This window comes from Physella acuta, unplaced genomic scaffold (genome assembly GCF_028476545.2).
Source record: "Physella acuta isolate Inbredline_101_S28 unplaced genomic scaffold, ASM2847654v3 ptg000833l, whole genome shotgun sequence".
NCBI lineage: Eukaryota > Metazoa > Mollusca > Gastropoda > Physidae > Physella > Physella acuta.
In genome coordinates, this window is record NW_026732351.1 from 146,239 (window position 1) to 276,228 (window position 129,990).

The following is a 129,990-nucleotide window of genomic DNA, read 5'->3' on the forward strand; positions in this document are numbered from 1 at the left end:
ATGACACTGAACATCTTAAAACACTAGATAAAGTCTTGAAAATTGTTGGTGAAAAAGGTTTAAAGATAAACAAAGATAAATGTCAATTCATGCTGACAGAAATTAGTTTTCTTGGTTATATATTAAGCAAACAAGGCATCAGACCTCAACCTGAGAAAACAAAAGCCATTAAAGAAGCACCCAAACCTGAAAATACCCAACAACTAAGAGCTTTTTTGGGCTTGATAAATTACTATGCAAGGTTCATGGGAAATCTGTCTGGTAAACTATCACCACTGTACAAGCTGCTACAGAAAAATGCAACTTGGCACTGGGGTAAACAACAAGAAGCTGCTTTTAATACAGCAAAAGAGGCTTTGTCTGCTGACACCTTACTAACTCACTATGACCCAGGGAAAAGACTTATATTAACATGTGATGCTTCACCAGATGGTGTAGGAGCAGTCTTGTCCCACATGGATGAGAAGGGTGACAGACCCATTGCTTTTGCCAGTAGATCTTTGAACCAGGCTGAGAAAAATTATTCTCAGTTAGATAGGGAAGGCTTAGGCATCATTTTTGGTGTTAAGAAATTTCATAAGTTTCTGTTTGGTAGGAAGTTCACCATCTTTACAGATCATAAACCATTGCTAGGTTTATTTGGAGAAAACAAAACCCTACCTGAGCACGCCTCACCAAGAATTCAAAGATGGGCTATCACACTATAACTGCATACAATTATGAATTGAAATACAAACCTGGATCTGAGAATAGTGCAGATAGTCTTAGTAGATTACCTTTAAAAAACCAAAGCCTGAGCTATGTACCAGAAGATGTATTTGTTCTCTTCACTATCATGGATAACTCCAATATAAATGTGAATGATATTAAGAGAGAAACACAAAAAGATGAGTGCTTAATAAAAGTATATGAGTACTGTAAGAATGGTTGGCCTGAAGAGTCAGTGAATGAGGACTTAAAGCCATATAAAATAAGAAAAACAGAGTTAAGTCTAGAAGATGGATGTATACTATGGGGGTCAAGAGTAATTATCCCCAAAATGTTACAAAAAGAAGTTTTAAGAACTTTACATGATACTCATCTTGGTTCTTCCAAAATGAAGAGTCTAGCAAGATCATGGTTCTGGTGGCCACATATGGATGCTGATATTGAAAAATATGTAAAACTTTGTTCAAGCTGTGCACAACATTCAAATCAACCAGCTACAGCACCTTTGCAAAACTGGGACTGGCCAATTGAACCATGGAAACGTATACATATAGATTTCGCAGGACCTTTCATGAACAAAATGTTCTTAATTGTTATTGATTCACATTCTAAATGGTTAGAAGTTAAAATCATGAACACAATCACTGCAAATGATACCATTATAGAACTGAAGGAAATATTTTCAACTCATGGATTACCAGATCAAATTGTTTCAGATAATGGGCCTAGTTTCACAGCTCATGAGTTTAAACTGTTTTGTGTGGCAAATGGTATTGAGCATATAACCACATCCCCCTATCATCCTGCTGGGAATGGTTTAGCTGAAAGAGCGGTAGGCATATTCAAAACCGCTATGGTAAAAATGAATACCGGTAACAAGTTTTCTCTTAGAGAAAGAGTAAACAGGTTCTTAACCAAATACCGCACAACTCCTCATATAACAACAGGTGTTGCACCATGTGAATTGCTATGTGGTAGGAAAATTAAAACTCATCTTGACCTACTACATCCAACTGTTCAAAGGTCTGTTTCCCAACATCAACATACACAAAAAGTAAATCATGACAAATCATCCATTGAAAGAGAATTTGCAGTTAATGATAATGTGTATCTAAGAAATTATGGGAGAAAGGAAAAATGGATTCCAGGTCAAATTGTTCAATGTACAGGACCTGTGTCTTATAAAGTAAAAACAAATGATGGACTTATTGTCCGTAGACATGCAGACCAGTTAAAAATAACTTGTGCAGATAATAAGGGTGAATCTGTCAATCCCACCAAGTCTGATCAGTTCACACCAACTCAGTTTGTTCCACAACCAAGTTCTGTTGATATGAGTGAATCAAGTTGTCTAGAGTCAGAAAATGTAAATTCTGGAGTTAATGATTTAAATCCTAGACCTCCTGAGATAGAGAATCCAGATGGTCAGAATCTTGAGTCACCAAATCAGAAGCCACTGAGAAGGTCAAGCAGGACAATCAAAGTCCCAAATAAGTTAGACCTATGATTCTAAAGGTCAAAAGGACTTTGACATCATTGTTTTGTATTTTGATTATGTTGTGGCATATTGTGCATTGTTTGCAAGGATGTAATCTACCATAGTGTTCATGTTACAATATAATTGGTGATTTTAGGATACTATCAATTGTTCTATTGAGAGATGTGTTATTGTGTTCTAAGGGTAAAGGGATGTAATAGATTGAAATAATTGTGAGGTCAAGGGAACTCACTCTCTGTATTAGTATTATATTTATATTGTTATCTTGAGTGATGTCCCTTACATGTTGTTATCTATATATAGTGGTCTCTGGCCACTTGCTCTCTCTCTTTGCATCATGGCGTCTGTACATAATAAAGGCTGTTAACAACCAACGCGGCTTCTCGTCAGTCATTACAATCCACGTCAGGGTTGATACTAAAAAACTAGGGGTGGGGGGGGGGGGGGGGTAGATGTACATCATACTGTTACAACTCGACAGGCAAATTACAAATTAAGGTTTTCTATTGGATGGTTCTAGATCCCAGTAGACCAACCAGTTTTTTCCAGGCATCACTTCGGGGTGGGGGGGGGGGGATTTATGGAATTCATATAGTAAACATATACTTTTACTAGTGTACCCGGAAAAAATGTTGACGCCTCCCCCCCCCCCCCTGAAAATATCAAGTGCCCCCCCCCCCCCCACCCCCGGAGAAAAAAGTCTGGAAGAGACACTGGACCAACGTCACATACTATCTGACTCCCTAATACACTTCATATGTCACTCTTTACGTAAGCGCCTGTCATGATGTCATCTGACAAGCAATAGCATATTAAACCCTGTGGGGGGAGGGGGGTGAATCTTGAACAAATAAGAACACAACATCAACATCAAAGACTTGAATGAAGTGATTGCTTGTAGGTTATGTATCACTAATCATCTACGTTTATTCTACCAGCCAAAGCAAGCGTGTCTCACAAACGAGGCTTGGAACAGCACAAAAACAAGTCGGCTCTTCATTGGACGAAGCCGTCAATAAAAATAAACCAAGAAATTGGCCAAGCAGACCTCCTACTCCCGGGGTTAAAGGTTAGCACACAAGCAAGTGTATATAATTTGCCTGCGATACCCATTTCCGACTACTCAATCTACTGAAAATAGTATAGGCGTGCTAGCATTAGGTTAATTGGTCGATTATGATCAGAAATTAGTGTTACATATATATAAATAAATAAATAAATAAATAAATAAATAAATAAATAAATAAATAAATATATATATATATATATATATATATATATATATATATATATATATATATATATATATATATATATATATATATATATATATATATATATATATATATATATATATATATATATATATATATATATATATATATATATATATATATATATATATATATATATATACACTAAATATAGGCTTATATAATGATAAAACAGCTGCTGTAGGGAAACCACTTCCAATGGTAGAAGACAATGTCTTAGACATCAAGTCTGTCACTAAAGATGCTGGGAATCCTGAGAAACAGAGCCGTTCTGAACTTGAACCTGCTGTGATCATCAGTGGCCCCTCCACCCTAGTGGCACCACCAGCACCTGCTTATAACTTACCTAAGCTGGAGATTCCACTTCAGGTAAAACACTGCATCTTACCTGCACCTATTTACTTAAAACGTACATCAATAAAAACATTTAATTTTACATCTATATTTGAAGTTTCAAGGCATCAATAGGCGTTCTTTTTTTGCTTTAGTGTTAAATATATTTACACAATTTTTCATTGAACAAATTTTCAGGAAACAGTTGAATGGACAATTCCGCCCCAATTAGCCCCACTGCCAAAAAACTTACAAGATTTGTTAATGGGTCACCAGGATGAGCCCTTTCAGCTAATGAAACACCCTAGGGTCATTCACCTCAGAGTCATCACACCTGGTGAAGGTCAGCTTATGGTAATGTTTACCAATGTATGATTTGTATGGTCCATCCAGGGGAGACAATGTTTAGCAATACATAATCCCTCAAGGCCTACCACTCTAGTTTATGTTTTGTTTAAAAAATTCTGTTTTATTTAACTGTTATATAATTAAATCACTATTCCTATGATACACAGCTTCAGTAAATGAAAAGTATTCAGATAATATGAATTTTTTTTTAAACTGACACAGATTTTTCTGGAGTTTGCTATGTTCTGATTGTGGAGAATTTATAATCTATATTAGTCTTACAAATATTTAAAAATAAAGTGTTTGTAAAAATTCGTCATTAATTTAACCTATAACACAAGAAAGAATAATGTTTAGATGCTTCAAGATAATTGTAGCCCATTTTACTTTATCTACAGATTGTATGTTAGAGAGGTCGGCACTGTGGCATAATGTCTTCATGCCTTTACGCCTCAGTTGTCTTGAAGAAGGCTTCACCCTAGACATTGAGGATGACCAGTGGTCAAGCCCTAATTTAAGTACATCTTTTGCTCAACTGGTAAAATTTCAATGCAACGAGGAAGAGGAAGCAGTAAATAAAAAAAATAACATCTCCAAACTGGAAAATCCTAAAGAGTGTCTTAACCCTGATATACTGTTGGTAAGAGAACAAAATATTGTTAAACATTTTCTAGTTAGGATTAGTTTGATACAAGTAAGTTGAATTCAGTCTTCTTTACGATAATGTAATGTCTATATTGAATTCCAAGTTTAATAAATGACTTAACAAAACATAGTCATAGCTTATTTCTTATATATAATCTATATATATAATTCTCTTTGTGGAGACCATAGAAAACACCAAGCTGTAAATAGCGGCATATGTTACGCCGCGGGTCAGCTCGTAACATATAAAACCCTTGTAGTGTTAACAATAACAATAACTATAAAAATGATAGTGATAATAATAATAATAATGATAATAAAAAAAATGATGATGATAATAATAATCATGATAATAGTAATTATGTAAAGACAACTGCTAATTAGAACAGATAACCCATGAAGTTTTATTTTAAAGGGAGATAAGTGTGATAAAAGTTGTATTCTATAAATTAATCACTAAACATAAATCCTATTTAATTTTTTTCTCTTTGGCAGGCTTCCATTTCATACAATAAATGAACTGACCTCTTGGTTTCAGATAGTTTTAAAAGAAAACTTTCAGCCTCGCCTGCCGTGCGTCCTCACCCACGAGGACTACATGCTTGTGGTCGTGTCTCTCCCTGACTCCAGTATAACAGCGCTGTTCCATGACTTGTACGCTAACAATGAAAACCTGGTCCCCCCAGCCTATGAGTTAAAGTCTCAGTTTTTGGCTCAACAAGAGGTGTCAAACATCTCTAGACTTATTGACCTTATGATGGGAATTTTCTCAAGAGAGCAAAAAGATTTGCAAGCCTTTTATTCCAGTACTGAGTAGTTTTTTGTTAGATGTTAAAATGTTTTATTTTTGTAGAATTTTATTTCTCTTATTATAAAAGCAGGTTAGTGTTAGTTAAAAAGGAAAACATTGAAATTCATTATACAATCATTAATTTGGTTCTATATTTTTTTAAATAGGACCAAATTTTATAATAGAAGGGGGTATTCAGTTAAAAACAATTCTTTTCAACAAAAAAAATCCTTTGAAATTTTATGTGATTTTTTTTTTTTAGTTTACTTATTCAAATTTTGCTGTTTTTTTTTTCATTTACTTCTAGAAAAAAAAATACTCAGAAAATTTCTTTATTATGTTAACTCTTAGGAACAAATATTTTAAAAATGATTTTATTGTTGTACTTATTCAAATTTTGCTGTTTTTTTTTTCATTTACTTCTAGAAAAAAAAATACTCAGAAAATTTCTTTATTATGTTAACTCTTAGGAACAAATATTTTAAAAATGATTTTATTGTTTAAAAAATAATTGAATTATATGAAATCATCGTGCTTGTCTACCCCATGAAAACTATTTTATCCCCAGGCTACCAAAGCCAAGTTTTTTCTAGTCTGAACAACAAGACCTTGATTGCCAACAACACAGTCGTCATTCTAAAAACTGTCTTACTGGATGACTCCCATGATGAAGATGGAGTCAGATACTTACCCAGTAACTTGTCACATTTAATGGCTGACGTAGTGAAGAGTGTAAAAATTGAATGTTCACAGGAAAACATAGTACAAGTAAGAAAATTGCTGTTTTAAAATGTCATATATGCTGTTTTAAAATGTCATGTATGCTGTTTTAAAATGTCATGTATGCATAAACTTACTGTTTAAATGGTCATGTATTAATGAGCTTACTGTTTTAAAATGTCATGAATTCATGAACTTACTGTCTCATAGCTGTTTTTACTTGGTCATGGAACAACGTATGACTTGTAAATTTTTTTAAGATTGGTGGCATATTCATGGTATTGGTAATAATAGATGGTAAATGATATGAGATAAATGACACAAATAAGCTGAACATAGAAGCAATTGTATTTTATTTGATGCACCCTGGTAGGTGTTCATATGACATGATCATTTTAACTGACAGTTACAACATTAATACTTCATCAATGATAGAGTGGGTGAATGCCAAGGTTAACTCATCTGCTTATTTTGACAGGTTAAAACATCTTTTGTCCATCTTGTCACACATCAGTGCAGATTATTTATTTTGTTGTTGTGTAAGCCAATTGATATTATAACAAACAATCTATTTCATGGTTAAAGGAAGTAACCTTTCCTTTAAGACAAAACAGGTTTAGTTAATGAATATAGTACAAGAGAACCTGTCTTTGTTTTTGTATCAAATTAGCAGAGCAGTTAACAGGATTTTTCTACTATACTGAAGATTGTGCCGAGATCACAGAAACAGGTGAACCCTACTTGAATTGCACCATGGATGATCAGGCTCGAAAAGGGAACTTTACCAAAGATTATGCAAATCAAGTTTGACATAATACATTGTATCAAATAAAAGGTCATTTTATAAACTTTATTAAACTTTTTGTTTAGCTTGAGTTACTGCCAGTAACAAGTTCAGACAATCAGCCAGACGCGGAGCATGTCAACGTCATGAGAATCCAGAGGATGTGTCAGGAAGTGAAAGAGAATCTAAATAAATGTCTGCTCAGGGCAATAGCACACAGAGAGGTCAAGGACAGAGACATTGCTACAGGTATGATGTCAATTCATTATTCTTTGATTAGTTTTCTTGAATTATAGGTTTTGTAGTTTACTTAAGTTATTTTCTATGTAAAAAAAGGTACCTCTGATTTTAATTTTTTATTTTAATTTTGAAATGTCTACCATATACCATGATATCAAACAGCTTATGTCAATGTAAATTAACATTAACTTTCACTATGTCCCTAATCCAACCTTAACCCAGTCTTGTATTAAGCCAAGTGCCACTATGTCTCACAGAGTGTTACTACAGATAAAATCTAAGTTTATATGTTTTGCAGGCGTGCCCAAATCATTAATTGAAGAACTGGTTACCCAAGCCTTGTACTATCAAAAGCTGACCAATGTCCAGCCATTATTAGAATCATCAATGCTAACAAATCTGCATGATTATGCCTGTAATGTAACAGCCATGCCAATAATAGTGCAAGCTGAACCAGGTTGGGGACTCAGTACTATGTGGGCGCAGCTGGTGAAATCTTTTGTACGTGCTAGACCTGGCACAATATTTATATACAGGTGAGGTATGCCATTTTGGCTTTTTATTTATTGGCCTACCATTTAGCCTGATTTAGCAGAATATAGCTGTTTCTTTGAGTTCAGTGTATGAAGAAATTGTGTGGTCAGCACTTTGGGCCTTTGCTTTCCCTGACTTAAGTAAGTAAGGTATCACTAGGAACTGAGTGGACTATGCCTAAAGTTTAGGAACAGATGTCATAACTTTTGGTTTACAGTTGAACAGCTTCCCTTAGATGCACAAATAGATCTGTTTAAAAATAATATAATGTTCTGATATTAATGTCATTTAAATCAGAGTTTTCAATTAGCTATAAAAGTTTCATTGGATATAAGTTAAAATTAATATGGTTACTGCTGTGAAAGAAACTGTTTAAATATCTTACAAGGATTGTGAGATTGTTCAAAGTTGTTAATGGTTATCTCATTTTTTATAGTTAACTTCCTCATTTACACATTGTTTCAATTTCTGTTTTAATGAACAAAGTTTTATTTCTATTCTGCAGGTCTATTGGCATTAGCCCTGATTCACAAACTTTGTTGTCCACTGTTTTGTCAATTCAGCAACAACTGGATATTATTTTGGGACCCAAAACTAGTACAAAGAAAGATTCAAATAGAAAGGTTACTTTTTTCCTCATTCCCTATTTAGCCAGAAATGACTGCTCTTGGAAATTGGCTAATCAATTATTATTTTTGGAGTGAAAATGGCTAAATAACTGTGATATATCTGTCTTATTCTGTATTGTTTTACTTACAGCAGACACAAGTTGTTGAAACACTTCTCCAAGACATTGTGAACAGAAGTACTAAAGCCATGCCAATCATGATCATTCTCGAGGGGATAACTCTGGCCTCTAGTCATTCAAGGGAACTGGATATCCTGACCTTCTCACAACAGCTTCCTGCTACAACCAAGCTGGTCCTCATGACATCCAACTCTGATGTGCTTGAAGGACTTAGAGCTAAGGTCTCATTTTAAAAAGTTTTTTTTTTGTTTAGTATTTTATAGATGTACATTTTAAAAACAGGCTATCTCTTATCATCTTAAGATTTTTAATCCTTTTTCAATTATTTTATGAGCTTTTTTTCTGCCTTAACAATAACATGTAAGAATGGAATATCATTAGTTTTAAAAAAAAATATCTTGATCATTTTAAAAGTATAAAATTAGGGAATCAATGATGTTTGCAGAGTTTCTTCCAGGCATCTCTTTAACCGCCACCCGAATGAAATGGAATTTATATAGAAAACATATACTTTTACCAGTATCCCCCCCCCCCCCAGAAAATGTTGACCGCCCCCCCCCCCCCTCCAAAATATCAAGTGTCCCCCCAGAGAAAAAAGTCTGGAAGAAACATTGGATGTTTGTATTCAAAGTACATAAAGTCTTAGGCTATTTTGAAAATGAAAGTCAATAATAAAATTATTTTCTTCCTTCTGTTCATAACTTTCTTTTACTCACAGATGAAGGATGCATTCTTTCTTAAGACTATTAAATGGGATAAAGAAACCATTGTCCATCTTTTCAATGAATACTTGGCTAAGACCAAACATAAACTGTCAGAAATCCAGCTTGCGTTTGTGAAAGCTGCCATCCATCGTTGTCCACTGCCGCTGTATGCTGTCATGGTTGCTAAACTTGCAGTTACCTGGCATAATTCAACAGAAGTTGGGGAAGATGTCATGCCCGGGTCGTTGGATAAAATAATTAATATTTTCTTTGAGTACATGGAAACGATAATTCCTTCAGATTGCTATAGTGCAATGATGGCTTATTTCACCGGATCAATGGGAGGGATCTGCAAATGGGAAATGGAAGATCTTTTATCCGTCAATGACTCTGTATTGTTGTCTATAAACTCAGATGTTAAGAACCCACTCATTCACAGAGCGCCACCTGTTTTGTGGAAGTCGATTCTGTTTGTGTTCAAACCGTTCTTAAATTTGTTTGTCTCACAACACTTCTACTCCCACTCCTGGGCCAGCAACTCCGTTAAAAAATCTGCGTCTGCCAGGTATGTCAGCAGTGACGTCACCAGCAATATTCTACACCGTGAGCTCAGTGATCATTTTCTCGGCCGATGGTCCGAAAAGAAAAAACCTTACCCCGATCCCGAAGAAGAAATCGAGCTGCTGCAGGATCGGTTTATTCTACCGCAACCAGAGCAGACCGGAAAGCATTACAATGTGCGGAAACTTATGTGCCTTCCATACCATTTGATGAAAAGTAAAAACAAGAACGCCTACGTTCTAGAAACGTGCATACTCAGCCTCTCCTGGTTGGAGAATAAAATCAATGCTGTTTCTGTTCTACAGCTTGTCTGTGATCTGGAACTAGCTAAAACAATGGAGACTTCATGCTCTGGTGATATTCAATTCATGCAGGAAATTCTTCTCACTTATGCCAGCAGTCTCGCACCGAATGGAAGAGAAGTGTACAAACTTTTAAGGTATCACATAACCAAGGAAAAGAAAAGTGGCAACAAAAAACTTAGTGTAAAAAATAACGGACTGTCGAAATTTTATTACTCGTTATCAAATCCACCTTGGTCGTTTTTATGTTTACTTGACCCCATTCCTGACGTCTGCTCAACTTCATCTTCCTCTGTTGACGCCATAGTTCCATTATCACATGACCTGCATGAAACACATGTGGCCATCATTTTAAAATCTCAAGGGGAGATAAAAATTATAAACATTGTGACGAATGTTTGTGTTCGGACTCTAACAGGCCTTGACCTCCCCCAAACTCTCACAATACTGAACTCACCCACAGCTGTTGTCTTATGCAATCGGGAGCTGTGTATTATAAACCTTGACGAGGGCAGGGTCGTGACCAAACTCAGAGGAGTTTTAAACTTGAGGCTGCCATTGTTTGGTCTGCAGAACAAGCAGAGAGTTGTGGTTCTTTCTAGGGACAGAATGGTGGTGAACATCTTGGATATAGAGACAGACAGCATTGTGGCCTCGTTCAAGGTAACAACAGCCTTACAATAAGTCTAATAATAACATGTTCAAAGTCGTATAACTTATGTTCCTTGTCTCTTTTATGTACATATTTAAAAAATGTCATTGGTTTTTTTTCCTGCTACATTTAAAATGGTGAAATTACTAACATGATTTTAAAATTTGAATTATTACTGCATAGGCTTTACTTGATCAAAGCACCAGACTTTAGAAGAATTACATTTGATTCTATTAAGGTAAATTAAAATGTAACAGAGCGCCCAACCAGCAAGGCAACTTACCTTGATTTTCAGTATGTCTAAATAGTGCTATATCTTATATAGAAAAACATTGATTTGCTCCAGTTACCTTTTAAATTGTGTTTATTGTTTGTTTTTTTTAAATATTGCAAATATTCTTAAATAAAAAACATTACTTTGGTGTTCTGTGTAGTTGGATTGCTAAAGCTCATGGTTGCTAAACCAATAAGTCCCTAGTTCAAATGCCTTGGCAGATGAGGCTTGATAGCTGGGGACAACAATCCACAAGGAGAGAAAATTCCAAAATTTTAAAAACCTGATGCTTTGTAGTTTGTCCTTATAAGTACAAATGCTATGGAAGCTAGTCGCTGGGCCAAATGGTGCATAAAAAGTTGCCAAGAAATACTTAATTGTGTTGGAGGAAATCCCATTCAACTTCACAATTAAGCACAAAGAAAAAAAAAACTCCATATTTTTCTAGGTAGTTTAATTTTGTAATGCTTGTTTTCTGTTTCCAGGCAGGGGAAACCAGATTTCTTGACAGCTTGATCCTGAGTGAGGATGGCAGCGTGCTGGTCTGTGGGGACGAGACACAGAAACCTTTCCCTCTGCTGGTCTGGAGCCTGGTGGAGTGTAAGCTGCTGCATGACATCCGCATGGCCAAGCACGAGTTCCTCACCCATCTGGCTGCCATCTCCAGTGACGGACACTACTTAGCCTGCGGGTGTAGGGTGATGACTCTTTTCTAGTGACTCAATAATGTTTAACACATCACTGTTTTTTTTTTTTTATAATGGCTCACTTTATATGCAAGCTCATAAGAGTTGAGTTCAGATCCCGGGCTCAAGTCTGTAAGACATCCCTATGTCCACTATGATTGGTACCTGTTTCCTGTTAGGGAAAGTAACTGGGCATAATGCTGACCACACGATCCCTTCATGTGCAGAGATCACAGAAATAGGTGAACTCTACTTCACCTGCTCCATGGACCATCAGGTTAAAAAAAGGGAACTTAAAAGTTTTTTTTAGTTATGTATTGATTTATCCATTTAAACTTTATTATTATTGCTAGCCATTTATATTCTAAATTTTTTAAGAAGGTAGATTATTTACTACAATCTCTATGCCATTACCATAGAAGCAAAGTAACTCTACTTCATCAAATTCTGAGTACTGTCAGGTCTTGAAGCACACTTTACCACATTAGTCTACTATATTTATTAAGCCCCAAACTGTATTTAGTTATAATTGTAATAAAATTGTAATGAAATTTTTTTTTCTTCTATTAAAATTTTTTTTTTTCTATTCAATTGAATGTCAATTTACAAAAATTTCATTAAAACATAAAAGCAGCATAAATTGTATGTTCTCTTACTCGCTAGTATTATATCCTTAACCTAGTCATGAGCATAATCCTAAGCATATCCATCTTCCTCTATTGTCCTACATGCATGTTTATAATTACCAAATGTCTTACCAAGAGTAATGACTGTCTTAACTCTTGTAAATGATCACCAGGAAGTGGATGAGCTGGATTCCAACTTTGTTACACTCTTTGACCTCAGGAGTGGTCATCTAATGAAGAAAATCAGATCTGATGCCATGTGCACTGCCGTGGCTGTGTCTTCAAAGCTCATGAGTGTGGTTGTGGTGCTGGACACTGGTCAGTTGTCCATCTGGGACATTATCTCTGGAAACCACAGGTGAGAAGGACTGCTATATTTAAAATACTTTATTTTTAAAAAAAAGTAATTTGCTTCAATTCATCTAGGAGAATTAAAAGCCATTCAATGATGGGTTACAAATATCTTTATTATATTTTATGCACATTGAAATGCAGCTGATGATTTGTATACTGTAACTAATTTGATTAAATATTGTTAGCTCTTATGTCATTTCTATTTTGGCTTTTTGTAACCTTTCTAGAGTTAGACATTTGTTTAATGATTACTCAGCTTTTTATAAACGGACACTCTTTATGATGGACCATGCAATTGTAGATTACTTAACTTCCATCTTGATTCATCTTGAAACTTGAAGTCATTTGCATTTTTCTCCTTTGTCCCACTTTCTTTTAATCATATTTGATGAATCACTTTATTAATGTTGAGTTTAGAGAATGTCGAAATATAATAAAACCGTTCACGTTTTATATCAGTGTATGATAATGCCTCAATAATGGAATCTTTCTGAACGCTTGTGTTGGCTACTGGTAGTAAACTACATACTAATATAATCTCAAAAATAGCTATAACCTTCATTTTAGCCCTAACATTAAACCTAGTATTACAATAATACTAAAAACCCGATTTATTTTTGGAAATCTTATACATGGCACAGGTAGAAGGAATACTTTAATAAAGCTTTTTAAAATGTGAAAAGTTTGTGTGCAAATTAAAAGGTTTAATTATTGTTCAATTTGTGCTATACAGGTATTTAATTACTAGTTGTAATGATTCCATTAGACCCAGGTGATAAATGTTAGAAAGAAGTTAAAGACGTCTTTGGTGACCATTTTTTTCCTCCCCAGATGTCTGATAGATGGAGCCAAAGTGGCATGTGACACAATTACTTTGACACCAGATGGGAAAAAATGCCTGACATTTTGTCGACAAGACATGTCAATTAGTTCCAGAACAATCAGCCTGTGGAGCATTGAGACAGGTATGCAAACTCACTCATTAGATTCTATCTTTAATGGTTGTAAGATGAGTTTCAGACATCATCTGGGGAGGGGGAGCCCTGCCCCTCAGAGCATGTCCACCACTGGACTAAATGGAAGAAGTATATATCTTCTTCTATAGAATATAAATACCTAATCCTCTCCCCCCCCCCCCCTCAAAACACTGGTGGTAAAATATCTATACATTAATAGAGTAGCTTTTGAAATGTAGGTGAACTTTTTTTCTTGATGTAGAACCAAACTCAATTTTTTTATGGTGTTTATCTTTGATTTACTTTTAGGAGAATTTATAGCCAGCCAAACCTTTGAGTCCTCTATAACATCAGCATACCTCAGCCCTGATGGTCAAATGGTGCTTGTCGGGGTTAAAGGTCATTCCCAGCCAATCAGATTACTCTTAGTACCAGCTGGATCAAGCATAAAAACAACCAAGAAAAGATGGGAAATGGATAGTGGGAGCAAAGTGTTTGGTGACATCAGACGGCATGAGGCCACCATTAATGTGGCAATGACAACTGACACATAAGATTATAACCGATGACATGAACAGACTTAACTAATAAGACATAAAGGATGGAAGATAATAGAGAAAACAAAGATAAAAATATTTTATTTATTTTTATTTTATTAAATTTTTGTACAAACAATAAACAAGAATATACATCTTTGTTTTAACTGTATCTAATTGATTGAGCATATTATTAAACTGCTTCCAAATACTGTCAAGAATGTGATTATTAAAAAAAGCTTTTGTTTACATAGTAAAAAATTCCCTAAGGCTGGAAAAATAATTGTTAAAAAAATTTAAACCTGAATTTCATTTAACCTAAAATTAATACTATATAAAAACTTCAAACTGCATTAAAAAAAGAATGTAAATATTAATTTTCTGTTCCTGGTGGCTTTAAAGGATAACCATCATCAAAAGAAACTTTTTTAGGCAGTGGTTTTAAATGTTGGTTATTTCCCCCAAAAGGTCTAGTTACGTCCCCTGACAGCTCAGTGCTAGATTTTTCCCCAGTAGCTTGCCCTGTGCTATAAATACTGGCAGGAGATGACTGAGGTGCTATAGCCCCCTCCTCCTTTCCTTCCCCTCCTTTCATCAGCTGTTCCAGCCCCCATCTCCTGTTCTCAATCTCTTTCTGCAGCTGGGTGTAGTGTCCGACCAGAGTTTTGAACTCCACACCAATGGCGTGGTAGGCTTGGAGAGACTGGGTTGTGCTTGTCAGTTCAGTTTCTGTTTGTTTGATTTCATTGTCCAAGTGTTCTCTGTTGGTTTAATATAGTTATGTTTTTATAAAGAAAAAAATCTGAACCAATTCTAACAAGAAAATGGTAATGCAATTATTCAATAAAAATACTGACAGAAATAATAGTGAAGTAAAGTATAGTGTGGTTGAGTAGAAGGGTGTAAGCAGTATTTTAAAAACATGGATTTTGGTAATATTCTACATCAGTATAACACTGATTCTATTCAGCTCTAATATAAATCTTACAACAGTTAGGGAAAGTAAAAACAGTCAGATAAGTAACTGCCCAACACAAACCTGTTACATCGGGGTGAAACCACACAACTCATCTTCATCAATTAAATAGGTCTTATAAATTTAAAAAAAAACTTGTACAGTCCCAATAAACACATTAATAAAATACTTTAGTTACCTCACACAAAAATACAGGGTAAAATAGATTTTTAAAAAATCACATAAATTATTTTAAACTTAAGGACAAACTGATAAAAAAAGTTTTACCCAATTTTCCTCAGTGCTTTGACAGATTCTGTTGTGTATGTATCGCAGAGTATTTGTAGCTGTGTCAGTCTAAAAATAGATTAAACACATTTTTTGTTTACAAACAAATTGAAGGTTTGAAGAAAAAGTCTTTGCATGGATATAAAAATTAGCTTTAGTAAATATTGAGGATTTCAACAAAGAGGGCATATTTTTTGGCACTTTTTTGCTTATATTAGTAATACAATTAAAAAACATCTCTTTAAAATAGCATTATTTTCAAATTTCTGTCAAATTTCCCTGCACATAAAACACTTGCTACAATACCAATGAAAAAAATATCTAGCTGACCTGACTTTTAAACAGAGAGCATCACACCTCGCCTTCAACCACTCCACAGTCACCTCGTCAGCGTTTGACTGATGGACAAACTTGTATTCTTTGATTATTGTTTCCATGATGGACAGGCTCTCCAATAATTTCTATTCAATCATTCATTTTCATTAATCAAATATGATAAATGTGTGTATTATTCAGTGCCCTAACCATGACATATGCTTTGGTTTCAAGCTAGTTTTAGTTTCTATTAAGATACAAAGTTTAATGATGCCATAATATGGCCTGTTAAATGTTAAATTAAAGCTATAGATATATAATGCTCTTGTCTTATACAGGCATGAGGGTCTTCTTCCAAATTATATAACCTATACTAGACCAACTGTCACAAAACAAGATGAATGTTAAAAAATATGAGCAAAAAATAATGATTAAAAATGTAGATAAAGACCTAGCAGTTAATCAAAAATTCTTTGGTCATCCTATCTTTTTTATGTCAAACTAAAACAAAATAGCTCCAAAAGTGTATATAAAGACCTGGTAGTATGTCCAAAATTCTCTGGTTATTCTGTCTTTCTTGATGTCAAGCTTCATCTGATTTAACGTCTGCTGTTTCTGTTCAACTAAAGCAGGAAGTGAGGTGGCTTTGGCTACTAGCAGACGATCAGAAGTTGATTCTTGACCTAACCGTTGAGTATTTTATATATTTAATATTTTTTTTTTAAATACTAACTGGAAAATCAAATGAGCTATGCTATGGTTGAAAGATGATAACATAAAAAATAAATTGGCTTTGGGTTTAAATCCACATTGCCAAATGATCACACTTGCAGAAAAACTATACCTTACCAATCTTATTCTTTAAAAAATTTAATGAATCCATTAATAATTCTTTAACTCTTTTATAGGTAAAACTTTATTTTGAATACACATGGATTAAATCATTCCATGAGGGTTGTTTTAATTTGGTTCCTAGTGATGGGAGGAGTACAACACAATGATAAAAGTTGACAACTGACTTTTGCTTGGGTCATAGAAGTTATACAGATCTTCACATTTCTTTCTCAGTTTTTCTTCCAGCATGGGGATGACAACTTGTTGGAATTCTTCAAGATGCTGGGGAAACAATAAACACATTATGTACATTTAAATATTTTTTAAATTTAAATTAACTTTACTTTAGCTGGTAATTATAAATATTAGCCCAGCGAAATAAATTTATTATAATAAATCAAACTTAAAGTTATTTTTAAACTTTTTGTCTCAAAAATGAAAGCAAAAAAATTAGTTTGTATCCATCAGTGTGTATACGGGAATAAAAACTCCTGCGCACATAAAAAGAAAATACAAATTAATAAGATACTAACATTTGAGACAGGATTGTGACGTTTGATGTCACTTTCAGATAACCCAAAAAGAGTGGACTTGGAGGTGAGACTTGGAAGGAAATGCAGATAGTCAGGTATCTCGTTGTATGACATTGTCTTTGTGAAAACTTGATGAAACTGAAAAATTACAAACATAACTAACTGATCATAACATTCTGCAATTAGAAACTCTAGCTTGCCACATATCGGAAAATTATCTCTTTTCTGTAGGCATAAAATTTGAGGGATCCTAGTGTATTCTATATATTTTAGTTCAATCACCCATAGTATGCATGGATTAGCTTTCATCGAGATTATCATTGGCCCAATTATTTCTAGAATGATGGATTAGAGTTAGTTCTAGCATTAAGAATCGGATTATCATGCATTGAAGACTAACTTACTTAAGCTGGGGAATGTTGTCTTAGCATTGTACTGACCACACAACTCATCAAATGCAGTGACCACAGGAACAGACAAACTCAACTACATCTTCACTATACAACACCACAAATTTAAACAAATGTTATTGTAGATGAAAGTTAATTTAGGAAAAGTACCTGTTTTTCATCCAATGAAAGTGTACCTTCTTGACCTCTGACATCCAAGTCTGTCAAAAGTTCATAAAGCTCATGATAAATTACATGATTCATTAGCCAGTTGTAACGAGATTGAGTGATAGTTCTTTTGGCCTAGAGAAACAGAAAAATAAAATACCAATGAAAAATCAAATTTTTTCCTTCTATTGATTTTAAGCATGTGTGCTGAATTCAGTTCCTGAAACCCTGGAATAAACTAAATTTAAATTGTGCTGTTACAATTGTCTGTGCTAAAAACTTTACTAAAGTTACAAACCAGATCCATTTTTTTCTGCACATGATAACTACATCCATTAGGTGTCAATTTATCTCCTAAGCGTGTAAGAAGGGAAGTGAACTGTGGGTACTTGGATAACTCTTCCTCACTCATCAGTATAGGCCATGAATCTAAAAAAAAAATTTCAAACAAAAGGGGTTTTAATGTATATTACAAGCACAGTTTAAACAGGAAATTAATAAGCAAGTGATAATAAAATCAAAAGTTTGGAAAATTTCTAAATCAAATAAAATGTACTATTAGGCTAAAGCTAGTCCTATTGCATGGCCTATTATTTATTTTATTGACATTAGGCTAGGCTTCATATAAGTTACATTTAAGTTTACCTTGAAAATATGACATGCTTTTTTCAGGCTGCTAGATCAGTCCTACTCAACTGAGATCACAATACTAGTCTAGAATTTTAAAAAATATTAAATTAAAAATAAATAAAAGCCACCAAGCATTCTGATTTAAGAGAAAAAATTCAATTATTTTGAAAAAAAAGGTTTTAAGCTAATAGGCCTAAATTTGTTAATTACTAAAATAAGGTCTACAGACCTAGATCTCTAGATAGATAATAAGATATTTATTTGTATCTAGGCCTACAATTCTACAATCTACTAATTATTATATTTAATTAAATTATAGAATATGGGGGGGGGGGGGGGGAGGCCCTAATCTATCTTTTTAGGTATGTAAAGTTAGCCATATAATAGATAGGGGTAACTCCATTTTAGCGTATTTTATTCCCAGTTTCACGTTCACCTCTGGTTGAGCGTATTTTATTATATATACACCACCAAAACACAAAAAAATGTTTGGAAAACACTAGGATTAGTTAGTAGGTGATAGATAGTAATAGATATTTAGATTTGGATCTACTTATTTTTTTATGAATGTGTGTTTTAATTAGAAAAGGTAAAAAAAAAATTATAAATAAGCATTACAGTTTCAATTAAATAGCATGTGATCGTCGGTGGGAGAAAAATCACTTACATGCCATGGTGAAGGGTTCACTGTGAGTTCTAATTGACTTTAATTATCAGCATACGTCAATAGGACTCAATAGCTTAGGGCTTAAGGCCATTGTGAGTTCATATAAGTTTATTTATAGTATCATGAGTGCGAGATATTTTTTACAATACAAACTTAACAGACTTGCATTTAAATTTATGAGTTTCTCCATATAATATATATGACACAAACCTATTTATAAGAGAAAAAAATAAACCGGGAGTGATCTCCCCTAAACTTTCTTGAATATTTTTATATAAAATAACAGGGGATGGGAACTCAGGCTATAGACATGATTTTTAATCCATTTTAAATACTTAAAGTTTTAAAAATAGAATAAAAACTCGTAGACAAAAGAATTGCACACCAAGTGAACGCTAAATAAAAAAGTGCATAGGCCTAATAGTGTGCAATATTATCAGTACTTTAAAAATTTACATTAGTTTTTTGAGAAATCGGAAGTAGCGTAAATTACTACTTCCGTTCAACGGAAACGACTCAAAATTTAACAGAAGGTAGAGAATTAGATCTTTTACTTACATGTGAAATTTTGTTTATCTATCTGAAATAGTACTCAAGTTAGAGGCTTTTGAAAATTTCAAAGTAGGAAAAGTACCACTTCCGGTTATCGGAAATCGCTCAAAAGTTGATACGGATCTACGATTTTGATAAAATACTTATATATGAAATTTCATCAACCTAGCTGTAACGGTACTCAAGTTATCGTGTTTACACACACACACACAGACAGACAGACACACAGACAAGATTGCAAAATTATGTTTTTCCGTATCAGTGAGATGTAAAACGTCACACAAATCTCGATTTTTTTTTGCACGATTACAATACTTTCTCTATACTTCGTATATACGAGAAAGTAAAAAGCTAAATCTAGTGCATATTCAATATTCCAAATTTGGATTTTTTTTCAAGTTTTGACAAAAGTAAATTATCAAAAATTAAAACAAAAATTCATAAAGAAATAAGCCCAATGTTTTTGTGTGTTTTGGTTGTGTTGATAATAAAATACGTTCACTGTAGGTAGGTGAACGTGAAGCGGGGAATAAAATACGCTAAAATGGAGTTTTACCTAATAGTCTAATAGATAACTAGTCTAGTCTACTCTAGGCCCTAATTAGGCCTACTAATTATAATATTTAGAATTTAGGCCTTAGGCCTATTTTACAAAATTTAATTTAACAGATAATTGAATAACAAATCACTAATCTCAATCAGGGAACAAACCAATCAAAAACATTGTGGCATTAAGATTAACTACTTAGAATAAAGATCTCTAGTAACTTTTAATTTTAACAAATGAAAATGGTGTTTGAAATAAATTACAAATCGTTAAATATGAATCCTAATGGCAGTAGTAAATTAGTTTTAGTATCATATCATTTTTATCATCATGAATAATCATTAATCATGGCAATGGCCTCTGGGGATTTATTTTCAATATTTTTGCGACTGCGCTGTTAAGGCGGCTTAGTTAAGCCTGTTATTTATTATTATTTAATTTATTAGCTGTTAGAATTAGTCTAGATCTAACCTACTTAGAATCTGAAATATAGATCTAGATCTAGATTAGATCTTGATTTAGAAATGGAATCTAGCTTCTAGATCTAGACTAGATCTAGTAGCTAGCGTTAGACTGTCTAGAGAATGATTTTAAAAATAATGCGGTGTTGACATCAATGAAGTTTTGTTTTTAATCTCGCGGTAAAAAGTTTAAAAAGGTATGCAAGAATAGATAACTCATGTAAACACTTGTTTGTTTACGGAAATAGACCAAAGCCGTAATGTAGATATGTTGGTAATGTTGAGTTAAATATCTTTATTATCTTCTTGTGAAAACAGTTTCTTATTTTAATAGATCAACATCTCTAATGCCACATAAGAGTAATGGGGAAAATTGAGTGGGCAATGTGGGCTAATGAGCACGCATTAGCAAGCAGTTTTGGTATGTCCGTGTGCACTCTTTAATTAACTTTAGACGGTAATCTATCGTTTTAGGTACGTAAAATCGCCCGCGACTAGTAAAGTGAAAAACAGGTGACTCCTTAAATTTTAATAATTATTTCACATTTTGAGGAGGATTTATGTTTTGAAAAATACAGAAATGTTTCCTTGTTTCATTTAATAAATGATTTATGTACCTGTTTTCAAACAATTGAATTAAAACTTTTCAGTAATAAATGAAGACGAGCGATGTTTCCAACAGATGCAACCATGCTCATTTACTATAGCAGCCATCTTGTTTAAGTTCTTTCTACGTTAACTTATAGCGGGAGATTCAGGGGAAGGCAACTCTATTTTACAAATGGCTGCTGTTTATATAGTATATATGAAATCCTGCTCACAAACACTGCTGTTAAAAGTTAATTTCTTGTCTATATTGATATACTTAGCTATTGATTTAGGTTTATTTTTCATTTCTATAATATTTGACACAAATATATGAAAATATACTTTTAAAAGCCTTGACAATGAGGTAACTTTTTCGTACATTACTAGCCGCGGGCAATTTTACGTACCCAAAACGATAGATTACCCTTTAGACTTTAGGTAATCTATCGTTTTAGGTAGGTACGTAAAATCGCGCGCGACTAGTAATGTACGAAAAAGTTACCTCATTGTCAAGGCTTTTATACATAAATGAAACAAGGAAACATTTTTGTATTTTTCAAAACAAATCCATCTCAAAATGTGAAATAATTAATTAATTATTAAAATTTAAGGAGTCACCTGTTTTTCACATTACTAGTCGCGGGCGATTTTACGTACCTAAAATGATAGATTACCTAACTTTATTACTTTAACAATAAGTTTAGTTAACTCATTCTTTAGTCATTATTACTATTAGTTATAATAGTTATATTATTAGTCTTTACTCTTTACTTTACTCTTTAATTAGGCCTAATTAATAATACGAAGTGTCTACTCGGAATAAGATTTTTCGGCAAAAGATAGTTCTGCGCATGCGCAGTGACCTATGGCTAGGGTTAGGGCTAGAATGAGGGTTAGGGGTAGGATTAGGGATAGGGTTAGTTAGGGATAGGATTAGGGCTAGGGTTAGGGATAGGATTAGGGCTAGGGTTAGGGATAGGATTAGGGCTAGGGTTAGGGTTAGGATTAGGGATAGGGTTAAGGATCGGATTAGGGTTGGTATTAAGGTTCTGCTGTTGTAAACACACGCATGCGCAGTACCATCGAAAACATCGCCGCTAAGTCGTAGTTTCTCTCCATTGCGCATGCGTATCTTATTCCGACTAGAATCGGCCTTAATAATATTAGTATTACTATTAGCTAGTGTATTAGAGCTCAACTTGGCTGATTTCATTGCTGTTACTCAGATGATAAATGAATATCCCCTTATATCATATTAGCCCCATTAGGCCTATGTATTATATTATTTTTGTAACACTAATGTAGATTTACTGCATATAAAATAAATATCAGACAACATACTATTAAAATTAGTATTAGAGTTTTGCTATTAACACAATATTCATTATTAGCCTATATTTAGAATTTGCTTTTATTTTTTTACAGTAATGGCTTTAGATGGCATCCTAGCAGTTGCAGGACAATTTAAATTGTGGGAAATCGGTGCTTATGCAATGTATCCTTTACACTTTAAATTCAAAGTATACCTATGGCCAATGCCTAATGACTTCCAAAATCAAGGGTTTTTATAGGCCTACATGTAAACGAAATAGTAAATGTAACCATGTCTTATCTTCATCATTAAAAACAAACTAATTATAATCTTTAATAATAAAAGTGTTTTGTTTGCTGCATATACATAAGTCCTCAAATGTAGATTTATTTTCTTAACACCTTACAAGTGCAGCTGGAATTTTTACATTTATTTTAGAATATCCAAGAGGGAAGAGATCACATGGGACATCTCACCCAAGGAGGTGGTGTACTTTATTTATTGCTTGATCATTAGTATTTGTCCTTATAAATTATTTAATAAATGACCCCATATATAAATCAATCAGAAAATAATGTCTAACATAGACAAGATCAGACAAAAAACTGGTGATATCTTAGTGTTTTTATTAACACCATACTGTAACTTGCATTAAAGTTAATTTATGAAATGGTTTCCTGTGATATATTTTGTTTAAAATTTTTAAACAAAGATTTTTTAACAGTAAATATAGAAAATTCCTTTGTATTTTTAAACCTTTCAACCAGACACCAGACCTTTTTTGGTTCATGAGATTTCATAATGTGGACATAGTAAATGGTTTCTTAGGTAATCTGATGTTGCATATAGACTTAATCATACAGGAAGAAATGCTGCAATTTTCTCATTTGCTTTACATTTCTATATTAAAAGATTGAAGATTCTGTAATTTTTTTGTACAAGTATTATGCTTCTTTTTCTTTTCAGATTCCAGTATCCATTTGCTCTTATTGTTAGACAAGGCAGGCTACTGACCCGCAACTATTTTGTTAGATTTGTCTTTTATTTAGCGTAAGTATAAGAAGAAATTTATAATTAAAATTTGTTTTACATAGAAAATATATCAAAATAGTGTGCAAAAATGTTATAAGTATCAAAGTATAAGCTTATAATTTTTTATTGTATTAAAAAATATTCTGTTGAAATACAATGCTTTAAAAAACTTATTTTAAAAAATATTTATATTTTTGGGAAGTAGAGAGCAGTAATACCCTGTCAAAGAGTCAGGATATATCTAGTTTTCAGATAGAAAATTGGTTTGGCACTTTATTGGCTACACAAGCCTTTGCATAAAACTTGTGCTAGTAAATTCCAAATAGGGTGTTTTTAATTTCCATATAATAATCATTTTTTATATATTATAGCTTTCATTTGAAATTTAACCATTGCATGACTTGGTTAAATAAGTATAATAGTATATAATATACCATTCAATGTTTTCAGCATTGCTGTTCCATGTTGTTTTATGCTGCCAACTTTACTGGGAGCCCTTTGCTACATGTTAACAAGTTTTATTTATTTAGTTGTGAGTATATGCAACCATTGTAGATACATGTAATATTTAGTTGTAAATATTTGCAACTCTTTTTTTTTTTAAGCATCATTTATGTAGTTGTTAGTATATGTAACCACTGTAGTTACATGTAATGTTGTAGTTACGTGTAAATATTTGCAATGTTTTTTTATTAAGCATAATTTATTTAGTAAGTATATAAGTATATGCTACCATTAAGTTAATAAAATAAATTCTTAACAAAAAAAAAACAGTCCCAGGACATACTAAAATTGTTAACTTTAAATTATATTATTATAAAAAAAATATTTAAGGCAGAAATCTTTTAAACTTTCAGGCTGGGATTAAAGGTGAAGAATGGCTACTCATTGAACCTGAGAAGAAATCAGAGGGCCCAAAAATCATTGAAGCTCCTACAAGACCTCCACCAAGAACTCCAGACATCTCCCATAGACAGGCAGTATTGACAGTGGGCAGTCAAAACAGAGTCTAATAACTAATGATATGGTTCATTTGATAATTACTTGTCCTGATATATGATTGAAAAATGTTAAAATGTTTGGCTTAACCCCCTTCCTTCTCAGATATTATAATTAAAATATTGTCTTTACATCTTCATTTTCTAGTAACTATAATCAAAGAAAAAAACAGTTGAGCTCTTCATGAGATTTTAAAACTTTTAACATAAATATTACCCTCTTTTCGTTCTAGAGGTATTGAGGGTGAAGTTGAATACAGTCTTAACATAATTTATACATTTCACTATGCATGCTTTTTAATGTTTATTGAAAAGTATTTATTCATATCATATGTATAAATAAAAACTTTTGCCATATATTCACTGTGATACTGTCTACACATTTATCAAATGTTAGAAAAATTGCATTAGCTGAAGTTTAATTGTTAACAAAAAAGAGAAGAAATCCCAGGATTAATTTATTGTGCTATTATTTTTTCTTTCATTATTTTGTATGAATTATTTTTATATAAAAAGAGTAAATTATTTGCGGTGTAGTTTCTTATATTTTTGTAATAAACTTGTTTTTTAAAAAATGAAATCAGCAGATGTTTTGATTATTGTTCTTGGTGGGATATTAGTAATTTATACACCTTATCAGCATAATACTGAGCCCAAACCACAGTGATAGGATTGTTTAGCACTGTGTAGGTAAATAAAGTGGCATACTAAGCACACTTTCAACTTGTATAGAATGAAATGATGATTTACATTCCATTTTTTGTGCCTTACACCTTTTTTATACAAATGAACAAATTCTGCACTTATTGTTTTTATGATGTAACATGGGAAGCATTGAACAGTGATTTAAAAATTGACTTGAAGCGAAAAGTATTGTGGGTCATTTTTAATTATTGTATTCAAGACATAGCAACTAATCAATGTTTGATATACTTTATTGCAATTATTGATGACATATTTAACAATATATAATAAATAATACCACAGTTTTTTATTATTTCTTATTATTCTTATTGAATTTCTGTTGAGTTTTGTGTATGTGTTATATTTTGAGGTGAATGGGGTCACAGAGAGGTGTCAGTGATCTGCTCTTAATTGGAAAACTTTATTTAAGAAATTATAGTTATTACACAATTACCATGTTTTAAAAAAATATTTAACTAGCAGTAACTTCAATAACTTGATTCTACTATTACTAGGATTAGTAGAAACAATCCTAATCCTGAATTTAACTGCAACCATATATTGCAAAGATGATCTGCAATAATGTTATATGCCATTAAAAGATACCATCTCAAAAAGAATATTATTTGTTTTTAATTTGATTTCCAGTGAGATTAGAAGCACATAACACAACCAAAAAGTAAAATGCAAAAAGATAATATTTATTTATTTAATGTTCCTATTGTTGAGATAAGAATAATACTTATGTGTGAATTCATTTTAGGTGTGTACTGATGTGTTATTGTGGGCGAGGGGAGTGTAAAAGTCAGCAAAAATGTATGACGTCTTTTATAAATGGCTCCTTTATAGGCTAATTATTAAGTAACTTAGTTAGGACTATAAAAACCTAGCCTTTTCTATTACTTATCAATGAAATTAGCGCTACCCGTTATACGGGGAACTTTAAAGCAAACATCCATTTAAAAATATGAATATCAATTTTTAAAACTACTTAATGCATAATTTTTAAAGCTGCGAAAAAAATTCGGTAGCGGAATTATAATATAAATAGTAACATAAAAACACGATACCAAATACATAAACTAACGCCCACTTCCGGCATAACAAACCCCGGAAAAGAAGTGTAATATTTATTTTTGAGATAATCTATATTATATCTAGTCTATATAGAGTAGATCTATAATATTAATAATAGTTTAAATAAATTGAATAAAGGTCCAGCCTCATAATCCTAATAATAATGTGTATGCCCGATGTTTGTCACGAAAGTTATAAACTAAAGCGACTAGGGCTAGGCTAGGTGTGTCACTGTCAATGAATTTACTACTTTTACACTTTACTGGTGACTTTACTGTCATCAGTGTGTACGTGTTGTAGTGTGTATCAGTGTAGTGTACTGACGTCTGTAGTGTTAAGTGTTTAATTAAAGTTTAGTTAGTGTAGTCAGTGTAGTGTGTGTGACCTGTGTAATACAAAATTTGTATTCATCATGCAAATCTGTAATGACACACAATGTGTAGTATTGTGTAGGAGTAGGACAGTGTTGAATATTGAGTCAATATGAATATTGACATTGTATCATTGTTGATGAGTTTTGTGTACTGAACTGTACTGTTAACTGCTTTAGTGTTGGCTCTAGACTAGACTAACTCTAGACCTAGACTAGACTAAGTCTAGCTCAAGTCTAGTAGACGGCTAACTCAGTACCTGTGTGACTTTTGTAACTCTCTGTCTATTAGTATTATTAGGCCTACTATTATACTGGCAAAACATAGATTATTTTATTTAAACACTTGCATGTTACTGTTATCAACAAATTTTTTTCTTTGCCATCTAGACAGCTTTTTGTCAGTGACTTGGACACATGGGGTTGACTTCTTGAGTAGGCCTATCTAGTACTTATTAGTACTATCTACAAAACCTCTTTGATTTGTGTAAGTTAATTATCATCTAGAGATCTAAAGCTTTTAAGTAAGTTGAGAACTTTGTAATAATGCAATTGTTGCAGTTATTATGTACCTAACATGTATTGTTTTGGAGTTACTGCTGCTCTGAGAGTTAACAAACTGAGAGCATGTAAATAAATATCTCCAATTAAATCTAAATAATTCCTGTTATAAATGCATTTCTTATGACCTTGGTTTTCTTAGGTGACTTACTGTATTAGTTCTCAGTTACATGAAGCAGGAATATATATTTTATTAATCATATTTTGATATTTGATAATCAGCATAACAATAACTCATTAATTCTCACATATAATGACATAATAATCATCACAAATTATGTAAATTTGAAACGCAACAAATTTAAGCAAACTGATTATTCGTTTATATTTTTTTTTTCATTCAGTTGGCTACTTGAGAACTTACAGTCTATAAAATGGCACCAAAATGTCCTCCACCTTTGGTTACTGGGGTGTCTCCTAAGGAAGGACCACCTGGAACAAGAATCACTATCAGGGGAGAAAACCTTGGGAATGATCCAAGGGACCTAATTGGTATGTCTCATTTTGCTGTGTTGAAATGGTAACCAATTAAAATTTTGTGGTTTATAACAGTGACACATCACCTTTGAAGACAGCTTAAAATTAAATTGAAGAATATAGCATACCAATTTACAGACTACCTGAAAACAAAGACATAAATAGATCTTTTGATTTAGTTTACGTGCACAAAAACTCTTCTCCACCTGGTACACTCACTAATTAATAATTGTGTAACCGTGAATTATTCTGATTAGTTTTTAATGTAAATTTGAATGAAATGCTAATTATTATTTAACAATACAAGTTTAAAGATTTATATTTATCCCTGGTTTACCATTGTTAAAATTGCAATAATAACCATGATTAAATGTATTTATAACATTCCTAGGCTTGAAGATCTGTGAAATGGACTGCCTTTTGTCTGCTGAATGGAAGTCCTCTAGTAAGATCATAGCTCGCACTGGCCCAGGCAAGGGGAAAGGGGACATCATTGCCATCACAAGATCTGGGGGCAAAGGAAGCTGTACTGTAGGGTTTAGAGGATATTTTCTACAGACAGGTCAGTTTAGTAGTTTAGTGGTAATCTTAATCTTAAATTAACTCAATAACAATTTTGTTTTGTTAACTTAATAGTATAGTTTTATAGTTGTTTCTTACACACATTTTTTTCTTGTAGATCTGGTACATCTTTTAATTTATTTCTTTACAAATTTTTACATTATAATTTTTTTACAGACTTTTTCAAGCCAAGCAATTTTTGCATCAATGTGACTTCTATTTATGTTTTGTTGAATCTCATCCAGGTCCACTTCAAGAATCAGCTGTTTGGGTGGATGAATCTCTGACTGTACGACCAAACTTGGATCATGGGAGACCTACTGCATCCATTGCTGCCAAAGAAGAAGAAGATCCACTAGGGATTTTGGACGAAGGGGATAAGTAAGTATGCTGATTAAAGCTTGCATTTTAATTTGTTTTACCAGCGACATGACTTTACAATTCTCAAAGTAAAATTTTTTATAAATTGCTTTCAGGGTGAAGTTGACTGAAGAAGAACTGCTGGAAATGTTTCAAGATGGTGAACATTTTTTAGATAAAATATTTAGATAAAAACATAGCTTCATTATTTATTGAGGGGTTTATAGCTTTAGATACTGTGTCCATTGTTACTGTTACAATTTTTTGGTGTGTATTTTTAACTGAAAGTGTTCTCTGATTCTTTCCAGGATCTGGGAATATGTCTCTGGAAAACTTTTCACCTGGTTGGTACCTGCTGGAGCATCACCAGAACGCCAGGTATTTTTATGTGATATTTCAGTGTTGGAACATTAACCTTCAACCATAGCATCAGACTTGAGGGAACGGCGTAGCCTAGCGGTAGAGCACTAGACTGCTAACCCGAAAGTCTTGAGTTTGAATCCGGGTTCAAGACACTAGAACATCCCTTAGTCCACCAGCTGTAATGGGTAGCTAACTCACATTAAGGAAAGTAAAAGCATCTGGGCATAGAGCTGAATTCTACTTGACTTGCCCATGGAACTTCAGGTTTGAAAAGGGAACTTTACTTTATACCATAAGACTTGTTGCAGGATTTTTCCAACGTCCTTTTTCTACTTAAAATCAACAATGATTTTTTATATGTTTTGTATCAGATTATAATTGTTATATAAATCAATGGCAGAAACCCTAAAGAGATTTATTTCCCATGAATTTTGATCCAGCTTTGAAGATCTGAAGGCTGGATTGAGTTACATGAAAAGAAAAGCAAGCCAAAGGTCAGAGGGTCCCATCACAATTGTCAGATCCAACCTCACCTCCATTTTAGACTGCCTTGATAGCCTATCTTGTGAGTTTCAGTGTTCTTTTACAGAAGATTTTCTTTTTTGTCAATCATGTATCCTACTGTTTGTACTGGTGTAATCATGAATTGAGTTGTGAATTATTTTTTAAAATGTTATTTGTCTTCTTTAAAGCTATAGCATAACCATGTTATGTCTTGTAATAACTGCTCATTTGGTAAGTACATATTAGTTAAACATGAGATGTTTTTTTTCCTTTGATAGCTATGTATGAGAAATACAGTGAGGATGATATACGAGGCAATTGTATGAACTCATATGCTGTCCTTCTGATGCGTAAGTCTGTTTTTATGTTTTATCAGTATCTATAAAATCACCAATAGAGCTCATTAAGTTTTTTTTATGTGCTAGTGTAGATAACCTAATCATAGCCATGAATCTTTGCATAATTTTAGCATCAATGTTGACGGAAAGAAAACATTATGCAATACTTTATTTCTATACCCACATTTTATAACTACAATAAGGTCACATAAAAAAAAATAATTTTGTGATCATTTTTTCTTTAAGTTCATTTAAAGATGAACTCCTTTTTTTAATCTGAAAATTTTGTTTTCTAGAGGCAAAATCCTGTGCTGATGGCCTTTTTCAAGAAGTTCTTGGTCGGAAAGATAAAGCAGATTCGACTAGAAATGCACTGAGTGTTATTCAAAAATTCAGATTCCTTTTTCACTTGCCTTTGAACATTCAGCGAAATATACAAAAGGTAAACTTTATTAGATGTAGGTTGTCTAAAAAGAATTGTTTGAAAATGCTTAAAAAGTAATCAGAATATTTGTTTCATAGTTAAAAATTAAAACAGTTCTTCTTCCTAAATAAGTAATTATATTATTTTCTTAAACAAATCATTGGTGTACATGCAGAGATTTAAATTATTTTTTTTTAAATTAAGGGAGATTACAACATGGTCATCAATGACTATGAAAAAGCCAAGTCACTCTTTGCTGACACTGAAATCAAAGTCTTTAAAAAGGGTAAGTAGCTCCAAATTATTGAAAAAAAAACCCCCAAACATTAACACTTAAGATAGTAAATTTAGGATTTATGGCTAAACCAACTAAAACTGATGAGAAAGAAAATTTTAAATAATGTACTTATTTTTGTATTGCTCCACCTGCCTAGTGTACAGAGATGTGGAGCGCAGGATCACAAACTTTAGAGACATGCTGTACAAGAGACTGAAAGACCCCAACAACACACTAGATGAACAGAAGAAACTCATCAGGTTTTTATACTATTCATTTTTTCTGGCTTCTCAAATAAGAAAATTATATGAAAATTACATTAGCAAATTTTTTAAAGCAGATATAAGCACTGACTTAAATAAGAAAATTTACATGAAAATTATATTAGCTGTAGTATTTTTTTTTTTTTAAAAAAGCAGATACAAGCATTGAAACTTAACAAAAGTTGTTTCAATAAAGCTCTTTCAGTCATTTTAAAAAAGTAAGAAACCTATTACTGTGTTTGTACACACAGATTAGATGTGTAGGCAGGTAATGTCTAACATATGATGTGACAGCTGCTAACATACCTTGCAGGTACCTGGTGAGCCTAGAACACAAAGGTGACCCTGCGTGGGAATGTCTGGATAACCAGCAGAAGTGGTTGATTGAGCTACTGGATGATTGTAAGGATGATCACATAGAAGAAGGTACAAACTTTTTAGGGGAGGAAAGGATAATCTGCCCACATTGTTTTTGTAAATGATGTAAATTTAATTAAATTTAACAAGATCTGGTTACCAATGTTGAATAATATAAAACAGATATTCATCTTTGTTGTTAGAAGTTTATTTAGATACATTGCTTTAAATAGTAATAGCATGTTTAAAGATTTATTTAAATTTTATTTAAACTTTAGCTTTTGCTATCAGTATGTTTGAGGCAATTGAATCTTAATGTTTTGTTTTAATTCTCAGAAAAAAACAGCCTCCAGGAATCTTTATCCTCTTCACAGAACACCAATCACTGGAGGCCTAAAAATCATCTCAACAAATCCCCAACTAAATCAGGTGATCTTTTACTTTAAGATTCTTTCTGACTCTAAATCAGGTGATTTTTTACTTCAAGGTTCTATCTGACACTAAATCAGGTGATCTTTTACTAAAAGATTCTACCTTACAGTAAATCAGTGATGTTTTACTATAAAATTTTACCTTACAAATAAGTCAGGTGATCTTTTACCTTAAGATTTTACCTTATACTAAATCAGGTGATCTTTTACTTTAAGATTTTACCTTATACTAAATCAGGTGATCTTTTACTTTAAGATCCCTTATACTAAGTCAGGTGATCTTTTACTTTAAGATTTTACCTTATAATAAATCAGGTGATCTTTTAGTTTAAGATTTTACCTTATACTTAATCAGGTGATCTTTTGCTTAAAAAATGAAAAAACTCTCCGAATAATTTTTGTTATTTATCGTGTTTCATCCAGGTCGTTAGCCCATCTTTTTAAAAAGTTTATAAAATAATTGAAATCCAATTTTCTCAAGTATAATGTGTCAGGATGTTTCTAGCTAAACTATCATAAATGTATTCATTGATATGTCTCTCAATGTTTCTAGCTAAACTATTATAAATGTATTCATTGATATGTCTCTCAGGTTTGTCAAGAGAGTCAAGCTTCTCATCCATTTCTTCAGCTGACCACCACAGTAAGACTTTTTGCTTTAATGCATTCGCTGACATCTTATTTTGATCGAGTTTTTTTTGTAACTTTATATAGCTATTAAAAATTAATAATAAAAAGTTGATGAAGATAGAAACATGACTTTTACCTAGCATTATCTTCTTCTTCTTGGTTCTTAATTGTAATGTTGAATGAGAGTTCCTCCAACACAATTCAGGATTACATGTCAACATGTTAGATGCCGTATGGCCTGTTTTCTCCATGTTCAGCCTGCTTTTCTTTCTGGATTTGCTTTCTGGATTTGCTTTGTGGATTTGCTTTCTGGATTTGCTTTCATAACCTTTGTCCCTTCAAGCACAAACAAGGAGGCAGCAATTGTTTGATTTTGGAGTTTTCTCTCCTAGATGGGTTGCTGTCCACAGCTATTAAGCTTCATCTTCCCAAGGGTTCGAACTTGAGACTTTTCAGTTTAGTATCCATGAGCTTTACGGGCTCATCCATGCCTACCACTTCTAACACTAAAACTGGCACTGTCTGAGAACTGACTTATTTTTCCCAATTCTTTTTTTGTCATTATATCTTAAAGAAGTATTCTGATTATGAATGTTCTTTACATAAGTGTGCGGTGCTCCTACAGGTTCATGGAGGTTTAAAACCCCCCAGAAAGTTTTGTTTGTGGAAGACATCACTGACATCATGCTCCAACACTTCCCTGATTACTGGAGGCTGGGCCAGAGCTACTTCACAAGGGAGGTCAGTCTAAAGTTTTTTTTTAAAAAATATATTTTATTTGAAGAAAAAAAACAACAGTTTTCTTTCAGCTTTAAGTAAAAACACCTTGAAATTTATCTAAATGCTTGTTTGTTTTTTGAAAAGAATTATTTTATTATTTAAATTAAAGATTATTATTAAAAATTTAAGAAATAAACTTTGGCAAAGACCTAGATACAATATACATTTAGTTTTATCACTAAGCTACTTTTTATATTAAATAAGAAACACATGTTTTATAAAGAATGGTACAGCTAGAAAGCTAGAAAGTTGTTTAAGGTTAATTGTGTCTGAAGTATTCTCTCACCAAACCTACATTTTATTTTTCCATCATTATGTTTAGAAATCTGAGAAAGGTGTAAAAATTGACACCAGTAAGCATGGAAAGATGAAGGTAGGTGTTGACTAGAAACTTTATGATTGCTTTTGCTTTAACATTGAAAAAAAAAGAGAAACAAAAAAACACTCAATAAACGTAATAAACCGGGAGTGATCTCTCCTAAACTTTCTCAAATATTCCATATCAACTTTTGAGCGATTTCCGATATTCTATTTTTAAAAGTGTAAGTATTTAAAATGGATTGAAAATCATGTCTATATCCTGAGTTGCCATCCCCTGTTGTTTTATATAAGGATATTTGAGAAAGTTTAGGGAAGATCACTCCCTGTATATTTAAAATTAATTTTAAAATTTCTTTTCATCAAAACAGTGATAAAAAAATCATTGTAATTGTAGATAAAAATCTTCTTCAATAATTCATCTTGGTCTATTAATTTGGGGTAGAATGTAAAAATGATGTTATGAGTAATTATTAAAAAAAAAAAAATGGAGGATATAGATAGAAAATGTTTAGATCTCAAAGCATCATATAATTTTTTGTTAATTTAAACTTCAACTTACTTTGTTTTGTCATATACTTTTCTGATTTTTTTTATTAATACAGGTAGACTGTACAAATTATTAATTGTTATCTCCCCTAGCAAATGATGACTGAAGTTATCACCCTGTTTTCTAATTATGTAAGAGCTGCCTTCCTGCCAGAGTCCCTGGAAAACTTACCTGAGAACGAGCGAGTTAAGTTTGGGGTTTGGCCCTCATCAGGCAAACAGGACCATGTGTCGGGAGCGTGGCTCCCCACCTGTGTAAGAAATATCAGGTAGTAAAAGTGTTTAGGTGAGATTAACATAATATTTTGTTAATTGAGTTTTAAACTTTTTGATCTGTGTACAGTTGTTTGACTGCATTTTATCAAGCTGTCTTTTTAGAGAAATTGATTTCAATCCACTTGTTTAAATTTTTTGGGGACCAGGTTTTTGATAATAAATCTTTACATACTGTTCAAACACTATATCAGCCCTAAACAATCGCTTCCCTTAAGAGTATTACAATAATTTTAATGGATTGTATTTTTATACCCACTGTATCAGCCCTTAGATCAGTGGTCTTCAACCTTTTTGGAGGTACCAAACCCTACCAGTTTTATATGAGTATTCTCCGAACCCTTGTTATAGTTCTATCGTCCGCACTGACAAAATCCGATTGTGAATTTTATGAGTCTGGTGTGTGTCATAACCTCCACCGAACCCCTGGGGTTTGATTGAACCCAAGATAAGAACCAATGCCTTACATGGTCCCTTCCATAGATTTTATTTCAACCTGTTTTTATTTTAAATCCCAGAAATTGTTCCAACACTTTATCAGCCCTAGATGGGCACGGTGACGCCATGATTGTCCTCAACGAGCTGGCATTTGACATGAGGACCAACTGCATGTTTACCCTACTCAAACAGGCCATAATAGGTTTGCTGTTGTTTTTTGTTTTTTTTTTTTTTTTTGGTGACACATTTTATTTCTGGGACATTTTTAAATTGTGACGTTTTATCTTAGTAAATGTTTTATCTTAGTAAATGTTTACAACAGTATTTGAATTATGGCTTGTTGAAGTGTCCAGTGCTTATTACATCCTTGGCTGTATTGTCTAGGTATTGGTGACACAGTGACGTGACGACTGACATTATGCCATGACACATGACAGTTGACAAAAACCACTGCTAAAGATATTGATAATACTGGTGAACACAATAGCCTTAAAGCTATTAAATGCTTTGACGTGAAGAATTTGAAAATATAAAATCAACTTTTTATAATGGTGTGGTAAAACTTTTTATAATGGTGTGGTAAAATTCCCATACATAATTTACTTCTAATTTTAAAAACAAACCATTTTAACCTATCCTTACAGATGTCAAATCTTTGCATACCAAGGAAACATGGGTAGTTGAGACAGATGATGAGTCAGGGGGAACAACTCAGCTGGTAATTATAATTGTCTCCCATATCATCAGTAGCATAAAGAATGATTTTATTATGGACTGTTACAATGACTTATTTACTTGATTATAGACTTACAATGACTTACTTCATCATTCTCAGCCTGCCCTGTTTGAAAACATTGTGAATGAAACAATACAGCATCTGCATGAGGTTGTGGTCATGAACAAAGCCCCCGAACCTGAGGTGAGATCATTTCCTAATCAATCAACTGGTAATCTTGTTAGTGTTGGCGTTGAATGGTGAATGGTCAGTTACTAGTATCACAGGTGTTGCAGGTAGGGGTTTGTTAGAACACACATGGACCCCATAAATGAAAGCTGTGTCACATTAATCTACAATTAATTGCTTCAATGTGCTAGTTTAGCTTTTTGTTTTCTAATGTTAAATATCAATATAAAAAAATGTTATTTCATAATTATTTGTTTGTATATAATTGTGTATATTTGTATATGTAAATATATATATATATATATATATATATATATATATATATATATATATATATATATATATATATATATATATATATATATATATATATATATATGTATATATATATGTATATATATATGTATATATATATGTATATATATATGTATATATATATATATATGTATATATATATATATGTATATATATATATATGTATATATATATATGTATATATATATGTATATATATCTGGATAGAAATTAATTTTTTAAAACTTTGGCAACAAAATTGTGGCAAAGACTTGCATCTTAGTGAAATCTCTGTGGTAGTGTTTTATAGCCTTGTTGTCCACTTAGTCATATAATATTTATACAAAATATTTTATGAATAAAATATTTTTTTGTACCTCACAGATATTTAGCCAGCGACCAATCCAAAAAGAGGCCACAGCATTATGCAGTCAGTTGCTGCAAGCCTTCTCTGTCTGTATGGAGCAGTTAGTTTTTAGCCCACCTCTACAGAAGACAGAAACCAAACAGTAAGTTTTGGATTGTTTTGTTGTATACAACATTGTGTATGGAGCAGTTAGTTTTTAGTCCACTTCTACAGAAGACAGAAACCAAACAGTAAGTTTTGGATTGTTTTGTTGTATACAACTTTGTGTATGGAGCAGTTGATCCAACTTATAAATAACTTTGTTGACATTGTATCCACAGTAACGTGAAAATTCTGATTGGACAAGACATAGAACTAGAGCAACATGAAGATCCTATTCCATCCATGGTTAGTATCATTTTAGCTTTATTAAAAAAAACAAGTTAATAAAAAGTCTAGTGACAATTTAAGCGCAATTTCCTTAATTAATTTTTTGTGACCGAACGAAAGGATATTTTTGAAAACTTTCTTTGGCAATATTGTTCTAAATTATGGCAGGAATCGATAGGTAAATGTTTCAAGTCGCTAAGTGGTCTGGTTGCCGAGATATGGGCCAAAAACTGCATTTTTTCGAGGTTTTTTGGCTTTTCCGGGAAATCCAGGAAGGAATTCCGGGAATTTTTTTGGCCCACAATCATCCTCGGAACTTGCTTAACATATTTGCTTTGGAACTAGTCCTCGATATTGCTTCGTTGAGGAGGAGATACGACTTAAAGTTGTGGACACACATCCATCCAGAACGAATTAATAATCGCAATTGTCAGTATGGAAATTGCGCTAACAACAGAACATTAAAGCAGCCATTTTCAATATTTTGGCCCTGTAAACCACCCCCCCCCCATTAAAAACACCCAAAAATACTTGGCACTTCCTTCCTATATACCCCTTTATCACATAAAATGTATGCTTTTTTTAAATGATTTTATTACTTTTACACAATGCATTATTAACAATTGCACATGGACTACCAGGTTTCAGGCAGCAACTTAGATTTTTATTTAACTAAAAATAGTTTTTAAAAAAAAGCAACACTAAAGAATAGGTAGGGTGCGAGCTGTGACATGGCTTAGCACAGACCAATTTTTTTTTTTTTTTTGATTGAACACAGGACAAAAGGCTGATCATTATGCTGAGTAATTGTAGCCACACATTGAACCACGTCATACCTCGCACCATTGAAAACCTCACCAAGCACGGCTATGTCCAGATGGAGAAGGCACTCAAGGTATGTCCAACTTGCCTTAAAATTGTGTCCACACTGTCTATGTTCTTCAAGGGATGCGTCTGAATCTTACCATTAAATTGATCCCACACCATCCATTTTCTTCATGTGTTGATTCCATTGTGCATAAGTCAGAAGAGACCTTTACCTTGAGGCATTTTATTATACATTTTTTTTACTGGCTTTAAATATTTTATGGGATAATGTTGAATAGTGGTAGAACATTTGGTTGATAACCCTATTTGTAAGCCATGAGCTTGATTCTCAAAGCAGAGCTTTCTGGACACCCAGCTTGGGTGAGCAGTTTACATGATTCTGATGGCAGACACAGTGGAAGTTCTGACCACTCAAAAACAGATGAGCTCTTCTTCATCTGCCCTTTGGAATGTTGTATCTGAAAGATTTTACTTTTAAGACACACAGATTACATTTTGTTCTATTTCAGGCTTCATAAGATTCCTACAGTGACCTACTTTTTAATTTAAAAAAATATATATTTGGTTCTATTTCAGGTTGCACAAGATTCCTTCATTGACTTACTTTTTAATGTTCTATTCCAGGCTGCCCAAGATTCCTACAGTGACCTGGACAACCGTTTGTTTTCCAGCTACATTGAGCAGAAGTCTGACCCCATCCTGGGGGTCATGGAGCCCAACATGTATAGGGGGGGCTTCAACTGGAAGACCTGGAAAAACCCCACGGGGGTCCGCAACTATCTGAAGGAAATCATCATGAGCCTCACTGAAGTTCATGCTGAGGTATTCAGTTTATGTGGGTGTTCATCAGGATGAGGGTTAGGGTTAGGTTTTGATTTAGATTTTCCGTATGCAGTTTGTTATGGGGTAGTCGCTTGAGAAATCCGAGATCAATTTCAGTGTAATATTATGTTAAGTTAAGGTCCCTTATATAGTCTGGCTGTAAATTAACTGAAAAATAAGGTGTGGGTGGAATGCAAATTAAAAAAAATATTATTTGTTTACAGTGCGAGAATTATGGATTTTTATGAATAAACATTGTCAAACTTGTCAGTCTTAAAAATGTGTATGTGCTAGACAAAGAAAGTGTAACATATGCGTGTTTTACAAAAATGATAAGTAGTTTAGTTTGACAATCCCAATAAAACCTAACATAAATTTGACGTATATAAAAATACCTATAATATATACTTATACATGGAATTTTATGTACACGCTTATATTGTTATATCTGTTATCTTTAAAAATGATGTACCTAATGTTTTAGATAAATTGAGTTTGTGATGTAATGACACATTACATTAATTTTGTCACCTGGGTTTCCACAGGTGTACAGCATATCCCCCAGGTTTGTGATGAGGGTGATGAAAAAAATCACAGAGGCCGTGTGTGAGGAGGTTTCCAGGCTCATCCAGTGTGTCACAGAGTTCAATGCTTGTGGGGCCATACAGGTGAGTTACTGAGTACAGGTGTGTCAGTGAGTGCAGGTGAGTTACTGAGTACAGGTGTGTGAGGAGGTTTCCAGGCTCATCCAGTGTGTCACAGAGTTCAATGCTTGTGGGGCCATACAGGTGAGTTACTGTGTACAGGTGTGTGAGGAGGTCTCAGGCTCATCCAGTGTGTCACAGAGTTCAATGCTTGTGGGGCCATACAGGTGAGTTACTGTGTACAGGTGTGTACAGATGAGTCAGTGAGTACAGGTGTGTCAGTGAGTACAGGTGTGTCAGTGAGTACAGGTGTGTCAGTGAGTACAGGTGTGTACAGATGAGTCAGTGAGTACAGGTGTGTCAGTGAGTACAGGTGTGTCAGTGAGTACAGGTGTGTCAGTGAGTACAGGTGTGTACAGATGAGTCAGTGAGTACAGGTGTGTCAGTGAGTACAGGTGTGTCAGTGAGTACAGGTGTGTCAGTGAGTACAGGTGTGTCAGTGAGTACAGGTGTGTCAGTGAGTACAGGTGTGTCAGTGAGTACAGGTGTGTCAGTGAGTGCAGGTGTGTACAGATGAGTCAGTGAGTACAGGTGTGTCAGTGAGTACAGGTGTGTCAGTGAGTACAGGTGTGTACAGATGAGTCAGTGAGTACAGGTGTGTCAGTGAGTACAGGTGTGTCAGTGAGTACAGGTGTGTCAGTGAGTACAGGTGTGTCAGTGAGTACAGGTGTGTGAATGAGTGCAGGTGTCTGAGTGAGTGCAGGTGTGTGAGTGAATGAAGGTGAGTACAAGTGAGTCAGTCATTTATTACTTTTGGAACTTTATACATGAATTAGGACACACTACAGTGGAATATACGACTTTCTCAAATTAAAATATTTGAAATAATTAATATAAAAATTATATCCTGTTCTTTATCATACCACAGCTAAATTTTATTTTACTTTCCTAGGCACGACTAGAACTAGAAGCTTTACAAAGCACAGTCAAGATCTACAGTACACCGCATGTACAGTAAGTTGTTTTAACAGAGGTTATGTATATATATCTGGCCGTCCTCTCTTGAGCTACATGATGGTCAGGCTGACCTGGCAGATGATGCCAGTATATCCTGCCATCAGGTGTTGGACAGATGGTGCCATGCAACTCTATCATATCAGAAATTGATAGGTGTGCTGCTCAGCCTTTACACCTGGATTTATCATTGTCCACCATAGCCCAACTATGATGGACTGAATGGGCTAGGGCTGCTACCACACACAAAGTTGACATGCATGTAGGCAACCTCTCTATACGGGGTCCATGTTGTTCCTTAAATACTGTTCAACTGGCATTTTGTATGATTGCTTATTTTAGGTCTTTGGGATAGAATATACTAACATGATTGGTTGTTTTTTTAACTTGACGTTATTTTGTATCAACAGAAATAGTTTTAAAGCTGCTTTAGCCTGTGTTCCAGAATTGTCTGAGGAAGGCAAACAGTAAGTCTGTGTTACAATTTTATGTTAGGGAAATAAAAGAATTTTTATAGTTTTTATACACACCTTAGGGGTTGGCACGGTTGAATCGGTAAAGCTCATGGTTGCTAAAAAGTCTCGAGTTCGAACTCTCGGGCAGATGAGGCTCATTAGCTGGGGACAGCCACTCTTCTAGGAGAGACAATTCCAAAATCAAACAACTGCTACCTTGTAGTTTGACAAAGGTTATGGAAGCAAATCCAAAAAGGAAAACGGGCTGAAATCGGAGTCAATGGCCTCAATGTCACATAACCAGTTGACATGTATACTTAATTGTGTTGGAGGCGTGGTCGAGTCGGCAAAGCTCATGGTTGTTACATTTGAAAATGTCTTGAGTTCAAACCCTCTGGCAGATAAGGCTCGATCCCTTCCAATACTAAAAATTAAGAACGAAGAAGATACACACAGTAGAAAGATACATCACCTGAGTACTGGATGGTGGGTTACCTTACTGAGTTGTTGAGTTGCGCTAGTTGTTATTTTGAGATAGAGTGCTATTTTGTTGTACTGTCATCAGATTACTGTAGAAATAAACCTTCCAATAATAATGTACTTCCAGGGTTGTGGCCCAGCTGTTGGACAAGTTCCGCTCACGGATGAAGATCCAGCTCATGTGCTTCAACCCGGATATATCATCTCCAACAACACTGAAGAAAGCCCAGCTGTCTGTCTCCAAGTGCTAGGCCTGTGACTGTGTGTATTGGACGAACATTGTGTGGCACAGAGCTTCAGTGTGCTTCATCTTGTCAGTTGTACACACTGTGTGTTCAATCTTCAATCTTTGACTGTTGGTTGAATGTCTAACTGTTAGTGGCACAATGCTTCAGTTTGAATGTCTAACTGTTACCGGTACATAGCATCCCAGACTTAAACCTTATCAGACAGTGTTTTCTGCCTGAGCCAAGCCTTTCAACCACAGTGGAGATTGGACAGCTTGGTTATTTAGATATTATGGTCCTGTTTCAAAAGATGAAGAGATTGTATGAAAATCTTGGTGTTTGACTTTAACTGGAGATGAGATTTGTAGAATAATTTTTCTTCTTCTCACGAATGTTATGTTTTCGGACAAGAAAAGTGTAGGCTGTGATGGAATACACGTTTACTTGAGTTTGATCTCTGTGATATTACTATAGACTGATTGAGATGCTTATGATATTTTGGAGTGAACCCAGCTTAATGCGTACCAGTGAATTGTAAGACATCATTGAGTATTAACTGTAATAGTGGATACTTTGCATACATCTCTAGGATATCCCTGAGTGATTTCAGCTCTTATGGGTACCTGGCATGACTGTACAACCTTCAAGATTCCATTCCAGCTCAGACAGCCTGTTGTTATGGCAGAGGAAGTAGAGTTGGCTGAAAATCATACTGGTCGCGCACTACTTAATTACACATAGGCACAAAAAACAGATCTACTCTACATCACCTACAACCATGTCTAACTTAACATTTATAGGATAAGTGTTGCTTCACTGTTTGATGTAGGTATAAAGTCGCTTGCTTCAAATATTTCATATTGCTTTATTTAAAGTTGTAAAGTATTGGTTTGTCGTCATGTTGACATTAAAAACTAACCAGCTGTCTTACTACTTCATCAGTTACTTTGCTTTATAATTTAGTTAATTGGTTTTCACAATGCTGTAGGCCTACACATTTGCTCCTAAAATAATAAAGTAACATAATTCAAGTACAATTAGAGGTTTAGTGAGTGTGATGAATTATTTTTATTGAACTAATTTTTTTTTTTTTGTATTGGCTTGATTTGGTGGGTCATCTTGAAATTGGACCAGCTCCATTATTGCATACAATAGAAATATATAATACTTTCCCTGAACAGCAAATGGTTTCAATAGGTGGTGAACTCTAAATAACTGTTGAGTTGTTTTGCTTACCTGCATGTAAAACAGAGGGCCAGGTGTTCAGGATTTGATAGTCTCTGCACCCAGGTGTACTATTGACATGTTTACCTGCTGTCATCATTGTGAGATTACCTCATGTAATACAGGTGACAAGTTACTAAGTTGAACACATTTTGTTGAAAGGTAGTGAATCATAGGATAGTACTTTTGAATGACTTATTATATTTAAAGGGTACCATAAAGTATGCAATATTCAATATTTGCGACATTCTTGTCAGTTTTTCGTGTGTACATATTTTATAAAGCTTTATTTGCCGTTATAGTTAAAAACTACTTTTGTTTTTCTTATTGTGCAAATTCAAATGTGTGTGGGGGGGGGGGGGGGGGGGGAAAGAGAGGGGGGAATGGGGAGTTGAAAATATCTTCTCTGTCATTATTTTGATTGACCAGGGTTTGATGATTAAATTATTAATTGTAAAACCAAGACCAAGTTTATTTATTGTTTTTTTTTTAAATGTGTATTAAGTTTATTGTGATGTAAAATTTGAAAAAGAAACAAAAGAAAAATTTACAACACACACAGTCTAGTTGATATACTGACGTTAGTAGGATCTCTAAGACCTGTCTTTGTTCAGGTGGATGTTTGTGACGTCTCTGGGCTAGGGTTCAGGTGGATGTTTGTGACGTCTCTGGGCTAGGGTTCAGGTGGATGTTTGTGACGTCTCTGGGCTAGGGTTCAGGTAGATGTTTGTGACGTCTCTGGGCTAGGGTTCAGGTGGATGTTTGTGACGTCTCTGGGCTAGGGTTCAGGTTGTTATTGACGTCTCTGGGCTAGGGTTCAGGTGGATGTTTGTGACGTCTCTGGGCTAGGGTTCAGGTGGATGTTTGTGACGTCTCTGGGCTAGGGTTCAGGTGGATGTTTGTGACGTCTCTGGGCTAGGGTTCAGGTGGATGTTTGTGACGTCTCTGGGCTAGGGTTCAGGTGGATGTTTGTGACGTCTCTGGGCTAGGGTTCAGGTGGATGTTTGTGACGTCTCTGGGCTAGGGTTCAGGTAGATGTTTGTGACGTCTCTGGGCTAGGGTTCAGGTGGATGTTTGTGACGTCTCTGGGCTAGGGTTCAGGTGGATGTTTGTGACGTCTCTGGGCTAGGGTTCAGGTGGATGTTTGTGACGTCTCTTTGCTAGAGTTTATGTGGTAGTTTGGGACGTCTCTGGGTTAGGGTTCAGGTGGATGTTTGTGACGTCTCTGGGCTAGGATTCAGGTGGTTGTTTGTGACGTCTCTTTGCTAGAGTTTATGTGGTAGTTTGGGACGTCTCTGGGTTAGGGTTCAGTTGGTTGTTTGTGACGTTTCTGGGCTAGGGTTCAGATAGATATTTGTGACGTCTCTGGTCTAGGGTTCAGGTGGTTGTTTTGGACGTCTCTTTGCTAGGGTTCAGGTAGATATTTGGGACGTCTCTTGGGTAGGGTTCAGGTAGATATTTGGGACGTCTCTGGTTTAGGGTTCAGGTGCTTGTTTGGAACGTCTCTGAGGTCAGGTCTTTACCTTAATATAGACCGGACTCACATTCATGAGACTAAAGACAGCTAGGATACTGGCCATTAAATCCTTTGCTCCGACATAACCACAAACGGATAAACTCTGGCGCATCTTAATCCAGGCAAGACAATAATAACGCGAATACCACATAATCAGATTCCCCAACTCAAAGCTCATGCAAAATTTTACGCACCACGGCAAAACAGTTTCGCTTGAAAACAACAAAAAAACGAACGGGAATTTCCAAGAACTTGAGCATCCATTGCGTTCATTGTTGTGGTGTGACATTTATTTCAACAAAAGTGGTCTGTATGATACTTGGTAAACACGTTTACACCATGAGTAGCATTTAGCCAAGTTTGGAATACGCCGAGAACAAACCCCACTTCTACCGTGAAAGACGTACCACGAACTGACCCGGCGCCCACCCAATCCCCATCCTGACGGCCTTTTGAAATCGACGCTGTTGATCGACCAAGTACAATGACGGGCCTAGATCTAGCTAGCTCATCGAGACTACCTTCAGAGTAATTCCTGTGCTGTAGCAGTTCTACGTCTACAGTTTGGTGTGTTACCTGGGTCTTAGGACGGCATGTCGACTCATGGTTCAAGGAAAAGGCGCCACAAGTCTAGAGGTAGTTCAAGTTAATAATTCTAGACTAGATTCTAGTTTTCTACCAGCACTAGACCTTCTAGCTCTAGAGGTAGTTCAAGTTAATAATTCTAGACCAGATCTAGAATCTAGTTTGTAAGTCTGACATTATACCAGCACTAGACCGTCTAGCTGTATAGGTAGCTCAAGGAAATAATGCTAGACCAGTACTAGATTCCCCTAGTCTGACCGTCTCGCTCTAGTGGTAGCACAGGTGAATAGTTCATTAGATTCTAGTTTCCTTTATCTCAAGACTAGACCCTATATTACAATAGCCTGCGTCCTTTTATGTGCCACTTGTTGTACGAGATCTACAAATCCGTAAAGTTTTAGCAGAGGCGTAGCGACCCTTCCCGGCGCCCGGGGACAAACTTTTCGATTTGCACCCCCCCTCGAGATTTCGATTTACACCCCCCCCCCTCAAACTTTCGATTTGCACCCCCCTCAACCTTTCAATTTATTTTTCCAACCCATTTTGGCGCCCCCTAAGGTCGGCGACCGGAAATATGTCCCCCCCCACCCCCTCTCGCTACGCTACTGAGTTTTAGTTATTATTGTACATAACGATTCTTGGTTCGTTTAAAAAAATATAGGCAAAAAAGTTTCTAGCAGTATCGGTTGTTGTAGCGGTTAGGGTCAAGGTATCAATACTAGGCCAACGGAAAAATAGACTCAGATACTTAGTGGTCTAGCAGTAGAGAGCTAAACTGCTAACCCGTAAGTCTCGTGTTCGAATCCGTGTTCTAGCCAGTAAGGAAAGTAAAGGCGGCTGGTCATAGTGCTATCTCTTCATATGCCGGGGTCACAGAAACAAGTGAACTCTGCTTTACTTTCCCCGTAGACCGTCAGGTTGAAAAAGGGAACTTTACTTTTTACCAAAAATGGACTAAATATATCGTTGTTAATTTAAAAAAAAAACACGTCAAAATTACTTATAGACCAACATGAAAAAACACTAGAATGAAATAAAAAGATTCGTAAGACTATCGACAAGGCTTAACCCAAATCTTTACCGTAAAAAGCAATAAACAATATCATACTAACGCATAGACAAGCAAGGGATAACTAACATAATGTGGGTTCAACACAACCAAAACAACAAAGTTATACACGTTGTAACTATCGTCTGCTAGACTAGACCAAAACAACAATGTTATACACGTTGTAACTGTCGTCTGTTAGACTAGACCAAAGCAACAACGTTATACACGTTGTTAAGGCGTGCTGCTAAACTAGACCAAAATAACAATGTTATTCACGTTGTAACTGTCTTCTGCTATACTAGATCAAAACAACAAAGTAATACATGTTGTTATTGTCATCTGCTAGACTAGACAAAATCAATGAAGTTAATACACGTTGTTACTGTCGTCTGCCAGAGAAGATGCAGACAGCGAGCACTAACAGTGACGACAACCAGGACAACAACCAGCCACAACCCCAGGAGCAACCAAAAGACGAGCAGGGTGAGGCAGGCGGTAGACAAGAGCTGGTCGCCATCTTGGACCGTTTGTTCTCCAAATCAATGGAAGACGGGGCTCCGGCCGCGGACAGCAATGACAGAGTAGGCCATCATTGCTTTCTGTTCTGTGATATAATATATACAATAACATTCAGAGCCTATATTTATTATATATAATTTTTGCCATTTTTCGACCTTGTGCCCATCACCCTCAACTGGGTCCACACACCTCTGATAGGTATCTAACTCACGTTAGGGAAAGTAAATGCGGCTGATCATAGTTCCGACCACACTATCCCTTCATATTATGAGGTCCCTGAAACAGATGAACTCTGTCTACCCCATGTGTTTTGGAACGGGAAAGAGTATATATATATATTATATATATATATATATATATATATATATATATATATATATATATATATATATATATATATATATATATATATATATATATATATAGGCTATACACCCAAACACGTAACTTACGCCTCTATGCCTGTATATAAATTAATAAAAAAAACCCTGGTGTTTATAATCTCCAATGATCTGAACCAGTTGAGCCGGGTAGCCTGCCTGTCTGTTGCTGCAAGTATCGGCCATGTTGAGGGGGTCAAGAAACTTCTGGATGAAAATCTTGACGTCAATGCCAGGTCAAAGGTCAGCCCCATCTAAATTTAAACGTCCCTTCAAAATTTGTTTCCTTCTCCGTAGTTTTTAGTCGCCTGTCATCAATGATGTATCGGTGAGGTGTAGGTGTGTGGCGGAAACGAAGGGAGGGGGATGAGAGGTTGGTGAGGGATTCACAAATCTTTGATGAATTTTTAACAAACTGTATTAGGTGTAGGAGAGATTTGACTATTGTCTGACTGGTTTAAGAAACTGTATACAATTTTAATATTTTCGTGGCGTCTAAAAACACTAATCTTAAGCAGACATGTGTTCAGTGTTTTTTTTTTATGCATTTCTTTGCGAAGTGGGCACTGCCTCCCCGGGGATGAAAAAGTATATAATTTATACATACAATATATATCTTAACCAGCGTTCACCTCTCGTTAATTTTAAGTGACCCCCACCCCGAGGAAAATATCTGAAAAAACCTTGCCCGTAGATACCTATTCAATGACAACTATGTAGTTAACTTGGCTCCAACCTACTCTCAAGATTACCATTCAACCTTCGCCAACCTACTCTCAAGATTATCTATTAACCTTCACCAACCTACTCTCAAGATTACCATGCAACCTTCGCCAACCTACTCTCAAGATTACAATTCAACCTTCGCCAACCTACTCTCAAGATTACAATGCAACCTTCGCCAACCTACTCTCAAGAATACCTATCAACCCTCGCCAACCTACTCTCAAGATTACCATTCAACCTTCGCCAACCTACTCTCAAGATTACCATTCAACCTTCGCCAACCTACTCTCAAGATTACCATTCAACCTTCGCTAACCTACTCTCAAGATTACCATTCAACCTTCGCCAACCTACTCTCAAGATTACCAGTCAACCTTCGCCAACCTACTCTCAAAATTACCATTCAACCTTCGCCAACCTACTCTCAAGATTACCATTCAACCTTATCCAACCTACTCTAGAGATTACAATTCCACCTGCGCCAACCTACTCTAGAAATTACCATTCAACCTTCGCCAACCTACTCTCAAGAATACCATTCAACCTTCGCCAACCTACTCTCAAGATTACCACTCAACCTTCGCCAACCTACTCTCAAGATTACAATTCAACCTTCGCCAACCTACTCTCAAGATTACAATGCAACCTTCGCCAACCTACTCTCAAGATTACCTATCAACCCTCGCCAACCTACTCTCAAGATTACAATTCAACCTTCGCCAACCTACTCTCAAGATTACAATGCAACCTTCGCCAACCTACTCTCAAGATTACCTATCAACCCTCGCCAACCTACTCTCAAGATTACCATGCAACCTTCGCCAACCTACTCTCAAGATTATCTATCAACCTTCACCAACCTACTCTCAAGATTACCATTCAACCTTCGCCAACCTACTCTCAAGATTATCATTCAACCTTCGCCAACCTACTCTCAAGATTACCATTCAACCTTCACCAACCTACTCTCAAGATTATCTATCAACCTTCACCAACCTACTCTCAAGATTACCATTCAACCTTCGCCAACCTACTCTCAAGATTACCACTCAACCTTCGCCAACCTACTCTCAAGATTACAATTCAACCTTCGCCAACCTACTCTCAAGATTACAATGCAACCTTCGCCAACCTACTCTCAAGATTACCTATCAACCCTCGCCAACCTACTCTCAAGATTACAATTCAACCTTCGCCAACCTACTCTCAAGATTACAATGCAACCTTCGCCAACCTACTCTCAAGATTACCTATCAACCCTCGCCAACCTACTCTCAAGATTACCATGCAACCTTCGCCAACCTACTCTCAAGATTATCTATCAACCTTCACCAACCTACTCTCAAGATTACCATTCAACCTTCGCCAACCTACTCTCAAGATTATCATTCAACCTTCGCCAACCTACTCTCAAGATTACCATTCAACCTTCACCAACCTACTCTCAAGATTATCTATTAACCTTCACCAACCTACTCTCAAAATTATCATTCAACCTTCACCAACCTACTCTCAAGATTACCATTCAACCTTCACCAACCTACTCTCAAGATTATCTATCAACCTTCACCAACCTACTCTCAAGATTACCATTCAACCTTCACCAACCTACTCTCAAGATTATCTATCAACCTTCACCAACCTACTCTCAAGATTATCATTCAACCTTCGCCAACCTACTCTCAAGATTACCATTCAACCTTCACCAACCTACTCTCAAGATTATCTATTAACCTTCACCAACCTACTCTCAAGATTATCATTCAACCTTCACCAACCTACTCTCAAGATTACCATTCAACCTTCACCAACCTACTCTCAAGATTATCTATCAACCTTCACCAACCTACTCTCAAGATTACCATTCAACCTTCGCCAACCTACTCTCAAGATTATCATTCAACCTTCGCCAACCTACTCTCAAGATTACCATTCAACCTTCACCAACCTACTCTCAAGATTATCTATTAACCTTCACCAACCTACTCTCAAAATTATCATTCAACCTTCACCAACCTACTCTCAAGATTACCATTCAACCTTCACCAACCTACTCTCAAGATTATCTATCAACCTTCACCAACCTACTCTCAAGATTACCATTCAACCTTCACCAACCTACTCTCAAGATTATCTATCAACCTTCACCAACCTACTCTCAAGATTATCATTCAACCTTCGCCAACCTACTCTCAAGATTACCATTCAACCTTCACCAACCTACTCTCAAGATTATCTATTAACCTTCACCAACCTACTCTCAAGATTATCATTCAACCTTCACCAACCTACTCTCAAGATTACCATTCAACCTTCACCAACCTACTCTCAAGATTATCTATCAACCTTCACCAACCTACTCTCAAGATTACCATTCAACCTTCACCAACCTACTCTCAAGATTATCTATCAACCTTCACCAACCTACTCTCAAGATTATCTATCAACCTTCACCAACCTACTCTCAAGATTACCATTCAACCTTCACCAACCTACTCTCAAGATTATCTATCAACCTTCACCAACCTACTCTCAAGATTACCATTCAACATTCGCCAACCTACTCTCAAGATTACCATTCAACCTTCGCCAAACTACTCTCAAGATTACCATTCAACCTACGCCAACCTACTCTCAAGATTACCATTTAACCTTCGCCAACCTACTCTCAAGATTACCATTCAACCTTCACCAACCTACTCTCAAGATTACCATATAACCGTCGCCAACCTACTCTCAAGATTACCTATCAACCTTCACCAACCCACTCCTCTCTTCTTTACATCATTAAATCATTACATCGGAGTTGACAGGTGATCGTCACCGCCCTCATTAATCAGTGTTTAGGTCACGTGACGTAGATTAGAGGGTGGAGTGGCGTGGTGTAAAATTGAAAATAAATTGGTAAGGGTTGGTGGGTGGGGGGGGGGGGGGGATGGTAGGAGAGGTTGGAAGATGTTTCAATGGACGCATGCAGTGTAAATGAAGGGAGGGTCGTGTTGTTCCCATCCAGAAATAAATAAACCACCAAGTGGTATGGAGAAAAAAGAAAAACAAGGATCGTGTCCCGATAAGCCCCGCCACTAATGCAAAAAGTACACTGGCGAAAAGTTAAGACACTTCACATTTTGTCAACTATAATTTAATGCACACACGCAACCTTGACATATTTTTTTTATCTCTAGACATTTGAATGCTTTTAAGAACACGCCATAGGATTAGGCCTATGGTTAGGTTTGGGCTAAGGTTAGAGTTAAAAACTAAAAGTTAAAGTTTCATATAATCTTTTTTTATAATCTTGCTTTAGTGGCGGAGGTTTATTTTTTTTTTTTTTTTGGCGGGGCTTATCTGGACAAGATAAAAAAAATCATTCAATTACACGCCATTACATACTGTTAAATGAATCTGTATTAAAAAAAACTAAAACAATCGCCCAGTATATCTGAAGTTTTATCCCCCCCCCCATATCTTCTACTGAACGGTGCAGGGATGTTTCACGGTGCTACAGAGCGCCGTGTCGTGGAAACATTACAAGATCGCTGAGATGCTGCTACAGAAGGGGGCCGAGGTCTCTGATATATCGGAGGTGGGTGGCTATAGTTCTTGTGGTGGGGGATGGGGGGGACTTAAGTGAGGTGGGTGGCACTGGTTCTATGGGTGGAGGGAGGTGGGGTATAGGTTTTTAAGTGAGTGTGCAAGCACTGGCTTCTACGAGGCTTATTGACAATGGTTCATGAGGGTCTTTAGGTGTTGTGAATAGCATCAGTTCGTGGGGTTCTTTGGGTGGTATGGGTAGCACTGGTTCCTGGGTCTGAGTAATATGGCTCTGCATCCGGGGGTGGGGGGGGGGGGGGTGGGGGGTGGGGGTGTTATCCAGTGATGTGGGTAGCACTTGTTCATGGGATCTGAGTAATAAGGCACTGGATCTTGATCCTTTTGATGCTGTTACACAGGTTTTTGTGATTTGCTTAAACTATGTTTATATATATATATATATATATATATATATATATATATATATATATATATATATATATATATATATATATATATATATATATATATTTACCAATTAGACAGGGCAAAATAGCTTGATGTTGGCAGCAGCTAATGGTGATGTCACAATGATGAATCTTTTATGGAACTACAAAGGCTCAGATTTAGACATCAACGCGATAGATCAGGCAAGTTGTACTCAAGTTCATCTAAAGTCCCACAATTTAATTGTTTGTCTGCCGGTTATACCTCATAGTATGTTCACAGCTGGCTTTGTTGTTCAGGGTTTAAACCTCTGGTAGGGAGAAACTATTTAACGCGAACTATCAACTGGTACGCGGACCACAGGTGCTTTGACAATAAAGGCTAGAACTTATTTTATCCTTTCTTCATACAGATAGAGATATTACATTTTCGTAACAGTGGAATCGATTAATTGTGTACGTTTCAGTGTTGTTCATTTGATTTCCCACCACCCTGCTTAGGCCTATTGTATATAATGTTTATTTTTAATCCATAAACTAGCATGTAGGAAGTTTTATCGAACATGACTAAGCCATAACCATTGAATTTCTTGTAACTAACATAAGAAACACCATTGACGCGTTGCTTAACAAATATAGGGTAGACTTAAAACAGTTCACATAAAATAGCAAAAGAAGTATCTATATATATAATTCTCTTCTTGGAGACCATAGAAAACACCAAGCTGTAAGCGCGCTCCCTAGCACCCCCACCCCTATATGGTCTAGTGAGCTATGGTTCACGCTAAATGTTTATAATCGTAGAGCCGGGTTTAGTGACGGCTATTAGGGGCAGATAATTTAGTTTTAAACTATCTTAAACTTAGGGGAGGTAGCTAAGAGGAGGCTGCTTTCATGGGGGGGGGGGGGGGTATGGTAGGGGTTGGGGGAAAGGAGGGTGGGGGTAGTATCGTCCTTAACGACCTACTGATAGTGTTTTAAAGCTAATATTTTCAGTAGCAACACTGGTACTGTCGAATTCACAAATTATGAATTACAGAAAAGTAGAAAACAAAACTAAATAGCGGCATATGATACGCCGCGGGTTGGTTCGTACCAGTAGCGTACGCAGGGGGGGAGCAGGGGGAGCGGCCGCTCCCCCTGTGGCCATTTTCAGCAAAGTGGCGCCTTTTTGGAAACTTTTTAAACTCAAAGTTTTAAACAATGATATTTGTTAAAAAAATATTTTTGGTCGGCACATCTATGTAAATCACAAGATTTCTTTTCATGCAGCAATTAACATAAGCATTATTGTACTAGTCTAGTAGTGTCTACGTTTACAACACGTATTAACAGCTGCATCAGTTTGCCATTCTAAAAATAACCATTACGATGCATTGCAATGTTTAAAAAACCTCTACGGTTAGTACCACTTGGCAAGAGGGTTGTTAAGTTTAAGGCAACTTTATAATGTATTTGCTTACGAATAATTGAATTAGAAAATGTTATACATAAAACTTCACATATAATTACTTTATGTATACAGTTTGAATCGTGTGATTACAATGCAGAAACAAATACAACTGATGTGTCACCTCTATTTAAATTTACTTATGAGCAAACTGCGTAGTGGTGGGGAAATTTTGACAATGCCAACAACGTCATCACGATGAAGTAGTAGTATTCTTACAGTTTGGGCGATAGTGATTACGATTACAAATTATATGAAACAGTTACAACCCCCATCCTCCATGGACCCCTCTGTAAAAACAAATATTGTCATAATGCCACTGCTACTTATTTAAATCTATTTCTGTAATATATATTTATGTTATATATATTTGTGTAATATATATGTACGAGCCGACCCGCGGCATATCATACGCCGCTATTTAGTTGTTTTATTTTCTACTTTTCAGTAATTCATAATTTGTGAATTCGACAGTACCAATGCTGCCAATGAAAATATTTTCTTTAAAACACTATCAATAGGTCGTTAAGAACGATACTACCCGCACCCTCCTTTCCCCCAACCCCTAACCTACACCCCCCCCCCCCGTGAAAGCAGCCTCTCCTTAGTTACCTCCCCTAAGTTTAAAATCGTTTCAAACTAAATTATCTGCCCTTAATAGCCGTCACTAAACCCGGCTCTACGATTGTAAACATTTAGCTTGAACCACAGCTCACCAGACCATGTATGGTTGGGGTAGTAGGGAGCGCGCTTACAGCTTGTTTTCTAGCGTCTCCAAGAAGAGAATTATATATATATATATATATATATATATATATATATATATATATATATATATATATAGATGTTTAGAATAGTCATCTAAAAACTGACGCTCTGTTCACTCTGAGTTGGTTATCTCCCCCCCCCCCCCCCACAGACACACACCTCACCACCACAATTGTGTAAAGCGACATTAATGTCACACCTAGGTATACACTGTGTTGGATAATTGACCTAAAGTGACCGGACAGTGGTGAATGAAGTTGAACCCCCCCCCCCCCCCCCCCCCAATCCACCCCGAACTGAGCTGTTAAGTACATGTACAAAAACGCGTAATGATGTACCAAAGTACCATGCCGCCAGAAAATTAGCTTTTTAAACGTAAAACTCTGTGAATATTGTTTTTGCAATTACCAGTAAAAAGGTGTGTGATCAATACAGTAATCTAACCCATACCTATCACTATGTTAAAAAATGACCTTTAAAGAACACAAAGCAGCAGTAGTTAATTAAAATATATGATCTGAACTAAAAGAACGATATTTGTTAATTGAAGGTTGTTGTTCTAAATACTTTACTACTGATTGAAAAGCGTGGTTTTATACCAACTCTGATTATAGACAAAAATATGTTGTAAACAAGAATAGTGTTAAACAATTTTATTATATTCTAAAGTAATTATTTATTTGTTTTGACATTTATAATTAAATGTGTAGATATATACATATTTATATTAAGAGAGTGATTATTTCCCCTATTTCACTTGTCTTAAATAATTTCCCAGGAATTATTATGTAAGAAATTTTTTTACAAGAATTACAAAACAGATTGTGTTACGTTCATTGCTTTTGGTTGTAGTGTGTGTATATTTCTCTTTTGTTTAGATTGATACAATTTTTATTTTATCGGCCTACATTGTGTGTTTTTTCTTATTTCTTCAGAGTGCTACTTTCAATTTATTTTACATCATAGCGAAGTAATGACATACAGCTAGTAATTATATATATATATATATATATATATATATATATATATATATATATATATATATATATATATATATATATATGTATATATATATAATACACGTATTTAGAACATGTAAAAAATTTCGGCGCCTTTTTTTTTATTTTTTCGCTCCCCCTACAACGAAAACCTGGATACGCCTCTGGTTCGTACAATGTGTATAATCTATAGAAGAACAAATTCTTTTTGAGGGATTTGAAAACAACTTCAGAGAGACAGTCAACACAATAAATGGACTGCAATGGCAAACAAACAGACAATAAATAGAGAAAAACGAAAAAAAAGTTAATGACCAAATTATCACCTTCTTTATCTGACACGAGGATAACATTTGAAAGACACAGATGTTTGTATGTCTCATCCTGTAGGACGGCAACACGGCCTTACATTTGTCGGCACAGTCGTCCAACAAGGAGGCCGTCAGTTTTCTGCTACACAGGGGCGCTCTGGGGGACGTCAAGAACAACGTAAGTTGGTCAACTCGCAGTCAACTGTTTGATTTGGTGAACAATCAGGGAACTAATTTTTTCCTGAAAATCATCTTCCTAAAGTTTTAATTAGCGAAAACCACCTTTAACAATTTCACTATGGATGCTTTTGACACAAGGTTAACTACTATAACTAGCTTGCCTTGCCCACGTTTGGTCTCACTAACTCACCTTGCCTACGTAAAGTTTCCCTAACACCAGAAATGTTTCTCCTAAGATTACCTATTTAGCTTGCCTTCTTAACGGTTTCACGTTAATGTTTCTGCCACCTAGTCTCACCAACTCACCTTGTCTATGTCTGGTCTCACCAACTCACCTAGCCTATGTCTGGTCTCACCAACTCACCTAGCCTATGTCTGGTCTCACCAACTCACCTTGCCTATACCTAGTCTCATCAACTCACCTTGCCTATGTCTGGTCTCACCAACTCACCTTGTCTATGTCTGGTCTCACCAACTCACCTTGCCTATACCTAGTCTCACCAACTCACCTAGCCTATGTCTGGTCTCACCAACTCACCTAGCCTATGTCTGGTCTCACCAACCCACCTTGCCTATGTCTGGTCTCACCAACTCACCTTGTCTATGTCTGGTCTCACCAACTCACCTAGCCTACACCTGTCTCACCAACTCACCTTGCCTATGTCTGGTCTCACCAACTCACCTTGTCTATGTCTGGTCTCACCAACTCACCTAGCCTACACCTGTCTCACCAACTCACCTTCCCTACACCTGTCTCACCAACTCACCTTCTCTACACCTGTCTCACCAATCACTTTGTCTACACCTGTCTCACCAACTCACCTGGCCTACACCTAGTCTCACCAACTCACCTTGCCTATACCTAGTCTCACCAACTCACCTTGCCTATACCTGTCTCACCAACTCACCTTGTCTACACCTGTCGCACCAACTCACCTTGCCTACACCTAGTCTCACCAACTCACCTTGTCTACACCTGTCTCACCAACTCACCTTGTCTACACCTAGTCTCACCAACTCACCTTGCCTACACCTAGTCTCACCAACTCACCTTGTCTACACCTAGTCTCACCAACTCACCTTGCCTACACCTAGTCTCACCAACTCACCTTGTCTACACCTAGTCTCACCAACTCACCTTGCCTACACCTAGTCTCACCAACTCACCTTGCCTACGTCTGGTCTCACCAACTCACTTTGCCTACGTCTGGTTTTAGCTGGGTCAGACTGTCCTACACAAGGCGGCCAAGCTCGGTGACCTTGAGACGTGTGAGCTCTTCATCCAACATTTCTCGTCAGGCGACACCTCGGGGTGTGAGCAGGTCGCCAAGCTGATCCTAAGCGAGGACACGGTCAGTTGGCACGTCAGCTGTCACATGTCACTGTCACATGTCATGACTGTCACGTTTATTGTTGTGTGGTCTAACTTGGTGAGTAGCAGTAGCCACGCCAAGGCGAATCAGTTAAAAGCTCCCTGCTCACTTAATAAGCGCAGCATCAACACACTTAAAAAAAACGGTTAGTGCATTTCACCTCTATGTATGTAGTAGCTTTATGCCCGCTACCATAACACTTGTATTTTAGCCATCACCAAACAGAACATGCTACATAAGTCATAACTAACAGCTTCAAATACCAATAAAAACAGCTTCATTAATTAAAAACTTGCTTCGCTATAACATAACACCACACCATTAAACCCCCTCCATCTCTATAACATAACACCACACCATTAATCCCTCCCCCCCTTTAACACGACCACACACCTAACACCACACCATTAACCCCTCCCCCTATACCATAACACCACACCATTAACCCCTCCCCCCTATAACACCACACCATTAACCCCTCCCCCCTATAACACCACACCATTAACCCCTCCCCCCTATAAAAACACACCATTAACCCCTCCCCCCTATACCATAACACCACACCATTAACCCCTCCCCCCTATAACACCACACCATTAACCCCTCCCCCCTATAACACCACACCATTAACCCCTCCCCCCTCCCCCCTATACCATAACACAACACCATTAAACCCTCCATCCCCTATAACATAACACCACACCATTAACCCCTCCCCTATAACACCATACCATTAACCCCTCCCTCCCTCCCTCCCCCTATAACCCCACACCATTAACCCCTCCCTCCCTCCCCCTATAACACCACACCATTAACCCCTCCCCTATAACACCATACCATTAACCCCTCCCTCCCCCACCAGGAAGGACGGACGCCCATCTGTGAGGCCCTAAAGAACCAGCACCAGCTCCTTGTACAACTGCTCCTCAACGCTTGCCGCCCCGAGGACGCGCTGGAGTTCTACATGGTAGTTTTTTTTGTTTAACAGATAGAGCCACTGTGAAATATTACTGTCTCGGGTTACGAATAATGTTCCAAGATTCGAATTTCATAGTTTTTTTCGCACCACGTGAAATTATTGATTTCCGACGATAAACTTCAATTTACTTTTCATATAGTTATGGTAGTATTGGGGCAGGTGAAGTAGAGGTCATCAATTACCCTGACATCGACAGAGGAAGCAATATAGTGGGCAGCATTATGGGTATCCATGGAAACACGGGTCTAAAAATGGAACGTTTTTTACCGAGTGGGTGCAGCCAGTGATTATTTCACCCATCTCTTTAGGGGAGGGGGTGGAATTCTACTCCCCCCTCCCCCATGACGAAATAGAAAAAATATATAATTTATATAGAAAATATATCCTTACATAAATCGAAGTGAGCTCACCACTCCAGTAGAGAAAAAATGTCTGATAGAAACACTGGACAAAATAAATAACACAACAAATAATTTCAATAAAAAGTGAACGATTTATCAATGATAAGGTGACATCCAACATGTTACTAGTAACTGATGGCTCGAACCAAGAAAGCTTAAATATTTTAAAAATATCAATAACTCTGTAGAATAAACAGACAATGGTTACATTAATATTAAGAAAAAAAATCAACTTTTCATCTAGTTATATGAATGTGAAAGATAAAACCCAAATGTGGTTGGTTAATTTGTGCTTGACTATTGCTCCTAGAGGAGTGTCCAATAACTCAGTAGAATAAACAAACCTTGGTACATTAATGTTAAGAAAAGAAAACAACTTTTCACATAGATGAATGCATATGAAAAATAAAACCCAAATCTGGTTGGTTAATGTGTGTTTGACTCTTGCCTCAGAGACCTATCTAAGAACTCAGTAGAACAAAAAACCTTGGTACATTAATATTAAGGACACTAAACGTTTCACATAGATGAATGCATATGAAAAATAAAACCCAAATCTGATTGTTTAATGTGAATTTGACTCTTGCCACAGAGACGGATCCACAAACTGGGGAGCCTGTCCAGCGATGACCCCAGCTTTGACATGCAGTCCATCCTGGGCTCGCTGCTGTTGGTGGTCAAGAGTCTCCAGAAGGAGTTTCTCAGCCAGCTGGCGACAGCTGACCCGATCCACCACCTGGTGCAAACCATCCGTCTGCACGTCACTTCCCCCAGGGTTCGTCTGGTTGTTTGTCTGTATGTGTCTGTCTGTGCGTCCGTTTGTGTGTTTCTCTGTCTGTTTGTGAGTCTGTGTCTTATGTATGTATGTCTGTGTATGTGTGTCTGTGTGTGTGTCTGTGTCTGTGTGTCTGGTCTGTTTTTTCTGTCTTCCTGTCTGCGTGTGTCTGTTTATGTCTGTGTGTCTGTAAGTCTGTGTGTCTGTTTATGTCTGTGCGTCTGTAATTCTGTGTGTCTGTGTCTTGCGTCTTTGTATCTATATGTGTGTGTCTATATGTCTGTGTGTCTGTATTTATGTGTATCCATCTGTCTGTCTGTGGTTCCTTCTTGCTCTCTGTCTCTCCTTCAGTATCCTAGTATCTCATCCCCTCTCTCTGGCTCTTTGTCCTTCTCTCTCTCTCTCTGTTTCTCTGTCAGTCTCTAGGTGTGTCGTATATAATCTGCGACTCCCCCCCCCCCCATCAAACTACCTTTCCTCCCCTACCTGCATGTTATCCTACATCTCTTTCTATCCAGGTCTTGTCTGCGGCGTGTCTGATGATCAGTCAGCTGATCTGGAAAGAGGATCCAGGCACAGACGAGGCCATAAGCCAACAGGAAGAGACACTGGACCTCAGGGACGACCTCCTACAGAGGTTTCTGCACTGTAAAGGTAGGACATTAGGGGCTCAGACAGAGGGGTGTAGGTGTTCGGGTGTTAGAACCCTAAATACAAACACAATTCTTTACATATTCCCATTTCCGCAATTTCCACTTTCTTTTTTTATCAAATGCCATCTATAACCTTTATATCCCCAATTCCCATCTCTAACTTTTATGTCCTAATGTCCTTCCATGACCTCCAGGTCCTGATGTCGTAATGGAGAAGCTGAGTACTCACGTGCTGACCGCCCACGACACGTACATCGTCGTGAGTACTCTGCTGCCCATCATGATCCTAGCAAGTAGGTCAGCAGGTCGCACGTGGCTCGGGCAGAACAGGTTAGTGTAGTGTCAGTACAGTGACCTTATGTCATGCTTGTCAGAAAAGTTCAATGACCTTTTGTCATGTTTGTCAGGAAATTTTAATGACCTTATGTCACGATTGTTAGTAATGTTCAATGACCTTATGACACAATTGTTAGTAAAGTTAAGTGACCTTATGACACAATTGTTAGTAAACTTCAGTGACCTTATGACACAATTGTTAGTAAAGTTCAGTGACCTTATGACACAATTGTTAGTAAAGTTCAGTGACCTTATGACACAATTGTTAGTAAAGTTCAGTGACCTTATGACACAATTGTTAGTAAAGTTCAGTGACCTTATGACACAATTGTTAGTAAAGTTCAGTGACCTTATGACACAATTGTTAGTAAAGTTCAGTGACCTTATGACACAATTGTTAGTAAAGTTCAGTGACCTTATGACACAATTGTTAGTAAAGTTCAGTGACCTTATGACACAATTGTTAGTAAAGTAAAATGACTTTATGTCACGATTGTTAGTAAAGTACAGTGACCTTACATCACGTTTATAAGGGACGTATTAATCATAGTGTCACTTTTGTCATAAAAGTACACTGTCTATTTCACATTTTGATTGCTGATGAAGATTTTTGTTTGAAGCATAGTTAGAATGGAGAAAACCCTATTACTAATTGAAGTCTAATTGACTTACTTTGACTTGATCCTCTTTGCTCCTTATGGAACATAGGGCCTCCACCATTTCCTTCCATTTAAGCCTACTTACACTTTTGCAAAAGTATTGAGTCAAAAGCACAATGCTTTTTATCTATCCACTAGGCTGTATTACTATCAGACCAGAAAAGTTTTTAAAATTTATAATTTAAAAAAAAATATTTTCAGCGGAAACCTCAGCTTTTACAAAGAACTCCTGACGCGGAATAAGACCTTCATCACGCACATCAACATCAGCAACCACATGGGTCAAGGTCTCCAGGTCAGCCAGGTCATCAAAACCTTCCTGGGCTTTGTCGAGAGCATCGAGGCCAAGGACCGGGAGCAGAACCTGGCTGAGCTGCTTGAGGAGGAGGAGAGGGACCGCATCAAGCGGGAGAAGAAGAAGAGGAAGCGCCAGAAACGACACAAACAATCCAAGCTGGACGTCACGCAGACGTCGACCGCCGAGGGTAGTACGGACGATGAAAATGGAGAGCAAGGCGCATGGAATGCGGACGGTTTGTGCAACGCGGATTTATTTTCTCCCGGGGAGGCGGGTTCAGATAAAGACCACGCCCTTTACTACCAGCAGAAGGTTAACGACCAGACGGAGCAGAAAGCCAACGATGCGAGTCAGGAGAAGTTTGGTCTCCAGTCACAAGTTCTTCGGGAGAAGGAGTGCACAAGGAAGGCGTTTCCTTTAGAGGCGTGTGTCCCGGATGTTAAGGTGCCCGGGGCGGATCCAAAATGGCACCAGGATGTTTCCACTCAAGAAGAATTCCCGCCTATTTCTACAGGATACGAGGACAGGGTCAACGCTGATCCCAACGACGGTTGGGTCAAAGTGGAAAATAGAAAAGTGGGATCCCGGAGCGCGAATAAACCCGTCACCACCGGGAATTTAAGCGCCACCAAAGTGCAGGACTTCCCGCGCCCCGGGCCCATGCGTTGGGCAGACGTGGCCAAAATCGGATGTTCCAGAGACAGTGGTGCCAGAAATTTTACCGTGTTGGTCGGCGACGTCAACCGGACGGCCAGCTCGGATTTCTACAAACTGACCAGTGGTCCGCGCGGCACGGAGAACCCGACCCCACACGCCGCGCACGGCGAGGGGGTCAAGGTCCGAGCAGACGACGACAGCGAGGACTGGCAGCAGGTTGCCAGGAACGCTTTCGTTGACAACATGTCCGTCAAAGGTTCTCAAAAAGATCGTTCTCCGTGTACCCCGGTGTCATCCGACTGCGATACTGACGAACTATCGTCGACGGGGTCATCTGAATGTCCTTCAGCTGCATCCAACGGACTACTGACCAGTAAAGATCCACTCTCCATCGTTGACGATTTTACCCTCGCTGACCCAACTCATATGTCCATGCACAAAATGTTCCCCAGTTCATTTTCTCATTTTTTCGACGAATCCAAAGACAAGAACCTTTTCTCCATGGACGATCTCGGTGAACCCAAGCGCTCCTCCCACGACATCATGAACAAACTGGCCGCCATCAAAGACATCAATCACCATAGCAACGACGGTAAACACACCTCTTCCTGGAGCTGGCTCAAGGACAAGCCCTTGGCGGAGTACCCCACCTCCTGGGACATCACCCCGAGGTCAAGGCCACTCCTGCAGACGACCTCCGGCAAAGTTCAGGTTCAGTCGGAAGGGGAGGACATGGAGGAGGGTAACGACGCCCAACTCGACGACCACCCCCGCGTGAAACTCTCCAGCAAAACCGACTTCTTCGACGACTTCCTACCCGATCTTGATAACGCGAGGTTTTCATCCATGACCGACGATTCATTTTTTCATCGATTCGACAAAACCAAGGCGGGGAAATCCACGCCTGTATTCGGGATGCTCTCGAAGAAAGATCTCTACGACCAGGACCTGTTCGAACTGTCCCTGCTGGCAGGAGACAAAGAGGCGTGGGCGGGGGACCCACACGAATGGGGGAAGAAAGAATTCCGGATGAAACCCGAATCTCGGGGGTTTGAGAACTCGTGGTTCGACAGGAGATCTGACGAGGGCGCTACAAAACTCGGCCACTCGGACAACCCGGGTTGCTACATGCCCAGTTTCGCCAGCATGGCTGGGGTTTTAGACAACAACCCCATCGTGACGTCAGTGGTCGAGTCGGTCCTGACCGCCCCCACCGTGACGTCACTTCCGGGTCTGGGTTTACCCGACAAGCAGCAGCCGACCTACAGCAACAAGGCGTCCGTTGTGCCGTCGCCCCCGCCGGGGTTCAATTTCCAAAAACCCAACCCCATGAGGGCGCTGGCGTTCGACCCCACCCTGGTTCTATACAACTCCCAAACCCTTTTATCCGGCAAAACGTCCAACACCCAAGACGCGAAAAATTTATCCAGTGACGCTCAGATGGATTTCGAAACCAATCGATCCACGGATAAACTCATCTTCGGCGCCACCAAACCCCGGACCCCGATGGTGGGGGTCGTGGGACCTTTCTCCAACACCAGCACCGACTTGTCTAACTCTGACCAGTTTCACACCCAGCGTTTCCAGAACTCCACCCTACCTGTGTTCAGCCATGCGGGTGACTTCAGCACCGGCATGCCCAGCTTGCCCGTGCGCCCCACTAGTACTCACACGGTCTTTGGGGTACCTGTCAGCTCTACGCCAATCTTCTCAGGTGTGGAACTCGATATGTAAATAACTGTTGGTTAGAATAGGCTACAGATAACTGAAATCGCATGTTACAACATAATTTGACTCTCTCTAACTCTCACTATCTCTTTATATATATATATATATATATATATATATATATATATATATATATATATATATATATATATATATACATACATACTTATATATGTATTTTGGTATGTAGAAAAGAGTGTTTACATATACATCATGTCCTGTGGTGTGAATTTTTTCAGGAAGCAATGCAGGCTCCAACTGTTGGCAGGACCGGACGTCGAATGTTTGCACGGTGACGGCCTCAAACATGACGTCATCAAGCAGCCTCTGCGCCACCCTCGGGGACCTGACGGCCCGCCTCCAGCCCCGGGTATCCTACCGGATCTCCGACCAACAGCTGACCCTGTCCAAACGTCCCCAGGACATCTCCTTCCGGACCTTCCAAGACGCCGTGGAGAGTTACCAGCGCCGTCAGAACGAGCAGTTCTTCCTGCACCAGCAGCACCAACAGCAGTTGATGCTGGACAGGCAGCAGCAGACGGCCCAGCAGCTGTTGAAGCAGTACAAGACGGCAGCGGCCAGCTGGCAGAAGCCGCACCTCAACCTGCTGCAGCAGCGACAGCACCAGCTGCGGCAGTTCCAGCCCCGCCAGCTCAGCCCGCCCGTGCTGTTCCCGGGGAGCCTGAGGGACGAGCCCGAGCCCCGGGACGGCCTGACCCTCCCAGCCTTCCAGGACAACACCCCCACGGACCTGCTGTCTGATCTGTTTGCTGACCCACTTCTCGTAGAAAAAATCGCCATCAACCAGGTATCTCCTCCAGGTTTAAAATTCGTTTTCATTCTACATCAGATTAAGACGCGCTCTTTGCTATCAAATATTCATTATAAATCACGTCATTGGCTAAAGTTTCTAGACACAAAGCCTTATCTCAGTTAATCTCCATCCCCATTCCCCCAAAAAAATAAAATAAATAAATTGAAACACGAGCAATTGTTAAGATTTTGGAAAACTATTACTTATGCATCTTGCTAACTCTAGTCTATGGTCTTCTTTTCAACTCAAATTTTAACCATAACACTGAAAACTGCGCTGGCATATATTTAACTGTTTTGACACAAACATGAAACTACCAGGGTAAAGTATTTCAGAGTGATGTTAAGACAATCTTAAATAAATCTTGAGGTAACACATATTTCAGTGTGTAGCTACAACTGACCTAAATAAAACCCCAGGCGACCCATATTTCAGTGTATAAATACCACTGACCAGGCGACCCATATTCCAGTGTATAACTACCACTACCAGGCGACCCATATTTCAGTGTATAACAACCACTAACCAGCGACCCATATTTCAGTGTATAACTACCACTACCAGGCGACCCATATTCCAGTGTATAACTACCACTGACCAGCGACCCATATTTCAATGTATAACTACCACTAACCAGCCGACCCATATTTCAGTGTATAACTACCACTGACCAGGCGACCCATATTTCAATGTATAACTACCACTGACCAGACGACCCATATTTCAGTGTATAACTACCACTGACGAGGCGACCCATATTTCAGATCCGCCAACAGTTCTGGAGCGCCCAGGTCAACAACCTCGCTAAAGACTCCATCAGCCCGTTCAGGGACTCTGTCTACAGCAACGACCTTGAGTACTACGCCTCGCTGTACAGGGTCAAGATCAGGGATGTCCTAGTAGGACCTATCCAGACAGAGTCCTCTAGTCAAGGTACAGGACTGGATGTAGAGAGTTTGTTGGATATTTAAAGTTGGATGTTTCAACATTTTTATTTTAAAATTTGATTTCGTTCAGCGGAGCAGACGCCAAGAGTCGAGACAGATCGCCTGACTCTGACGCGGGCCTCGCGAGCTCAAGATGGACGCCCTGGGTCACCAGAGAGGGAGATGGTGACCACCGAGAGATGCAGCAGGTGTCACCCTTGTCTGTGTGAAGTATTGTAATTCACCTTCATTTATTATCATACCCAGTGGCGTCGCTAGGTTGGGTGTCACCCGGTGCGGCACCTCATGGTGTCACCCCCCCTCCCCACCCTCTTAATTTAATCTGTAAATTAAATTTTGAAGTTGATGTCACCCCCCCCCCCCTCCCCCGGGAAAAGCTTTAAAATAGTAAAGTCAGTATAGTCAGTTGTTAATACAGCTGGGTGTAGCATTGCTTTCTCTATAGTTTGAATGTTCATGTCATGGTGTCGTCCCCCCCCCTGTTTGGGGTCATAATTATGTTCTTCATATATTTTTTAGCTCTAATTAACCATTCATTGAACTGGCAAAAAACACTTATTATATAAATCTTGCATATGTTTTGTCTTGGTGTCACCCCCCCCCCCTAAATGGTGTTACCCGGTGCGGTCTACACCCCCACCCCGCCTTGCGACGCCTCTGATCATACCCACGTTCGCTATATCGTTTCGCGCAAATTATTGTTCTTTCAGACTTGCGATTATTTCCAAATACAGTCCTATCATTGTGTCACAAAATCATCACATAGTTAAAAAAATGTTGCGATGTTATAAATATCAAAGCGTCACACAAAATATCATACTGTGTTTACATCACCATGCAACTCAAATCTTAATAGCTTAATAGCCCCATCCGTTCTTCAAACCATCACAATACATCAAGTAAAGAAGAAGATTTCTATTTAGATCTAGCGATCCATTAGGAAGATGAAATAGAGTTCATGTTGTTGATCTCGGTATATGAAGGGAAGGTGTGGTCAGCTCCAGTGGCGTAGCGAGGGCGGGTGTCACCCGGTGCGGCACTTAATGGTGTCACCCCCTAGAGGCGTAGCGACCCTTCGCGGGGACAAACTTTCAAATTTTCGATTTGCACCCCCCCCTCAAGTTTTCGATTTGCACTTCCTCAAGTTTTTTCTCTATATATTTAGCTATTTTTTGCCTTGGTGTCACCCCCCCCCCCCCTAAATGGTGTCACCCGGTGCGGTTCGCACCCCCCCCCCCCTCGCTACGCCCCTGGTCAGCTCGATGGCCAGTCACCTTTACTTTTCCTACCATAAGACCCATAAGAGCTGGATGGGCACATGGACGTCCTACAGCTACAAGTCCCAACCGAGATCCGAACTCAAGACAAGCAAGCCAGAGTTTCTTCCAGGCATCTCTTCGGGGGTTGTGGGGGGGGGGCACCCCCGAAGGAAGTCTACCCCCCTCCACCGAACGAAATGGAATATAAAAAAAATATACTTTTACCAGTGTCACCCCCCCCCCCCGGAAAATGTTGACCCCCCCCCCCCCCCCGAAAATATCAAGGCCCCCCCCCCCACCCCCGGAGAAAAAAATTATGGAAGAAACACTGAAGCAAGCAGCCAAACCGCACTAGCTAACACTTCAACTTTGTCTTCTGCCCCAGCAGACGGTGGCGTGACGCCATCAACCGTATCCTGGACACGCCCTGGACGACCAGACGACAGTACGGGGACATCGTGCTGCCCAGCTCTTTGAGCGAGTACAACATCAGTCACGTGTTAGTAACATCCATTTCTATTGGTCGGTTATTTTAAGAACACAATGACACTACATTTGTTATTTCTATTGGTCGGTTATTTTAAGAACACAATGACACTACATTTGTTGTAAATAGAGCGCTTGTCATTGTTACGGGGAAATACGTTAAATCTTACTGTTTTTTTTTCTGTCGGGAACTTTGAAATCTCAAATGCCAAAAAATAAATAAAAATAAAATAAAAATAAAAAAAAAATGAGAAAGAAACCCAAATTAAATTATATAAATTAAAGCTTCAAAATTCTATTTTTATATTTTATTTTTTTCTCTTCTTTTTCCTCTTTTTTTTCCATTTTTTTTTTATTTTGTTTATTAAAGACTTAAATAAATTCTATGAATTCATTGACGTACATCAGCTACGACTATTTCATAATGTATTCAGTCTGAAATTTTGGGTATGGTTTAAGATGTCAGAATAATCTGAAACGAAATACAAAATATTACTCCTCATATGCAGTATGCTGAAAGTTTTGTGATTTAATATTTTCTGCGATTTTAACTATTGACTTAGGAATATTTCAAGGTACAATTGCTATTAAAAATAATACTCCACTAATAAAACCGTTTAGGTTTTTAAATCTTTGTGTTTGTCTCCCTTTTACTCTTCAAGTTGTACAACTTGAAGTGAACCATCTCGTGTTTTTGTTTCATTAGTCTAGTTAAATTCTTGTCTGATAGAATAAGGCTTGTCATCATTAGACTAGTTAAATTCTTGTATGACAGTTAGAGTAAGGCTTGTCATCAATAGACTAGTTACATTCTTGTATGACAGTTAGAGTAAGATTTGTCATCAATAGACTAGTTAAATTCTTGTATGACAGTTAGAGTAAGGCTTGTGATCAATAGACTAGTTACATTCTTGTATGACAGTTAGAGTAAGGCTTGTCATCAATAGACTAGTTTTAAATCCTTGCCTGACAAGGCTGGTCATTGACCTTTGGTTTCTTGCAGTGAGTACCCCCTGGTGCTGGGCCTGACGACGGACGGTAACGAGGTGGTTGTCCTGATCTTAGACAAGTCCCAGGCCTACATTGACCCTTGTCTGCTGGACGTTATGTGTGACCCGGAGTTTGACCATCATTTTATACTCAAGTGTAAGGTAGGTACGGCGTCGTGGGGGGGGGGGGGGGTGGGACAAGGTGGGCAGTGGGGTGGAAATGAGGGAGTGTGAAGTGGTAGTAGATATTGGGTTGGTGTGGTAGGTGTGTGTGGTGAGTGTAGAGGGGAGGAGTGTGGTTTGGAGGAGATTTGGAGGAGTGGAGTGTGAGAGTGTGGATGGGAATGTGTGGTGGGAGTGTAGGTGGAAGTGTGGGTTGGAGTGTAGGGTGTGAGTGTAGGCGTGAGTGTGGGTTGGAGTACAGGATGGGGGTGAATAGAGCCACTTGGAATAAAGTTCCTAACACCCCGTTCCCCACCAAACCCCTCCCTTATCACCGTCTCCCCCCAGGCCATCAGCGAGACCCACAGCAGCATGTACGTGGCGCTGGAACTCTGCGACTACACGCTGGCCGAGTACGTCCATATCGTCCAGCTGTCCCACCGCCAGGACCCGCTGTCCGCCAACAGACTGGCGTGGCAGCTGCTCGAGGGCCTCAAGTTCGTGCACCACCATCTGGGCATGCCGCACGGGAACCTCAAGGTCAGCCTCGGTTTGGGGGCGGACCACGTCCCGGTCACGGTTTCTTGTTAAAATTATTTAAAAAATAATGTTTTTGACATTTCGACCTGCCTTAAATTTCTAGAGTTAGAAAAGTTTTTTTTTTTAAATTTTGACCTATTTCATGGCTTCAACTTCAACTATAGTCCGGTCTAGTACTATAGCCTAGTTTACAGCTATACATGCCGTTAGCCATTAAACTTAAATACACATCTAACAACGATTGCTTTGGCAAAAACAAAAAAGAAAAAAAAATCCGTCCTGCATAATCTTGTCTTGAATTGGTTTCCACATAAGAATCGAAATAAGTAAGTTTGAATGAAAAAAATTACACAACTGTTAAAGAAACTTCAATTTTAACAATTTTTTAGCCATCCTGGATATTTGTTGACGTGGAGGGTCGACTACGTCTTGGTGGGTACGGCATCGTGACCAGAACCCCAGAGCCGACTACAGCGGACAGAAATGAAATGGGTAAACAGGGTGATAGAAACATAGACATTTAGTCACTGTAAGAGAGTTACAGATTTCGTTCATGTAGCTACTGTAGGACTCAGTTTTATTTATGAGAGTATTGAGATGATAGGTACTTTTATGATTTGTTAGTGTTTTCAGAGTTTTTTTTTCTTTAACAGCATTCAATGACCTTAACGTAACATAAACCATTGGCTTGTACCTAATATAATTCATAATATAACTTTTGACCTTACCCTAAACCTGACCCTAATACTAATTCAAACCATTTTTATAATCCCAATATAATCTTAATCCTAAATCTCACAAAGATACCTACATACAATGACCTACATAAGACACAGCATTACCCAAATGAAGAAGGCAACACTAAAATGGTCTAGCTGAATGCATTCATCATATCATTATATCCCCCGTCCATAAGTGCATCCCAACAAGACAGAGGCGTAGCGACCCTTCCCGGCGCCCGGGGACAAACTTTCGATGTGCACCCCTCTTCGAACTGTCGATTTACACCCCTCCCCCTCGAACTTTCGATTTGTTTTTCCAACCCATTTTGGCGCCCCCTAAGGTCGGCGCCAGGAGACATATGTCCCACGCCGCCCCCCCCCCCCTCGCTACGCCTCTGCAACAAGACCCAGTGGATACAGAAATCCATTATCCTCATCCATCTCTTCAAGAGTTAAAGGATTTGCATATCTTCTTTTGTTTTAGTCAGGTCAGCTTGCTGGACGTCATCAGAGGATTTAAACACGTCCCAGCCCCAGTCGTCCAAAGCCTCGGACATACAGGTAAAGTATTCTACACTACAAGTTCACCATGAATAACTTAATAAATTAATTTAAAAAAACTATTAACCATCCCAACGCCTTTCTGTTATGCATTATGATCACAGTCCTAATAGGTGCGGAGTCATTCTATTCTGTTATTTCCCTAAGGATGTTTTGTGCATTTCTGTAGGCTGGGGGTTATTCTATTTTTATAAATCTCTCAATGATAAGGTCATTTTATTTGTATACAACAGGTTGCCGGCATGCTGCTGTATTTCATCTTGACGGGGGGCCAGCACCCCTTTGGCACGACGCCCCTGGAGGCCGAGCTAAATATAGCCCGCAGCAGCAGCCAGATGCAGCACATCAGTGAGGAGGCCAATGACCTCGTGTCGGGGATGTTGTTCCCCGACCCTGCGGCACGGCCCACGGTGGAGCATTGCCTCAAGTAAGACAGTGTCAGTCATGCATGGATGATATTTGTAGTAACTTAAGCCTAGTCATGCATGACTGGTATCTTTAGTAAGGCAGAGCCAGTCGTGCGTGGATGATATTTGTAGTAACTTAAGCCTAGTCATGCATGACTGGTATCTTTGGAAACCAGCCTAATCATGTATGGCTAGTATCTTTAGTGACTAGTCCAGTCATGAATGGCTGATATCTTTAGTACCTTTAGCCCATTCATGTTTGGCTAATATATTTAGTACCTTTAGCTTAGTCATGCATGGCGTATGTCTGTGGTAACTATAGCCTAATCATGCATGGCGCATATATATAATAACTATAGCCTAGTCATGCATGGCTGATTTCTTTACAATAGCCATTCGTGACTGCCGCCTAATTCCATCGGCAGTTGGTGGTACTAGTTGCAAAAATAGCTCCACGTGAAAGTTGCATTTTTTCCCCATTGTATTTTATAGCAAATGTCGAACGACATAAAATATAGATTTTGGTTGCCTAAAGTGTTTGACTTCATTTCCGATTTTTTTTAATGTTTATATTGGTACCAAAACTTATACCCACAATAGTAGACATTTAGCGAACATGTTAACAAACATTTCAGAATAGCAAGCTATTATAATTGTTTTTCAAAATAGATGATAACTTGATAAGTTCTGATTTTTTATATGTCAATAGGGCACAGCTCTGAACTAATATACTTTAACTAGGTGATACATAGTTTTACCATGTTCTTAATGATTCTTGTCTATTGTTTTAAAATCTCATGTGTCTAATATTTCCAGGCATCCATTCTTCTGTTTTTAAATCCCACGTTTCTAAAATTTCGAGACATCCATTCTTCTGTTTTTAAACCCACATCTTCTATATATATAATTCTCTTCTGGGAGACGCTAGAAAACAAGCTGTAAACGCGCTCCCTACCACCCCCACCCTTACATGGTCTTAGTGAGCTGTGTTCACTCTAAATGTTTACAAGCAGAGCTGGGTTATGTGACGACTATTAGGGGCAGATAATTTAGTTTGAAACGATTTTAAACGTATGGGGGGGGGGGGGTAACTAAGTGGAGTTTACTTTAACGGAGAGGGGGGGGAGAGGGGGGGGGGGTTATCGTCCTTAACAAGCTACTTATAGTGTTTTAAAGAAATATTTTCAGTGGCAGCGTTGGTACTGTCGAATTCACAAATTATAAATTACTGAAATGTAGAAAAAACAACAACTAAATAGCGTATGTTATGCCGCGGGCCGACTCGTTTGTAATATTTCCAGGCATCCATTCTTCTGTTTTTAAACCCACATTTGTAATATTTCCAGGCATCCATTCTTCTGTTTTTAAACCCACATTTGTAATATTTCCAGGCATCCATTCTTCTGTTTTTAAACCCACATTTGTAATATTTCCAGGCATCCATTCTTCTGTTTTTAAACCCACATTTGTAATATTTCCAGGCATCCATTCTTCTGTTTTTAAACCCACATTTGTAATATTTCCAGGCATCCATTCTTCTGTTTTTAAACCCACATTTGTAATATTTCCAGGCATCCATTCTTCTGTTTTTAAACCCACATTTGTAATATTTCCAGGCATCCATTCTTCTGTTTTTAAACCCACATTTGTAATATTTCCAGGCATCCATTCTTCTGTTTTTAAACCCACATTTGTAATATTTCCAGGCATCCATTCTTCTGTTTTTAAACCCACATTTGTAATATTTCCAGGCATCCATTCTTCTGTTTTTAAACCCACATTTGTAATATTTCCAGACATCCATTCTTCTGTTTTTAAACCCACATTTGTAATATTTCCAGGCATCCATTCTTCTGTTTTTAAACCCACATTTGTAATATTTCCAGGCATCCATTCTTCTGTTTTTAAACCCACATTTGTAATATTTCCAGGCATCCATTCTTCTGTTTTTAAACCCACATTTGTAATATTTCCAGGCATCCATTCTTCTGTTTTTAAACCCACATTTGTAATATTTCCAGGCATCCATTCTTCTGTTTTTAAACCCACATTTGTAATATTTCCAGGCATCCATTCTTCTGTTTTTAAACCCACATTTGTAATATTTCCAGGCATCCATTCTTCTGTTTTTAAACCCACATTTGTAATATTTCCAGGCATCCATTCTTCTGTTTTTAAACCCACATTTGTAATATTTCCAGGCATCCATTCTTCTGTTTTTAAACCCACATTTGTAATATTTCCAGGCATCCATTCTTCTGTTTTTAAACCCACATTTGTAATATTTCCAGGCATCCATTCTTCTGTTTTTAAACCCACATTTGTAATATTTCCAGGCATCCATTCTTCTGTTTTTAAATCCCATGTTTCTAATATTTCCAGACATCCATTCTTCTGGTCCAGCGAAAAGAAGTTCCGTCTGATTTTGATCGTGGGATCTGACGTTCTGACGGAAATGAAGACGGGGTAAGGTCGTGATATAAATGTGACATACTGTTGTATATACCATGTCATTGTATGGCGTCGTTAAAGAAACTATACACACGCTAAAATCTAACCTTAATACTATCTAACATTTTATTCAACAATTAACGAAACCTAAACATCTTTAAAAATATGTTTCTCAATCACCACTAAACATCTCTAAAACTATGATATAAATCCAGAGGCGTAGCGACCCTTCCCGGCGCCCGGGGACAAACTTTCGATTTGCACCCCCCCCCTCAAACTTTCAATTTGACATATGTCCCCCCCCCCCCCCGCTCCCCTCGCTAAGCCTCTGTATAAATCACCACTAAACACCTCTAAAACTATGATCTCAATCACCACCTAACTGCCTGCACATTTTAACTATTAGAATCGCACTTACCGGAAACGGGTCGCCCACCATGATGGAGATACTGAGCGTCCTTGACATTACAGAGGTCAGCCCAAATTGGGTAGGTTTCCTGCGTTAAAAACTGGACCTGCCCTTTCTTTTATGTTCAATCAGCAATTTCAATGTTTGGTATCTTTAACTAAGCAAATACTATTAGAAATTTAAATTTAGATATACAAATCAATCATTTATGTAGGTAGAATACTATTCATTCGATAATTTTTTTAAAAGTTAAATGATTAAATCTTGTGACTAAGATGATGTTAATTTAGATTTGGTATCACCCCCTCTCCCTACATTTTTTTAAACCGGAAAAAATGTTTTGACAGTAAATTTTACAATTTTACGTCGTGTCGTCACCCGCTAAATGTTGTCAACCAGTGCGGATCGCACCCTCCCCTCACCCTCCGCCAGTCTTGTGACTCCACTGTTTATACACGCATAGAATGCGGCTACTTGTCTCAAAGCCGCTGAACAGCTGTGTGCAATAAAAAACGGATCTCTGAATAGTTTAATATCCATGTATTTGACGGTTGAAGACACAGGTGTTTCTCTCAATTAGGTCCAGGCTATCAACCCCATTTCCTCTCCATTAGGTCCAGGCTATCAACCCCATTTCCTCTCTATTAGGTCCAGGCTATCAACCCCATTTCCTCTCCATTAGGTCCAGGCTATCAACCTTATCTCCTCTCTATTAGGTCCAGGCTATCAACGCCATTACCTCTCTATTAGGTCCAGGCTATCAACCCCATTTCCTCTCCATTAGGTCCAGGCTATCAACCTTATCTCCTCTCTATTAGGTCCAGGCTATCAACCTTATCTCCTCTCTATTAGGTCCAGGCTATCAACGCCATTTCCTCTCTATTAGGTCCAGGCTATCAACCCCATTTCCTCTCCATTAGGTCCAGGCTATCAACCCCATTTCCTCTCTATTAGGTCCAGGCTATCAACCTTATTTCCTCTCTATTAGGTCCAGGCTATCAAGCCCATTTCCTCTCTATTAGGTCCTGGCTATCAACCCCATGTCCTCTCTATTAGGTCCAGGCTATCAACCCCATTTCCTCTCTATTAGGTCCAGGCTATCAACCCCATTTCCTCTCTATTAGGTCCAGGCTATCAACCCCATTTCCTCTCTATTAGGTCCAGGCTATCAACCTTATTTCCGTGTCTATTAGGTCCAGGCTATCAACCCCATTTCCTCTCTATTAGGTCCAGGCTATCAACCCCATTTCCTCTCTATTAGATCCAGGCTATCAAGCCCATTTCCTCTTTATTAGGTCCAGGCTATCAACCCCACTGTGATGAAAGAGATGAGGTCCTTCCGTGTGTACAAGAACTGCCTGTCGGAGCTCACATTGTTTATATACAACTGCTGTCTGCACTTTGATAAAATGTAGGTGGGACACAAAGGCCGTTTTCTTAAGATCAGGTGTAGGGCTGTTGCTGGGTTGTTTGTCTGTCTGCTGTCGTGGCGATTAGGGGAGTTTACAGGAGGCGTCGTCTTTGGTTAAAATACAGCAAAAGCCTGTATAACTAGGATCGAAGTGTGAAGTATTACCATAATCTTTATTCTTACTAGTTAACTGCTGATTTAAACAAACACACACACACACACTAAATATATATATATATATATATATATATATATATATATATATATATATATATATATATATATATATATATATATATATATATATATTTATATTTATATGTATATATATATGTATATATACTTATGCATATATGCGAATATATGCTTTTATACATGCATATATACATATATACACACACACACACACACACACACACACACATATATATATATATATATATATATATATATATATATATATATATATATATATATATATATATATATATATATACATACATCTTGTAGGTCAGCTCTAGCTAAAGAAGTTCTGGACGATCCTTGCAAATATTTCCAGGGTTTGTTCCCCTCACTGTTCATGGCCATCTATCGGTCTCTGAAAGCCTCGGACAGGATTGATAGGACCTGCTATAAGCCGTTCTTTTAATTTAAAGGGAGTGGCCAGATACCATTTAGTTGATAGAAAAAACTTGCCAAAAACATAAAAAATATTTTGTGTGAAATATCTGTTACATATCGCGAGACGTGTTTTAAATAGATAGGACTTGGTACGATACATTTCCGCAAACTTTTATGACCTAGTATCACTGTAAAAAATATTTTGACCTCTATGTGAGCTTTCTAAAAGTAATTTAAACAAATTTATCCAGTATTAGTGAAATAGTTTTACATTATTTTGAAATAAACTGGTTGAGGTCATTATGAAAAACACGACAAATGGATTGCGAAAAAAGACAAATCACCATTTCAATTCCTAAATCAGATTTTTTAAAAATGTTGTGTAAAGTAGTTTAACATTTTACTTAGTTTTAGAATAAAAGAATCTCTTTTAATCATTTATTGAGACCTTTTTAAACTTTAAAATTGTATTTTTGTACAATTTACCGTTTAAGGAAACATTTTAATTTGCGTATTTTTATTTTAGTTGTGCTTTTAAGTAAAGAATTACTTTACGTAGGTATAGTTTTACATTCGTTATACAATTTACTAAGCATTCACAGAAAATATCTGCTATATAGGTTTTATTTTTTTTTATCTTAGGTATGCTTTTAATTTAGGTATACATTTGTAGTGTATTTTTATTGTAGGTATACATGTAATTTAGGTATACTTTTATTTTGGAAGATTATTTAAATTTTTTGAAAGTATAATTTTACAACGGCCATTAAATGATCAAAGTTATTTGATCAAATGTTGTTGGTGTTGTTTGTTTCATTATAAATTGAATAGTTTTTTTAATGTGTTTGATCTCGCCATTTAAAATTTTGATTACGAATTAATGTTACGGTTAGTGTTAGGTTTTGGGGTCAAGGTTTGTCCAGCTAGTTACAGCGCGTTGGCTAAAAGTGTATGTCACAATTGTATGACTAATTGCTCGGGTACGCTTGGTAGGGAAAATTCAATTAGCTACTTTAAAAACAACATCTTTACATATGTAAACGTCACATGCTAGTCTTTGTTTTATCATGCTAAAAATAACCCCCCCCCCCCCCCACCCACCACCTTATCCTCATTTAGCCAATCGTTGCGTGCAGCAATTTCATGATACACGCACTTTATTTATGTTGGTTACAAGAGAAAGAATTGGTTGGCACAGTTACTTCGTTGGATAATAAGTACTGGTCTAGACCCCCCCCCCACGTCAATTATCCCTCCGGACATCCCCCCGACATTACCCATCCTGAAGAACACTGACCATAACCCCAAACAACAACCACACACCTACACTTGACCCTAACCCTATCCGTAACTGGGCAGGGGTTAATCGACAGAGGCGGGAGTAACTGACATGGGGGGGGGGGGATAATGTCCTGCTCCCAATCAGCAGTTAGCTAAAGCTAGGGCTGCAAAAATAGCCAGACCGGCAAAAAAAATTTTGTTGCGGCTCCATAGTGTTTTGGTCACTAAAGATGATACATTAATTAGAAAGTAAGATTCCAAACATGTTGATCAATATTTTTTTTCTCAACACGAATTCCCAGCTTCGCATTTTCAACGCTGGGGTCAGACGCCTCCCCCCTCCCCCATAGTAACAACATGCGGGGGTCAGGCGTCCCCCTCTATAATACCAACACTTCCCTTGCAACACCAACATGTAGGGTCAGACATCTCCGCCCCAGTAGTGTGGGGTCAGGCGTCCCCCTCTATAATACCAACACCCCCCTTGCAACACCAACATGTGGGGTCAGACATCTCCGCCCTATAGTGTGGGGTCGGGCGCACCCCCCTCCTTCATAGTACCAACGTGTATTAAATCTGCCACAACCCACTTGTATCCAATAAATCAATCGATCGCTCGTGTCGTTCGCTCAATCACTCACGGTGGGCGGTCTCACTTCTGGGAGGTTCGCCATGGGAAGGGGTCGCATTGCGGTCAGGGTCACATAACTGACGTGGTTCAGTGACAGGTTATCTGTCGTCAGGTGGGTTAGGGCTTAATCAAGGTAACACAGGTGACCAGAAGGTCATCCCTGAGCAGAGTTAATTACGATCTACCCTCAAACTCCAGGTAATCGGAGATCTACCCCTGTCCAAAGGTAATCTGATATCTACCCCAGATATCTTCTTCGTTCTTCTCCCACTTTTTCTCTGCACACACATTTATTATGCGTTCTTTTAGGTGTATGCACTTCATTCAGTGATTTTTTAAAATTAATTATTTTTTTTTGTGTGTGTAATTTACAGCGTCAGTTTGCCTTGCATGTTCGCTTTAGTATTACAGTTTTCATCATCGGCTTCTGAGGACTGATACAGATTTACCATAGTAATATTTCTTTCTTACTTGTAGCCTACTTTCATTCATTTAAGATGGTTTACTTATACATAGATCTAATACAAAACGTCTAACTATAAAAGAAAAGAATAAAAAAAAACAACCTAAAAATGCACCATCGGCTTGGTGGGCTGAGGGGGCGGGAGATTTGGGTTTTTAAGTAGAGCTGAATTAAATTTGGGATTACAGAGAAGTAAAATGATACAAATTATAGGCAATCGGAAAAGTTTTGTTATTACAACGAGACACTTCAAAACTTGATTCAGTGATATGTTTAAAAAAAAATTACATTCGTGATTGGTAAATGCATCGGTCATAATACTGTTGACTGTAATAGTTCAAACATTATTAAATGAGGTATGCTGTACGACTAAAGTTTTTTAGAATTAAATTTTGATCAAATAATAATTTTATGATAATAAATTTAAACATTAGTACCATTATTATGCCAACCCTTAAAAATAACTTGTAATGCATTATTGAATCAATTAATTATTTATATTTTAAATGTTTATATTTTGTGACCATCTGTATTTTAAATATTTTTTGTTAACACGATTCTAGCTTATTTCCCTTGATAGATTAAGTTTTAAAAAATAGGAAGTAAATAACACATTTATATTTATAATTTATTTATTGTCGGATTCAGCCCTCCCCCCCCCCCCCCCCCCCTGTCTCAAACATTCTGTGTCTTTAACATTGTAGGGTTCAGTCTTACGGCAGTTCCGCCCCTGCCCCTATCTCGTGGCAATGGTTGGTGATGGGTTGACGTAAATAAACGTAGGCTAACATAACCGACAGATCAGGCTCGATGGTAAGGGACAGCCACTCTTCTAGGAGAGACAACTCCTAACTTAAACAACTACTGCCTTGTAGTTTGTTCTTGGTTGGACAAAGGCTATGGAAGCAAATCCAGAAAGAAAAGCAGGCTGAAATCGGAGTCAATGGCCTCAATGGCGCATAACCAGTTGACACGTAATATTTAATTGTGTTGGAGGGAATCTTGTCCAGTATTAGAATCAAGAACGAAGAAGACCCCCGAAGGAGGCCCCCCCCCCCCCTAACCGAACGAAATGGAATTAGTATAGAAAATATATACTTGTATCATTCCTCCCCCCTCAGGAAAATTTAGTCCGACCCCCCCCCGAAAATAATTAGTCCCCCCCCCCTTACCCGGAGAAAAAAAGTCTCGAAGAAACACTAATATGTGTTGATTGAAAGTGTCAGCGGGGTTGGAGTAAGGGGGTAGGTTGGCTTTAGTGCTGAGCATGATATTACGCGGTAGACAACTTCTTCAGTAAACCTGTCAGAAATGAGTTCGTTTGTCTGGTTTGATAGTGTCAAGTTCCCATTTCGAACATGAAGGTCCACGGGGTAAATAAAGTAGAGTTGATCTGTTTCTTGACCTTGACAAATGTAGGGATAGTGTGGTCAGCACTCTGGCCAGCCGCCTTTAGTTTCCTGGATAGTGTATGACCTTTCAATTTGTAGCCTCACTCTCGACTTCACACTCAAGTCTGGTGGACCCCAAATTTTTTGGACCCACGCATCTCGGTACGGTCGTGTCAGGGAGTGATCAAACGTTAAAGTTTTCACAACTGACAAGTTCACACATGACGGATGTGACGTAGTTGACACGCTTCATCACCCTCGCCTCGCGCGCAGGGTCAGTAATTAATGTCGTGAACTACTTGATCACATTTTGTTCTGGACACTTCTGGAGATGGGAACCCCCTAAGTCTCGACCGGCACCTACAGACACATAACTTTACAGCATAGCACAGCCTTGGTATTTCAAAGATTAAAACTTCTGATAAACTGACAAAAGGATTATACTGTGGGATTATTTTCTTGTAAAACGTCTGTTGTGAAGCGATAACTAAATTTTCAGCATTGTTATTTTAAGAAAGTTTTGTGTTGGATATAATTCGAATAGTAAATAAGTTTAAAAAAAAACTCTCTAGAATCGTCTGGACTCTAGAAACTCTAGAATAGTGTGGTACCAAAAAACTCTATAATAGTGTGGTACCAAAAAACTTTAGAATCGTGTGGTACCAAAAAACTCTAGAATTGTGTGGACTCTAGAACTGCGTGGTATCAAAAAACTCGCGTGGACTCTAGAATAGTGTGGTACCAGAAAACTCTATTGTGGTACCAGAATACAATGCTTGTAGCTTGTGTGGTGAGCTATCGAGTCGTGCTGTGATGACGTGGACCATGGAACGTGTACTCATATCGGCTGCTGTGTTCTGGTTGCTTTGTTTACAAACATCACAGGCGAACTTGCAGACGTGTAAGTATTTTTTTGTGTGTGGTCACACTTGCAGATTTAGGTCTCGAACCCATATTTAGTTCCCACTGATGTGGATTATTTCTCTTGTTGTGTTTTTGTTCATGGTAATTTAATTGTGGTTTAGCAGAGTTTCTTTTTTTTTTTAAATTTAAAGTAAAATGCTTTCATGCTTGGGTGATTGAGGTATAAAGAAAAAATCATGGGCGACCCTCCCTTTAACACCTCAGCATGCTGGGAGGGGGTCAGAGTCGACCCACCTCACCACGAAGAACTACACTACCTAAACTTAGGCAACACCAATAAAAATTTATTTTATGGATAAAAAAAGGGAACCCGTCGCGCTCTGCTTATTAAAATAGAAGAAAGGAAATTCAAGGACACTGAATATAATAACCCAAGTTTATTTTATGTTATTTTTTTATTGAAACGTAGTATTCATTTATATATGTAAAACATGCCAAAGTGTCGTTTGAATTCAGTTTATTTATTCTAGTGCCTGTGGATAACTGTATTCTTTGTTTTGTTTTTCCGCCTGTTACATGAATAAATCAGAAAGTAATCCAACGCGTGAGCTGGTCGCACGCAGTTGTCCACTAGAGAAGCATTTTTTTCCATTCGGGCATTTGTCGCATTTGGGCAAGTTTCCATTTGAGCATTTGTCGCATTCCGGCAATCGTCCATTCGGGCATTTGTCGCATTTGGGCAAGTTTCCATTTGGGCATTTGTCGCATTTGGGCAAGTTTCCATTTGGGCATTTGTCGCATTCCGGCAATCGTCCATTCGGGCATTTGTCGCATTTGGGCAAGTTTCCATTTGGGCATTTGTCGCATTCCGGCAATCGTCCATTCGGGCATTTGTTGCATTTGGGCAAGTTTCCATTTGGGCATTTGTCGCATTCGGGCAAGTGTCCATTCGGGCATTTGTCGCATTTGGGCAAGTTTCCATTTGAGCATTTGTCGCATTCCGGCAATCGTCCATTCGGGCATTTGTCGCATTTGGGCAAGTTTCCATTCGGGCATTTGTCGCATTTGGGCAAGTTTCCATTTGGGCATTTGTCGCATTCCGGCAATCGTCCATTCGGGCATTTGTCGCATTTGGGCAAGTTTCCATTTGGGCATTTGTCGCATTCCGGCAATCGTCCATTCGGGCATTTGTTGCATTTGGGCAAGTTTCCATTGGGCATTTGTCGCATTCGGGCAAGTGTCCATTCGGGCATTTGTCGCATTTGGGCAAGTTTCCATTTGGGCATTTGTCGCATTCCGGCAATCGTCCATTCGGGCATTTGTCGCATTTGGGCAAGTTTCCATTTGGGCATTTGTCGCATTCCGGCAATCGTCCATTCGGGCATTTGTCGCATTTGGGCAAGTTTCCATTTGGGCATTTGTCGCATTCCGGCAATCGTCCATTCGGGCATTTGTCGCATTTGGGCAAGTTTCCATTTGGGCATTTGTCGCATTCCGGCAATCGTCCATTCGGGCATTTGTCGCATTTGGGCAAGTTTCCATTCCGGCAAGTGTCCATTCAGGCAAGTGTCCATTCGGGCATTTGTCTTTCGGTACAACGCCCGGCTCCCCATAAAGAGACACAGCGTTGTGTTCATCAACTCCATAGGTTACGATGTAGAGAGGGATTTTGGGGCTAGGCCAGGTCGAAGCCTTCAACTCAATCAACTTTATCTCCTCTATATTTCCATACCGGCTATTACCCAAATCAATGTTATCTCGGTTACAACCTATTTGATCTCCTCTAAATTTAAACAACAATTACTACTGCAACCTATTTGATCTCCTCTAAATTTAAACAACAATTACTACCGCAACTAATGTGATGTCCTCTCAATTTCTATAACAATTACTACAGCATCCGATTTGATCTCCTCAAAATTTCTATAACAATTACTACTGCAACCTATTTGATCTCCTCTATATTTCTATAACAATTACTACTGCAACCTATTTAATCTCCTCTAAATTTCTATAACAAATACTACTGTAACCAAAATGATCTCCTCTAAATTTCCATAACAATTACTACCGCAACCTATTTGATCTCCTCTATATTTCTATAACAATTACTACTCCAACCTATTTGATCTCCTCTAAATTTCTATATCAATGACTACAGCAACCAATTTGATCCCCTCTAGATTTTCTCGACGACTACTGCTCCAACACGCTCAACATGGACGCCGCCCGCATCACCGCTGGACGTCTCCTGCTACACAAACCTGACCAGCCTCTGAGGAACCTGGACTGTCACATGACCATCCTGGCACCGTCCAACAAACGGCTGACCTTCAAGTTCCACCAGTTCAACCTCAACTCACCCCAAGGGTGCAGCAACAACCACCTGCAGATCTATGACGACAGGCTCCTGAAGATTCCCCTCACAGGTAGGGATAGGGGCGGTTGGGATAGGGTCGGTTGGGGTCGGTTGGGGTCGGTTGGGGTCTGGTCGGTTGGGATAGGGTCGGTTGGGGTCTGGTCGGTTGGGGTCGGTTGGGATAGGGTCGGTTGGGTTAGGGTCGGTTGGGATAGGGTCGGTTGGGATAGGGTCGGTTAGGGTCGGTTGGGGTCGGTTAGGGTCGGTTAGGGTCGGTTAGGGTCGGTTGGGGTCGGTTAGGATAGGGTCGGTTGGGGTCGGATAGTAAATTGGACCCCATGATCAGTTTCGTAGAACGTCCCTAAGTGCATCCAGCTCTGATATGTAACTGACTTATGAGAGAAAGTAAAGGCATTTGGGCATAGTACTGACCACACTATCACTATAAGTGCCGAAATAACAAAAACATATGAGATCAAATTTATCTTCCCCATGAACCTACATATTCAAATGGTAATTTTGTTAAAAATTGGCTAGCCATAGTCACATGATTTTTTCTGTTAATACACAACGTAGCTTAAACTCAACCTTAATTGGCTATCCTGATTATTTGTTTTTGCAACTCAGTTATTAAAAGTTTTTTTTTACCTAAGATGAACCTACATATTCAAATGGTAATTTTGTTAAAAATTGGCTAGCCATAGTCACATGATTTTTCCTGTTAATACACAACGTAGCTTAAACTCAACCTTAATTGGCTATCTTGATTATTTGTTTTTGCAACTCAGTTATTAAAAGTTTTTTTTACCTAAGATGAAAATTTCTAAAACGCTACTGAACTTTTGTTTATTTATGCTAAACATTTGTTTACCTATGTTGAATATCGTTATGTCGACAACTTGTTTACGTATTTAACTATGTTTAACTATGTGTAACATCTGTTTACCTATGTGTAACATTTGTTTACCTATGTGTAATATTTGTTTACCTATGTGAAACATTTGTTTACCTATGTGTAACATTTGTTACCTATGTGTAATATTTGTTTACCTATGTGTAACATTTGTTTACCTATGTGTAATATTTGTTTACCTATGTGTAACATTTGTTACCTATGTGTAACATTTGTTTACCTATGTGTAATATTTGTTTACCTATGTGTAACATTTGTTACTTATGTGTAACATTTGTTACCTATGTGTAATATTTGTTTACCTATGGCTATGTGGAACATTTGTTTACCTATGTAAAACATTTTTTTTACCTGTTCCCCCCCCCCACACACTCTTCTAGACGAGCTGTGTAACAGTAGAGTGCCCAACAAAGCCTACGTCACCTCCACCGAGGCTGGTTCTCTCCGACTCAAGAAGGAGCAGTTCCACAACGATCAGTTTGATGTCGTCTTCACAGCTTTCACCTTTTGTGAGTACCTACGTCAGGTGTGTCTGTGTCAAGTGTATCAGTGTGGGTGTGCTCCTGTGTCAGGTGTGTCAGGCGTGTGTGTACCTGTGTCAGGTGTGTCAGTGCGTGTGGGTACAAGTGTCAGGTGTATATGTGTCAGGTGTGTCCGGTGTATTTACCTGTGTCAGGTGTGTGTGAATACCCGTGTGAAGGGTATCACAGTGTGTGGGTATCTGTGTCAGATATGTCAGTGTGTGATGGTACCTGTGTCAGGTGTGTATGAGTACATGTTTCATACACGTCATGTCATGTGCATACCTGCGTCAGCTGAGCCACATAGCTATAAGGGTCCTCCCTATCACATTCACCAATCAAAGTCATTGTTTACAAAATCTTAAAAATTAAACTATTCCGTTTCATCCCAGCCCCATGCACAGGAGGTGAGTACGCATGCGCCAACGCCCACTGCATCGCCAGCGAACTCTACTGCAACGGCTACGATAACTGCGGCGACGAGTCGGACATCTGCCTACTGCGGGCGGGGGCCGTCATTGCCATCATCATCGCCGTCTCCGTCATCGTCGTCATCCTCGCTATCGTCCTCGGCGTTTACCTCTTTCGTCGCCAGAGGAGGATTAGACGAGAGAGGGTGTCCGGCTGATGGGTGGATGAATCAAAGAGAGATAACTCATTTTGACTCTGAGAAAATTTAATTTCATTATTATTTCCCTTCTATACATGTATATTATTATCAGTTTTATTTTATTTTTAAAAGACGGCAGGTTGCAATATCACATTAAGTGTGAGAAGAAGCAGCGGTTGTATTTGCTTGCATGCATACACTTGTATGCATTTTCCAGATATTTTGTTACTAATAAAACGTGTAAAATATCTTTATTGGGTTCGCTTACAAAAGTTTCCAAACATATACACATTTACAACATTTTTGAACAATATTGAACTTTGTTCGAGGTGTGTGTCCAACCGCCAATCTGCTGATTACTGGCAGCATATACGCTAGTTTGGCCAGCTACTTTCCGGCTACTTCGGAAAAATTAACCGCCTATATTCCGTATAGATCCTGTGGGCAACAACGTCCACGCAATTTGAGAAATACATTTAAAAAAATACATAGAAACACACTCTTGTATTAACAAAAGGAATTACAAGTGTGGAAGAAGTCGTGAAATTGCCCGTGTCTTTTTAGCGCAATTTCCATTCTGGAGAATTGCGTTTATTAACTCGTCATTTCTGGGAATGGATGGATGTGTGTCCGCAGCTTTAAGTCGTAACTCCTCCTGAACGAAGCAATATCGAGGACTAGTTCCAAAAGCAAATATGTTTAGCAAGTTCCGAGGATAATTGTAGGCCAAAAAAATTCCCGGGTTTCCTTCCTGGATTTTTAAAAAAATAACCCGAATGAAGTTATACTATATTTAAATGAACTATGTGATCATGAAAACACAAAACGTAAACTAGAAGATGGTATTTGAAGAATTTTATTTATAATATTGTACTTTTAGTAACCCAATACTCTAATAATAAATGTCCAAATGACGAATCATTCAAATATTGAAAGCGAGCATGTCGTAGGTCTCCACGTTCATCGAAAACTTTTTTTATGGGCTCTTCACATTCGAAGCTGAGCTTTGAGCCCGATAGAAAGAAACATACAGGCCTTAAAGAGTAGTACATGAACATTATGGCCCCGAATCTAAAGCGCTTCATAAGAGTACTAGTGGGATAGGGGATGGAGGTGTGATGGTCCCAAACGTATAAAACTTGAAGTTTTTGTTGCAAAATCCAAGAGAATTTCACGGTCTGCAATTCTTTACATTACCTGTTCTGTGGGTTTTTAGATGAGGGATTCACACGTGTGTACCAGCTGTTGACTTTTAAGCCATGGCTTTACATCAACATAAGATCACATGTCACATATTTTTTTCACATAAAACATAACATTATGAAAACAGGCTGTTGTAGATTATCTTGAGAAGGGTGAAAACAGCTAGCTATGAGTAGGGTGTTTGGAGCGTGTGTGATGTTCATTTGTGCTGTAGTGGTGGGGGTAGGGTAAACTATTGGTGTGTGATGGTTATTTGGGTAGAAAACTAATTGTGTGTAATGTTCAAATCTGGGAGGACTGATGGTAAGTTAACTAGCCATAGACGTATGAGTCTCAGACCACATTCAACAAACACCAATACGTTGCCACGCTTACGACGTTTTAGTGAAGAATGGGACGTGACACGGGGACTGGCGTGACACTTATATTCGTGACACTGACATTCATATAATGGACAAACACAACATTGACAGACGTGACATTCCCTAACGTGATACCGAGAAATGTGACCGTGGTAGATTGGTGACGTGACGCCGAATTAACGTGACGAATGTTATACTGACTAACGTGACGCTAACAAAAGTGACGCTGGAAAACAAGACAAGCCAATACATCACGTGACATTTAAAACCGTGACATTAGAATCCACATGACGAGAAAATTAATCAGATGTTGAAAACCCTGACATTAACAAAATATGACAACCAGTGACGTGGCATTAAAAACTGTCGCACTAAACAAACGTGACATACCAGACGTGACATCAATACACGTGACATTAATATACGTGACTCTAAATACTTTACGTCAAGCGAGTGTAAAACAAGAATGACTTGGAACAAGCAGTGGTGACCCTAAAAACTGATGTCTAACGTGACTCTAGTGTGACCTCACATGACACTGACGTGACCTCACATGACACTGACGTGACACTAACGTGACTAGTGTGACCTCTCTAACGTAACACTAACGTGACTCTAGTGTGACCTCTCTAACGTGACACTAACGTGACACAAACAACGTGAACCAAACAATACAACATTTTCCAACTATTAGAGACCCCACAAAGAACAACTACACAATACGCGGTCTCACTTAGATAAACTCTACTTCATCTACTCTATGGACTGTCGAGTCTGAAATGATACTTAAAAAACAATGACATTGCTAAGGTAGCCATAACATTTACATAAGCTATAGACAATCAACAAGAACAAATTTGACAATTACACATATACTAATTACTTAACTTTGGACATACGGTACGTACTTTGGCTTATATACATATAAGTGTTTAATTTTTTTTTATGTAATCTATAGACACGACTAGCAACACATAAGGTACTTTTGAAATACCAATCTTGCATCAGTAAAATGCATATAAGAAACGTTTTGTGGAAGGAAACAATATTTAAAGCACCTTGTTTATAATTTATACACATTTGCTCTTGATAATTCAGTGGTTTAATTTGAAAACATATTTTGGCCTTGCATCACCCAATTTGGCCGCATTTTCGAAAAAAAAATTCCCCCTTTAAATACATTATTTTTGTAACTGGCCAGATTTATTTGCCACGATTAAGTAATTTTTTTCCCCAAAACTTCCGTGAATACAAGGGTTTGTCAAAAAGCCAAAAAAATGTGATTTGTAAAAATAAATATTTAGAGAAATTATCTACTTCATGGTTATCATTAACATATAAATATATCATAAGAGGCTATTCTTTAAATCCTAAAACTACACGTTCAAAAGACGTAGTTTTGTGGGAGTTCAACCCGTATTCTTCTTTGAGCTCATCCGTTGGGAAGAAAGCGGGTTCCTCTTCTTTGAGTAAAGGGTACCCGAAGTGGCGCATCAGGGCCAGTCCGGGTATCCACAAGACGGAGGAGAGGATGAGGAGTAGGGCCAGCATCTTGCACCACCACGGCCAGGGGACAGCCACGGCCACACCCTGCAAGAATGGAAGATACGAGAACAAATTGGAGCGGGATGAATTGGCGATGTAGCTTGTCTCTAACTAGTCCTATATAATTGGTTAATGGCATTGCGATTTAAGCATGGATCATATTAACCCACGTATTCAAATCACACAATTATAATGCAACATTGGTTAAATAACATTTTAAACATCCAACACAAATTTTTCATCATCCCACACCATTCACAATTCTACCCACCCCTTATTCATCCACCAAAAAACCATCTATCATATCAAGTCATTCACAATTAAACATATTAAACTTCTCAGATTATTCAACGATAAACCAACACTCCTCCACATTACCCACCATAAATCCCATATCTTCCATCTACCAACCAATCCATCCATCCCATCATCCATCCACCATCCCGTATTGTTAACCAATAAACCAACCCATCTATCAAACCCATCCACCACATCTCCAATCCACCATCCCAAATCCCACATCAGTGATCCATCCACCATCCAACATAATCAATCCATCAACCCATCCATCATCCCACATCATTCACCTATCCACTATCCCACATCATTTGACAATCAACCTATCCACCATCCACCAATACCTAACCACCATCCAACATAATCCATCCATCCACCATCCAACATAATCAATCCATCAACCCATCCATCTTCCAACCACATTCACCTATCCACTATCCCACATCATTCGACAATCAACCTATCCACCATCCACCAGTACCTAGCCACCACCAAACATAATCCACCCATCCACCCATCCACCATCCCACACAACCCACCCACCAGCCCCCACCATCCACCCATCCACCATCCCCCACCATCCACCACCCATCCCCCACCTTGCTGGCGTCCCATGTGTCGTACAAGACCCCCTTGGCCATGACCTCGATGATGCTGGACACCAGGATCAGGACGACAGCTACGGGCATCAGGAACCTCCAGCAGAGCAGCCAGAAGTGGGAGGGTCTCTTGCCCAGCATCAGCTCGATGTCATCGCTTATCCTAGGATACAACATTAGTTTGATAACATCGCTTATCCAACATTATTATCTTAATATCATCACTTATCCTAGGATACAACATTAGTTGAACAGCATAGCTTATCCTAGGATACAACACTAGTTGAACAGCATAGCTTATCCTAGGATACAACATTAGTTTAACGTCATCACTTATCCTAGGATACAACATTATCTTCTTAATATCATCGCTTATGCCGTGAAACAACATTATCTTAATATCATCAATTATCCTAGGATACAACATTAGTTTAACGTCATCATTTATCCTAGGATACAACATTAGTTTAACGTCATCGCTTATCCTAGGATAAACCTTAGTTTAATATCATCACTTATCTTAGGATGCAACATTACCTTAATACCATCACTTATCCAGTGAAACAACATCGTCTTAAAACCATCACTTATAGTAAGATACAACATTATCTTAATGATCACTTATTCTAGGATACATCGTTATCTTAATATCATCACTTATCCTAGGATGCAACATTATTTTAATCAACACTTATCGTAAATTGTGGGATACAACATTATCTTAATATCATCACTTATCCAAGGATACAAAATTATCTTAATATCATCACTTATCCTAGGATAAATTATTCTCTTAAAGTTAATACGACTATCAAAAAATATTACAGCAGTAGAATAAATAGTGTAATCGTTGTTTTTAAATCCTCACCATGATCGCTTTCGACTGGTAACAATTACAATAATTTTTAAATTAGCTTTGAACGTCCAACCAGCCATATTACAATCTTGAGCTCTAGCCCATGACCAGGGGAGTGAATGCTGCAGTACTCACTGTTTGAGGCCGTAGATGTAGGAGATGGCCACACACTCGATGAAGCCGACGATGAGGAGGGGGATGTTGGCGCAGAAGGAATCAAACAGCTCAAAGACGTAGGGGCCGGTGGAGGTGGCGAAACACATGGACAGGATCAGGCAGATTAGACACACCGTACCTGTGGGAGGAAAGGTGGGAAAATGTGAGGAGGAAGGTGGGGGACAGATGAAAGTTGGGAAATTGTGTGGGAGAAGGTGGGGGACTGAGATGAAACTGGGAAAATGTGTGGGGAAGGTTGGAAAGTGTGTGGGGGAAGATGGGAAAATGTCAGAGGAAGGTGGAAAAATGTGAGATTAGGAGGTGGTGTAAGGTGGGAGACTAAGATGAAAGGTGGGAAAATGTGAGGAGGAAGGTGGGAGAGGTGCGAAAATAAAAGATAAAAGGTGTTAAACAATATATTTTAAAAAGTTCCCCTTCCAAACCTGACGGTCTATAGGGCAAGTGAAGTAGAGTTCACCTGTTTCTGTGACCTCTGCATTTGAAGGGATAGTGTTGTCAGCACTGTGCGAAGCAGCCTTTACTTTCCCTAACATGAGTTAGGTACCCATCAGAGCTGGGTGGACTCACGGACGGTCTACTAACTTGAACCAGGATTCGAACTCGAGACTTATGCATTAGCAGTCTAGCTCTATACCGCTAGGCTACTCAAACCCAGAAACTACATTAAAGTGTGACAAAATGATTTAATCAGAGGAACAGAAGTTAGCATATTACAAGAAAAACTTTAAAATATTAAATCAAATATATCTATACACCTTATAGTAGTTTGCCCACCACACATACCACAAACAATTGTAGTTCACCACACCTATATATGACATGAATCCACTACACGTATCCCATAGATAAAATAAATAAATCCACCAGATTCATCATTTCATACATTAACCACACCTACCACACACAACCTCTTTCCTAACACGAGGGAACAGCATCATATCATTCAGCGACGTGATGGCGCCCTCGAGGGTGCCAAACATTGAGTCCAGCCCGAGGGTGAGTAACATCAGGAAGAAGAGCACCGCCCACAGTGGTGCCAGGGGGAACTGGTTGATGGCCTCAGTGAAGGCGATAAACGCCAGGCCAGTGCCAGAGGCCGACTGGGAACAATATACATAATGATATATATATATATATATATATATATATATATATATATATATATATATATATATATATATATATATATATATACACAAATTGGTAAATAAATATACAACTATGTATAATAATATGTATATTGATATATTATTTTAGACATTAAGAGCTCAATTGTTGACTAAATATTTAAAATGTACTTAAAGAAACATTAGAGACAGTTTGTCTAGCTTTGATCGACATATTTAATTTTACGCCACCACTAAAGCAGCTAATGAGCAATCTTGTATTCACCTCGGAGATTATCTTCTGAAAGTCACACTCGGGGTGTTCTCGTGATGTATCGTTGAAGCCGTGCTTCTCGCGACATGTGTTGTACTGCATTGTGGCCTTGAACCCTGAACGTTTATAAAACACATTTAGATTTACTGTCTTACATCAACAAAACTTTAATTCCTCTTACTTTCGAACAAACATAGAAAAAAAAACGAAAAACGCTCTAAATTTTTTAGAGCATACTAATAAAAGACCCAATGGTTGCTTTCTTACGCTTACTAAAATGATTCTATCATAAATCTGTTTTTTTCTTCTTGTTACCAATCACTGCTATTTGATTGTGATGGTGTATTGATGATTGGGGTGGTGGATAGATGGATGATTGATAGAATAACTTTCAGCTGTAAATTATTAATATAAAACAAAAAATGAAATTAACCCCTTTACGCCCCTCCACCCACCATACCATCATACGCCAGTTTCACCTTCCCGTAATCACTTTTTTACCATCATCCCAGCATCCCTCTGACCACTAACCCCCCCCCCCCCCCCCCACACACACACACTCACTCACCCCCTACCATTGTCTCACCTAAAATACAAAACACGACGACGGCAGTGAAGATGGAGGTGAAGAAATCACAGATTGTGACGATGAGGGTGTCACGCAGGAAGTCACTCCTGACGGGGTTGTAGGAGGCCAGAGCTATCAGGCACCCGAACCCCAGCCCGAAGGAGTAGAAGATCTGGGTGGCAGCGTCCAGCCAGACTTCGGGGTCAAACAGTCGGTGCCACTGGGTGGGGGAGAAAAAGTAGAGATTCTTCTTTAGATATGTTGGGTAGTTGAGTGGTGTTCATTTGTTTCTCGACCTCGGCATTTGAAAGGATGATGTGGTCAGCACATTACCTCGACTCTACCCACAAATAGGTGTATGAGACAACAACTGACCTCAGACACAAAGAGGTGCATCAGTCGACTCACCTCAGGTACAAAAAGGTGCATCAGTCAACTCACCTCAGGTACAAAGAGGTGCATCAGTCCCCTGTCAACAACACACCTCAGGTACAAAGAGGTGCATCAGTCGTTTGTTAAAAACTGACCTCCGGTAAAAAGAGGTGCTTCAGTCAACAACACACCTCAGGTACAAAGAGGTGCATCAGTCAACTCATCTCAGGTACAAAAAGGTGCATCAGTCAACTCACTTCAGGTACAAAGAGGTGCATCAGTCCCCTGTCAACAACACACCTCAGGTACAAAGAGGTGCATCAGTCAACTGCCCTCAGGTACAAAGAGGTGCATCAGTCAACTCACCTCAGGTACAAAGAGGTGCATCAGTCAACAACTGACCTCAGATATAAAGAGGTGCATCAGTCAACTCATCTCAGGTACAAAAAGGTGCATCAGTCAACTCACCTCAGGTACAAAGAGGTGCATCAGTCAACAACACACCTCAGGTACAAAGAGGTGCATCAGTCAACTCACCTCAGGCACAAAGAGGTGCATCAGTCCCCTGTCAAAGCCCTCCAGTGTTATCCCACGGAAGAAAAAAATCACCAGAACAAAGTAAGGGAATGTGGCTGTGACGTAGACGACCTGTGGAAATGGAAACAAGAGTTATCTCTCTTACAGAATTACAACTGCAATTTAAGAAATCACTAAATTATCTCCCTTACAGAATTACAATTTTAGAAATCACTAAATTATCTCTCTTACAGAATTACAACTACAATTTTAGAAATCACTAAATTATCTCTCTTACAGAATTACAACTACAATTTTAGAAATCACTAAATTATCTCTCTTACAGAATTACAACTGCAATTTTTAGAAATCACCAAATTATCTCTCTTACAGAATTACAATTTTAGAAATCACTAAATTATCTCTCTTACAGAATTATAACTACAATTTTAGAAATCACTAATTATCTCTCTGACAGAATTACAACTACAATTTCAGAAATAACTAAATTATCTCTCTTACAGAATTACAACTACAATTTTAGAAATCACTAAATTATCTCTCTTACAGAACTACAACTACAATTTTAGAAATTACTAAATTATCTCTCTTATAGAATTACAACTACAATATTAGAAATTACTAAATTATCTCTCTTACAGAATTACAACTACAATTTTAGAAATCACTAAATTATCTCTCTTACAGAACTACAACTACAATTTTAGAAATTAATTAATTATCTCTCTTACAGAATTACAACTACAATTTTAGAAATAGCTAAATTATCTCTCTTACAGAATTACAACTACAATTTTAGAAATTACTAAATTATCTCTCTTACAGAATTACAACTACAATTTAAGAAATTACTAAATTATCTCTCTTACAGAATTACAACTACAATTTTAGAAATCACTAAATTATCTCTCTTACATAACCACAAGCTACATTTTAGGAATCACAAAGTTATCTCGCTTACAAAATTGTATCTTTTTTTAGAAATGCGTCAAAGTATTGTTGTTTTAGAAAAACAAAATCTGCTGGCTATCAAAAACAAACCGCACCTCCAATATTCTCTTGCATAAATATAATTTACAAAAAAAATAAATAATAGCTATTGATTTTTAATCAACGTTAGAAATATTGTTTTCTTTCCACGCTAAGAAAAATAATATCAATAACACTATTACTATGACAGCCAAACATGGTTCAGTTAATTTTTTTTAAAAGACAAAAATATTTAGCCTGTTAAACCAGAACTTTTATTAAATTAACTTTTATTGTTTTGCAAATACTTTATTATCTTAATGACGACACCATTAATTATGGTATAGATATTTTTATATAACAGCTAGACAAAAGAAGGTTTTTCATTTTATGAAAAATATTATCGGATGTCATGTTATGCGAGATGACACCACTAAAGGATATCCAATATATGACATCTACGGTGTAGCACCTATGAAATGACATTCACTAAATGACAACCAAAACCGGAAAACATGCCTTAATAATAAATAACACTAACCTTACATCTTGAAAAAAATAAAAAAATAAAATAAATAGGTAAAACTTAAAAAGATACGAAAGATTATGGGAACGAAAGCTATTTAACATAATTATACAGATTCGTGCAAATATCAAGTAGTAATAAGTACGTACAAATATCGAAAAGTACAAAAAATGTATTGCAAATATAAAAAAGGAGGCTATACAAAAACTTGCAAATATCGAAAAGTACAGAAAAATCTTACATATATGAAAAAGTGTTGAAAAACTAGCCGATACGGAATAGTTAAGAAAAAGTATTTTTAAAAAAGCGCATATCGACAAATACAGAAGAAGCAGACACAGATCTGACCAATCTCACCTTCCCCGTTGACTTGATGCCCTTTAGGATACACAGAAAGACGACCGTCCATGCTAGGACCAGCCCCAGCGCTATCTTCCAGTTAAACTCCGGACTGGACTCGATGCTGGGCGCCGTGTTGAGGGTAGAGCGGTACCAGAAGTAACTGGGTGGGCTGCTTTTCTTGCAGAGACAAGGTGGGGTCAGGTTAGATACAGGGGCGTGGTGAATTGGGTGTTGGGGTGGGGGGGGGCAGGTTAGATACAGGGGCGTGGTACATTGGGTGTGGGGGCAGGTTAGATACAGAGGCGTGGTACATTGGGTGTGGGGGGCAGGTTAGATACAGGGGCGTGGTGCATTGGGTGTTGGGGTGGGGGGGGGGGCAGGTTAGATACAGGGGCGTGGTACATTGGGTGTGGGGGGCAGGTTAGATACAGGGGCGTGGTGCATTGGGTGAGTGTGAGTGTGTGTGTTTGGGAGGGTGGGTCAGGTTAAATACAGGAGTGTGGTGCATTGGGGGGGGGGGACAGGTTAGATACAGGGGCGTGGTGCATTATGTGCGTGTGGGGGGGGGGGTCAGGTTAGATACAGGGGCGTGGTGTATTGGGAGTGGAGGGTGAGGTTAGATACAGGGGCGTGGAGCATTGGGTGTGTGTGTGGGGGGAGGATCACGTTAGATACAGGGGAATGGTACATTGGGTGTGTGTGTGGGGGGAGGATCACGTTAGATACAGGGGAATGGTACATTGGGTGTGTGTGTGGGGGGAGGATCACGTTAGATACAGGGGAATGGTACATTGGGTGTGTGTGTGGGGGGAGGATCACGTTAGATACAGGGGAATGGTACATTGGGTGTGTGTGTGGGGGGGGTCAGGTTAGATACTGGGGCGTGGCGCATTAGGTGGGTGTGTGTGTGGGGGGGGGGGGCAGGTGGTTAGATACAGGGACATGGGATGATTAATAGATACATTGGGTGTTTAGGGCATGAGTTTAGATAGAAGGCAATTATAGATACTTAGTGGGTGTTGATACTTTTCCACAATAGGACACCAGTGGGCCAGTGTGAGACGGCATGGTCTGGTGATAGAGCATACAATTTTCAATCCGGAAGTCTCGAGTTCGGATCCTGGGCGTGAGTTCGCAGGACTTCTCTAATTCCACCCAGCTGATGGGTACCTGACTCACGTTAGAGAAAGTAACGGCTTCTGATTTTAGTATTTATCCTTTAGTCCATAAACTGAAGTCACAAAGATCGGAACTGACGAGTTCCAAAGGGGATTTTTTTTAAAACCTTTTTAAAAAACTCGGCTATTGCTTGTTTATAAACTAATAAATACGAGCCGGCCCGCGGCATAACATACGCCGCTATTTAGTTGTTGTTTTTTCAACTTTTCATTAATTCATAATTTGTGAATTCGACAGTACCAACGCTGACACTGAAAATATTTCTTTAAAACACTATATGTTCCTCCCCCCCCCCCCCAACGTTTTAAATCGTTTCAAACTAAATTATCTGCCCCTAATAGTCGTCGCTAACCCGGCTCTGTTTGTAAACATTTAGAGTGAACCACAGCTCACTTAGACCATGTAGGGTTATGGTCCTTAACGAGCTACTTATAGTGTTTTAAAGAAATATTTTCAGTGTCAGCGTTGGTACTGTCGAATTTACAAATTATGAATTACTGAAAAGTAGAAAAAACAACAACTAAATAGTGGCGTATGTTATGCCGCGGGCCGACTCGTATATATAGATTCACACACTAGCACTAATGTAAATCATGCATTTTCTTATACCTTAATTTAGTCCTTTGCTCTATGGTAACCCGAATCATAACGCTAAAACTAACAACCTTAGAAAGCAAAAATTTCCAAGAGGTGAACTTAGTCGAACATGTACCTTATGGATAGACTATTTTTTTTCTGGAAAGATTTTATTAAGAAAAAAAAACAACCTGAAACAAATTCTACCATTAGAACTTAAAATGTCAGATCTAGATGTTTGCAAGCTAGAAACTGATTGCGATACTGTAAATATGGCCGTTACCCTCACATTCTTCGTCCACCACAATAGAGTTGTTCGCAACTGTGTATGTGGGGCAGGTCGCCCAAGGGAGAGGACTCTGGAAACTCTGTGAGAATACAAGCCAATTTAAGAGTTATCTAACATGACGAGACTCCGTTTTCAAAACATTTATTTGATTTAAATCTTGTTAAGGAATAAAAAACAACAAATTTGAATCCGATAAAATGTTTGTTTAGTTCTATGTTAATACACACATGAGTCCGTCGTTGAAACCCACGTTAAAAGCAGGATAAGACCCAGTTTTAGAAAAAAAACACCTTTTAAGACACTTGTAAAGACCCCTCTTCAGACTAGGCTGATGACACACGTTAAAACCCGCGCTGCTGACACAAGGTGTGACCCATGTTAAGACCCAGGTTAAGACCCACTTTAAGATCCAGGTTAAAACCCACTTTGATGACCCAAGGTATGGCCCACGTTAAGACATAGGTAAAGACCCACTTTAAGACCCGCCTAAAGACCCAGGTTAAGAACCATGTTTAGACCCATATTAATGACTCAAGGTATGACCCAAGTTAAGACCCAGATGAAGACCCACGTTGATGATCCAAGTTATGAACCACGTAAGGCCCAGGTGAAGACACACGTTAAGACCCACGTTGATGACCCATGTTATGACCCACGTTATGAACCAGGTTAAAACCTACTAAGACCCACCTAGAGACCCAGGTTAATGACCCACTCACCTGGAACAGGTAGACGAAGCACCAGCTCATGATGGTGTTGTAGTAGAGCGACAAGTAGAAGGACACGATGGACGAGCAGATTCCCACACCGGCCAGGTAAGGCGACACCTGGTGGGCGGAAACAAAATGGCGGACAGAAACAAAATAAACAGTAGACAGAAACAAAATGGCGGACAGAAACAAAATAAATGGTGGACAGAAACAAAATGGTAGACAGAAACAAAATGGCGGACAGAAACAAAATGGGGGACAGAAAAAAAATGGTGGATAGAAACAAAATGGGGGACAGAAACTAAATAGTGGACTGAAACTAAATAGTGGACTGAAACTAAATAGTGGACTGAAACTAAATAGTGGACTGAAACTAAATAGTGGACTGAAACTAAATAGTGGTCAGAAACAAAATGGCGGACAGAAACTAAATAGTGGACAGAAACAAAATGGTGGACAGAAAAAAATGGTGGACAGAAACAAAATGGTGGACAGAAACAAAATGGTGGACAGAAACAAAATGGTGGACAGAAACAAAATGGCGGACAGAAACAAAATGGTGGACAGAAACAAAATGGTGGACAGAAACAAAATGGCGGACAGAAACAAAATGGTGGACAGAAACAAAATGGTGGACAGTAACAAAATGGTGGACAGAAACAAAATGGCGGACAGAAACAAAATGGTGGACAGAAACAAAATGGTGGACAGAAACAAAATGGTGGACAGAAACAAAATGGCGGACAGAAAAAAATGGTGGGCAGAAGCAAAATGGTGGACAGAAACAAAATGGCGAACAGAAAAAAAAACCTCCAAGACATTTAATTGGTTTCTTTAAATAGCCGATCATCAAAATATGAGAAAAGCATGTAGTTTTAAAAATTAATCTAAAAATTAAAAAACCAACTTTAAAAAAAAAGCACCGGTAGGATAATAGACTATCGTATTTTTATTCCGGTATCGCTAATAGAATCACGTTTTGGATTACTGTTGGGATAGGGTTTCATATTAAAAGATATAGTCATAACTATATTTGAAATAGGGTAAAGGCAAAGGCTTGGTTCAAGATTTCGATAGGGACAAAGCTAGAGTTTTGGTATCGATACCCGCAAAACGTAACTTCAACATTTTGATAACACCTTGTTTCTCCCCCCCCCCCCCACCTCCTCATATATCCCAACACATTTTGAAAACTGATTGCCCTTTTGTAATGGTTGGTTAACATAAACAGTAGCGTGCGTAGCGCCTGTATTCAAACTTGACCCCGTAGATCACAGGGATGATTATAGATATTTACCCAACTTGTAGTTCACTTCCTTGTCGTTCGCAGACTGCGGGTTTGACAAGGACGGAACCGGATGTTTCCGCCCACCAAATTTACTCTACTCATGTCACATAAGGGGAGATTACTATTATTATTACCAGTTACATGGTAACCTTATCACTAAGACTTGGTTTGGCTAGACGCTTTGTTCAACATTAGAGGTCTGGTCTATTCCGCTAAGCTCGAACAGATTTGCTTTTTTCTAATCTAGTTGACAATTAGTAGTGGGTCGAGAAAGATGGCAAATAATTTGTGGAAAAAATCAACTACTGCGTCCCAACATCACTCACTTCTTTCCTCTTAGTGCAGTGCTTCTTAACTTTTTTTTTGGAGGAACCGAAATCAAACAGTTTTATAAGCGTATTCATCGAACCCTTTTTAATAGTTCTATCGTCCGCACTGACAAAACCCCAACGTGAATCGTATGAGTCGGTTGTGTGTCTTGACCTCAGCCAAACCCAAATGATTGGCTTACCAAACCCCTAGGGTTCAAGGGAAACCAGGTTGAGAACCTCTGGATTAGTACATACGTTAATTATTGACTTGAGATAACATCAAGGTAACATTACATAAGCTGTACTTCAGATGTCTAACGATCAGAAAGAAAACAAAGTCTTTGTCTCTGGAACTATTTTTTTAGAAGTATGAATTTCTGCAACTGTTTTTTCAAAAGTATGATTCTGTTTTCTAAAGTATGATTCTCTGGGACTATTTTTCCAAAAGTATGATTCTATGGAACTATTTTTCCAAAAGTATGATTCTCAGGAACTATTTTTCCAAAAGTATGATTCTCAGGAACTATTTTAATATAAGCCTTATTCACTGGAACTATTTTCACCTGCTTCACTCACCTGGTTCCACGCACCTATAGCACCTTTCCTGAGTCTTTGACCGATGGCCAGTTCCAGAAAAAACAACGGGATTCCCTCTATGGCCAACATGACTGCATAGGGTATTAAGAAGGCTCCTGTTTGTGATAAAAAAAACAAAAAAAACAAATAGTATTAATGCATATTCGTAATGCAGTCTTTATTATTGGGAGACGTGTTTTCCGTATTGATAGAGCTTTTATATGTAGAATAAAATTTAAAAAGCCATCTCAACAATGTAAATAGGATTTAATTTTAATTAGGGGTGATTCATTATAATCTTTTATCGTTCGTACACAAGACTCATGGGCCAGATGAAGTAGAGTTCATCTGTTTCAATGAAGGGATAATGTATTGCGCTATGCTCAACTGCCTCGGTTTCCCCAACGTGAGTCAGGTATCCATCATAGCTGGGTGGACTCAAGGACGTCCTAAAGATTCAAACCCGTAATCGGGTTAGCAATCGTAAGCTCTACGTTCCAACCACGCTGTTCCTTTTAGGTGATTAACTTTTTCCCCCATAACTATCTTAATGCTCTTATTTCTAAAATATAAAAAACAATAACAGTAACCACAATTGCAAAACAGATCGATCTTCATTTCAATGAAATGATTGTTGTGTTTTTTATTCTAATTTATAGTGTCCACTGTTAAAGTGGTGATTTATTTTCATAATAATTAATTGCGTTATTTCGTTCTAATTAACAAAAGGAAGTAACCATTTTATCCGGGCGGGTAATTTACTTTGTTTCGTGTATTTCGAAATACCGTGATTTCGCCATCAATCTTCAGTGGCCACTAGGATCCCTGTTGCATAGTTAATTCTGTTGGCTAGACACGAATGCGGGTTTAACTAGCAGTTGTCTTCTCCTTTTAACTTTTAGCGAAACACCGAGAATAGCCTGCCTTGGAGTTCTTGAACTAATTTCAGACGTCATCGGTGTTGACTTAGTCTAAACTAAGCCATGAGAAAGGCGGTGTTGTCATTTTTATGTAGCGGAATAATCGGGCCAATTTGTCTATAAATAGAATATAAAACCTAGAAAATGTCAACTCCTCAATGATTTTTCCTCGGCCTTGACGTAAAGGTCAAAGTTCATAGAATAGAGTTTGTGAAACGACGAGGTATTTGTGTTTGATGTTGGAACATAAAGAGTTATGTGTTTTTTCCCGCTCAATAATTTACTAATTATCTTAACAGAGTGGTGTACTGAGGCCGAATCTTGAATAGAGAGACAGGATCAAAGCAGCGAAATAAGGACAAAAGCCAAAAACTATTCCCGTGAACAGACAGCTAATTACAAAAACAAAACACAAAAACAAATGACAGGGACATGAACCAATAACAACTCCAAAGAACAAATCCAAAGAACAAATCCCAAGATCGAACATCTAAAGAACAAATTTGGAAAACAAACACAAAAGAAGATTTTATAAAATTCCGAATAACAAAATACAAAAAACAAAACCTAAATAGATCATAAGAAGAGGAATAACATTTAGTAGCGCAAATTCTACAAAATAAAATAAAAATAAAATTTTAAAAATTTCAGTTTTGCACAATCGGCGCCACAGCGCTATCTTTACGTAACGACGATTCCCTCTGACCTAAAGGTTAAGTTGTTTGTCTGTATCGTCGAGACATTTATGTCGATAACTATGACATAGCTGGTTTATTTATAGCTACACGAGCGGCCACGAGACGATATCTAGCCCGAGAGTTCAAAGGGCTTTTGGGCGATACATTCATACAGGCAAATGTAAGCTGCAGAAATAAATCAATGAATAAATGAATATATATATATATATATATATATATATATATATATATATATATATATATATATATATATATATATGTGGTAATTTTTATTCGTAAAGTCAACACACAGCGACCCAAAACAAAAACATAAAGCTACAATAGATCGATAGATCATTCTGCAATGTTGTAATGAGAAATTATTGATTGATAGCGGAGATAGCAACAGGCATTAATTTCAGACTATTCCTAGTCAAGTAAGCAACGTAATTTTTTAAAAGGAATAACTGAAACTGCTTACTTTATAACGTAAATTTTTAAGAGCCTAACTGGGCTCCATTTAAAAAAAAATACCAAAGAAAAACCCAATGCTTTATAGCATTATTTGTAACTATTGATTTTTTCCCACAATTAAAGTAATTTTAAGAATTAATCTAAACATGAGTGTTTGTAACGCCAAAGTCTGTTATGGAGTAGTTCTTATATATGATATTTGTTATGAGAAATGGTGTTCTGATAAAATTGTATGTAACATATGCCCAAGGGGTTTTGTGGGTTGTTCAAGAATGTCAAATATTTGTGTTATATAATATCTGCTCATTCCCTAGTGAGCAATATAGTATTCAACCGTAGATTATTATTGACTGATGTTAATCTTGAGTTATAAAGTGTATTGATTTACGTTCAGCTTGAGATGTAACCATATTTTGATGGCGACCCAAGCTATCACGTGAGCCAAGTTCAATCAATATTTTTTTATACGTGAGCCGGGATCTGTTGGAGACATGCTGGGTAATCAAGTCTATTCACAAAATTCTTTTTATTCTAGCAGGTTTTTAAAGGCATTTTAGTGCACAGATATTATGTTTATACCACTTATTCATTGAATTATCTCCCTTAAAAATAAGCGATGCCGCAGACTAAGAATTGTATTTATTATTGGATAACGTTGTAATGTTTTATGTAGCAAATACACCCCCCCCCACCCCCATGTGGGTCCGCTCATCGCATAGCCAACACGATTTAATTTCAAACCCAAACAAGAGCTAAAAATAAACCAGCGCAAGGTCACGTGCTTGACATGACACTGATGACGTAGCGGCGACATCTAAAAGCCTAGAACACACAACTGTCGTGCGTTTATTGATTGGGAAGATCGAAGTTTTCGTAGATCAGAAGCTCAGCTTATTCACAGCACGTAACATGCAGGTTTTTGTTGTTTTTAAAACTAAAATCTGAATGTTATAGAGTCCTGCTGTGGTGTTGTGTTCTTGATGTCGATACTTGCAGAAGGTGGTGTTTTACGTTTGGTGGAGAGTACAGAGTAGTCGGTGAAACAAATTCTATACAGCATGCCCGAACACACACAATTAAAATTATACTCACAAATTAATGACTACACACAAAATTAAAATTATACTCACAAATTAATGACTACACACAAAATTAAAATTACACTCACAAATTAATGACTACACACAAAATTAAAATTATACTCACAAATTAATGACTACACACAAAATTAAAATTATACTCACAAATTAATGACTACAAACAAAATTAAAATTATACTCACAAATTAATGACTACACACAAAATTAAAATTATACTCACAAATTAATGACTACACACAAAATTAAAATTATACTCACAAATTAATGACTACACACAAAATTAAAATTACACTCACAAATTAATGACTACACACAAAATTAAAATTATACTCACAAATTAATGACTACACACCAAATTAAAATTATACTCACAAATTAATGACTACACACAAAATTAAAATTATACTCACAAATTAATGACTACAAACAAAATTAAAATTATACTAACAAATTAATGACTACACACAAAATTAAAATTATACTCACAAATTAATGACTGCACACAAAATTAAAATTATACTCACAAATTAATGACTACACACGTATATGTCACTCCCATTCACATGTACACACGGCCGAGTATTAGAAATACACAGCAGAAATACGTATACAGACATTCAAACACATTTAAACATACGTTCACACTTCACACACATACACGTAACACGCTCATAGAAACACGCACACACTTGTACTTATACTTAAGAGACAAGCACGATGATATACATGAGTACATAACATATCTTAGACTCATACAAGCACTCAGAGGCGTAGAGTCCCATTCCGGCGCCAGGGGCGAAATATTAATTTCGCGCCATTGGCTCCTTTCATAAATACATTTTATTCACAGGTTACCAGTCACTTTTCCACAGTTTATATTTTAATGGCACACAGTTTAAGTAGAAGAGTAGAAGACAGTTAAACAAGTCCCTTAAGTCAACTAATAGTATATTCTCTTAACTTCAACTGAGTATAATTCAGTAATGCAGCTCAGAAGGAGATTTTTAATTTATTTTCTACCTATTTTGGCGTTCCCCTAGGGTCGGTACATGGGACTGCCACCCCACCCGCCCTCGCTTTGCCCAACACCCCTCCCCCGCAAGCAACTACCCATCTCCCCCGCACACACACATACACCCAACTCTTCATCTTCTCCCTCACATCCACTCACATCCGCCCACTTCCCGATTTCATTCACCCGCACACACAACACACAAGACCATACACACATACAGCCAACTCTTTATCTTCTCCCTCATACACACACACATACACATATAAATACAAGTCCTTCAATTCTGCTGTAAGAAATCAATCAGACGTCATCAATTATTAATGAAAGTAATCTTGACTCTGCGGCAAAAAAAAAAAAAAAAAAAAAAAAAAAACTTTAATATACATTTGATGTCGCCTAGAAAGTGCGAGGGGGAGGGGAGGTGATGGAGTACTGATGATGGATTAAGGGATCTTAATTCCCTGACGTAGAGGTATAGGATGCAATGGGTGAACCTTGCATAGGCTAGGGTAATGTAGCGTTAGTGGATTTTCTGGTTTGTACGTGTAAGATAGACGCATCTAGACTGGTATAGGTTTAAGGTTAAAGTGGTAAAGACCAAGGGTTAACCTTGGTTATGGTCTTTGAACACCGTGGGCATGCATAGACATACAGCGATTAGATAGTTAAATCTGCTAACATGACACATGCTTGTATTTATTAATGTTCCACGTAGTACCAAATTTTCGAAAGTTAACCCTACAAAAATGAAGGCTGGTAAAAAAAACAAACAACAACTATAGGGCTGGTAAGTAGGTCACCAACCAGTTCTATAGCTCATGTAGGTTTTATTGAACCGTATAACTGGTTGGTGAAAGGCGTGATGTAGGGGAGAGGGGGCGCGTGTCTTAAATTTTGTTCCACGAATATAATAATTAGAAGAATGTAAAAATATTGATTTTTATGGCAAACAATATTTTGAAATTATAAACATAATAAAGTGGGAATGATATCCCCTAAATTTTCTAGAATATTCTTAGATAAAACTAAACGGGGATGATAACTTTAGTTCAGTCGGGATATAGACGTTTAAAAAATACCTTTTCAAATACTTAAGTTTTTAAAATAGAATCGAATCTCGTAGGAAAAAGAATTGCGTACCTAAAAGAACAGCAAATAATCTGTGGATAATAGTGCGGAACCACTGGGAACATGTAGGAGAGAGTTGGAAGAAGAAGTGCAGGCTACAGGCAAGACCTGGCATGAACTAAAGTTGCTCGCCCAAGACAGAGTGGAATGGCGGAGATTTGTTGCTGCCCTATACTCCACTGGGAGTGATGAGGATTAAGTAAGTAAGTAATAGTACGGAACATTAGTACTTTTGGAGGTCATCCATAAATGGCGTCACGCTTTTTGGATTTTACTTCCCCCCTCCCCACAGTCATACATCGTCACAAAAAAAACCAGACACACCCCTAAAACGACGTCACAACTCAGCCTACAATCCCCCTCAAAATAACAGATTAATTTTTCTTAAAACATCGATATTTTTTCCAAATTAATGTCTGGACGGAGTATTTTAATCGATTTCTACTACTATTTACAAAACAGTTTTCTAAAACGCGAAATAACAGCCAAATTTCGATTATTTTTTTTAGAAAAGTGTGACCTCACACCATCTGAACCCCCTCCCCTTCATCACACACCGTCACAAAATTACGGATTCCCCACTCCCCCTTACGAGTGTGACGTCATTTATGGACGACCCGTAAGGATTAAACAGAGGAATTAAATTTAAAAACAAATTTATACGCGGTTTTCAAGAAATCGGAAATAGGTTAAAGTACTACTTCTTGTTACCGGAAATTACTCAAAATGTGTCAGACAACAGATAACTATATATATATATATATATATATATATATATATATATATATATATATATATATATATATATATATATATATATATATATATATATATATATATATATATATATATATATACGTGTGTGTGTGTGTGTGACATTTCTTCTACCTAACTGAATCAGTACTTTATAGGCTTTTGAAAAACCGAAAGTACAATTAAGTTCCATTTTAAAGTGAACACAGAACTACAAATCTATATATAAAATTCTCTTCTTGGAGACCCTAGAAAACAATCTGTAAGCGCGCCTTGCAGTCCCCTCTCTTCTTCACTAGGCACAAATCAACCTCCCCCACACCCACATGGTCTGGTGAGCTGTGGTTCACGCTAAATGTTTACAATCGTACAGCCGGGTTTAGTGACGCCTATTAGGGGCAGATAATTTAGTTTGAAACTATTTTAAACTTAGGGGAGGTAATTAAGAGGAGGCTGCTTTCACGGGGGGGGGGGGGTAGGGTAGGGGTTAATGAAGTGGGGGGGGGGGGATTATCGTTGTTAACGACCAACTGATAGTATTTTAAAGCAAATATTTTCAGTGGCAGCATTGGTACTGCCGAATTCACAAAATATGAATTACTGAAAAGTAGAAAATAAAACAACTAAATAGTATGATACGCCGCGGGTCGGCTCGTTTGATATAATACTTATACCCGAAATTTCGCCAACCTAGCTGTTACGGTATTCAGGTTATTGTGTTCACAGATATACAGACACACGCACACGGACATACAGACAATATTGCAAAATTAAGTTTTCCGGCTCAGGGAGGTGTTAAATGTCGAGATTTTTGAAAATCTCTATTTTTGCAAGATTACAATACTTCGTTTATACTCCGTGTACGAGAAAGTACAAATACACAATTGCACCAACATGTACTACTCAATTATCGTGAGACAATTTTCCTTTTGGGTCTCATTGAAGAGGGGGTTCTAACCCCAAACACAATCTTGCGTACAGCTATGATTACAGCCATGTTTATTACGTTTACCATGTGTTACATTGTGATTGTCAAAAAAATAATTGGCGAACACTGCAATCAAATTTTGTTTAATGACTTCATATTTTTTAAAAAAATGAATAAGGGAAACAACCTTAGACATTGTTACCATAAAGTAAAAAATCGTAAAGAGAAGCACTACGGTAATTAAATAAAGCATTGAATCATTTTTTTTATTTTGCAATTAAGAATTTTTAATAATAGCAAACTATGATTTTGTTCTATTCTTTATATTTAATTAATATTTAAATTATTATTTGCTTCCATTTTAATAAAATAAAACCTAGTGCTATATTACATACTTAAAGTATTTAAATATGAAAGCTTCACACTTTGTGATTAGTCCACGTCCTGGTCCTTATTCTCTGTAATCCCACATTTAAGCTCTACTTAAAAAAAAAAAAAAAAAATTCAGCTCTACTTAAAAACCCAAATTCCACCCCCTCCCACCTCATCCCATCACGCCGATGAAAATGAAAAATCCCTTGAATCATCATTTAATTACTCATTTGAATTTTAAGGTTGGTTTTTTTATTTTATTTATTATTTATTATTTATTTTTTAATTTTTTAGACGTTTTGTATTAGATCTATGTATAAGTAAACCATCTTAAATGAATGAAAGTAGGCTACAAGTAAGAAAGAAACATTACTATTGTAAATCTGTATCAGTCCTCACAAGCCGATGATGAAAACTGTAATACTAAAGCGAACACACAACTGACGCTGTAAATTACATGTCTGAGGCGAAAAAAAAAATGTCTTTGAAGCTGTGTAAAACCATCAAATAAATTATGATTACTATTTTAAATGTTTTAAAACAAATAAATTAAAAAAACTGTGGGAGGACTGCTATAGATTTAGATGTTTGAAAGGGAAGAATGTTTGATTTGATGTGTCTCATTGTAATCAACATAACTTTACCTGTTGCTTACAATTTTTATAATTTTAATTCTCTGTTATCCACAATTTATTTCAGCTCTACTAAAAAGTCCAAACCCCTCTCAGCCCACCACGCCGATGGAAAAGAAAAATCCCTTGAATCATCATTTAATCACACATTTGCATTTTCGAATTTTTTTTTAAAAAATAAAATTATAATTAGACGTTTTGTATTGGATATTTGTATAAGTAAACCACCTAAAATGAATGAAAGTTGGCTACAAGTAAGAAAGAAGTATTAGTATTGTAAATCTGTATCAGTCAGTGGCGTAGGCAGGGGGGGGGGGGGGTTAGAGGGGGTCAAAATCCCCCCCCCCCATAGACCCCTCGGTATATAGAAAAAGTATGAGGGGGTGCAAATCGAAAGTTTGAGGCGGTGGTGGAAATCGAAAGCTCGAGGGGGGGGGGGTGCAAATCGACGAAAGTTTGAGGGGGGGTGCAAATCGAAAGTTTGTCCCCGGGTAAAAATTGGAACCCCCCCCCCTTGAGACGATCCTGGCTACGCCACTGGTATCAGTCCTCACAAGCCGACGATGAAAACTAATACTAAAGCGAACATGCAAGGCAAACTGACGCTGTAAATTACGTGTCTGAGGCGAGAAAAAAAAATGTAAGTAAATTTAACGTCTAATTCACGAGTATTACAGCCTGTAATGCTTTTACACCATTTACTTACACATTGGCAAATAAAATTCTAATTAGAAAAAAAAATAATTAAAAAATGAAAATATTAAATCTGGGTACTAAAACTAATAATCTTAGCGTAGACATCACCAGGTTTTTAAATGTCTACACTACAGAACGTAGGCATGTAAGATTTTTAAAAATGTGGTTAATAAAATCGATAATAACTGATCATCATAACTGCAACCACTCGCAGCTGTAAAATGCACTCATCTGCTGGATATTGGTCAGTGCAACAGCACGACTGGCAGCAATGAGGTGGCAAAAATGGCCAGTGACAAAACGGCCTCGTTAAAACGGCCCCGAGAAAAGGGCCAGCGACAAACTGACCCACTCACATAGACTCGCAACAAATAGGCTCCCGTCATTTTGGCTCCCGACAAAAGGGCCCTTGTCAATACGGTTTTCGTAGAGACTAAATCCCCCGGCGAAACGGCCTCATTGAATATGACACCTGCCAGTGGGACCCCTTCATGACTTTAATAATACAACGTATGCAGCTCTTGTTCGGCAGGCCTTATTGTTAATATTATTTTATCTAGTATCACCAATCATTTAGGACGTAATTATTGAGTATCAGCTGTAACTTAGTCTACAGTTGATTTTCCCATCATAGAACAGTGTCGTTTCGTGTCGACGTGACCTCCCTTGTGATATATATATATATATATATATATGTATATATATATATATATATATATATATATATATATATATATATATATATATATATATATATATATATATATATATATATATATATATATATATCGTGGCATCCATACTTATAGGGAGACACAACACCGTTTGTTAGCGTATTCGACCACTGGTTTATCGTGCTCACTAAGCCGCCAAGGTCAACCCCTCCCCCACCTATAAGCTAACCGATTGCGTCAGAGGGACGTCATGGCACGTCACGTGCCATAAACGCTGACGTCCAGCTTAGCAACACGTAGACCCATTACCACAAGCAACGAGTGGACGCGGGACGGGTGAGGAAGGGAGGGGTTGAGGGTGAGGGGGGGGGAGCAATCGCAGCATCTCAATAATTGCGTATTGATTGGAGCAAATAAATGAAACTTGAACTTCTTTTGGATAGAGTTCTGGTCCTATGTGATCTCGGGAGATACGGTCACTAAGAATAGTGGGAAAGGGGGGGGGGGGTGGAACATATTAGGTTGGAGACTGAGGAAGGAGGTTGTCATGGTTACGTCTAGATTTCCGTTTTATGTGGCGCCCGCTGACAAATATGGAGATCTATGCTTGTAATTACGCATGACCTTCTGCGACTCGCATAGAGTATTTCCGGTTTCCTTGTGTTAGGTAACATGTTTTTTTTTAAAAGTTTTCTGTAAATCTGCGCAGGGAGGAAGTGACGTTTACTAAGGTGTGATCGATGTCCAGCGTATCGCCTGTACGTGATTATGGCTTGGACAAGTAACCAAATAATTATTGTGTTGGAAGCGCTTTTAGGACCTTGAATCAAAACAAGTATTTATTTCATGAGGGGAGTTATAGGCGTATATTTTTGTTATGTGGTCTGGTCAAGCGAGAGTGATGGTGACCTCGTGCCAAACGATGACATGGGTTCAAATCCTGGTTTGGTTTGTGGTATGTACTCATATAGAGCATCGTATGGACATTAAGCAAACTTGGATGGGATCGGTGTGGGTGGATGGGTTCGGTGCGGGTGGATGTGGTCGGTGTGGGTGGATGGGTTCGGTGTGGGTGGATGGGTTCGGTGCGGGTGTAAGGGGTCAGTGTGGGTGGGTGGGGTCGGTGTGGGTGGATGGGGTCGGTGTGGGTAGATGGGGTCGTGCGGGTGCATGGGGTCGGTGTGGGTGGATGGGCTCGGTGTTGGGGGATGGGATCGTTGAGACGACTGGATGGTCATAGCTACTCTCCATGCCCCAGAACACAGACTCCAACTGTAAGCTACTTCCCATATAATTCTCCAAAATTTAAAGGGAAACAACGTATAAAAATTGTTGCGAAAAATTTGTAAAATGTAAAGAGAAACTTTATAGAAAATAAATGAAGAGCAATATTATTTGTATTATATTATTATAAATGCATTTTGAAAGCAATGTATTACTGTTAGTCTACAATTCATAAATCATTAGTAATACAATTACTATTTAACTCTATTTTATTCAAAAACAGATTAGTATTTAACAAAAATAAAGTGAATAAAAAAGAAAGCTTAGCTAAATTTGTGATTACTTTTATTCTGGACAGTGTTCTTTAATTTTCGCTAAAATGGCCGACTAAAAAAAAAAAAAAAAAATGGCCAACTAATTTGTTAGTGCTGCTATTGATTGTGTTAGAAGAGCTCATTTATGCATACGAAGTTTCGTACACTGAGAGCAGTAATCACATAAGTTCAATTAATTTTAAATTACTAAATGTAGACAGAGCTTGCGAAACCCCCAAACAAAATAGCATAAAAAAATAAAATAAATCAACACCTCGTTTTATCTTTAGTCAGGTCTTCCTTTTTACAAACTTTTATTACACGCACTTCCTCTGTCGTCAGTCGTCAGTCTGTCTACATCGAAACGCCCGTGCGAAATTGCAGGCACTTCTGACAGATACGGTTCGTAATTGGTACGTGGGTGAAGACAATGCACGGTGACATTCAATTAGGTCTCTTCCTAAATATTAGTAAAGGTATCCATGAGATACTAAAGTGATCCACGCTTTTCTTTATAGTTATTTAAATAGTAGTGTATAATTTATTTTCTACTTTTTAGTGCATTATAACATAAAAGCTTGTTATTAAAACGTTTTTTAATGATTTTTTTATATCCAGGCCCCGGTTCTGAGACCCCTTGTGTTTCTTAAAGAATTTATATTTAGTTAAAATAAAACCAGCATCACATTATGCGAACGAAGGGGAAGTAACTAGTTCATCAAAACGTGATATCTCTAAGCGAAATGCAGACCACTCTATTCGATCGTTCAAAAACATTTTTTTTTCAGATGCTGCAAGTAAGAAAGTGGATTTAATAGAGTTCATGGAACGGTTCCAACAACCCCCCTCCTCCCTCTATCCATCCATCCACCCCCATACTGAGACGTGGGATCTCACAATTCCCCCCCCCCCCTTCTAGATCTCAAATGACAGCACCCCTACCCTCCTGCCCCCTACAGCCCCCAATGTCTTTCCGGACAGTCTAAGTCGAACACACCCCATATCCCAGAAATCCGCTTTCAGCACGTTTTTCCTCAATTTTCACACTGAAAATTTACCCCACCCCCTCTCACATAAAACTAACCCCCCCCCCCCCCTCCCACTCACACAAAACTCTCCATACAGACAGGCTTTCACGAAAGTTCTCGAAAGTGTCAACGATCGTGTCACTTCCATCTTAATCTGACTAAAATAAAACGCTCTGAGGCTCTGCACTAGGTTGTTTTGTACTGTGAGCTACAGAGTTACTGGTGGTCCGTCATAGTTTGTTTTTTTCCTTATTTAAATCTTAATCACTATATAGTACATTCTCAGAGCAACTTATACTAAAATAAGTCTAGGAAACTACAGTTATTCCTAAAATTTTCTTTTAGGTAACTCGACCACATATATATATATATATATATATATATATATATATATATATATATATATATATATATATATATATATACAACTTTATAAATGGTGTAAAAACATGTCCCGATTGCTAAAGCTAACGAAACGTCTGGAAAATCAGTTGTCTGTTTCATGAACTATGTATGTATGTATGTATGTACATCATCATTCCGTAACACTATTCTAACACACCCTTGTACCACCAAACCATCGTATCAAAGAGGCATATCCAGAAACCATCATTTCACCAAACAATGGGGCCATTATTCCATACTTTTATACAATAGCATCATCATACAATTACACCATACCCTCATACCCACCTTGTTCCCTGATACCATACCATTCTATTATCTCACCATCATACCATACCGTCACATCATACCCTCATACCATCCTACCATCATACAGTACCATCACACAATATCATCTTTCCCTCTCACCATACCATTATACCGTTGCAGCTTAATTCCATCAAGCCATGTCATCAAACTATACCCTCATAAACTCGCATCACCTTGCCGTTTTAACCATTAATTACAACATACCACAACACCATCATACAACTAAAACCTCCACCCCACCTTATCTAAACACGACACATCAAACCTCCACCCAACAACAAAAAAATCTTTTATGAAGATATCCAGATAACTTGATCAATACGCCATAAAAAAATCCCAAAAGCAAATAGATTCGATTATTGGCTTCACATGCGTTCGCTAATTTATGTCCGATCTTGCTCGGCACTAAACGAAGACAAACCGGAAGTTTAATGTCGCCTGCACTGTAGGGGTCCACGATTATGGGGTCTTGATCTACCGGTAGACCCCCGTTTTTTGACCCCTTACAGATATAAGATATATGTTTACTGGAAGACCGATTTGATTTTGTGACGAAACTAGTGGTGAGTTGAAGAATCGATTTTCGATCTGAACTGGCTGATTGGCATTCGATTAATTAGATAGTTAATTTAGGTAACGTTGTGGGCGTATCTAAAACGAACGAGTGGGATCTAGGCGGATGTTTCATGGTGGGAATTAGATGAAGCTCACGTGACCAGGAGGCTAAAAATAGAAACCATGTAAATAATCGATCTTCGACTTCGATCTGAGTTGGTTAGATAGTTAATTAATGCGATGTCGTGGGTGTGGTTTAACGCGAATGTGGAGTGAGGTCTAGATGCATGTTTGATAATGGAGTCAAGAGAAAGAACACGTGACTAGAAGTCTAAAAATAGAAACCTGTGTTGTGGTTGTCATGAACGATTGTAGAAGTCTATCATGGATCGTGATCTGGGATAGGATTAGGTTAACGTGATCATTGTTAGGTTAACGTGATCATGGTTAGGTTACTGTGACACATTTTCTCTTTAAATTTTTTGACCAGTGGTAGTACATGAGTACATAGCATTAACGTTTGTATTAAGTCACTTATAACATCAAAACTAGGCACTATTTAATCTTTTCGGGCGAAGCACTTACGCTTTCAAAAGATGCGAATTTTTTTATTGATTTCAAAACGAAGCACTTCTTTCATCAAGGAGAGGCGACATTTTAAAAACGTTTTTTTTTTTTACATCCAGGCACTGCTTGTATCAAAACAAGGCGCCATTTTTTTCTTTTAGAATGAGGCACCTTGAATAAATAGAAGCACCTTTATTTCCCCTTTAAAACGAGGCACTTTTTTTTTTTTACATCAGATCGAGGCTTGATGCTCTAATGGAAACCGACGCTGTACACTCTTGATGAAAGAACGGCCGGCTGAAGCCATGGGCATGGAAATTACTTTCTTGAGGAGTGGACTCATTAAAAATCTCGAACCGGACTTCAGAGAGGCGGGCATCACGTGACCCAATGGAATGTCAAGCAGCCATTAACTCCATTCTTGCTTGTCCCCTGTCTTGGCCGCTTGTCATATTTATCAATTCAATTTACCGCGGCCCGATGCTGAAAAAGTGCTTCTAAATATAGCAGCAGTGATACTATGAGCATCGGGGGGGGGGGGGGGGGGAGGGGGCGGCTTAGCCCACGGGGTCTGGTTAATAGGATTGTTGGCTAACCGACATGAAACCGATAAAGTGAGCTGAGACACGCAAAATACATGGCGGCTTTTGTCAATCAGATTGACTCGGCGAGATGTTAGGGAACCAATCAGATACACGGGTTTAAATGTTGGGGAACCAATCAGATACACGGGTTTAAATGTTGGGGAACCAATCAGATACACGGGTTTAAATGTTGGGGAGCCAATCAGATACACGGGTTTAAATGTTGGGGAGCCAATCAGATACGCGAATTCAAATCAGATTCGCGAGATTTTATGAGTTACCAATTATTTTCTAATTATTTCTAAGAAAGAAACAGTTTGATTTATTTTCGCAATGTTAGAAAATGCGATCAACCATCAAAAGTAATAAATCATTTGAATGATTAAAGTGTCTACCAATTCTCTCTGGACTCATATTCCATTGTGTATAACCCGATTATACTTTGATATGTTAAGCATTGAAGTAATGTGTTGATAGTTGATCGTTTTCCAGTCAAGAAATAACGAATTAACAAGTGACACTTGAGCAATAAAACATAATTGGTTTCATCTGGCCACAAGAATTTTAATTTTTTAAAATTCTAGTATAGTTTTTTTTAAATTATTGCAAGGATTAATTCCAGAAAGGTTTTATTTCCTTTATCAACATTCCGTATGGTCGTATCTTAGTTAAATCATTAACCATGTATACATACACCCAGTGTTGAGATCTATCTGCCAGCTGCTATTTATTTGCACATAATAAATGTGTCCTTTCCAATGGAAGAAACTAAAATAACATTACCGCATACATTATTTATGTTAAATGTTTAAAGATTTTCACGAGAGACCAATGCATTAAAAAAAATAAGTTTGTTTCATTTGCCTATTACACTGCATTTAAAACTTATTATAATAAAGATTTTTTTACATTTGTTTCAATAATAAAATAATAAAGTTTATTCCAAAATATACTCTTAACTGATGCATACACCATCAGATACTGTGTTCACGACAAACATACCGATGAAACGACAAAGTTAAGATTCTCTCTCCAGTATTTCGTTACCATTTTCAAACGCAATCTTGATCTAGTTTGTATTCATGCACTTCTAGGCTACTTTCCAGTTGAAAGTAGATCCGCCTCAAGCGACAGACAACAAAATAATCTGACTTAAACTCGCAAGCAAACATTCTGTATCGATGTGAAGGCAATCATTGGACAACTATTTTATACGTCAACTTTCTCTCCCAATTTATTAACGGGGGATTTAAAAAATCAATGTATTATTATAATTCAAATGTTATAAACTCGCTCTCTCTATCTTTAAAAATTCACGCTCTCTCTCTTTATATATATATATATATATATATATATATATATATATATATATATATATATATATATATATAAAAGTAAACTGTAATGTGTGTGTGTGTTGTGGTGTGGTTGTGGTTGACTTACCGCCGCCATTTTTCTGTGTGAGATATGGGAACCTCCATACATTGCCCAGTCCTACGGCGTAGCCAATCAGCGAGAGGACAAACTGGGCCCTGTTGTCCCAGGTAGCTCGCTCCTCACCTGTAGGAAGTTAGAGACAAGATGTAGATATGGTACTTGTTGGCAAGACATTGTTAGACAAGATGTAGACAAGGTATTTGTAGACAAGACATTGTTAGACAAGATGTAGACAAGGTATTTGTAGACAAGACATTGTTAGACAAGATGTAGACAAGGTATTTGTAGACAAGACATTGTTAGACAAGATGTAGACAAGGTATTTGTAGTCAAGACATTGTTAGATTAGAGGTAGACAAGGTATTTGTAGTCAAGACATTGTTAGATTAGAGGTAGACAAGGTATTTGTAGCCAAGACATTGTTAGACAAGATGTAGACAAGGTATTTGTAGCCAAGACATTGTTAGACAAGATCTAGACAAGGTATTTGTAGTCAAGACATTGTTAGACAAGACATTGTTAGATAAGACATTACTGGACATGACATTGTTAGACAGGACTTAGAGAAGACATTGTTAGACAATACTTAGACAAGACATTGTTAGATAAGACATTGTTAGACAAGACAATGTTAGACATGACGTAGACAAGACGAAACAATTGAATCTCGACTCGCCGCGAACTAATGCAATCTCTAGCATACACTGTTGAGGTTCTGTGTGGGCGGAGGGGGTGATGGAAAGCGTGGAGGGAGTGATGGAAAGCGTGGAGGGGGTGATGGGAACCCTTGAGGGGGTGATGTGAAAGCGTGGAGTGGACAGATTTATTAGATATCTCGGGTAATGAGAAATGAAGAAGCCTCACAGGGAAGGTCATTCAGATGCTTAAGTAAATCCTCGACAAACCAAATAAAAAAAACTAGGCCGTTGAAGACGGAAAATTTTCCATTCGTCTAGATAGGGACTTTTTTCTATGCGTCTTGCTACTGGTCGTAGGGTCTAGATCTCTTCAGTGGCGTTTAAATGGTTAGCCTGAGGGTGGGGGGAATTCGCCCCCTAGTGCACTTTTGCCTTTAATATAACTATATATTATCAACACAGCACCTTTGTAAATATGTGCTATCGTTATCAAAGATTGAACGACAGTGGACGAGAATAGCAGCGCTTTAGTGTACTTGTGGTTTAGCGGCCCTTCGAAGCTACGTCCATTCAGGGCGGCGAAATAGAGAATGATCCTTCAATATATATGTAAATAGGGTTGGTTGAATCGTTAGTCCACTGCGGGCTGTCTGTAAGTGTAAGTACATCGCTGCTTACATCTGTAACCGAGGTGGTTTTAAGTGAAGAAACCTCTTAGATTTCGTTTCTCGCCTTGTTTATTTTTTATTTAGGTTAAACCACATTTAAATTTATTCTGCTACACGTTGTAAAAAAAAAAGTAGCGTCACGATGCGGGAGTGCGGTCCGAACCGGTTGACACCATTTAGGGGTGACACCATTTAGGGGGTGACACCATTTAGGGGTGACACCATTTAGGGGTGACACCATTTAGGGGGTGACACCATTTAGGGGTGACACCATTTAGGGGTGACACCATTTAGGGGGTGACACCATTTAGGGGGTGACACCATTTAGGGGGTGACACCAAATTAATAAAATCGTTAAATTTACGGTCTAAACAATTTTTATTGTGTCCAAACAAAGGAAGTCGCATAGTCACATAGTCACATAGACTCACATAGACTCACATAGCAATACATAGTCACATAGACTCACATAGACTCACATAGACTCACATAGCAATACATAGTCACATAGACTCACATAGACTCACATAGAAATACATAGTCACATAGATTCACATTGATTCATATAGAGTCACATAGAGTCACATAATCACATAGAGTCACATAGATTCACACAGAGTCACAGAGAGTCACAGAGAGTCACAGAGAGTCACAGAGAGTCACAGAGAGTCACATAGTCACCTAAAGTCACATAAAGTCACATAGAGTCACATTGAGTCACGTAGAGTCACCCAAAGAACATGACCGAATAGTTCGTATCTAATGTTTCAACAGAAAAAAAGAATTTGCTTTTTGGCCAGACAACATTCATCGAGACTAAGATCAATCGAAAAATGGCGATAGCTCGTCACGGTAGCGATGTGTGTAGGGACAGCGTGTGGGTGTTTCTTTAATCGGTGAGGTCGTTGGGTGTGTATGTGTGTGTTGGGGGTGGGGGTGGGGGAAGAAAAGACAAAGAGATCTCTTGGTGGACTTAGGCATCTCTTACACTACAGTGACATCTACTCACGGCGTACACATGACGGGTTTTAGCCCCTTGATCCCTGTTATAAATTCGAACCCAGAGCATCACTTACTCTAGAATTTCTTCTACTTTCATCTACAAATGACGGGTTTTATTCCGTGCTTGTAGATGAGTGAGTTAGCCCCTTCATCCCCGTTTTAGATTCAAACCCAGAGCATCAACACAATTCGAGACAACTATGTAACTCGTCCTGAGAAATAGGGATCCCTTCCATCACTAAAATTAAGAACGAAGAAGAAGAAGACATGAAAAAAGTGAGTGGTCTGACGTGGCCCACCCAGACAGCTCCTACGAAGAGCCTGTCAACACTTTCACCTCGAGGGTCTACTTTTTCCTGTTTGAGATCCGTCCTTTTAATTCAGGAGAAAGCGCCAGACAAGCCTTTTTGTTTTTTCATTCTTTCATTTAAGAATAAAAATAAGACACCCCATTCTGTTGTGTATGTGCGCAAGTGTTTGTGTGAGTGTGTGAATGCGTCTGTATGTGTGTGTGTGTTTGCGAAAGAGAAAGATTGAGAGAAGGACGTAAAGAGAGGTAGAGAACGTTTAGCGAATTGTTTAATCAGCAGCACCACACCACCAGAGGACCGAACAGAACGACAACATCATCTGTTGTCTCAGCGGTCTGCCCGCTTGGTCCACTCGCTGGCCCACAAAACATGTGGGACGAATGACGACCCGCTAACCTGGTTAAAATCCGATTCCATTTCGGGCTTTTTCAGTCGGGCAATGACGTCACCCGACGGTGACATTCTTCCTCCCCCCCTCTCCACCGTCCCCGCCCCGCTCCTTAAGTGTGGGTACCGAATTAGAATTACAAACATGACCTATGGGGATTATACCATAGCAAGTATGACATTTGACTACACCGTATGCGAGGAATGTCATTTGTTAGGTAAAGTAAGATATATCACTATGCGTAAGAGGTAAATATTGATGTTTGTTTTCTTAAATTGTATATGTGTATAGGTTGCAGGTTGGAGTTTGTTGAGCTTTTCAACTCGTTCTGCATCAATAATCGGAAAACACCAGGGTTAAGGTTCAGACTGTTTTTATTTATGTTTGAGGATAGACATAGGAATGCAGTCTTAGTTTGATTAAATAGGTTTCAATTTTGCATGGGGTGTTTGATATTTGTCGTTTTAAATATGGCGCGGTGGTTTAGAAAAAGTTTGTGACATTAAATTCTAATTGCCCTGATTTTCTTATTTCTTGGTAATTATCTATCTAAACTCCAGCAAAAGTTGTAAGGCTAAACAAAGCACGAGAACTGTCATGTAAGTAAGTTAAGTTCCCTTTCAGTCTGAAGGTCCATGTGGCAAGTGAAGTAGAGTTCATCTGTTCCTGTGACCTCGACATATGAAGGGATAATGTGGTCAGAACTAAGCCCAGCATCCTTTACATTCTCTAACGTAAATCAGTCGTCCGCGCTACCATCCGACCACGCCGTCCCGTAACTGTCATGTAACGACACCTAAATCCTAAAACATTTCGATTTCATCATCTGCTTTTTCCTGAGCACTCTATAACATTTAAAACTACTATAAAGTAGTCTGGCAAAAAGCAAACGCTGCAACATTTTTGTGATATCCACTCTCGTACTTCATCAGCTTTTACTTTGTGTGCCCAAGACACAATGGGCCGCACTCAAGTACTTAGTGGTAGAAAAATTTGAAATATGTCAGTCTTATACTCTACAGTAAGTTAAGAGCAGTGCATTCATGTAGTTGCCCCATATATCTCAAGCAGTGGTGCAGTCATCTATTTAGTCTAATGCTTTGAAAAGCATGTTGTCATAAAATCACACCCTTCCCCAGATATGTTATTATTGGGATCATTAACTCAACTGTATGTGTTTGTCATTCCCACCCTAGATATGAAAATGTTATGGTCAGTTACTCACCTGTATGCCTATTGGTCCAACCCTCCCCCTTTCCCCCAGATTTGAAAATGTCATTATCATCTACTCATATATGCCTATTTATCCCCCTCCCCCAGATATAAAAATACTCTGGTTACTCACTCACCTGTATGCCTGTTGGTCACCCCCTCCCTCCCCCTCCCCCAGATATAAAAATACTCTGGTCAATAACTCACCTGAAAGCCTGTTGATTACCCCCCTCCCCCAGATATAAAAATACTCTGGTCAATAACTCACCTGAATGCCTGTTGATTACCCCCTCCCCCAGATATAAAAATACTCTGGTCAATAACTCACCTGAATGCCTGTTGATTACCCCCTCCCCCAGATATAAAAATACTCTGGTCAATAACTCACCTGAATGCCTGTTGATTACCCCCCTCCCCCAGATATAAAAATGTTCTAGCCCATCACTCACCTGAATGCCTGTTGATTACCCCCCTCCCCCAGATATAAAAATGTTCTAGTCCATCACTCGCCTGTATGCCTGTTGGTCACCCCCCCCCTTCCCCAGATATAAAAATATTCTAATCAATCACTCACCTGTATGCCTGTTTGTCACCCCCCTCCCCCAGATATAAACATATTCTGGTCACTCACCTGTATGCCTGTTGATCTTCCTCTCCAGATCTATTTTTAGCAGGTTGACCGTACTTGTCTCCGGGCCGATGCTCATGATGCTGCCGTACGTCGACGCCCCGGGGACGATGGCGTCGCTCTCCGCGGGGCTCTCCTCCCCGCTCCTCGTCTCCGGGGGTGCCAGGCAGTTCATCTCAATGTTCAGGCGTCGGTCGCTCCCCTCGGGGGAGGTGGTGGCGCTGGTCGAATCCTCCTTTGAATTGCTCTTGTTCTCCATGGTCGCAGATTTGATAGGTCAAACGACAGCCATCTTGTTGAATCTCCTTGTGTTTGTATCAAATCTTAACTTCAGACACTAGAACACACTCAATCACATACAAAAATTCTAGTTCAAGAACACATTAATTTTAAACTGCCACCATCTTAATTAGACTCCTTGTGTTTGTATTGTATCAAATCCGAACTTCAGACACTAGAATATACACGACCACGGAACACTTGGAATTTTATAATAATAAAAAATATTGTTTAAGAACAAATTAATTTTAAACTTAACCATCAAATCCAAACTTAAGACATTAGAATATACTTGACCACTTCTTGTATTTTATATTTTAATTAATTACTTTTTGTTAAATAACACATTAATTATAAACTGCAACCATTTAGCGTGACTGTGTGTGTGAGTATACTATACCAGAATAAACTTGGACAAAAATGTTTAAAATCTAATAAATTTTATAGGGCATCCATCAAAGTGAGACTTAATGTGTTTTCATAGTACCAAATTCAATGGAAAATACTAACACAAATACATTCAACCTTTTGAAAACAACGGAACAATACACTTGGCTTTCGTATTAAAATAGTTAAAAAATAATTTATTTTAAACAGTAACTATCTTAGTAGGCCTCAATGTATCAACCTAACAAAAACTTCAGACTTAGAACTAATTTTGATGCTTTTAAGATCGACAAACTTTGATATTATGTTATGAAGCTTTTTCAAAGACTAAATAATATTTTGATGATTATAATATTTAAGTTATGTCATTATATGTACACACATTCTAGATTTAACGGTTCGTTGGGCAGATGACGTAGAGTTTATTTTTTTTACCTCATCATAGGAAAGGGTTATGTGGTCAGCCCAGCTTTTTATTTCCCCAACTCAAGTCAGGTACCCATTAGAGCTGGGTGGCCTCATGTACACGTCACGTGATGGAGCCTGGGAATCGAACTGCTAGTCATTGTCTGCCCCTACATGTTTCTGTGGTTTTAAGCTGTTCGCAATTTTTTCAGTGAGTTCCAATCTACGCTAATGAATATAAAATTAAACCCGAAAGGTTAAAAAAAATGAATGTCTAAATACTCAGGATCTGGTGTAAATATATTTAGGAAAAAAAAAACTTATTTCCGTTTTAGCTAACTCCTATTTTTATCCCTCCTAAATCTAATTTAGAATCCGAATACAAGAACTTCAGGCAGGATAGAGAAAATAGAAGAATTTTTCCCTCCCTTTTTTTTATTGCTTGTGATGTCACTTCCGGTTCTAGAAGCCATAAAAAGTGAGTTATTTATAGAAGAAAGATGGCGTCATGAGGAGGCTTTTTCCGCGTAATCTAATTGTTATTGAGGAAGGGGGTATCACCCGGCGAGCAGTGGTTCCCATAGTATAATGGGGATTGGCCACCTTGTGTGTATGCACGTCTACGACACGTTAGTGAGCAAAGGTAGATATTTTTTATGGTAGTGAGCGTTCTCACAATTAAGGAATTTTGTGTTTTAATAGGACTATCAGGGTTAGAGTTTCAAGTGTAAAGATTCTATTTTTACTTGTATGGTCAAACGCTCACACACTCACACGCATGCTAGCGCTCACATTCGCAGGATCGTCAGTCGGGAAATTCTCTGGGGGCTCCCGGGCCTGGTGTGATTAGAACCACGTGATTAGCCCGTCCCCGGGGAGGGCTGGAACCGTGCTCTCTACCCTGTACCACACACAGACTGTGCAGCCATCACAGCCCTCAGGATTTTATGTCGATGGATAGGGGGGTGGGGGCACTCTACTTTTTAGCGCAATTTCCATTCTGGAGAATTGCGTTTATTAACTCGTCATTTCTGGGAATGGATGGATGGATGGATGAATGTGTGTCCGGGCTTTAAGTCGTATCTCCTCCTCAACGAAGCAATATCGATGAATAGTTCCAAAAGCAATTATGTTAAGCAAGTTACGAGAATGAGCATAGGCCATAAAAATTCCGGGTTTCTTTCATGTATTTCCCGGAAAAGCCAAAAAACCTCGAAAAAATTCAGTTTTTGGCTCATATCTCGGCAACCAGACCACTTAGCGACTTGAAACATGTACCAATCGATTCCTGTCATAATTTAGAACAATATTGCCGAAGAAAGTTTTCAAAAATATTCTCTCGTTCGGTCACAAATTTTAAAATTACATAAACACCTACAAACCGATTGTTCTTCTAGCTTGAACGCACCCCAACATTATACGTCAGAGCTATTTTTAGATAACATAAGGAAATTGCGCACAAATGTCACTAGACTTTTTTAATTAACTTGTTTAATAATGGGCTACGCTATTGCAATAAAGATGACCCATCTAATTAAATTTAGTAATTAAGTTAAGTAACATATCAGGGACACGATAATCTATGACATGAATGATCAATATTATTGATTGATTTTTTTAACGATATAATATATTTCATACATATTTCACTATACTGTATAATAGTTTGGTCACTAGAATGTCGCTTTGTCTTTTGTGAGTGCAAACTCACACATACACTTATATACACACACATATATATGTATATATAAAATGTGTATATATGTATATATATATATATATATATATATATATATATATATATATATATATATATATATATATATATATATATATATATATATGTGTGTGTGTGTGTGTGTGTGTGTGTGTGTGTGTGTATATATGTATATATATGTTGAATGCGGTTTTGCGAGGAGAAAAAGCAATTTAGCCACAGGCAAGCCAATCACTTAAGACGACCGTGTTGATATAAAAGCTGGACGCCAGTTAAATCAATATGAAAGCTGACTCACTCGTCGTCATTAAATTTTGATCTCGCCGTAAAACTGGCAGCAGAATCACACCTTGCGCGGACGTCCAGTAGGACTATATAACACATTGAAATATCTACTTGAATGACTAAATTTTGTCAACACTACAATCGATATTTCAAAGAAACTAGTTAATATAAAAAAACGCATGAATATTTAATTTAGTTGGCAAGAAGGGGTTGTTCCATGTATAAATATATAAACATTGTTTCTTTTCTAGATTTCTCTATTAAAAAATAATGCACAGACACACCACAGAAGCAGTAGAGTCGACCATGTAAGCAACACTTGAGCTTAATTGTCTTCACTTCACTATAAAAAAAATTATTGAAAAAATTGTGATGTTAGAAAATACCTAGCCTATCTACTTGTCGAAGACAGCAAATAATATTTCATACACCACTGTGAATACCAACTTTATAAAAAGAAAAACTGATTCGTATTTTTAAACTCCGAAATGAAAATATCAAAACATGGTATTCGGCTGGAACAAGAGAAAATCCTGGTTCAAAGATGGTGAGTACATATCCATGTCATGGCGCTATGACGCAACGAACGTCGAGAGGACGGTATGATGTCACATGAGCCAAGCTATGTCTGGTGGGGAGGTGTGTGTGGGAGGGGTGGGGTGTGATGGTGGGGTGGGGGGAGGATCATGGTGTTTTTTTTTCCACCTCACTCGCACCTTGCTCGTTCGCCCAGTCCATCGATCACCTCGGCCAGGACAAACGCTGGGCGTGAGCTGCATGTTCGTCTTAGTCTGCCTCGTTGTCTGTTGTTATGTCTGTTGTTATGTCTGTTGTCTGGTCTGTTGTTATGTCTGTTGTTATGTCTGTCGTTATGTCTGTTGTTATGTCTGTTGTTATTTATGTTGTGTGGTCTGTTGTGTGGTCTGTTGTTATGTCTGTTGCTATGTCTGTTGTTATGTCTGTTGTTATGTTGTTATGTCTGTTGTTATGTCCGTTGTTATGTCTGTCGTTATGTCTGTCGTTATGTCTCTTGTTATGTCTGTTGCTATGTCTCTTGTTATGTCTGTCGTTATGTCCGTTGTTATGTTTGTTGTCTGGTCTAGTCTGTTGTCTAGTCTGTTGTCTGGTCTGTTGTGTGGTCTAGTCCATTGTCTGGTCTCTTGTCTGATCTATTGTCTGGTCTGTTATGTTTTTCTCGTCTGTTGTGTGGGCTCTTATATCCTTTGCTGTGTGGTCTGTTGTTTGGTCTGATAATAGTATTACACTATCGAAGCATTAACAGAAAGAGAACCTGCATAACGAAACGCTTACTATTTCACGTGGCAAAACAACATGTTTATGATTACATTGAAATACATTGAATATGAGTTTTTAAAGTGTTAAGTTTATTCTTAAAATCGTCTTTTGATCCGTGCGTTGAAATCGTGACAGGTTTCTTTTATTGTTGGATAATGAGGCACGATTTTGTTTCGGTGCTGTTCATTTGAGCGTACATTCGTGCACTTTTGGATTTAGCAATATTCATTTTTTTTTGTTCTAGCATCTGATGCTCTTAAGCTTTATACCTCGTAACATTCATTCAACCAGTCAGTCGGTCGATTGGTGGGTCGGTCAGTCACTCCATCAGTCAATCAGCCAATCAATCAATAAGTCAGTAGGTCGATTGGTGGGTCGGTCAGTTACTCCATCAGTCAATCAGCCAGTCAGTCAATCAGTCAATCAGTCATCCAGTCAGTCAGTCAGTCAGCCAGTAAATCAGCCAGTCAGTCAATCAGCCAGTCAGTCAATCAGCCAGTCAGTCAATCAGTCAATCAGTCAATCAGTCAATCAGTCAATCAGTCAATCAGTCAATCAGTCAATCAGTCAATCAGTCAATCAGTCAATCAGTCAATCAGTCAATCAGTCAATCAGTCAATCAGTCAATCAGTCAATCAGTCAATCAGTCAATCAGTCAATCAGTCAATCAGTCAATCAGTCAATCAGTCAATCAGTCAATCAGTCAATCAGTTAATCAGTCAATCAGTCAATCAGTCAATCAGTCAATCAGTCAATCAGTCAATCAGTCAATCAGTGCTTTAGTCAGTTTGTTATTGGTTCTTGCCGATCAATATAGACCCCCCTGTTCTTGCTGTATTATTGTACGACTGTACCACTGTACGACTGTACCACTGCACGAATATACCACTGTAAGACTGTACCATTGTACGACTGTACCACTGTACGACTGTACCACTGTACTACTTTTCCTCTGCAAAACCGTACGAATATACCACTGTACCATTGTACGACTGTACCAGAATGTACCATTGCACGACTGTACTACTGTACAACTGTACCATTGTACGACTGTACCATTGTACGACAGTACGACTGTACGACTGTACCCTTGTACGGTTGTAACCTTGTACGACTGTACTTATATGTGACTTCACAAGAATGTACAATTATACGACTGTACCAGCATGTACTACCGTGAGAAACTTTCAAGTCTCAAACTGCTCTTATCAAGATATCGATCTTAAAATATCAAATCGATTATTTCTCAATGCCAATCGGTAAATGGAAATCGATAAATCACAATCGATCTAGTGCTCTTTTGTTTGACTTAGGAAAAACAATTTTCCGAGACCGCCATGTTTCACTCTAGTTAATGTTCTCCATCAGGGTTTAAGTTAATTAACTGTAAATCAATCAATATAATATAGAATTACATTTTAAATTTTGATTGCAAAGGAAGATTAAGGAAAAAAAACCCTGATATTCCAGGTACGTTTGGAAGGAGTATATCTGGTTAATAAGTGTTTGTATGCGCCGCAAACATACACAGATACACACACACATATACATATACACACATAAACACAAAGACACAAGAATCGATTTCTTTTAGAAATTTTACTTCGAAAAGTGGGGTGGAGGGGGGGGGGGGGACTGATGAGCTGTGGTTCACGCTAAATGTTTACAAGCTGAGCCGGGTTTAGTGACGACTATTAGGGGCAGATAATTTAGTTTGAAACGATTTTAAACGTAGGGGGAGGGGGGGGGGGTAACTAAGTGGAGTTTACTTTAACGGAGAGGGGGGGGGGGGGGGGGGGGGGAGGAGGGGGGAGTTATCGTCCTTAACGAGCTACTGATAGTGTTTTAAAGCAAATATATTCAGTGGCAGCATTGGTACTTCGAATTCACAAATTATGAATAACTGAAAAGTAGAAAAAACAACAACTAAATAGCGGCGTATGATATGCCGCGGGTCGGCTCGTAAAGTATAAACCAGCAAAAACTGCTTGACGTTATTTATGAACGGAACAAGACCTCAGTGAAGCCGATAGCAAACAAAAACCAATTCGTGTTATGCTTGTGATTTATTTTTAAAACCGCGTTCTTTCGCGTCTATTCAAAGGTCACTTTGTCACGTCGTCATGACAACATCGCCGCCATTAATGATTAGCGTGGAGGCAGTGGCGTAGCCAGGATCGTCTCAAGGGGGGGGTCCAATTTTTACCCGGGGACAAACTTTCGATTTGCACCCCCCCCCTCAAACTTTCGATTTGCACCCCCCCCCCCTCAAACTTTCGATTTGCACCCCCCCCCCCTCAAACTTTCGATTTGCACCCCCCCCTCAAACTTTCGATTTGCACCCCCCCCTCATACTTTTTCTATATACCGAGGGGTCTATGGGGGGGGGTTATGACCCCCCCTAACCCCCCCCCTGCCTACGCCACTGCGTGGAGGGGAGATAACCACATGGTAGTGGTAACTCCGCCTTGATGGTAAGGGAAGCAGAGTTCCTGCTTCAGAAAAACAGATGATCAGGATGATAATAGATTCTTGACACGTAAAATAGGAACAGAACTGGCCACTACAACAGCCACATGATGGGACGGCGTGGTCGAGTAGTAGATCATTCGACTGCGAACCCGAAAGTCGCGAGTTCGGTTCCCGAGCTCAAGCCCGTAAGACGTCCCTGAATCCACCCAGTGTTGACCACAATATCCTTTCATATGCCTACCTCATTGAAACAGTTGAACTCTACTTCACCTGCCCCAAAAGGAAAGTGTTCATAATTACTTATTTATAATAACCACATCATTGACCACCATAGCATAGCCACACCACTGACCACATCACTACAACCTGGCTACAACCACACCATTGACCACATCACTACAACCACACAATTGACCACTTCATTACAGCCACACCATTGACAACATAACTACAGCCACATCACTGAACGCTACAACAACCACATCATTGTCCACAATGCTACAACACCTCTAACCACTACACCCTGACCACGCCACTGACCATATTAATACAACCACTCGACTTCCAAGCTAACAAGGCATTATTTTAACAACAGAAACAAAAATGAGGTGGGTTTAAAGTTAACTTATCAAAAGAAATATTGCAGCTTCATGTTAAGTTCAAGCTATCACGAGAAGCGAATAAAAAAATTAATTTAGTTTTTGTTTTTCCTGGATTAAATTTCCCACAAATAACTGATAACATTAATACAATTTTCATCGTATAGCTCGCATATACATTATTCTGTAAATGTCTGGCCTACATATACATTCACCTGTCAAACGGTGGCCCCATATATATATTCTTCTATCCGAGGGTGGCCCCTATATACATTATTAAGTCAAACGGTGGCCCTTCTATACATTTAAAAAAATATATTAGGTCTTGGACCAAATTATGCAAGGAGTTTGTGTATCTCACTTATTTAACTATTATCCCAACTACATTGAGACATGCAAGGTACCCTTTAGAGCTCGGTAGACTCTGGTGTTTTCTAAATATTAAATCACGCAAGGTTTAAACTGATAAAAATGTATGAAATTATTTTAAAATCCTAACATTTTAAACTGAATTCAAGAAGTCTCTTCAATAATCTTGTAATTAATTTTTTTTTCATGCGTAGTGGTTATGAGCAAAAAGTGTTTAATCACCCAACAGGTTTGGTGACGCGTTGAAATCGATAATTGACTGTTGTGAGCTTTTGAAGCTCGAGTCACCCACACATCGCACGGTTGCATGCGCGCGCGTGCTTTCACGTGCGCTAGTGTGAGCTCTTATAGCCCGGAGTGCACGCGTCATGTGGTATGGGAGACAAGTGCGGCTAATGTTGGATGAAGGAGTGCAATTTTTTTTTTAAGTTTGAGTAATGGGGAGCTTAGAGGGGGGGGGGGGAACCATTAAATTGAGGTATAGGGAGTCTTAAATGTCGAGAGGGGGGGTAGTAGAAGGATAAAAAGGTCAACAACAGAAACGCTTTATCTAAAAATCTAAAATATTTAAATGAATAAGCGGAGAAATGGAGGGGGTATTTTAGATTGTTACTTTGTGCCTCTGTTGATAATGTGGATGTTTGGTGTGGTTGTTAATGTGGGTGTTGGTGTTTGTGGTTGAAGTGTTAGGTTGATGGTATGGTAGTTGCTGTGGTTGTTGTTGCTAGTGGTTGAAGTGTTCGGTGGATGGTGTGGTAGCTGATGTGGTTGTTGGTGTTAGTGGTTGAAGTGTTTGGTTGATGGTGTGGTAGTTGATGTGGTTGTTGGTGTTAGTGGTTCAAGTATTCAGTTAATGGTATGGTAGTTAATGTGGTTGTTTTGTGGTTTTTAATGTGGTTGTTAGTAGGGTGTTTGCTCAGCTTGGTGTTTTACTTGTTGGGGTGGTATTTGATGTTAGCCACAGTGATTGCTGGAGTGTTTGTTAATATGTGGTTGTGGCTGTTCGGTGGTACGTTCAATGACATTCAACCAAATTGAGAAACTCTTGACATGTTTATTCACTCAACAAAATTAGATAAGAAAAACTTCAAGTTTCAAATCTGCCGTTGAACTTATACATGTGTGCGAGCTTACAATGTTAACAAAACTACTTGTACAATTCCCTTTTTCTACCTGATTTTCTAGAACATCTTGATAATGCCAGTTTCATATACTATGATCGTTGTAATTTTTTTCTATAAATTTAATAAATTCTAGATTTTTTGTCTAATCTAAATGACCTCCCCTGAAAATAATGTAAGGATCCGTAACTAGGATATACATTTAATAAAAATAAAAATTATCTCCCCTCAATAACAAGCGCCGTCTCGTGGCGTGAAGTGATGTGAGAAAACCGTTACTTGATGGCTAATTCGTTAGCCGTCTCAGTTGTCTGCCACTAACAACATCGGGCTTGATGGGCGGACAGAAGCAATTACGGAACTTTCCCTTGTCACGGGGAGGCAACTGTCGCCCAGCTCACAAGGCCGTAGATGTCACAGCAGTGCGGGTCGTCGCGGGCCGATACAATTTAATATCGGCGTGCTTTAGTAAGGTGAACTTGCGGCACCTGGAATTTTATCTCAACTGATGGACAAGTATTGATTTTTATTTTTTACGAAGGGCGACTTTGAGATTATGTGGTGTGGCGGCATTTACAAGAATACCATTTATCCCCTCAGAAGTCACCAATCAGGATCCAAAAAATGTCCTGAGTTTTATATACATCCATATATATATATATATATATATATATATATATATATATATATATATATATATATATATAGGCTATATATATAGGCTATATATATATATATATAGGATATATATAGGCTATATATATATATATTTATATATATATATATATATATATATATATATATATATATATATATATATATATATATATATATATATATATATATATATATATATATACATATATCGCCAATTTAGATGTGGTGCAGGAACTGAGTCAAAAATAGGCCTTGAGCGACTCTATGTTTGAACAGAACCATCCATGTAGTCGCCTCAAGCTCCACACGTCGTTTCATCTTCAGAAGTGGAGCTGGGATGAGCAGTAGCACCCTCGTACGTCTAGCCACGCCCAGCTTCGTGTACCGCCCGGGGGTGGGGGAGGAGGGGGGGTAAGCCTGTGGTGTGTGCAGACACATACCTATACAACAGTGTCTGGCAAAATGTTTCATTTTGATTCCGTGAGCGGCGATCATCGATTTTTCTCCCGGAGGGTTTAATTCTGGCTTCACCCTGAGAGACTTGACATTTTTTTTTCTTCTCTTCTTCTCTCCCTTTTCTTTCGTTTCTGTCTTTCTGCTGTTTTGGGTGGCCGACAAAGTCGCGGCGACGTCCTAAGTCAAACATGGAGAGAATGGGAAATATTGATGAGTTTCTGCGGAGGACAGGGGGAGAGAAGGTGGCGACTCTAAAAGACATGTTAAATTATTCTGGTAGGACAGTCGCCAATGCTAGCTTGTGGGTTGGTAAAGCTAAATTTTCTCCATTGTCATTGAACAGCTCTAATCTTTTTCTATTGATTTTTAGAAAACGTGAATATATAAAAAGTTAATATTTTATGATCAATAATTAATGATGACAATATTTTATGATCAATATTTAATGATCTTGCTAAATTCAGCATAACTGTTTTTAAAATTAGAAAAGCAATGTGACTTTGTCTCAATAACCAGTGTACGGCTATCCAACGATAAACCAAAAATAATAATTCATTTAAAAGTATTGAAAACACAGATCAGGCAGATATTTTTTCCCAGTAAATCAATACATCAATCGCTGTATTGATTTTATTTGTTGTGACGTTTGTTTGGGTTTAAAATTATAAACTGTTGTTCTAACAAATAAGCCGACTTTTCAGCCATTTGATGGTTTTATTGAGCTGCACATTTTTGGAGAGTTGGTGGTGTTGTGGGCTGCACATTTCTGGAGGGTTGGTGGTGTTGTGGGCTGCACATTTCTGGAGGGTAGGTGATGTTTTTGGCTGCACATTTCTGGTGGGTGGTGTTTTGGGCTGCACATTTCTGGAGGTTGGGTGGATTTGTCAGCTGAACATTTCTGGGGGGGGGGGGGGGTGTTGTGGGCTGCACATTTTTGGAGGGTGGGTGATGTTTTTGGCTGCACATTTCTGGATGGTGGGTGGTGTTGTGGGCTGCACATTTCTGGTGGGTGGGTGGTGTTTTGGGCTGCACATTTCTGGAGGTTGGGTGGATTTGTCAGCTGCACATTTCGGGGGGGGGGGGTGGATTTATGGGCTGCACATTTCTGGAGGGTGGGTGGTGTTGTGGGCTGCACATTTCTGGAGGGTTGGTTGTGTTTTGGACTGCACATTTCTGGAGGTTGGGTGGTGTTTTGGGCTGCACATTTGTAAAGGTGTATGATGTAATAGTTGTCGATTTATGAAGCACAGCAGATTGTACAAGCATAGTTTTAAGCTGTGGAGCAGTATACTTTTGTGTGGGCTATA

At 38.0% G+C, this 129,990-nt stretch overlaps 7 protein-coding genes across 9 annotated transcripts; 5 read left to right on the forward strand and 2 right to left on the reverse strand.

Moving 5' to 3' along the window:
* Positions 1-14,395: 14,395 nt before the first annotated feature.
* LOC131951864 (HAUS augmin-like complex subunit 4) lies at positions 14,396-20,717 on the reverse strand. Its single transcript, XM_059314271.1, has 10 exons — positions 20,627-20,717; positions 18,401-18,469; positions 18,054-18,184; positions 17,759-17,890; positions 17,199-17,336; positions 16,851-16,947; positions 16,369-16,514; positions 15,847-15,977; positions 15,517-15,585; positions 14,396-15,034 (listed from the first exon to the last, which is right to left on the reverse strand). The coding sequence occupies exons 2-10, from the start codon at positions 18,414-18,416 to the stop codon at positions 14,647-14,649; spliced, it is 1,248 nt and encodes a 415-aa protein (XP_059170254.1). The 5' UTR covers positions 18,417-18,469; positions 20,627-20,717; the 3' UTR covers positions 14,396-14,646.
* Positions 20,718-20,857: 140 nt separating this feature from the next.
* LOC131951851 (cytochrome b-245 light chain) lies at positions 20,858-25,532 on the forward strand. The gene is made up of 6 exons (XM_059314253.1): positions 20,858-21,033; positions 22,626-22,695; positions 22,922-22,996; positions 23,479-23,562; positions 23,995-24,076; positions 24,402-25,532. The coding sequence occupies exons 1-6, from the start codon at positions 20,976-20,978 to the stop codon at positions 24,555-24,557; spliced, it is 525 nt and encodes a 174-aa protein (XP_059170236.1). The 5' UTR covers positions 20,858-20,975; the 3' UTR covers positions 24,558-25,532.
* Positions 25,533-26,317: 785 nt separating this feature from the next.
* On the forward strand, positions 26,318-42,478 carry LOC131951858 (exocyst complex component 2-like). Of its 2 annotated transcripts, none has more exons than XM_059314262.1 (29): positions 26,318-26,349; positions 27,064-27,163; positions 27,577-27,726; positions 28,103-28,273; positions 28,518-28,653; positions 28,749-28,792; positions 28,941-29,010; positions 29,436-29,560; positions 29,778-29,849; positions 30,134-30,279; positions 30,466-30,547; positions 30,696-30,798; positions 31,115-31,227; positions 31,495-31,587; positions 32,182-32,232; positions 32,845-32,960; positions 33,322-33,372; positions 33,960-34,135; positions 34,658-34,779; positions 35,222-35,295; positions 35,413-35,496; positions 36,159-36,283; positions 36,462-36,528; positions 37,289-37,405; positions 37,963-38,160; positions 38,706-38,828; positions 39,757-39,818; positions 40,229-40,285; positions 40,881-42,478. In XM_059314262.1, exons 3-29 carry the CDS (start codon positions 27,609-27,611, stop codon positions 41,002-41,004), a joined length of 2,820 nt encoding a protein of 939 aa, XP_059170245.1. In that variant the 5' UTR covers positions 26,318-26,349; positions 27,064-27,163; positions 27,577-27,608; the 3' UTR covers positions 41,005-42,478. The 2 variants fall into 2 exon arrangements, with proteins under 2 accessions (XP_059170245.1, XP_059170244.1); XM_059314261.1 differs by having other exon boundaries at positions 27,064-27,160; positions 27,579-27,726.
* A 1,535-nt stretch (positions 42,479-44,013) lies between these two features.
* LOC131951852 (uncharacterized) lies at positions 44,014-60,681 on the forward strand. The gene is made up of 12 exons (XM_059314254.1): positions 44,014-44,356; positions 45,753-45,937; positions 46,397-46,498; positions 50,469-50,567; positions 54,568-54,666; positions 55,886-56,020; positions 56,904-57,008; positions 58,014-58,196; positions 58,715-58,850; positions 59,044-59,179; positions 60,046-60,567; positions 60,657-60,681. Exons 1-12 carry the CDS (start codon positions 44,314-44,316, stop codon positions 60,679-60,681), a joined length of 1,770 nt encoding a protein of 589 aa, XP_059170237.1. The 5' UTR covers positions 44,014-44,313.
* On the forward strand, positions 60,515-74,912 carry LOC131951863 (uncharacterized). Of its 2 annotated transcripts, none has more exons than XM_059314270.1 (14): positions 60,515-62,513; positions 62,767-63,335; positions 64,106-64,274; positions 64,359-64,476; positions 65,933-66,046; positions 67,037-67,184; positions 67,533-67,724; positions 68,114-68,216; positions 68,931-69,007; positions 69,241-69,434; positions 71,797-71,880; positions 72,272-72,338; positions 73,570-73,685; positions 74,196-74,912. In XM_059314270.1, the coding sequence occupies exons 1-14, from the start codon at positions 60,803-60,805 to the stop codon at positions 74,332-74,334; spliced, it is 3,801 nt and encodes a 1,266-aa protein (XP_059170253.1). In that variant the 5' UTR covers positions 60,515-60,802; the 3' UTR covers positions 74,335-74,912. The 2 variants fall into 2 exon arrangements, with proteins under 2 accessions (XP_059170253.1, XP_059170252.1); XM_059314269.1 differs by having other exon boundaries at positions 65,936-66,046; positions 72,272-72,353.
* Positions 74,913-78,919: 4,007 nt separating this feature from the next.
* LOC131951853 (neuropilin and tolloid-like protein 1) lies at positions 78,920-83,357 on the forward strand. Its single transcript, XM_059314255.1, has 4 exons — positions 78,920-78,973; positions 81,120-81,365; positions 82,589-82,717; positions 83,122-83,357. Exons 2-4 carry the CDS (start codon positions 81,155-81,157, stop codon positions 83,355-83,357), a joined length of 576 nt encoding a protein of 191 aa, XP_059170238.1. The 5' UTR covers positions 78,920-78,973; positions 81,120-81,154.
* Positions 83,358-86,260: 2,903 nt separating this feature from the next.
* On the reverse strand, positions 86,261-118,890 carry LOC131951855 (sodium- and chloride-dependent transporter XTRP3-like). The gene is made up of 13 exons (XM_059314258.1): positions 118,644-118,890; positions 113,800-113,916; positions 98,002-98,117; positions 95,836-95,943; positions 95,114-95,195; positions 93,088-93,251; positions 91,236-91,346; positions 90,345-90,546; positions 89,771-89,874; positions 89,277-89,478; positions 88,337-88,496; positions 87,346-87,508; positions 86,261-86,494 (listed from the first exon to the last, which is right to left on the reverse strand). The coding sequence occupies exons 1-13, from the start codon at positions 118,813-118,815 to the stop codon at positions 86,261-86,263; spliced, it is 1,935 nt and encodes a 644-aa protein (XP_059170241.1). The 5' UTR covers positions 118,816-118,890.
* Positions 118,891-129,990: the final 11,100 nt, after the last annotated feature.

Excerpts from the sequence above, each read along its gene's own strand:
- LOC131951864 (XM_059314271.1), bottom strand. Across the intron at positions 16,948-17,198 it reads GTCACAATCCTGTCTCAAAT|CATCTTGAAGAATTCCAACA; the intron begins GTTAGTATCTTA and ends TTGTTTCCCCAG. Across the intron at positions 15,035-15,516 it reads AAAGCACTGAGGAAAATTGG|AGAACACTTGGACAATGAAA; the intron begins GTAAAACTTTTT and ends TTAAACCAACAG.
- LOC131951851 (XM_059314253.1), top strand. The coding sequence starts at position 20,976 with ATGGGGAAAATTGAGTGGGCAATGTGGGCTAATGAGCACGCATTAGCA. Across the intron at positions 21,034-22,625 it reads CGCATTAGCAAGCAGTTTTG|TAATGGCTTTAGATGGCATC; the intron begins GTATGTCCGTGT and ends ATTTTTTTACAG. Across the intron at positions 23,563-23,994 it reads AGATTTGTCTTTTATTTAGC|CATTGCTGTTCCATGTTGTT; the intron begins GTAAGTATAAGA and ends CAATGTTTTCAG.
- LOC131951858 (XM_059314262.1), top strand. The coding sequence starts at position 27,609 with ATGGCACCAAAATGTCCTCCACCTTTGGTTACTGGGGTGTCTCCTAAG. Across the intron at positions 32,233-32,844 it reads TTCTTCAGCTGACCACCACA|GTTCATGGAGGTTTAAAACC; the intron begins GTAAGACTTTTT and ends GTGCTCCTACAG. Across the intron at positions 36,529-37,288 it reads AAGATCCTATTCCATCCATG|GACAAAAGGCTGATCATTAT; the intron begins GTTAGTATCATT and ends GATTGAACACAG.
- LOC131951852 (XM_059314254.1), top strand. The coding sequence starts at position 44,314 with ATGTCGACTCATGGTTCAAGGAAAAGGCGCCACAAGTCTAGAG. Across the intron at positions 44,357-45,752 it reads AAGGCGCCACAAGTCTAGAG|AGAAGATGCAGACAGCGAGC; the intron begins GTAGTTCAAGTT and ends GTCGTCTGCCAG. Across the intron at positions 46,499-50,468 it reads ACGTCAATGCCAGGTCAAAG|GGATGTTTCACGGTGCTACA; the intron begins GTCAGCCCCATC and ends TGAACGGTGCAG.
- LOC131951863 (XM_059314269.1), top strand. The coding sequence starts at position 60,803 with ATGCGTTGGGCAGACGTGGCCAAAATCGGATGTTCCAGAGACAGTGGT. Across the intron at positions 62,514-62,766 it reads CTCTACGCCAATCTTCTCAG|GAAGCAATGCAGGCTCCAAC; the intron begins GTGTGGAACTCG and ends GAATTTTTTCAG. Across the intron at positions 67,725-68,113 it reads TGCCGCACGGGAACCTCAAG|CCATCCTGGATATTTGTTGA; the intron begins GTCAGCCTCGGT and ends ACAATTTTTTAG.
- LOC131951853 (XM_059314255.1), top strand. The coding sequence starts at position 81,155 with ATGGACGCCGCCCGCATCACCGCTGGACGTCTCCTGCTACACAAACCT. Across the intron at positions 81,366-82,588 it reads CCTGAAGATTCCCCTCACAG|ACGAGCTGTGTAACAGTAGA; the intron begins GTAGGGATAGGG and ends ACACTCTTCTAG. Across the intron at positions 82,718-83,121 it reads CTTCACAGCTTTCACCTTTT|CCCCATGCACAGGAGGTGAG; the intron begins GTGAGTACCTAC and ends GTTTCATCCCAG.
- LOC131951855 (XM_059314258.1), bottom strand. The coding sequence starts at position 118,815 with ATGAACTGCCTGGCACCCCCGGAGACGAGGAGCGGGGAGGAGAGCCCC. Across the intron at positions 113,917-118,643 it reads GAAGATCAACAGGCATACAG|GTGAGGAGCGAGCTACCTGG; the intron begins GTGAGTGACCAG and ends AACTTCCTACAG. Across the intron at positions 98,118-113,799 it reads CACACAGAAAAATGGCGGCG|GAGCCTTCTTAATACCCTAT; the intron begins GTAAGTCAACCA and ends TATCACAAACAG.